We start from the raw sequence: 126,778 nt of genomic DNA, 5'->3' as shown, positions 1-126,778 counted from the left end.
AGGAAATGTTATGGAACCTAACTAAAATAATCAAAATAAATCGAACCGGACCCGAAAATCAAATTGATTTTTCGAAAACCACGCGAATAACTTGAAAACCAGTGGAAAAACTCGAGAATCAAGCAAAATCGAGCCAAATTGTTGAATCAGATCAAACCGGTTCGAATCGAACCGGAATGATCTAGAAACCGACTTGGTTTCTTCTTTTCTTCCTCTCTCCTTCTTCTTCTGGGCGTGCGACAGCAGCCTCCTCCTCCCTTTCCTTCTCGTTTCCGGCCACCGCTCAACGAAAGCGAGGTGGCGGTCGGCTCGTCTGGTACTGGTGGTCGTGTTTCCAGCCTCCTCTCGCGCGGAAAGAGCTTCAATGGGAGCGAGACGGAGCTGTTCTCCTGGACAGTTCGTGTTCACCAATTTCCGGCGATCCACGCCGATTCCGGCAGCTTGAGGTCGAGGGACACGCTTCAGTCGACTCCCCTCTTCTCGGAGATCTTTTTTTCCCCCAACAATTCCGGCGATGAAGCTCGGATGACGGAGCTGCCATTAATGGCAGTGGCGAAGCCACTGTCGGGGCCATTTCCGGCTAAAGCAGGCACACCCAGTTCAAATGGAACACGCGATTGGAGTCCCCATAAGATTTCGAGCATTTTGGTGTGCGAGTCACAAATTTCTGGGTAAAAGTCGATTTTCCGGCCACCGTGGACGGCGGATACGGCGGCGGTCCGGCGACCGGCCGGCGAGCCTCCGGTGAGGCACCAAGGGACAGAATGTTCCTCTCTTCGCGAGGATCGTGGAATTGTCGCCCAAATTTCAATCGGTACGCCCTAAAACTCAATTCTCAATTTTCGTATAAATTCTGAATTAGTTAATTACTAAATTTAATTGAGTAATTAAGTAAATTAAATTGAATAATAAGAAATTAGGTTATTGGAATAGCCTAAATATATACAGAACATTTTTAGTCCTTTGTCATTAAATTAAATTGATTAGTATGCGGATTTTGCGATAGCGGAATATATTTAGTTAATTGGTTTAGGATTTTAGAATAATGTAATTGCAAATGAGTTTAGAACTTTGTCAAATAAATTACATGAACTATAATTATATTTAGGAGGTTTGATAAAAAAAAAAAAAAAAAAAAATTTAATTCTTAGCTAATATTTATGTAAGCTAATTTAGGAACTTTAATGAATATCGTCTGGAGGTTAATAGTTAATATAAATTGTTAATTAATTGATTTGGAATTCTTAGTTATTAATATGTGAATTGATTATTTGTTGATACAAGAGCTTAACGGATGTTGAGTTACGAATGTGGCGGATGTGAAATGTTGTTGTGAGTTGCCCGACGGATGGGCTGTGTGTATTGATTGATATATATATGATATTATTGTGATATTTAAACAGGTAGATAGTCCTACTTTTAGGGGAGGTGCTGCCGAAATTTCAATAGAAATTAGATTAGTTGTAAGTAATAACATAATTAATAAATTTATTTAGATTAATTCTATAACTCAATACATAATAAATATAGTGCTCTAATCATTTTATGATTATCATTATTATTTATTTAATTATTCAATTATTTATTTATTTTGATTATCATTGTTTATTATTATTATTATTATTATTATTATTTATTTTATCTTTGTTGTTGTTAATATCATTTATTTAATTATTTAATTGTATTTAAGAATGAATGTCTAATTGTGCATTGCATTATGATGCTCAACTGATCAATATGTCTGCATTTGATTGCATTGTTTGATTACCTGTGCTGTGAATATGTTATGCCTTGTTTGTGTGGAATTGGGATGAAGTGGACCACCATGGGTTTGTGAGGACGGTCTGTGATATGGATCCGATTATGATTTGACATTTGACCGTCGGCCGGGAAAATGGGAGATCGGCGCCCCCTTGTGCACCTGATGATATAGATTATATGGGAATTCACAGGATGGCTTCTTGTTGTTGCGCACCTGACAATCTAGATTTGATTGTAGCCCGCAGGGTGGCCTCCTGTTGTGAGCACTTGATGATCTAGATTGGATGGAGACCACCGGGTTGCCTCCTGTTGGTATGGAAAAGAAACGAGAGAATGGAAAAATAATGAGAGGACTGGTCAGTGAGGATTAGACCAGTTGGCCGTATGGGGGATCGGCTCCCTGGTGCACATGTATGAGAGGGCGAGCCATGTGTGAGGACGGCTCGTTGGGGTTTCAGGTGGCGCCACTGACTAATTTCCACGTGATGTGATTACATGAAGATGTTTATGATTGTGAGTGCTGATGATATGCCATTTGTGTGACTGGCTGCGTGAGCATATAACTAGTCGGATGACTAGATTGATATATTTATTCATTTGTGTGAATGAGTGTGTTGTGCTATAGGTATTACTTCTTAGAAGGCTCACATATCTTGTTTAACTTTTTAGGAAGTAAATTTCTCTTTAATTCGGTTAAGTTATGTTCCTTTGCCGCAGGACTAGAAGAAAATTTTCCCAGTTTTATAATTATTTTACAATGTAATTATATGTATAAAAAGAAAAGCTATGTATACTAAATAGTTAGTGACTCCGCAGTTGTAGAATTTACATACGATTAGTCGTGTATTAATATAGACGAAATAATTTTGTGAATCCATATTAGAAATGTGATGTATTGTTAATTGGGCCCGAACTATGAAATGTTGTAGATGATGAATTTGGGCCGAGATTTAATAAAATCTTGAGGTTTATTTTTCTAGTAGTATGGGCTAAATGTTTGAAATTTATATTGAGAAAGGAGAATTTTATTGATTCAGGCTTACTACGGGCCTCGGGGGCCTTAAGCTTACCTGGGCCCTAGTGCCGGTCCGGCCCATGGTTTCGGGTCGTGACAAAGTTGGTATCAGAGCTTAGGTTAGAATTCTAGGACACAACTGCGGAATATAGGGAATTTCTTTATGTTGGGATCGGCCGTAACCAACATAAAGAAAGAAACTTTGTGATTTTCCTCCCTAGGGATGGTGGACGCACTAGACCCTATGAGGTGGGAAAATCCACACCTATGGCGTAGATCAAGGATTATAGAGAAAGTAGTTAGAGATTTGAAGTGAAAGTAGTAAACAATAAGATAAGTCTATTACAATACTTATAGGGGCCAGAGCTAGTATCAATTTTTAGGCTAGGGAATAGAGTAATACCTGGATGGTAGTGGATTGGCCTGATCACCCAGTACACTACTTTTCATGTGAGCTCTGTTCCTATCAGTGAATAGGATAGTGTAGAGAATAAATAGGTTTTTCATTTGTATGGCGGATTGATGAACTTTTGGTGATTAGGAATCGGTATTTTAGTATTCAGCTCGGCTACTGAATTTCTTTAGAATTTATTCAAAAGATAATCTTTTTATTGTTTTATTTACTTGATATTTGATATTTAAATTTAAGACCCCATTTTAATTTTGAATTTAAATTGTGTTATGATAAATAATTTGAAATTGATTATTTATATAGAAAATTATTTTTGAAAGTTGTCTATTTATATCACGGGGCCAATTGGATTAGATCATAAAATGAAACGATTACAAGGATAGTAAAATTTGAAAGAAGATTGGAAAAAGAAGAATAAGACTGGGGGTGATAATAATAAGTAAGTAGACAATTAGTAGTCAAGTTGAGAACATGAACGCTGGAAATGTCGGGTAGCCGATTTTGGTATAGAAGTTAAGTGACGATTAGATTTAGAGTATAGGATTGTTTAACGTAATAAATGGAAGAAATAACATTAAGAATGAAGTTGGATAGTTTAAGGTATAAGGAATAATCTATGACGAGTTGTAATAAATATAAGAGGATTAACTAGTAGATAAAATATTAGAAGAATTCATGAATATCTTACTAGACTTAGATAAGGAAATTTTATTGGAAAACTTTTGTGTTGATAGGTGTTAGATAAAGGTGAATATTTAAGGTAGGTAACGATGATTAGGAGACGAAATAATTAATGAGAGTATTTAATATCTTTAGGATGAACTAATAAGCAACATTGGTGCAATGAAAGGTTATTAAAAAGATAAGAACTAAGAGAGTGTGCTCGAATTGCCTTGTGATACTATAGACAACTAAAGTTATGAGAATGATTTTCTTGAAAATCTTGGATTAAAGTAATAGTTTTCAAAATTTTGATTGAGAAGAGTTTTAGTAAAAGTATTACTGAAAGTATATGTGAATTGATGAGTTAATTCTTATCATTATAAATAAATTAAATTTTGATTGTTTTATTCTTTTGGTGAGTTATATGTTGGTTTTTATGGAGAAATGCCTAATAAAAAATTTGGATTTTCAAGTGGAACTATATAATCTTGAGAAAAATATATACACGTTATGCATTTTATTATTAAACCCGATTTTCTTGTAAGATTTTATTCAAAGAAAGATTTTCTAAAGATTTCAGTAGCTTTCTGCAGATAGTAATTCGAGATTTAGGTAATGATTTTAAGTTCCTTGTAAGCTTTAGCTAGGTGGTACTAAATAGTTAAACGGAATTTTGTTTTTTAAAATATGATGGTTGGTGATAGAAGTACAATTAGAATACCCGATCCTCTTTCCTTCCTCGATTTATATTAGCTACTCTTGAGCTGTCTCCTTCATATTGGAAGTAACTTCGTATGACTTTGAAATTCCCTATGTATCCATTCTTATACTTTCCACTAGATTTCAATTCGAGGACGAATTGTCTTAAGGGGGGGAGATTGAAACACCCCGTAATTTTATTTTCAAAAATTTAGAATTTTTATTAAATCAAAAATCCGAATGTTGACGGTATGGGCTGTAAATACCAAACAATTTTAATTTGAGCCCAAATTTGCCAATTAGGCCCAAGCCCAAACATATTCTATTGGAAATTCCGATTCGAGAACCTTTAAATTTCCCGAGAAATAATATAAAACTCTATCAATATGATTAATATTAATTAAATGGAGGAAATGTTATGGAACCTAACTAAAATAATCAAAATAAATCAAACCGGACCCGAAAATCAAATTGATTTTTCGAAAACCACGCGAATAACTTGAAAACCAGTGGAAAAACTCGAGAATCAAGCAAAATCGAGCCAAATTGTTGAATCAGATCAAACCGGTTCGAATCGAACCGGAATGATCTAGAAACCGACTTGGTTTCTTCTTTTCTTCCTCTCTCCTTCTTCTTCTGGGCGTGCGACAGCAGCCTCCTCCTCCCTTTCCTTCTCGTTTCCGGCCACCGCTCAACGAAAGCGAGGTGGCGGTCGGCTCGTCTGGTACTGGTGGTCGTGTTTCCAGCCTCCTCTCGCGCGGAAAGAGCTTCAATGGGAGCGAGACGGAGCTGTTCTCCTGGACAGTTCGTGTTCACCAATTTCCGGCGATCCACGCCGATTCCGGCAGCTTGAGGTCGAGGGACACGCTTCGGTCGACTCCCCTCTTCTCGGAGATCTTTTTTTCCCCCAACAATTCCGGCGATGAAGCTCGGATGACGGAGCTGCCATTAATGGCAGTGGCGAAGCCACTGTCGGGGCCATTTCCGGCTAAAGCAGGCACACCCAGTTCAAATGGAACACGCGATTGGAGTCCCCATAAGATTTCGAGCATTTTGGTGTGCGAGTCACAAATTTCTGGGTAAAAGTCGATTTTCCGGCCACCGTGGACGGCGGATACGGCGGCGGTCCGGCGACCGGCCGGCGAGCCTCCGGTGAGGCACCAAGGGACAGAATGTTCCTCTCTTCGCGAGGATCGTGGAATTGTCGCCCAAATTTCAATCGGTACGCCCTCAAACTCAATTCTCAATTTTCGTATAAATTCTGAATTAGTTAATTACTAAATTTAATTGAGTAATTAAGTAAATTAAATTGAATAATAAGAAATTAGGTTATTGGAATAGCCTAAATATATACAGAACATTTTTAGTCCTTTGTCATTAAATTAAATTGATTAGTATGCGGATTTTGCGATAGCGGAATATATTTAGTTAATTGGTTTAGGATTTTAGAATAATGTAATTGCAAATGAGTTTAGAACTTTGTCAAATAAATTACATGAACTATAATTATATTTAGGAGGTTTGATAAAAAAAAAAAAAAAAAAAAAAATTTTAATTCTTAGCTAATATTTATGTAAGCTAATTTAGGAACTTTAATGAATATCGTCTGGAGGTTAATAGTTAATATAAATTGTTAATTAATTGATTTGGAATTCTTAGTTATTAATATGTGAATTGATTATTTGTTGATACAAGAGCTTAACGGATGTTGAGTTACGAATGTGGCGGATGTGAAATGTTGTTGTGAGTTGCCCGACGGATGGGCTGTGTGTATTGATTGATATATATATGATATTATTGTGATATTTAAACAGGTAGATAGTCCTACTTTTAGGGGAGGTGCTGCCGAAATTTCAATAGAAATTAGATTAGTTGTAAGTAATAACATAATTAATAAATTTATTTAGATTAATTCTATAACTCAATACATAATAAATATAGTGCTCTAATCATTTTATGATTATCATTATTATTTATTTAATTATTCAATTATTTATTTATTTTGATTATCATTGTTTATTATTATTATTATTATTATTATTATTTATTTTATCTTTGTTGTTGTTAATATCATTTATTTAATTATTTAATTGTATTTAAGAATGAATGCCTAATTGTGCATTGCATTATGATGCTCAACTGATCAATATGTCTGCATTTGATTGCATTGTTTGATTACCTGTGCTGTGAATATGTTATGCCTTGTTTGTGTGGAATTGGGATGAAGTGGACCACCATGGGTTTGTGAGGACGGTCTGTGATATGGATCCGATTATGATTTGACATTTGACCGTCGGCCGGGAAAATGGGAGATCGGCGCCCCCTTGTGCACCTGATGATATAGATTATATGGGAATTCACAGGATGGCTTCTTGTTGTTGCGCACCTGACAATCTAGATTTGATTGTAGCCCGCAGGGTGGCCTCCTGTTGTGAGCACTTGATGATCTAGATTGGATGGAGACCACCGGGTTGCCTCCTGTTGGTATGGAAAAGAAACGAGAGAATGGAAAAATAATGAGAGGACTGGTCAGTGAGGATTAGACCAGTTGGCCGTATGGGGGATCGGCTCCCTGGTGCACATGTATGAGAGGGCGAGCCATGTGTGAGGACGGCTCGTTGGGGTTTCAGGTGGCGCCACTGACTAATTTCCACGTGATGTGATTACATGAAGATGTTTATGATTGTGAGTGCTGATGATATGCCATTTGTGTGACTGGCTGCGTGAGCATATAACTAGTCGGATGACTAGATTGATATATTTATTCATTTGTGTGAATGAGTGTGTTGTGCTATAGGTATTACTTCTTAGAAGGCTCACATATCTTGTTTAACTTTTTAGGAAGTAAATTTCTCTTTAATTCGGTTAAGTTATGTTCCTTTGCCGCAGGACTAGAAGAAAATTTTCCCAGTTTTATAATTATTTTACAATGTAATTATATGTATAAAAAGAAAAGCTATGTATACTAAATAGTTAGTGACTCCGCAGTTGTAGAATTTACATACGATTAGTCGTGTATTAATATAGACGAAATAATTTTGTGAATCCATATTAGAAATGTGATGTATTGTTAATTGGGCCCGAACTATGAAATGTTGTAGATGATGAATTTGGGCCGAGATTTAATAAAATCTTGAGGTTTATTTTTCTAGTAGTATGGGCTAAATGTTTGAAATTTATATTGAGAAAGGAGAATTTTATTGATTCAGGCTTACTACGGGCCTCGGGGGCCTTAAGCTTACCTGGGCCCTAGTGCCGGTCCGGCCCATGGTTTCGGGTCGTGACAAAAACCAATTTGCTTGTTATCCCAACAATAATATTAACTTATATTTTCAATGGATATATATATATATATATATATATATACATATAGGTAAGTTTTACCTTAGCATGTGAATGATAGGGAAACGTTTTTGTACCTTTCACAATTCATAAAGCAAGGAAACTTTTCCTCCTGCGAAGAACCAGAATGTTCTCCAATTCCAAACACATTACTGCACTGCCCATGGATCGGTGATTTGTTGGTCCCTCGGTTGGGCTGATTTCTGTGAGTTAAAATACCGGACAGTCTAATTTTTTTGGATAAAACTAATTAACCCATTAAGCCTCAGGCCCAAATCAAGCGTCCCAACAAACACCAACCTCAATCCATGCAGAGAGTTATGGGCTTCATAATTTATGGCATCACGGCCCATCGCCTAATAGAAAGGGGATAAATCCCCCACGACCGGCGTGAGCGTTTTCTTACCACTGGCACTAGGCCAAGTTCTTAGTGGCACTAATCATTTGTGTATATATATTTTTGACCAATTATGTATCTGACAGATACTACATTTTTCTTCTGATTTTGTTTAAAGATGCGCCTTAAATTGAGTATACATGTTTAAGAATTAGTATTACCAATCATGTATGAGTCTATATCAGTTCTTTGTTTTCGAAATTCAAAATCTATCGACTTTAAATCTTTAAATTTAATTTTTATTTTTAAATTTAAAGGAGAAAGTTAAACTTGCACATAATATTCAACCTCCGCGAGACCAAATAACCTAGCAATATCAGCTCTAAAAAACTCATTAGTCTTTGAAGAATGAGACCTCTAGAAGGATAAGAAACCACATCCTTTGCAATGGAATCCGCAACAAAATTAGCTTCAAAATTAATTGTTTAAAATTTTACTTTCTTAATTTAAATTTCTTTCTGCGCTATACATTGTCCATCCAATTCTTGATTAATATGTAGCTAAAATTAAAGAAAAGAAAAACATCTACTAATAACTGGAACATATTAGTTGACCCTTCATGAAAAAAAAAAAGGAAAAAATGGTGGTGGTAGGAGCATTATTGTCGCACCAAGAAGAAGAAGAAGAAGAAGAAGAAGAAGAAAACCATACATATGTAGAATAATAAAAATCCTGATAAACGTCAATGCAAATGTTAAGTCTAATGATTATGTAGCTAGGAAGCTCTTCAAAGTGCTGTTTGTGGTTGTGGTGGAAACGATAAGCATATGAAATAATATATAGGAAAAAACATAATGGGATTACTAAATTTTGGCTTAATTAATACTTGAGAATCTCTTTTTTCAAAAAACAATTATGAAACCCTTAAATTTTTATTCCGTCTATAGCTTGGTCCTATCTAAAATTACACCCTTTTTCATTAGTCTCAGCGATTTAAGTGAATTAATCTTAGCGATTTAAGTGAGTCAAACGAGAGAGAAAAAAAAATTAAATCCCAAAAAATCCAAGAACACCTTAAACTCCAAGTTCGTTCCATCCTTCTTTCCTGTTTTATCACCTAAGTCGATGGAGTTCAACTGGTTACCGACCGATTTTCCTATTCAAATTCGTTGCAGGTGGAAGCCAACTCTTTCTTTTTCCAATTCGTGTATAGGAAGTCTGCATCAACGTGATATACTACGAGAGGAAGTTTGTTGCCCGCATCGAAGAAAGGGTGGAGCACTAGCCGTGGAAGATAAATCTGCAGATATGACTTCATCTTCATCGGAATCATACATGAAAATTGATAAATCTGTAGATCGAATATCGGCAAAGAGAAGGGAAAAGGATTAAGATAGGTTCTTACCCCTATTTATATATATGGAATAATTAAATATTTTGTGAAAAGTATACAGAAATAAAATTAAATCTTTTTATAAATTGTTAGCAAATTGTAATTTCTATAAACATTATTGATGCTCGTTTAATCGAATTAAATAAGTCACTCGACCCTACTGACATAATAAATTCACCTAGGATGTTACTATCATATTTATATATTTACCGCTAGTAAACTTATAGAAATATCCATATAAATATATTGATTGAATATATTTTATTTCATGTTCATGTTATGCTCCCACTAGAAAAATTTTTTGGATGATCTTTGTTTCTCTTTTTGTTGGAGTACCTAGCATTCTTATAAACTTGATAAAGCTGAACTTGTAAGTGGATATTTAATCAAATGGCACCCAAAAATAGAAGTGGAAGACAAAAGTGAATGTATATTTAAGCTTGAAATTTCAGAATTCCGCATAAAGAAGCCACATTGAGTGTGAGAGGAGGAATGGTGCTCACTAGATTTAGGAGTACCCAATTTGGCCTACAATGATCTAAATCAAGAATATTATTGCATTATCTAGTCAAGCTGCATGTAATGTAACACAATACAAGACCACCTTTCTTTATTTGTTGGTTCCTAAACCTCTCATATTTTTCAACGTCCCATGTAGCTCTACCATATCATTTTGTCCTTTGCTAGCTGCATTGATAATTATTTATTAAGGGGTTGCCAAAAACATTCTTTAAAAGGAACCGACTTCTTTGTAATTGGGACCTAATTAGTAATTAGGGTTAGGAACTTAGGATTTTCTGGGCCTAGGGAAGTTGCAAGCCAACGGAAAAAGGGTAGTTGGCTTTTCACAAGCGTATAACATGCTTCTTGCACTTACCAAAAAATTTTCTTCCCGATCATAGTTACGTAAAGAAGGACGTGGATATCATTTTATTCTAACTAATAAATATATATAGTTGAGATCTGCTTAAATGGATGCTATAGATGTAGCCTATTCTCGTATTTGTTAGGTTTTTTTATTTTTAATCCTCTTTTAGACCAAATAAATAAAAATAGTTGAGATCTTGTAGCGGACTTATCTTTCTGTGGAAGATCATTTCTTGAAGAAATCCCCTAATACCAATTCTTTAGAAAGCATTTGGTATCATTTTGCATACAATATATCACTAATATGCGCTCTCCAACTTATCATCCAAGTGTATGTATGTATATATATATATATATACCTAAACTTTCTCTTCAATAAGTCTAGTCTTCAACCGATCTATCATATGATTCAATATATTTTAATACAATAAGATATACTTTCAAAATAAAATTACATTAGAAATATCTTCCATTATATTAGTTAAAGTTGAGTTTTTAAATTGTTTTGGAGGAAGATGAAGTTTTTTTGAAGGTTATTTGGAAGGTTTAAAAACTCACGTTGAGTGGTGATGTTCTATATTGTCCCGTACATTTGTTTAAAAAAAAAAATTCGAACTTGTCCTCATTTATAAATTTTCTATTTTTGTTCTTTCTTTTCTCATTTATCTCGCAAAATCTTCTTAAAAATATGTCTTAAATATTTATAAATTAATATCTTATTAAAGATAATTCTAATCAAATTAAACATTTAACGATCTTTAACAAAAGAGTACCTATGCCCGAAACTGATACAGATGGATAGGTAGAGAATACTTAAAGACGCGAGACAACTCCTTCTAAGAGATTTGATAAAATAGCCTCGTAACTTCCGGAGAATAGATGCCTCAAAAATAATAATTTTCATAAAAAAGATATTTTGCTTTCCAATACTCTCACACCAAATAACACAAGTTTATTAAACCTTACTCTATGTTTCTTCTTATCTCAAACATAAAAATAGTACTATTATCTTACTTATTGTATGTTAAGGTTCCTTACTTTTCTTTCATGCCATCAAAATGATGTGTAAGTGTTCACTTAATTAACAAATGAAATTGCTTTATGTATACCTCATTAATCAAGAAAAAGCCTTTAGAGCTAACATGTAGTCCGATAAGCAGTAATGGCTTGATTTTTAGACAAATTTTATTTATAATAAAGTCACAACTATCAAGAAAGTTTTATTTTAATACTATCTTGATCCAAACATGTTTTTAAATTAAAAAAAAAAAGATTAAACGTAGATTGGGCATGTAAAAAGAGCTCTCGGTTCGATCCTACTAAATGCACCTGTAGAGAGAGACAAGGAGTCTTAAGCCCTGAGCCGAATTAGACAGTCTTTAATAATAGGGTCCGAATACTAGTGATTTACAGAAAAAAATAATATTATTAATAAAACTTGCAAATTTTTTGTCTCTTAAAAAAAAACTTGTAAATTTTGTGGGAAAAGTTTTTCCTTTACGGAAAGATAAAAGAAAAGGGATGAAATAGACAGGCCTAAATGTGGACAAAATTAGTGGCAACTTTTGTATAGTTGGTGGGTTATCCACAAATTTTTAGTGCCCAAAAATATTTAAATTGAAGAAAGTGTGCCAAACATAAGGATAACACACTCACCCATTTGATTTATCTTTGGTGTTGCTTAGTCATCCACTTACTAACACATGTACCTTAATGATTCTATACATACACTTCTTTGCCCAATTCCTTCATTTTTTAAATAAATGGTTTGCGTTTTGAGGCTTTAAGAGCTTATGCTAATCAAGACCCTACTTGCCATTTATCTATGAGTAAATCTCTTACACATTGGTTGTAGGCACTCAACTAATAAAATTAAAAAAAAAAAAAAGGATAAATTGTTAATGGAGACATGGAGTCCTTCCTTTTCTCATTTCCAACATATCGCGGGCTCGGAGTTTTTAGTAGGATATATAAGTTCCATAAACCTTCTATCTCTATCGGAAATTCGAAGTTTTTAATAGTGTTTATAAAGTCCATGAATCTTATATCTGTAACAGGGACTTGGAGTCTTTAATAGTGTATATAAAGTCTATAGACCTTCTATCTAGTCAACAATTATCTAAAATAAAAAGTTAGTCAAATTCACTTCATCCCACCTCTCTCTCTCTCTCTCTCTCTCTCTCTCTCTCTCTCTCTCTCTCTCTCTCTCTCTCTCTCTCTCTATATATATATATATATATATATATATATATATATATATATATATAATTCTCATTTATTAATAGATCCATAAATGAGTTAAGTATCGTGGCAATTGAAATTGTTTTTTTTTTTTTATACTTACACGAGGTATCCAGGTCCATATTCGTTTTAACCGTCCATAAATTTGGCTAATTTCCACTTGCCCTTAAAAGTAAAGGGATTGGTCAGATGGAATTTACGTTGCAGAGGATCGAATCCATGACCTAAGTTATGATGATCAACCCATGACCTAAGCCATGGTTTTGTTATTGTACAATTTAAGTTATAGTTTATTATGTATCAAGTTCAAAATTTTATTTGAATTTGATTTCTTCAATTTTGAGTGAATTCAAACTTATTCATAACTTTATTTAACTAATTATAAACTCAATAATAAATATTTATGGCTATTTTATATGCTCAACAATTTTTTGATATTTAATTAATTTCTTTTTCCACAATAAGTTTTATAAAATATAAAAAATAACGATATTTATAACATTGTGATATTTTTTTAAAGCTGTTCAAACTGAGCGTAGAAATAATCAAGATTATTCCTTAAAAATAATCTAGTTATAAAAAATAATATTTAAGATTTTTTAAACTTTAACATTGATAGCTTGTCCTTATATAATACTGAATTAATAACGTCATATGTCAATTATAATATCATATTAATCTTGAAATTGATTAAACACGGATATCTTTTTATAAAAGTGAAAAAAAAAAAAAAAAAAAAGTGAAATCATACGATACTATTTTCATAATTTTTCCTAGAATTTATGTACCACATAGATAAAAAAAAGAATAAATAAAATCTCGTGGGCCTCATGCAGCAATATCTTTAATTTTATAATTTTATTGACTGAGAATGTGTTTACATTTATTATTTTTATTATTTTATTATTTTTAGTATTTTATTATTTATTATTTTTTTATTTTACATTTATTCTTAATAATTCAATTGGATTGAAATTTGAGTCGATTGCTATTTTTACCCTTATTTAAAGAGAAGGGTGGGCCTAAAGGAGAGATAAGGGATGTAAAAACTCTAAAATATAGTTGATGGCTGATGAAAAATCAATTGATTGAGAATACTATCAACGGTTTGATTAAAGCATTTATGAAACACCTACAATTTTATTATTAGACACAAATCAGCTGAGGTATGTAAAAGCATTGATCGAATTGAACCAAAAATCTATTTACCAATTTGATTCAGTTCGATGAATATATTCAAAGGAAGTTCGGCTTTATCAATTAATCAATTTGGGGCCAAAATTATTGTATGATTTCAGCTTGTTTTTGTAGAAATTATTAAGTTAGGTTTAAAACCGAACCGATATGGAAAAATCAATTAAAATCAACTGAATTGACATATTTAATTTGACTATTCAAGTTGTTCAATTCAAATATCAATTTCTATTCGTTTCAATTTCACTTCTAAAATATGATTTTTATTTTTCCACCCTTGATTTAGTTTGATTTGAACCAAATCAACTATTTACTTGCTTCTAAAATCAAGTATCAGTAATATGAATCAGCTCAACATGCTGTCTCCGTGAGATTAGAAAGTATTTCAAGTTCTAACATAAAGAGACCCGGTCATTTCCCGTGCCGGCCCGAGGACTGCCACACCTTGTGCGTCAGTTTCATGTGCCCCCTTCATGCCTGCCCTGTGATCACAATTCACAACTCTTTAACTTATTTTTTTATGAAATTACTGCTTTTGCCCTCCATAAATACCGGATTACTTTCTTTCCAGGGAACCGTCAAAACTTTTTCAATATTGGTTCTTTTATTTTTAAATAATTAAAAAAGTACCTATCATTATGGAATAAAATCAAATAAAAGCATATATGGAAACAAATAACCAAAATAGTTGTTTATTCGATTGAAAAAGATTTTTTTTTTTCGTTAATTTTCATATAAAATGTATTTTATTTTGACTTTAATAATTTTGCTATGTTAATATACATATGTGCATATTGATATGAAAATGGAAAAAGGTGAAGTTATTTGTAGAAAGAGAATGATGAGGCTTTTATAGAGTCATTGTCATGATTCTTGAGCCAAAACCACATGCATAATGGTGGAGTCGAGTAATTGACTCAGACATTTAAAAGTGTTCTTTGATCGAGCGTTATAAAATCCTTTAGGTGTGTACGATTAATATCTTATTTATGTATGGAACTATATTACATTTAATATTTTAGTACATTTATAAATAAGTTACTAGTATATTAATTATAGTTTATCAGAAACAGAAACACCAATTAAAAAAGATATGAGACAAGTTATGCCCCCAGAATCATAAGAATGTCAGTTTTTTTTTTTTTTTTTTTTTTTTGAGAAAAATTAAACTAGAAATTTCATTAATTGGAAACTGTATATAGATATGAGTTATATATCAATATATTTATATATTTTTCCATAGAAAGTGTAATAATAAACCACTTATACGAAGAATAAAAAAATAAAATCTTGATTTGAAGTATCTAATTGAGTTGACAAAACATAATATTTGTATCATAGGCAATCACTTACTCCACTTAGTGGCTATTATGGTCACTGTTCGACTCCATGATCTTTATATAAGTCTGATATAATTACATTCAAATTTATTCATTCTATTGGAGAAGAGATCTGTACTTCTTTCTGTATAACTATCCAAATAATAAAAGACGTTAGACAAAATCACCATAATGGTGATAACAATAACTCAGAACTAGATATGGGAATAAAATCTCAATATTTGGGCAACAATAAATCTCAATATTTGGACGACATTAACTCAGATTTGTAAACAGATCTAAGGATTATTTGCAAAAAACGAAAAAGGAAAGGGGTGACCACTGGTAAGAGCTCAACGGTAGCCGCCCGTGGAAGAAGAAAAGAGAGACTTTAGGTTTGAAGTTTTAGCTTTTAGATTTTAAGAGAGAGATGGAAAATAATATTGTAAGAATGTCATATTTAAAATGCTAGAAAGAGGATAATTCAAAATTTGATGTTCTAATACCAAAGAAGAAGAAAAATTTACGAGTCAATCCGCACAAAAATTAGTCTCTCAATATATATGATTTTTTTTTTGGAGAAGGAATATATATGAGTAATTTATTAATATATATTGTATTATTAATTCTTTCATATTTAATTTCGTTAGGCAGCTAATATACAACTTTTTTTTTTTACTCATTGTTTTAATATATTTTCAATTATCATCATTAAATATATAATTTTTTTCTATGTGCATATATGGCAAATATGTTTTTAAAAGCAAACTAATTTTTGTTTTATGTTAACTCGATATCAATTAACTTTAGAAGTTTTTGGAATTTTATGAAATTATAATATCAAAACATTTTTTATTTTCATTGTTCATATTAACATAAAATGTTAACATTATTCTTGAATTATTTTTAATTTAATATTTTTTTGTATAACAATAATACTTTTACTTACTATAGTATTAAGTTGAAACAGAACAAGCCATCGACAACCTTTGACCAAATTGATGTCACGCATTTGAAGAATTTTGCCTTTTGTAAGTGACATATATAATCTCTTTTATTTATTCCAAAATCTAATTATCTAATGATGTAATCAATGTAATACAGTTTAATGACTATGATGCCCTTGTACACTGTCAGTGTCAGGTCTACCAACTCCACGTCATCACCTGATTCTGTTCACCCACAATTCGTGGTAGTTTACGTGGACTTTGTGACAAGCGCAAAAGACAAAGGTCCCGCTACTGTCCGTGCCGCAGCCTGATTTTCCCGTGTTGCCCATACGTGTGCACGGTTCTTGTCCTTTGACACACCGCTCTCAGTGGCTTTCTTATCTCACATGGCACATCTTTTATCCCCCACACCACGTGTTATGCGAATGCCAAGTCAGATTAGATTTTTTTTCAGATTATTTATCCGGAAAACATAAATTTTTATATGAAATAAATTAGGCGGTGATTTGAATTGGAAAAATTAGGGTCGCTGTGATTTAGAAAATACAATTAGTTATTTTTTTCATTTTCGAAAATAGATTAAAATTTTTTTATAATTTACTTCCTAATTCTTTCATCTAATTTTTGTATTTTTTTTATACCCGGTTTTATTTATTCTCAATTTTAATATATTTTTAATACCACATGGACAAACTAGTCATATTTCTCAAATAACAAAATTTTTTCTAGTATAAAATTTTAATATCTCTCATTTAACTATTATGTTTTCTTGTTGACTTAACGGAAAAGATACAAAATTACATGGAATAACCTAATAATGTAATGAAAGTAAAATATAAGGACAAATTATTATAATTTTAAAAATACAGAAACGGACTAATTGTATTTCATCTATTAATTATTCCGGAAAAAAAAAATTTGAGCATTAGAATTTAAACATCCAATTAATTTACAATCTCTTTTTAGAAAAATAATGCATAATCCATGAAATCGATAAATTTTAAAAGAAAGAAATTCATATTTTCTCAATTTCATTTCTTTAACTGTTAAATAGTTAAATTATATTTATAAAGTACGATTTTGATTATTTTATTGATTTTGCTCTATATAAATTTTGCTTTCCATGTGCCACATAAAATCCATGGAGTTTTAATGAATTATATAAAGTTCCATAGTTCATTGTTGGCTGAAAAAAAATAATTTATTTTGTTTAAATTTATTATAAAATGTTTTGGAGTATTATTAATTTATTATAAAATTTTTTGTTTAAATCTAATCTTTTATTCCTTAAAGAAAAATCATCATTCAAATGGCTGATCTGTAAAAACATGTATGAATTGCACATATACTCAACCTTCTTGATTTAATTTTTTAGCCAATGCCAAATGCTAACTTAAAAATGTAATTATAATATATTGAAAGGTCAAATTCCAGCAACAAATCAAATTAAATAGAAAGAAGTCAAAACCCAAATGTGACTAATCAAAGGGCATAACAACCAGGCATTAAAAAATTAATTGGAATTATTCAAACTCTACTGTGTTCATGAATCATTTGAAACCAAACCTGCAAACACAACTACGCGATAATGACTGACGTATATTCTTGTGATCCATAGGAGGTTACGTAGTCTTTTTTTTTTTTTTAAATTGATGACCTATTTTATTTTCTCCTTTCCTAAATTATAGAATAGTTTTCTCAGAAAATGTATGCAGACTATAAACGAGTTAAGTGCAGTCGATTTTAGTTCAATTTGTCAATAATTTATAATTTTAAAAAAATTCAAAATTTAATAGACGAAATAATATTACGAGCTACTGCTCCCATAATATTTATTACATTTGAGAAAATTTGTTTGTTTTAAAATACTTGTTATATTTGTGATTTTAAGGAATAATAAATATTTTTTTTCATGTTTACTCTTTGTATATGACCAATAATTATTAGAGAATTAGTGTTAGATTAATGGTTTTCTTAGAGAATTGGTATTAAATTAAGGGTAATATAATCAATTTATTTAATAATTTATTATAATTTAGACAATTTTAATAATTTTCTTAAAGGACGTGAAATTCTAAATGTGACAAGTATTATGAAATATAGGTAGCATACAACAAAATCCCCTTTTGACTTATCAATCGGAGTATATTTAATTAGCTTAAAAAAAAAGAATATATATATATATATATATATAAACTGAAACAAATAAAAGGTTTAAAGCGTTCTATTTGTTTTTTTAATAAAATTTGAGGTTTTTTATTTTCGTGTATTTTGATCGGCCAATTCAAATAATTTCTATTTAATATTTAATATTTAATATTTAATATAGAAAAATTGATAAGTTTTGAAACCTAATTCAATTCAAACTATAACTTATAAACTCTAAAATCTAACAAATATGGATAAATTGATAAGTTTTTGAAACATAATCCAACTAAAACTCTAGCTTATAAACTCTAGAATCTAATAGGCGTCTCTCAGAATTGTAGTTATCATAAAAAATTTTATAACCATCATTCTTATTTTGCCACTCAACCCATCAGAAAATTTTATAATTCACTGTTGAAGATTTTCTAAGTCTTGCTAAACATTTTTATCTTTCGTTCTTTTTATCATTTTATCTTTTGCATGTTGATAATTTGATACCTAAGCATTTTCTATTACCATTTGTGATGAGGATTTGTTGCACATGGAGTACTATCACTACAAGCTCACAGACCATCGGGTATTAATTTCCTCAAATGTATTCTACCTGTGTTATATTTTTTGGTATAAATATTATACATCGATCTATTTCAAGAACGTATGTGTATATTTATAGAAAATAATCAATACGCTTAGAAGTATATTCGTTATGTCTATTTGCACCATCATATGGTTAGTAATAAAATTCAAGAAAAAATTTCTTTGTTTGAAAATTATAAAGAGGCAAATCCATATTTTTTTAATGCTTATAAAATGCTTAGTGAACATCATTGTTATTTTGATTGCCTAAAGAGGATTACCAGTAAAATGTATAGGATTTAAAAGAAATTAATTAATGTCCTTATTATATTAATATTTAATTCTTATATATAATAAAGTAAAGATAGAAAAATGGTTTTCAAATGAACATGGGAAAATGCAATCTATCCAAATAGAATAAATAAGAGATAAAAAGAGTATATAAAAACATAATTTGATTTTCAAACATTTAAATAAATAAGGATTTAAATATTATTTTTAATCAAAATGTTATTTAAAATGTTTCTAATTATTTTTATTCACAAATAAAATTTTTTAAAAATAATAACATAATTCAATGATAAATTATTATTGACATTCTAAATTATTATTAGTAAGAATAAATTGTAATTAAAAAAATGTATTGAAATTATAAAAAAAAATGGAGAGAACGTTAATCTGGTAATGGTGGAAACAGGACAACAAGCGATTGCTGCCGCGTGGATTTTAACTATAAAACGCCTCTCCTTTCTTTTTCTCTCTCTAATCTTCTTGTTCTTTGGGCCGCTACTTAATTCTTTCTCCTTGTTTTTAGAGAGAGAAACAAAGACAAAAGCAATGAATGCATATTATTGTGTATATTTGTATTTAGACACTTTCCAACATGAAAATGGGAATTTGAAAATAGATCACTGTTAGGGATTTTTCTTTAAGAAGTTTCTGAATCTGCAATCATTTCGAGTTTTTTTAGCTTTGATTTTGTATAATGGGGACGCCATTTGCAGGCGTAGACGGAGGAGCAGGAGGTGTAGCGGTAATGGCAGGGCCAGTTAACCCAATCGATCCTTCTACGCCGTCAAAAGCTTGCGTTAAAAACTCGGCTCTTAAATCTCCAATTCTTGTATTTCTTTTCTTCCATAAAGCTATTAGGTCTGAGCTCGATGGTCTCCACTGCGCCGCCTTGACTTTTGCCACAACTGGCGGAGATATTAAGCCGTTGCTTAGGAGGTATCACCTCTTTCGCGCTATATATAAGAATCACTGCAATGCTGAAGACGAGGTAGGTCGGATTGTTCTTGTTATGTTGAGATTGTTTATTTATTAGTATTATTTTCCAAGTTGATTCAGATTCAGTTTCTTCAATCTGGATTTCTATGTTTTGAATTCCGTTATCACTGTCAGACTGCGCATTCTTATGTTACAATTAGATAGGTAAATATTTTTGGAGATTGTATGGATGTATACTTGAATTATCTCTCTTTTTATTTTATTTGACGGAATGCTTGGTTCAACTGTTCATTTTTTTCTTGCATGATCTTCATTTTCTTTTGTTAAAAATAATGCTTTTGAATGTTGCTTGCAAATTGGTCTAAAGGATTGAATATTGGTAGCATCTGTAGTACAACTTATTGGTTTAGTTTCCCAATTGAAAGAGAGGGGTAGTTGGCAGGGAATTTTGAAGATTTCTGCATTATTTCCTTTGGTTTGTGGTCATGATTTGTGCTACTTTCCAGTTAGATAGTAGCAATATCTTTTGAAAACTAGGTTTTGTAGAATCTCTCTCTTTTCTGTTGGGTGAAAAAAAAAAAAAAAATCAGCGACAAGAGGGGATGCCAACTTGCAATTATCCAGTAGAATCTGCACTTCAATACATTGCCTTGCAATTGCACATGGTTGTATAGATTTTCTATATCATTAAAAAAAAGACCTGTATATGAGGATGTATTTTCCATACAGCACGTTTCAAGGATAGCAAGTCTCAAATGCAATGCAAGAAAAATGTGTGAATTAGTTTCTAATTTTATTATTTAGTTGTATTCATGGAATTAGAGGTGTTTGATCGCACTACAATTGGTCAAACTTCACTTCATCTATTCTTCTACATTCTTTCTGCCTGCTGGGGTCTCACTATATTTGTATATTAATGTGTGCAACATGAGCTTTAAAAGCCTAGTAAAGCATGAGATTATGTTGCTTTCATTTTACAAGTCGATGTCTTACTGACTTTGCCTTAATTCTAGTAGTTGATTATTCACTCCACCCATCCCTGCTTTTGTCCCCAAATTACTAGATATTGAATTAATGTGGTTTTCTTGCCTCAATTCCCAAAAGTATATTGGAATATTCCATCATGATCATTTCTTGAATTATTGTATTGTTGAAATGATAGTTTTGGAGTTTGAATCTTTTGGAAGACTAAGATGTCTGAAAATACAGAATGTGGTGTAGCACATGTTTGCCAATGAATTATTTAAGCTTTGTCAATGGGTTCAGTTTAGAGATTCTTCAATCAAAGATGTTGACAATATGTCAAAAACTTGTTCTTGTCATCTCCAAACGCAGTGCTAGAAGATCGATTGTTTGTTGGAAATTTTGACTATGTAAACTTTAATTGCAGGTTATTTTTCCAGCTCTTGATATACGTGTCAAGAATGTGGCACGGACATACTCTCTTGAACATGAGGGAGAAAGTGTTCTTTTCGATCAATTGTTTGAGCTTCTGAATTCCACTGAACAAAATGAAGAAAGCTATCGCAGAGAGTTAGCTTCTCGTACGGGTGCTCTTCGAACATCAATTAGCCAACATTTGTCTAAGGAAGAGGAGCAGGTATTTGTTTAGATCATTGATGCAATGATATTTTGCATTGTCTTTGTTATATATCTCTTCAAATTTAGTTTGATAAGTTGAATATTTCATTTAGTTACTGAGAGGAATTAATGTGTAAAACATTCTTCATTTTTACTGGTTTAGTTGCTTTATATAGCAGATTATTATAGTTTGCCTCCACATAAGGTTTGGGGTTTGATATTCTCAAGATATTTGGTCTTGACATGTCTACAATTCTTTCTCATGATCACAAACTATTGTCTATGCTTCTTCATTGGTTTTAATATCCATTGTTTGGATGATGGAAATCAGTATAAGCTTTTGCGTGAAGATGCAGTGGTCATTATGTGCTTATGAGGGCCCCTACTTTAAGTGCTGTAATTCATAGTAAATTCAAGAATGAAGGTCAACTAGAGGCTATAATTTAGGCTAGCATTTTGTGTCAAAAGTTGAAATATTATTATTTAGGCCTAGTCCATATGAAAAATTGGAAAATGAATGCTATCCATTTGTTAAACAAGCAATATGGCATGATGTGGAGATACATGAATTGACAAGAAGTAGACTGCTTGAATTAACACGGAACGAACTACTAAATAACTATTATGTCTTTAACTCTACGCAAAGCACAACATACTCAATTTGTAGCTTTCTCTATTCTTTATTTTATCTATTTTCATATATGAAAAATTTAGCCTCAGACTTCTTAAAAAATTACATTAATTCCAAAAAAAAAAAAAAAAAAAAATTATAATTGAAACTCACAAGCTTGTGGTTGAAAATGGCAGGTCTTTCCCTTGCCTACTATGAATTAAGTGCTGTAATTCATAGTAAATTCAAGAATGAAGGTCAACTAGAGGCTATAATTTAGGCTAGCATTTTGTGTCAAAAGTTGAAATATTATTATTTAGGCCTAGTCCATATGAAAAATTGGAAAATGAATGCTATCCATTTGTTAAACAAGCAATATGGCATGATGTGGAGATACATGAATTGACAAGAAGTAGGCTGCTTGAATTAACACGGAACGAACTACTAAATAACTATTATGTCTTTAACTCTACGCAAAGCACAACATACTCAATTTGTAGCTTTCTCTATTCTTTATTTTATCTATTTTCATATATGAAAAATTTAGCCTCAGACTTCTTAAAAAATTACGTTAATTCCAAAAAAAAAAAAAAAAAATTATAATTGAAACTCACAAGCTTGTGGTTGAAAATGGCAGGTCTTTCCCTTGCTTATTGAGAAGTTTTCATTTGAAGAGCAGGCGTCATTAGTTTGGCAATTTCTATGCAGCATTCCTGTTAATATGATGGCGGAGTTTCTTCCTTGGCTTTCTTCCTCCATATCGTCTGATGAATATCAAGATATGCACAAGTGCTTGTCCAAGATAATCCCAAAAGAGAAACTTCTTCATCTGGTGAGGTCTTTTGGGGCGTGCACTCCATCTTTGGATGGACTACTATTAGAAAAAGAAAAGAAAAGGCTGACTTTTTTTTTTTTTTTTTTTTTTTTTTTCTGTTAATGAAGGTAATTTTCACCTGGATGGAGGGTGGAAAATTGGCTGAAACATGTACAAGTTGCTGTGATGATTCTAAGGCTTGCTATCAAGATTCAGGTCTACCAGCCTTAATCTGTCAAAGCAAAAACACACTTTGTGCATGTGAATCTTCTAGAACTGGTAAAAGGAAATATATGGAGCTAAATTGTTATCCAGCCAATTCAACCATTGGCCATCCCATAGATGAAATTTTGCTTTGGCATGCTGCAATAAGAAGAGAGCTGAATGATATAGCTGAGGCTGCTAGGATGATACAGCTATCTGGGGATTTTTCTGATCTGTCTGCATTCAATAAGAGGCTGCAATTCATTGCAGAAGTTTGCATATTTCACAGGTTTTGTTTTCTGGGACTTTTTTTCTGACCAACTCAAGTGAACATAATATTGTCTGAGTGTAGTGTGTCAACAGTGGTGCATGCATTATGATATGTGGATAAAGATAATCAACATGGATAAGCTTTTTAGATTATTGGGTGATGCATGAACTAATGCTTCCCATATTATATCTAATTTTTGAAACCACAATTTCGTTCTGATTCAAAAACTTCTAGTTCACAAAGCGTGGCAAACTTTTGGCGGTAAGATCTCCTTGAATTTCACATATTAGGACCTAAAGCAATTTTGACATTAGTAGATCTTTCTTCTTTCAACTTTGTGTTTTCATGGGCCTAGGGACAGAACCAGACTTCGATAATTGCAGGGACCAAAATAAGGATGAAAAGAAAAAAAAATTGTGGCCAATTAAAGTATATTCAATAGTTGAGTGACAAGTAAATATTCAGAATATGAAGATCAAACACGGAACTGATGAAAATAAGTGTAAAATTTATATTAGGAAATAAAATTTTAGGAAGTTCAGGGGCCAATGTGTTTAATTTTTGAAAAACATGCGTAAAAACATATGTAAGATATATAATTTCAGAAAGTTTTTTTTGGGCCAATATATATAATTTTTAAGAGAACATATATAAAAACATAGGTAAATGATTCTATTTTGAAAAATGTCAGCTCTTACATGGTAGTGACACTTAAGCATTTTAAAGGATTTGAAACTCTCTCTCCCCTCCTGCCCTCCTTGAATAAGATATGAGAGAAACACAGGATTCATATTGTCTATGTTTGACCATTTACATTGTGCAATGGAACTCTGTTTTCTCTTTTGAGTGCAGTATTGCTGAGGACAAAGTTATATTCCCTGCTGTAGATGCAGAACTGTCCTTTGCCCAGGAGCATGCTGAAGAAGAAATTCAATTTGACAAACTTAGATGTCTGATTGAAAGTATTCAAAGTGCTGGAGCTAACACATCTCTTACTGAATTCTATACAAAATTGTGCTTGCAAGCTGATCATATCATGGATACCATACAGAAACACTTTCAAAATGAGGAAGCTCAGGTGAGTAGCTATATTTGCAATATTGCATGAAACATATCTCTCCCATGGCTGGAGTATGCTCCAACCTAGTTTCTCTATTTCTTAACTATATAGACTTCATGCCATTACTGTACTGTATAACTATTGTTTTTATATCCTTGGAATTCTAAATCAAGTATCTCTTGCTGTCTCTACAAATGATCTGACAGACTGATATGCATTGGTAGGTTCTCCCCCTTGCTCGAAAGCATTTTAGTGCCAAAAGACAGCGTGAACTTCTTTATCAAAGCTTATGCGTGATGCCCTTGAAATTGATTGAATGTGTCTTACCATGGTTAGTAGGATCACTTAGCGAAGAAGAAGCAAAGTCTTTTCTTCAAAACATGTGCATGGCAGGTCTATACCAATTCTCAAGCTTCCTCTCTATCACTGTTGATTATGTTTTTCCACGTGTGTTTTCTGTGGTATCTGTGTCTTCTCTTTCTTTCAATCTTTGACTCCCAGAGTGGTATAATGCAGCTCCAGCTTCAGATTCTGCATTGGTTACACTGTTTTCTGGTTGGGCTTGCAAAGGTCGTCCTAGGAACATTTGTTTGTCTTCAGGTGCTACTGGTTGCTGTCCTGTGAGAATTCTGACTACAATTCCGGAGGATGCCAAACAATCAATCTCTGACAGCAATCCTAAGTTGGCTAACAATAGAAAGTCTTCTTTTATCCAAACCAATGAAGCAGACGAAAGAAGAAGGCTGGTCAAGCGAGGAAACTTAGTATTACAGGAAGATGATGATGCTTGTCGCTCTCCGGAGACTGTTAATATTCCCAGATCATCTTGTAGTAATAAGTCTTGCTGTGTCCCTGGATTAGGTGTGAACACCGGTAATCTAAGAATTAGTTCTCTTGCTGCGGCAAAATCTCTGCGCTCCTTGTCTTTTAGTCCTTCTGCTCCCTCCCTTAACTCTAGTCTTTTTAATTGGGAAACAGATATAAGTCCCACAGACAGTGGTTGTGCATCACGACCTATTGATACCATATTTAAATTTCATAAAGCCATCCGCAAAGACTTGGAATATTTGGATGTTGAATCTGGAAAACTAAATGATTGTAATGAATCTTTGCTTAGGCAGTTTACAGGTAGATTTCGTCTGTTATGGGGTTTATATAGGGCCCACAGTAATGCAGAGGATGACATAGTGTTTCCAGAACTAGAGTCTAAAGAGACACTTCATAATGTTAGCCATTCTTACACGCTGGATCACAAGCAGGAAGAGGAACTATTTGAAGATATCTCATCTACACTCTCTGAGCTTACACGACTTCAGGAATGCTTGGAAAGTATCGATCTATCTGATGAGTTAACTGGAAACCAATCTGATTCTTCTGATCGCAGTGAAACTTTGAGAAAGTATAATGAGCTTGCAACAAAGCTGCAGGGCATGTGCAAATCCATTAGAGTATCACTGGATCAACATGTTTTTCGGGAAGAACTTGAGTTATGGCCATTATTTGACTTACATTTTTCAGTGGAGGAACAGGACAAAATTGTTGGTCGAATAATTGGTACTACAGGTGCGGAGGTGCTTCAATCAATGTTGCCATGGGTAACATCTGCTCTCACTCAGGAAGAGCAGAACAAAATGATGGACACATGGAAACATGCTACGAAAAACACAATGTTTTGTGAGTGGCTCAATGAATGGTGGGAGGGTACTTTCGCTGAAACTTCACAAGCGCCAACATCAGGCAGCTGTATATCACTAGGTATGTGAATCTTCTATTATTGCTGATAGTTTGTAAGTTAATCCCTGTAAAATAACATTTCTATTTTGTTGCTGCGACTTGAGACCCGGCTGAATGTTGCATTTTTTTTATTCAAAAAAATAAATTATCAAGATTTTTTTCATTGTGTTTTGTTTTGGCGCTCATTCAGGCACTGATCTCCATGAAAGCTTGGATCACAGTGACAATACGTTTAAGCCTGGCTGGAAAGATATTTTTCGCATGAATCAAAATGAACTTGAAGCAGAGATAAGAAAAGTTTCTCGAGATTCATCTCTTGATCCAAGAAGAAAAGCATATCTTATTCAAAATCTAATGACCAGGTGTGTTTATGCTTTGTTTGTCTGAACTCTTTTTGACTATCATTCTTCTGCTCGCTCTGATCAGCATATTGGTTTTGTTAGTCGCTGGATAGCTGCTCAGCAGAAGTCACCTCATGCAAGAACTGGTGAATTTTCAAATGGTGAAGACTTCCTTGGATGTTATCCTTCATTTCGCGATCCAGAGAAACGTGAATTTGGGTGTGAGCATTATAAACGGAACTGTAAACTCCGTGCTGCCTGCTGTGGAAAGTTATTCACGTGCAGGTTCTGCCATGATAAAGTCAGTGACCATTCAATGGATAGGTAAGTGTTTATCATTTGTTATATACCTTGTTTTGGTTTCACTTCTAGTCATATATTAACTTGAATTATGTTTATACTCGCAGGAAAGCGACATCTGAAATGATGTGCATGCGCTGCCTGAAAATTCAGCACGTTGGCCCAGTTTGCATAACACCTTCTTGTGGTGGTTTATCAATGGCAAAATACTATTGCAGCATATGCAAATTTTTTGATGATGAAAGGTAAAGGCTTTCATAAAATTAATTTCCCCTTAAATTTGTGGTTGCCGGAAGGTTTAAAAGAAATAGTACTGTGGGATATGACATATTTAGGTGAACTTTGTTGGATGATTGTTGACTTTGAATTATTTACATGATATTTATCTTCTATCATTTGTGCATTTCATCTTTTCAACAATTTTATTCCCTGCACTTTTATCCAAATTGGAAATTTGATTATTTTGCTAGAAGGGGTGCCTGAATCACTGATGATGTAGAAATTTAAAAAGAACGAAGAAGCATGTGTTTTCATGGTCTATTCTATTTTAAAGGACATCAACTGTAAGATTTTGATTGTCAAATTAACATACCTGAAGCGAAAGTTGTGTATTTTTATTTGATTTTCTAATTCATGGAAAGAACCTGAGAGCTCTAATCTTGGTTGTGGACAGGTTCACTCCTTTTGTTTCTTGATTGTCTATTGATTTATGTCTATAACTGGATAGCTTGCTAATCAATTTCTTGCTTTTTTTGAATTTATTTCAGGAATGTTTATCATTGTCCTTTCTGCAATTTATGCCGTGTTGGAAATGGACTTGGTGTTGACTTCTTTCATTGCATGAAGTGTAATTGCTGCTTGGCAATGAAGTTAGTGGATCACAAATGCCGAGAGAAAGGTCTGGAAATAAATTGTCCTATCTGCTGTGACTTTTTGTTCACTTCAAGTTTAAGTGTCAAAGCTCTTCCTTGCGGCCATTTCATGCATTCAAATTGCTTTCAGGTCTATTCGGCTTTTGCTTTGGTCATTGTTGTCCTGTCCATTTTCAATTCCTGTTGGTACATAAATTCTGACAGCACATTTTCTGTAACAGGCATATACTTGCAGTCACTACATTTGCCCAATTTGTAGCAAATCTTTGGGAGATATGTCGGTAAGATGTACTAACTCTCTTTTTGACCAACTAATCTATAATACTATTATAGACTGGATTAAAAATGATAATGTTTTGAGTTAAGTGAGGCATATTTGCAAAATCTTTTGTTATTTTTTCTTGTAAAAAATGGAATTCATTTTGGAGATCAGCAAAAATTGTGATAACCAACAAGCTTTCCTTGTTTCTAGTTTCTGGACATCTCTAACTGATTTTTCTCGTTACTTGTCTTTGCTATTTCTGAAACCTAACAGTTAATATGATCTTCTCTGAAGTTTCAAGACTGAAATGGATCTTGAGTTGTTAAGCTATTTTTAAATTACTCAGGAAATTACAGAATTATGGTAGTTTTATATACTCATAAACATAAGTTTTTGTGGTTCATTAGTGGCATTATAGAAAGGTGCGTTACATCCAAATTATATTCTAGCCTGTAAAACTTGGTTTCTGTTGACTAGGTTAGACCATTAGAGGCTATTCTGGTTGAATTTGAACTTGCCTTTGAAAATGCACTCTACTCTTCTGCCCCCTGTTCTATTTGTGGGACTTGTACTCTCTCTCTCTTTCTTCCTCGTAATTTGTTGTTTTTCTATTGTAATTTTCTGAAAAGCAGTTATCCGCATGTTTAGCAGCCCGCTTCTGCAACCCATACTGCTATTCTAAATGGATCCTAGTACTCCGGTTTGCTATAAGTAGGGGTGTCCATAAACTTTCAAAAACCGGCCAAACCAATCTAAAACCATAGTTTTGAAAAGTTTATGGTTTGGTTCACTTTTAAAATTTAAACGAATTATCAGTTCTTTTTATAATTTGTTTGAACTTTTAGATTATTGATAATTCATCGCAATTTTTGAGTGAAAATTTCCTTTGCATTGATATGTATATATACTTATTTTATGGAAAGTCCAAACATTGAAGGTTGTTTGGATACAAATTACACTGGTTAATCTATAGTCAATAAAATGCAAAAATTAATCTAATATTTAAGAATTAAATAAATATATTTTTTAATTTTATTGCCGAGGCAAAAGAAAAAGGGCGCGAATTAATTTTTTTTTTTTCTATATGTATACACACACACACACACACACACACACACACAAAAACGCTAATAACAGCCCAAATTGTTTTATGTGAGAGTTAATTCCCTGTGTATGTAGGAACTTAGTTCTTCACTTCTATACTCTTTAAAGTAACCAAATCATGCTTTAGCTTAAATTAATGAAACCATACCTTTTATTTGAATTCTGATGAAATGTGAATGCTACCTTTCTTTTGAGGTTGTCTCCTATGCTCAACCCATTCTCGTGTTGAGAGTGAAATGAAAATTAAATTAGGTTGTCGAGCGAGTCTCCTATGCTCAACCATACTTATGGTGAGACTGGAATGAATGTAAATTTTGAAGATTCCTCAGAACATTTCTGTTTTTTTTCTTCAGGTTTACTTCGGCATGCTTGATGCACTGTTGGCATCTGAAGAGCTACCAGAAGAATACCGGGACCGTTGCCAGGTAAATCGTCTGGTATTTTTACACTTCTTGGTTCTTTCACCAACACTGACTTTTGTAATCCAGGATATACTGTGCAATGACTGTGACAAGAAGGGCACGGCACCATTCCACTGGCTATACCACAAGTGCAGGTTTTGTGGATCTTATAATACCAGGGTGATCAAGGTCGAGTCGTACTGCTCAACTTCAAACCAGTGAGGTCATAGGTTTCTTATATAGGTGCGTAAATACCTCTGTGCGTCCTTATCTTTACACATAGCTTTGTAAATCATATGCCATGACAATAGTTAATTCAAATTCCATCTTTCAATTTTCCCCGTCTGCATCAAAAGTCAAACCCCCACCTTTTCAAATTCAATCTTTCGTTTGCTGCCTCTGCCTTCCTGATGCAAAAGCTACTCGCCTCCACTCAGGTTTTCTTTTCTTTTGAAGATGATGGAATTTTTAGTGAAGATCAGTGAGAACGGCAGGTTGTTCTTTCTTTTCTTTGTATGTTTAGATGTTGGTTTTTACCGTAGCCATTTCTTCTTCCTTGGAGTATGAACTGCAAAATGAGCTTCAACCTGACCCAACCAAAATTAAATTGTATTGGTTGATGAATTATACGAAACAGACAAGTAAACCCAATTAAAAATTTAGATGAATTCACGAAAAGTACGAATTTATTCAACCTACCAAATTATAATCGGTTAATTTTTTCTAAATAACTAAAAAATAAATAACGGGAGATTCGATCTTGCAGAGTTCAATTCTTTTTTGAAGTAATTTGGTCGGTTCGCCTCTCTAATAACGTTTTGGGCACTTTTATACAATTTTTAGCATAAGGGAATTGAAATGTTATATATAATGTGGATTACTTTTTTTCATTAAAAAAATTATTTGCAAATGAATTTTCAAATTTAGATCAACTATTAAACTTATTCTAAATGTACAATTTTGCTAATTTGTACTTAAAATTTATTACAATTCGTTGACTTTGATAATTTGAATTCCTTTTAAATTTAAAATTGATATATAAATTTTATTATTCGCAATTGAATATGGTTCAAGTATAATTAATTCAATAAAATTAAAAATGTGAAAATTTGAATGAATTTTTTTATGTTGAATGTGAAAATTGAAAAAATTTGTAAATAAATATTACCGAGTTCATTTACAATAACTAAACTGAAACTTTAATTTTCTGCAGAATGAGATGGTCTTTTGGTTGATGAGATTTTTGTGCATTCTTTTCAATTAAGTTATTGTATTCACAATGACTATGATTATTAATTACTTATTTTATTCACGAAATTTCAATATGAAATCATGTTTTAATATTATAAAATTTAGATCATATAAGAGAAAAATTATAACTAATACTTAATATTTTAATATGCAATGCACGAGTTAAAAAAGGACCGGTTTGCAAAAATAAGCATGTGCTTGACGTGTTTAAAAGAGGCAAATTTGTACTATCTCAAATTCCCTACCCATTCAAAATTTTATAATTTTCCTTCTTCTAAGTAATTGTTTATATAATTATTATTTTGCCCTTATATAGTCTACTTTGAATTATTTTACTCTGTTTTCTTCATAGTATTAATTTATTTAATGTCAAGAAATAACAAAAAAATCATATTCGTTTATAGTAAATGGATTTTACTGAATTTTTCATTAAAAAAGTTATTTATAAGTCAATTTTCATGTTTTTTAGAAGTCAACTTTCTATTTGGATGATTCATAAAATTCTCTTTAAAATAAAAAAAGGTTATATAGACTTGTTTAAGTTAAAAAGAAAAAAAATGAAAGGAGTTAGTCGAGGTAGTATGCTATATCAATCTTCATAAGGTTGAAAACAAAAATTCAATTTTTAGGAAGTGTACTTTGCTCGAAGGGTAAAAAAAAAAAAAAAAAAAATTGCATTCGAAGCTCTACAATTCTAAGGGAATTATAACTTGATTATAGAAAAAAAAAAAAAAAAAAAAAAAAAAAAAAAAAAAAAGACTTGTCAAACAAGGACATGGGATTGCAACAACCACAAAGACTTGGTCCTTGGCGTGCAATTAGGGTGGAACTATTTGTAGTTGACATATATAATGTGATTGTGAGGTATAAATGGAATAGGACTCATGGTCCATTGGATTGGATTAGGATGCAACTGATGCCTTGTTTGACTAGTTAACAATTAACACTGACTGCTCTATTAGAATCGTTAGATCTTTAATCTCTTCCCCAATCATAATTTCTATATAAAATTTTGTAAATTTTGTCCTGTAATGGATCCTCCGTAAATTGTAATTTGTACTCATTGTTTTAAAAAAATTGTGGTTACGTATCATTTGCTTAGTGTATAAACAAAACAAAATACTAATTATTTTTACAAAATACTTTTAAATTTAATTTCATCCCTGAATTTACATTTTTATATCTCTCTTCTCATAAGTGTTTTTTCACATATCAAATATGCAATTTTATGGAAATCGTCCATTAAACTAAAGGGTGCCTTACCATTTCACTTCTAATGGGTAACTCTCTTAATATGTGTTTGTTGTTTGATTATCTAATTCAAATCGGGGAGATATTTTTTTAATCCAATTGATCCTTAAATTCTTAATTATTAAGTTAATTGAGTCCAATTTTGTTTCACAACTCGGATTTTCAAAATATATATTCATAAATTGAGTGTAATAAAATGTTACTCTCTCTGTCTCAAAATATAAATTGTTTAAAATTTTTGCATATTGATTAAGAAATTAATTAATTTTCCTAAATTATAATAAAAGTAAGAGTAATTTGACTAAATTACCCTTTTATTCCAAAATCAAAGATAATTTGTAAAGATAGTTATTGCATCTAATATAAATTAAAGTAACATTTGAAAAATATCATTTATTATTTCTTAAAATACTCAAGACAATTTATATATTAGGACAAAACAAGCATCCAAAAACGATTTATATTTTAGAATATGAAAAGTAATAAGGAAAATATTGTTCAACCATAATAAATAGATTACAATTTGATTTTGAAGTTTTTAAATTTAAACGTATTCCTTTAAAAAAAATTAAACGCTTCTGTTTTTATGTTTGTAATTTCTAAACTTTTTTTTTTTTTTTTTTACTTTAGTGTCTAAATAGAAATTATAATTTGCAACAATAAGTGTCTTGGATTAATAATTTTAATAACATTAAGTGTATTAATTGAATCGGATATTTTTACCGGAAAATCAAAATGAACTCTTTTAATTGCTTTAATTTATTTATATTTCTAAAAATTATTACCTTTCTTTTCTAATTGGTTTTATTTCTTCTTTTTTATGTATTGTTTTGGAATTGAAAGAAAATTAGAAGAAATTTTTGAGATTTTTTAGAGAGAAGATATAACATAATAACTAAATAAAAAATAAAAAATATAGATTAATTGAATAAATGTTTACGTTTCACTTATTGGGTCATGTCTATTTTAAATTTTCGATCAAATAATCCAATTAAATACACTTGATTGTAATTTTTTAATAGTTTAGACACTCAATTACAATTTTTCTCGTGTCCCATATCAAAATAAAAAAAATCAAAAAGTTGAAAATAACAAATTAACCATTTTCTATCTAATGACTTTCATTATTTACGTCATTTTTTTTTAAGAAAAAATTTGATTTTTTAAATGAGAAAGGCAAAACATGTACGTATGGTTACCAAGTAAACTTCCAAGTCATTCTCTGCATAAATGATATCCATTGAGAGAAACAAAAAAATTGTTCAACCCAACTGGTCAAAAGTAAACGCAGAGACTGAGAGACAACCTCTAAGTCTTTCAACTTAGGATAGGGTATCAGATCAGCAATGGCTACTTCTTCATCCTTATGTCTCCTAATTCTCATTACAAACCTATCTCTCTTTCTCAGCTCCACCACTAACACCGCCACGGCAACCGACTACGACCTTTGTTCGCCATTCTTATGTGGCAACATAACTTTTCTCTTCCCTTTCACCTCTTCTGACACTTTCGGCTCAAACCCCAAAGACTGTGGTCTTCCCGGTTATCAAATCGCCTGTGACAAAAGCGAACCGTCGTCTCCTTCCGCCAGTATATTTTTTTCCGGTAGACCTTACAGTGTGAAAAATCTTTATACAGAAGAAAGACTTATTACTATTGTTGATAGCACACTTATTAACGATTTAAAGACGAACTCATGCATTTCTTTACGTAATCTTCCTAGAGTGTCTAATACCAGTGATTATTCTCTTAAACTTCCTCCTTGGAATATTAGTCTATCTTTATTTAAGTGTCCTGTTGAGATCACACTTTCTGATGAGTTTCTTGATGAGGTGGTGAGCAACTTTACTTGCAGTGAAGGGAATAATAAGGTTTACGTGTCGAGTGGAAGTGGGTTTAACTCGCCGAGTCGAACCAGTCCTGTTTTAACTCCGAATAGGTGTGAGTTAATCAGGGTTCCTGTGTCAAGTGCGAGTTATGAGTTCTTAAGTGGAAATAAGCTGGGGATTACACTGGTTGATGTGTTGGCTGATGGGTTTCCTTTGATGTGGCCCTCTTTTGAAGCGTGTGATAGCTGCAATTTGACAGGTGGACGGTGTGGATTTGATGGGGGCTTAAGAAGAATAGTTTGCATCCAAGAGTAAGTTATTATTAGTAATTATATGCTTTAATAATCTTAATTTCATGGCAGTTCGTTACAATTAACTCTCTCTGTCTCCCTATCTATATGTATAGATATACACCAATGAGAGTTTCAGCTGTTAAAACTTTTAAATTTTTGTTTATTGGAGCGCTTAATTAAATTATTAGGCACCTGGACTTTTATTTTTGTTATTGAAGTTTCTGAACTTTTATTTTTGTCAAAATTGAGTCTTTATTCTTTATTCTGTTCATGGTGGTTAAATTTGAATTTGTTATTTACTCTAATAAATTTAAGGCTTTAAGCTTATCTAAATAAAAGTTGAAGAGTTCAATGTTGGCAAATAAAAGTTCCACGACGCGTTTTGTCTTCAGTAAACACAAATTCGAACTTCCTTTTATTTATTAGAGATTTAATCCTTAATTAAGGCCATTATTCAGAAGATAATATTATTATTTTGTAAGGGATATACAATTCTGACCTACTAAAAAAATGGTCTACCTAAATAAAAAATAACCATACTTTTTTTTTTTGGTTATATTGCAGAGAGAAAAAATTGAAGCAACGGAAAAAGTGGAAGCTCTTCGTGGGTACTGCTTATATTTATATAATAAAATGGCATTATATACTTTTAATTTTCTACTTTGTGTTTGTCATTGAGAAGATTATCTCAAAGCTTTCTGATATATTTGCAGGAGTTGCAGCTGGATTATCCGTTATGTTGATTATTGTTCTAGCATTTAGAAAGCGAATTGCAGCAACATTGAAGAAAACAGATAAAAATCAAAATGCAGGACAAGAAATAAATGCTGAAAGTTTTATTAGAACGTATAGATCAGAGTTGCTGACAAATTACACTTACAGTGATATCAAGAATATGACAAACGGTTTCAAAGAAAAATTAGGTGGAGGAGGGTTTGGCAATGTTTATAAAGGAAAACTACCAGATGGTCGCCTTGTTGCTGTAAAATTGCTAGAGAAGTCCTCCAAAAATGGCGATGGCCAAGACTTTGTTACTGAAGTTGCTACAATTGGTAGGATACATCATATTAATGTCATAAAATTACTTGGTTTCAGCTGCAGTGGTCCAAGACAAGCTCTTATATATGAATACATGCCCAACGGATCGCTAGGGGACTTATTATCCAACAAAGAGTTCTGTGTTTCATTAGGGTTAGCAAGAATGCTTGAAATTGCGATAGGAATTGCTCATGGAATAGAGTATTTACACAATGGTTGCGAGTCTCGGATTTTGCATCTTGATATAAAGCCTCAAAATGTTTTGCTAGATCATCATTTGAATCCTAAAATTTCTGATTTTGGATTGGCAAAAGTGTTTTCAAGAAGTCAAAGTGTTGTACAAATGACAACCGTGAAAGGTACTATTGGTTATATTGCTCCAGAAATTTTCATGAGAAATTTTGGTAACGTTTCTCATAAGTCCGATGTCTATAGCTTCGGTATGTTGCTATTAGAGATGATCGGAGGGAGAATTAATGTTAACCATGTAGAACCAAATATAAGCACTTCAAGCGAAGTATACTTTCCAAATAACATTTATAAACTCATTGAAGAGAAAATTTTGGACGGTTTTGAAATCATACCTGAACAAGAGGATGCCAATATAGAAAAGAAGATAATTTTAGTAAGTTTATGGTGCATTCAAACAAATCCTAGAGATCGTCCCTCAATGACTAGGGTTTTAGAAATGCTAATTAGGGATGTAGATGCCATTGAAATGCCTCCAAACCCTTCTTTGTTTTCTCTTCCTCGTGTTGAATATGAGATTGACATTGCTTCTATTGATGAAAGAAATATTGAATAATTTATTTGTGTATTATATTCTTTGGTTTTGACAGGGATGAGAAGTCATTTTAGCCCATTCCTCTTAATTAGATGTGAAGATTTAACGTGTGTGTATATATATATATATATATATATATATCTATCTGATTGATCGGTGCTTTGTATTATTGCTATATTTTTCGTTTTCTCCAACTGTAGTTTTACTTTTAACCGCACAATATAGAGTTTAACATAAAAATATAAGGTTGGGGTTGGTTGCAGCGGTAAATAAATTCAATATCCATAAGGATTGAAGGCTAAAAATCTTTACATTTAAAATGCAAATTAATTTACGGACTCCCTTGATACCTTAAACCTAAATTATTCTAGTAATTTATTTCTGTAAAAATTAGAGAATAAGATGAAGAACACTACTAATTAGTGGGTACAAAGTAATTTTCCAGCTTTTTGAATTTTCGAAAAAAAAAGTAATTTTCCAGCTAAGACTAATCAATTGTGTAGTTGCCAACTAATGTGTACTATCGTAGTATCTGTCTTTGAAGAATATCAAAGAGCATAATCAGAAACAAATGTACTCTTTCTGTAATCAAAATGACACTAAAAATCCGGTAATTAGAAAAGTAACATGACACTAAAAATCACGTGTATAAAAAAAAATCATGATTATAAAGGAATATAAAAAAATAAAAAGAAAAAAATCCTAGAAATTATACATAATAGACTGAATTTTTTCCTTCACTTTTATATTTTTAAAAATTTATTTCATATAAATGACATTATTTATTAACTAAATCAATAGGTATTTCCAAAACAATGTATTTGGAGAAAATAAGAATTTTAAAATAAATTATTTTATTTTTGTTACTATGTTAATATCTTTAAGGACGATATTTCAGTGAATGACCTCCCATTAAAATAAGTATTAAAATTTAGAGACTAAAAAATAAGAAATTAAAGTTTTGTATAACCTCGTGGAATTAAGTGAAAAGTTAAATGACTATTAATATAATTTATTCAATAAAAGAAGTAGGACTCATATTTTTAAATTTTAAAATTTAACATCTTGGAAGTAAAATGTTGTTATAATTTTTTAAAAACATTTGCCTGTTAAATTATTCATTTTAAAAATATGATATTATTATTGTTAATGACAAAAACATTATTTACCACTTCCAATGAAAATTTAAATTATAACTCGTTATTTTTAATATTAAAAATGTTGATAATCCTAATATAAAAAAAAAACAAATACTTCCATTACTCATCAAAATCAGAAGGTAATAAATTTAAATATGTAATATAAAAATTGGTCAGCTTTTTTTCTTGTTGGACTAAAAATCAGTTGGCTGAAAATACGTGATGTCACAAAAGAGGAGAAGAGGAAACGAAGAACAGAGAAGAGCAGGAAAGCTCCCAAAAGCTCCTCACGTTATTACATCTCTCTCCGTCCCTCTATTTACATCATAATTGTAAGTTTCAAAACCCTAACTTACCTCTTCAATTTTCTGTAATTGGTAATGTAATAGTGCAAATAAGCAGCGGATCTTTCAATTCAATTTCTTACAATTTCAAATTGCAATTCTACTTTTTGTTTTCCCGAGGATACGAAGAGGGATCCAAAAATTGCTTTGAATTTTGTGTAACTTTAGGCGGTTTAACAGTTTTTTCGATTGGCTAATTTTCGTTTATATATGGGCGGTAGATTTGCAGGATATGGTTGCTTGGTTGCCAGAGTTTGGCTCCCATTGAAGGGATATTACACTTTTGCTGATTCCAATTTTAAAGAGAAAGGCACAGCCTTCTGTATTTAGAGAGAGAGTGTGAGGGAGATTTAGGAGGAGGAGATGGGTTCGAAGAAGGCAGAAAGTACATCAGCTCCGGCAATTAGACGAGACCCTTATGAGGTATTGAGCGTATCGAGAGATTCTACAGACCAGGAGATTAAAACTGCTTATAGAAAACTAGCTCTCAAGTAAGTTCCATGTTCTTTATTGTTCTGATTTTTTCCTTTTTTTTAATTTTATTTTAATTTTGTTTATGCTTTACAAGGACATTGGCGTTCTGAATATTCTTTTAGCTAATGGGTGCTTACATAGTCTCTATTACTAGGCTATTAACTCAATTATAGCTCAATGAGGTTTTAGTGTGAATTAGATAGTTTTGCCTATGTATGTAGCTGTGTTTTAATATTATTAGTTTAACCATGTCCAATTAGAGTTCAATGTAGCTGAACACTTTTGTTTGGCTGGTAATACCGTCGAGTCTTTTTATGGCAAATTTTCCGAGAAGTTGCCTTTGCTAAAGAAGTTCATGTGTTAATTGTGATAAGATGCGATTGCAGCATTAGCAACTGACTTAAGGTGGTTCATTGGACTGTTTTGTTATCTTGACACTTGGGCAAAATTAATCGCAATCATGAGCAGGAATTTCATTTTTAGCATGTCAAGGACTCGAAATGTGTATGCATATGACTAGGTTTATTTTGTTAACTATTTGCTCAACCAAGCAAGTTGATGTGTTCCTCTATGTTCGATTTATTATTTCATAATCTAAAATGGGCATAATGTGTGTAATCACTCAACGTAGTTAATAGTGGAAATTTGAGGTCAGTGGGATTTAAAGAATTCTGAACACTCTGGCGGAACAAAAGAAGAGTGAGAGAAGGGAAATAATAGGATGAAAGGAATAAATGAGAAATAAACTCTGCTTCCTTTTAGATAGGAAGGAAAAGAAAGCATATGCTTCTCTGGAAAAAAAGGGAAAAAATTAAGTTTTATCATGCACATGGCTGGAAAGATTTGGTGAATTTGGAAGGATAGCCCTTTATCAACTCTCTATCAATCAATAATTCTATCGAGTTGGCTCCAAAAGCCTAAAGACTCTTATTCTCAGTGCCAGTTTTTTCCTATGAACTTTCTGTTCTACCAAATAAACTTAGTAACATGGGATCCTCTCTTTTTCTCCAATTTTCTTTCATGTCCACTTCATTCCTAACAAACAAAGTCTGGAGTTGTTAATTTGAACTTGTCTGGAATTGGAGGTCTTTGGACGTGGTTCCATTCAATTTAAATTATTTTTGGACGTGGTTCCATTCGATTTAAATTATGAGGTTATATATATATATATATATATATATATATATTGGAACTACATGCTGCTTCAAGTAATGTTATCACCTTAAATCAATTAAATACCATTATTTTGTTGATGGCTTCACCTGCGTTTTCATGTTAATATCGAATGTGATGCCTACATTTTGTTGGATGCTTTCTGAATTATTGTAAACTGTTTATGGTAGATTTAGATTGTTATGTGTACTTGTTGAAAAATTTTTCATGTTCATTTTATAGCCTCCTTTCATTTCTAGTGAGATGGTTACTTGTTCTATGGCAATGCTGATGGTGTTACTATGTATGCTTACATTTAATCCTATGGTCAACTTAAATCATGAGCAGATATCATCCGGACAAGAATGCCAGCAATCCTGAAGCTTCTGAACTTTTCAAGGAGGTTGCGTATTCCTATAGCATCTTATCCGACCCAGAGAAGAGAAGGCAGTATGATAGTGCAGGGTTTGAGGTCCTTTTTTCAGCTTCTTTCTTTATAATTGTCCTTGTTGGAAAAAAATAAAAAGGAGAAGCATGCAACTCACACACAGATTAAAAAACATAGAAAAAGTAATCACTCATAATTTTTTTACCATATGTGATAGGGTCACAACTGCCTATGTAAATACCAGGCTGCCACACCCCCTGCCCCCCCACCCCCAACACACACACACACACACACACACACTCGCACACTCGCACACAAAGAAAAAGAAACAACAACTAAGCTTTAATCTCATATTAATTGGGTTAGAATCACCCTAGTTACTTTGGAGTCTTTGTCCCTTATGGTGAAACCCCCCTATGCCTGGTGCGTTTTTGGTGTGTAGTATCTTCTTTAAACATGAGCCACATACTCGACTCTTATTCCTCTTTATCACTTATTTGGTATGAATATATAATGTTCTTGGGGCCAAGAAGCCCCTGTTAGACGTCAAGATTGTGATCCTGTTGAACTGAATTTTCTCACCAGAATCCTTTTCCCATTGAAACATACTGCCTTCATTTCTTTCTGCCATTCTCATTTCTCACAATTGCTTAGTCAATATCTATAAAATATCGGATTTGCCAAAATTGGCAGCATCACCTTGGTGCCAGTAATCCTTCAAAGATATATGCCCACTGTGGTTTTTCACCTGCTAAAGTTAATATTAATATGCATTACTCAGTCTCTCTCTCTCTCTCTCTCTCTCTCTCTCTTCATGTAGTTGCTAATACCGTATGGTGGGTTAAAGATTAAAACTTTAAGAATTTGAGGGTTTGAATAGATATTTTGGGTTTCCCACTTTTAGGTTAATTATAGATGTTCAGGTTAAGGTAGGGATTATGGTTGGGGCTGAACAGGGGTGGAAATGAATTCAATTAATCTCTGGATTTTCATGGGCTCGCAAGCTTCGGTGATATTTTAATTGGTTTTAACATGTTATTGATTGGGACAAGGATATGAAAAATATCTAGGGGTATATGGATTGATAGAACCAAAGGCTTTGTATGTATTATAAGATGGGTGGGAATGGACATTTTCTGCTGCTACTTTAAGGATGTTTTATCTGGTGGAGGAAGAGTGATTATTAGTTCAAGGAGAACAACTGTGTAGGAAAGAAACACATGAATGAGGATAAATGCAAAGATAACAAGTGTTGGAGAAGGGAATCCAAAGAGGTAGAGAGAGTTATGTTTTCGTGAACTTGTTAAATGATTGCATAGACACCTCCGCCCCCACTGTGCTCCGTTCGTAAGTGGGTTACATTGATGGTGGAGGGTGCTAAAAAGGAAGAGGAGATAGACCTAGAACCACATGGAGGGAAGTTACCTCAGATGACTCACTACTTTTGAGACCTACTACTTCTTAGTGCTGATTTAGTTATGAACAGAGTGGAATGGAAACAAATGGTTCATATAGATGACCCCAATTAGTTAGGAACTAAAGCTAGTTGTTTTTTTGTTATGCATGGGTTTGTATGTATTTTCCTACCCTGTCGATTTCCTACTGACATTGTGGAATAAATTAGCTGACTAAACTATCAAGTATCTTTTACTTCCCTAAACAAAACAAGATTTTATGGATTATGACTGGCACAATACAAATAAAGTAGTACTACCAGAATATCAGGGTGGTGCAATGCAAAAGATAAATAAATGTCCCTCGGGAAAAAAATAAAAAAGATAGAATAAACGAATACAAGTAACCTCACGCAATATAACCCTGCAGAAGCACCTTGTTTATGTCATGTGTGGTGTGTCTTGCATGCGCTATTTCTAAGGACTGTTTCTGTCTTCATTATGCATGCCAGGATATTACTGTGTCAGTGATTTGAATTTGGAGATGCTACATGTGCTTTTATTTCAATGGATAATATTACTTGTTAATTGTGCATGAAGTTCTCAATTCAGTGCATTCATGTGAGCTTTTTTGATGACTTCTTGCCATCATTAATGTTCTTTTCATGCTGTTTGCATAATATTCATTTTCTTTGCTAAGGGCTTTCTAATCTTTGGAGTTCTATTATTGACTCCTCTCAGGCTCTTGATGCTGAAAGCATGGACATGGAAATTGATTTATCTAATCTGGGTACCGTCAATACGGTATTTGCTGCATTATTCAGGTGAGAGAGTTGGCTCTTTTTGTAGATTGTATAGTGATTTTGCTATAATAAGTCTCTTATCTTATTGTTTATAGCAAGCTTGGTGTCCCTATCAAAACTACAATTTCTGCTAATGTTCTTGAAGAAGCTCTGAACGGAACTGTCACAGTCAGACCCCTTCCTATTGGAACATCAGTTAGTGGAAAGGTGTTTAGCATTTCTAACTGATATAGTTGCTTACGTGACTAATTTTCTTCACTCCATTTTTGTGACTTATTCTCTATTCCATTGCAGGTGGAAAAGCAATGTGCCCATTTCTTTGGTGTAACAATAAATGAGCAACAAGCTGAGTCAGGCATTGTTGTGAGAGTAACTTCAACTGCACAAAGCAAATTTAAGGTTGTTTACATTCCATGTGCAATGTCTATGATGCATGTTTTAGCTCTACCCCGCCCTTCTCTTCTCAGTCCGCTTTTAAAATATTTTTATTTGTGCAAAAATTAAAGCTTGGTGTTGCATTTTTTTTATTTTTTATTTTCAGTTACTTTATTTTGAACAAGATGTCAATGGTGGCTACGGTTTGGCATTGCAGGTATTTACCAATTTTTTCTTTTTAAATTCTTTTCAGTCTCTAGACACACCTTATTGTTTTCTCTCGATTGACTTTTCTGTAAAAGCTTGTTGAATTCTTGATTTGCTGTATGAATATGAACTTCACTTGATAGACCAATCTGTAAATTGATGGTATAGAAGTGTTGCTGAGTTGCTTTGAGTTTGGTAATTATGATATTGTTTATTGTTATTTGAAAATTCATATTGAATTGGAACTAATTGTAATTAAAGCATTAGCATTGTTAGCACATTGATATTGATTAAAAGTTTTGAATTTCTTCTTTAACAAATTCTGTCTATGGGCTCAAATTACCGTTTGAACTAGCAAGAATTACAAAATAAGATAACACTGGAAAAAAAAAATTATACAACGGAGAGAGCTAGTCAAAAGCTGTTTTATCACAAAGAAAAGGAAGCAGATCATACAGATGGCAAGACCGGAAGACATGATAAATTGGGCCAAAAATAAAAAATAAAGACCGGTGCAGTAATGGGGATGTTAAACAGGGGGAGGGGATGCAGATAATTTAGGGCGTCTTTACTACGCCCGATAGGAATGGGAATGGAATTTCTTTTCCTTATTCTTTTGTTCAGCAGCAACTAAGTTGTGATAGATAATGATTTTGGAATTAATATATGATAGGGATGCCAACCCCTCCCTTCTGAATCTTTATAACTGATAGTCATAATAACATAAATGCCCTTAGTTTGCTATACAATACCATGCATGCCCTTGCGTTGAATGTTGTTTATTGAATGAATTTTTTTATAAAATATCAAATACGCACTTGAATTAAATATTGTTTATTGGATTTTTTTTATGAAATACCATATATACCCTTGAAAATTAAATTAATTAATTTGCTTTATTAATTTGCAAAATGTTTCACTCGCATGAATATTACATATTTTTTTGAAAATTTATTAAGAACAGAATTATAGATTAAGAAATAATTTTCATTCTCATTATTTGCAAATATTGATTGTATTAAAGGAACTTTATTGAATAAATTAATTAATTGAATAAATTAATTTATAATAAATTTATTGATATGGGTATTTTGGCTTTTTTTGTTAATTCCCCATTCTACCTCAGTTATTCTTATCAACTAAACATATGAATATAATCTGAATTCCTATTCGATGGTGCATACTAAACACAGGAGTAGAAATTCTATTCCCTATTCTGGTCCATTATATTACTAATCCATTCATTATTCTGTACTAAACGCAGACTTAGGGATCAGAACAAGAACAAAACCAGTCAGGAAAGTCCTATGATAGAATATCATAATGGAGAAAAAAAAAAGCTACATGAAGAGAACTTGTTTTGACTAGTCAATCCACTGGGAAGAGGTTTTGTAGAATTATATTAGCACTGATTTAGTTGATTCAATGTAGTTTATCCCCCTTTATCAACAAATCCGATGGCACAGTCATAAAACAAACACACCTTATAGACTAGTAATCAAACCAATAAAAATTAAAAAAAAATCCATAGGTCACTAAATAATTTATGTTGGCGACTCAGGTATGTGCTTGAAGGATGGCATTTTACCTTGTGTTACCATGGTGTAGCATTCAGGCAGTCCTAAGAATTTGGATGCAAGTCGTATTTGCATGAATATTGATCTGAAGTTTGAGTTAAATTTGAAATATAATTAGATTTCCTCCAAATAACTTCATATTGGGTTTATACTCGTATAATTGCCACCCCCCTACCCAAGGGCCTCAATTAGCCTTGCATCTAGGCGTAGCTTTGTCTTTGTCCCAACTCCCAGGGGTAGGTAAGGTTGTTGGCGTAGCTCTTCACTTCAGTCTACATATCTTTGTGATGTAGTAAAATAACCCTAATCCTAAATTAGGTTAGATTGGACGAGAACATTGAAAAGAGAGGACAGAGACAAAAACCTCAACCTAAATAGGGCTGGATCTTCTGGTTACACAACCATGAAAAATAACTTGTCTAGTATTATTGTTGTTTTTGGTGTTTTGTTTTTGTTTCTCAAACTCGAAAGAAAGGTTTATTGTTTAAAATTATTTATTTTATTATTTGGTGTCTTAAAACAGTAAAATGGGTTGTCAAAACAAAGACTACAAAAAGTGGTTTTTGCATTCTCAACTTGATTTCCAAGAAATATATGCTTGTTTTAGAAAAACGGAAACCAAAAAACAGAATGAGAAATGGTACCAAACACCCTCTAAATAACTAGAATTGGTTTCTATTATTACTCAAAAATCTGAAATCTTCCTCTAAACAGAACATTACAGCTTTTTTTAGTAGCATGTAATCCAACTAGAATAAGGTTTTACGCATATAAAATCGTAATAGAACTAGATCTTAAACAAAAAGTGCTAATAAAAAAAGGACTTTGAACATAAAATCCTGATAGAATCAGGTTTTGGCCAAAATAATCGATATACTTAGTAACCTAAGAAAGAAAGAATTATAAAATTACTATAGTAGCGTGCTACAGTTGTGTGAGCAGTTAAACTGAAAGTCTTCAGGAGTCGCACGTGGATGGATTAAACATTCCCTGAACCCACTATGAACTTAGTTCCTTTGTTAAGAAGATAGTGTGCGACTTGTGTTTGAGATGATCTCCTTGCATGAGATCCATTGAACTAACAGTCACAGAGATACTAATGATCTTTCTTGATGTGTGATCATTTTGTTTAATAATCTTAATCGTGTTGCTGCTGAGTAACCCTCGATATACATTCAGTTCAATGGAAATTCTTTACATTGAGAACCTGGGACTGAGTTTTCAGAAGTTGGAAGAACCCTGCTATTCCTTACAATAGTTCGAATTTTACGCTTTAAGCAGCTCACTTGGTCACCCTAGTTGCTACTTTCCTCTTCTGTGTTCTGATTGTTGGGAAGCACAGATAATTTCAAGTAAGGAACAAGATAGTGGAGAACATTGAATCATTTTGGATGCGGGAACTTCTCGTGTTGAAGGATTTCAAATCAAATGGATGCTTGGATGCTTTGTGGCTGTACATGTTCCCAAAGGAGCAAAAACCTCTATGGAACGACAATCTGTAGAAAAGGATAGACAACATGTCAAATAATGATATTTATTTTACCATCAGGCATCAGCGTTAGTCCAGTTGGCAAGGATGGGAGCTCCCCTTCCTTATCAACCAGGATTCAGTTCTGCTGGGAAACCTCTAAGAATATGAATAATATTTCTAAATGCATCAGGCCAATATGAGGGAGTGATCTCTTCACTCGAAGAATGGGCTGTCAGAGAGTGCAAGAGCTGGCTGGAGAATATCTCTTATCTGTTTGTAAAAAGAAGTGTTATTTATCTTCCCAACTATAATCATCTTTCCTTGATGGTTTTAAATTGTCCAATATAACTCTCATTCCTAACCAATCTCAGGTTTCACTTTGTCTAGGGCCACTAGAACTTTAAGTGGCGTTTACTTTTATATTTTTCTTATATGCTATTTTAATGCAAGCATCCTTGTTATTGCAATCCTTCTTCAATCGGATTTTCATGAAACTTGAATTTTAAATGAAATTATAATGAGAATGTTGCTTCAATTGGATGTTGCTTCCACATCTCTTTGTAAGATTATAATGTAAACTTTCTCAAATACCAAACTTTGATGAGTGGTTCCTGGTTCTTTTTGTTCAAAGGTACTCTTTTTCTTCTTATCATCACGTCTTAGATTTCCCTGGATTTTCAATCTGACAAGTTGTTAGTATGATAGTGGCACATGTGTAGTTTGTTACTGAACAGTTTACATTGATTTATACGAGTTATTTTCTTCTTGCTTCTGGAGTCCGCTGTTGTATGGGTACCTTTAGTGCATATTTAAACTTTTTCCCCATGAGCTGATTTAGGTGTGTTTAAACCATTGGTCACTTTTTTGGCTGTCAGAGATTGACACATTTGCAATTGACTAATGCACAAAATTGCCACAAAACTAATATACTATTGTCTCTATACAGGAAGATAGTGAGAAGACTGGCAAGGTGACGTCTGCAGGAATGTATTTCTTACATTTTCAAGTGTACAGAATGGATTCAACTGTGAATGCTGTACGAAATCCCATCTCATCTCATTTTCTTCACATATTTGTTTGGTGGATGTTTTTCTTCTTCCCACTGTTGAACTGATCATTTACTATGTGGCGGTGCAGTTAGCAATAGCCAAGGATCCTGATGCAGCTTTCTTTAAAAGATTGGAAGGTCTTCAACCTTGCGAGGTTTCAGAACTAAAAGCTGGCACTCATATATTCGCTGTTTATGGTCAGAACTGGCTATTTTGCCCCTTAATGTTGACTACTTTCATGATGAATTCAAATTGGCCTGACATTTGCTGAATTTTTCAGGGGATAATTTTTTCAAGACTGCTACCTACACAATAGAGGCACTTTGTGCAAAATCATATGAAGATACCACAGAAAAGCTCAAGGAGATTGAGGCTCAAATTTTACGAAAAAGAAATGAGCTGCGCCAGTTTGAGACAGAATACAGGAAGGTAGATTTCTTACTTTTCTAGGAGTAGCTCATGTGGCAATTGAGTTAATACAGATGTTTATGAACTTTATTTATGGTGTTTGTAGGCTTTGGCGCGCTTTCAAGAAGTAACTAACAAATACAGCCAGGAAAAGCAATCAGTATGTTTCAAAACCTTGATGTTCCCTGTCAGGTGTTTTTATTGTGTCTTCAACATATCCTGAGTATTCCACATGGCAACATGAATGCTTGCATGAATATATACACTTATATGTAATAAATAAATTTTAAAAGCACGCCTAAAATACCTCTTAGCTGAGTGGATTGCAAGAGGAATGAGGTCATTTCGGTTACAGTGGCAGCATGCCTCTCAATTTACAAAAAGGGTTATATGATGCTAGCGACTAGCCTACTATCCATTGCCATCCCAAAGTGTTCCAAAATAGCTTGTACTCAAAAATTTTATATTTCAGCTAGTACTTATTTCTGGATTGTCTCCAGTTGAATATTTAGGGCTAGTTTGGCATTGCTGTTGTGAATAGTATATTTTAGATAAAAACTTAGAATTCTCAAGGCTGATGAATAATATCTATGGGCCTAAAGCTGAATTTGTGAAAAGTTTCAACTGAATTTTTTTTTCCTATCAGTTTTAAACCTATAAACACCCTTATCCACTAGGCCAATAATATTACTTTTAAATTTTTGCCTAAAATCTGATATTAGCAATAGCAATGCTAAACATGTCTTAAGTAGACTAGTTGATACTAGATTTTAGTCTGTGAATTCTTGTTTATTTTTAGCAACTTTGCCATTTTGTTTGTTGTTTGGCTTAGGTGGATGAGCTGCTGAAACAGAGGGATAGCATACATGCTTCCTTCACTGTGACTAGGACACTTAGTAATTTAAGCAATGGAAGTTCGAGCAAAGTTCTTGGTGAAGATTCAAAAGCTGAAAGTCCAGGGGAAGAGGGAAGCGAGGGAAAAGATAGATCAGCCAAAAAGAAATGGTTCAATTTGAACCTTAAAGGATCTGATAAAAAGCTCGGTTAAAAAGGTTTTATAGGTGATTTTGTATTATCTGAGAAGTTTGAAAGGATAGCTATCGTCGCATTTTATATTAGGGCCACCAATTTATTGCATGCAAAAGTTTGTTTTGTATTATTTGTTTTCTTTTTATTTTTTCTCCTCATTAGGGTTTTGTCCTGAGGTGGGTTTTTTGTGGCATGTTACAATATGGTTCTATAAGAAGTTTCAGGATTTCAAGGTACGTGTGTGTATAATTTCAATTCATTTTTTTTCATAAAGTTACTTTTCTTGTTCTCTTAGCTCAGTTAGCAAATTCGAACATTTGTTGTAATACTCTTCTTAAATAATTCCTTCATTTCTTTTTATGTTGTAAGAAATTCTTGGCCAGACTTGACTTTCTGCTCATCCCTTTTATGTTGAATCTCAGGTTTTTTGCTATTTGAATGAAATGTTTAATATTGTTTCTATGGACTATTGTTCTTATTGGGTTTTTTTTTATTTATTTTATTTTATTATTATAATTGTGTTTCCAAGATTAACTTTAGATATAGATTATGTTGACATGTGCCATATCTTTTGCTGAATTTAAAGCATATTTGGTAGATTGTAGTGTTTGATCAAATATGCAGAGATCGTGCTTGTCAAGAGACCTCTTGCTAGAAGAAAGTGCGATTGCTTTCTAGTTTTTTAGGCTTTGAAAACAACTTTGCACTTGCTAAATCTTAGTTGCTATTTTTTAGTCAACTAATTTCAACTGGGATCTTTTAGTTAGTGCATTTTATTAGTTTTCCCTCTTTTTAGCTTTGAGAACCTATTTTACCAATATACAGAGTGATGACCTAGCTGGCATTTGTACTTGAAAAGTATTTTTGTATTCAACTTAAGTCGTAATATATTGTATTAAACAACTTGCTTAGTTTAAGTAGAGATTTAGTATATAATGACAAGTGACTAGATGTTCAACTACCTCAATTATGTTCCAAGTTTAATATTTATTTATATGTTTCCTCCTATTACAATTATTTGAACAACCCATTATAATATTCCTCCTTCCAAATGTGAGTTTTTAGAACTTTTTCAGACTCCTTTTTTGGGCTCCAATTCATGATCTCTTCTCTTCGTAAATTTATAATACATCGATGCCTAATTTGTCATTCCTATGCAAATCAGGCATTTTTTTTTTTTTGTCATATTTATATATATATATATATATATATATATGAAATAACCCTTTGGCAGATTATAATTATAGTACATATACATAATATATATTCTTTCCTTCTATCACCCGGTATTGCTACCTTGATTACCCAACAGAATGGTTTAAACACTTATAGGAGACAATGCCAATAAATATATATTAACTTGCAATCGTGGGTTTTACTAATACACAAAAACACACAATCTTAGATTATCTATTAAGGCAAGTATTAAATTAAGGATGACTTAATGTTCTTAGTCACACAAATCTTGAACTAATTTCTTTTAATCAAACAACTTGCCTTGACCTATGTGTTAAATTAAATAAATAATCAATTAATTGTAGTTATGGTTAGACCCCCCCTTTGCATCTACTTGGATTTTTCCAACAGACAAATTCTTCCAGAATAAAGGGTTATTTATCATTAAAATTCATGTAATTAAACAAATGCTTGAGCCCTTATTCTAAGACCAAGTCCCACATGCAACTATCCATCTATATATATATATATATATATATATATATATATATATATATATAGTCCTTGTTAAGGGTAGATGCCCAGTCCTATCCTATCTTTTAAGCAGGTCTCTATTTATTTTTTTCTGAAAGAAATAGAGGAGTACATAATTTTTCTTGCTTCCTCCATGCAAGACCAAAGTATATTTAGAATACATCAAAGATATACAATGGCTAAATAATGTGAGCAAAGGAATTTTTCTTGTATGTGCTCATTTGTCAAGTGGACAAAGGAGATAATAGGCTGCCAATGACTAGCAACTAAGTCGCAAGAAACCGTCTAACCCTAATGTTACTTCTGTTCCATAATATTTATCACATTTAAGAAAATAGTCTGTTTCAAAATACTTATTTACCTTTTGAAAGAGTAATATATATTTTTTTGCCGTGTTTATCTTTTGTATATGATAAATAATTATTACTTCAATTTAATGGTTTTCTCAGAGAATTAGTATTAAATTAAGGATAATACAGTGAATTTACTCAATAATTTATTGTAGCTTAAATAAATTTAATAATTTTTTAAAAAATATAAAATTTCAATTGTGATAAATATTACAAAACAGATATAATAATATATAAGAGAAATTGAAATAGTAGAATCCCATGATTCCAAGAGGAATTTAAAATATATTTTTTCCCATAGTAAAATTTGTCATGTCATGTGCACATGTCCCCCTAATACATTCCTGTGGGTTATATGTTATGTGGTGTGTTGTATAGCCGTCTAAGTGTCTCACTTTATTAGCAACCAAAGCACATTAATTTTGTCTCATTAATTGACCAAAGTTCCCTATGTCCAAAACCCATTTAAGTCACGGACCTATAGTTAGTGTAGATTTTTTTTATTTTTTATTTTTTGTTTGTTTTAGAAGAAAAACCAAAAAAAAAAAAGAAAAAAAGAAAAGAAAAAGCTTGATGGAGTTCATAGCAATCATTTACTTTTAAAAGAAAAAAAAATAATTAAACGTAGCCATAGTAGACTGTAATCTAGGCTTAACATCATGTGTATATAATATAATGATTAATTAATTGATTTTATTAAAAGTAAAAAAAGAGGAAAGAGTCACCTCACATGACTTAAAGCTAACTCCACTCAACGTCCCTCTAATTCAATATTAATTATAATTAAGAAAAAATTAATAAGTAATTAGAGAAGTAGGTAGTATGAGTTGGAGTACATGGAAGGAGCTTATTGAGTCACACCCACAGTGTTTGGATTGTTAAAAAAAAGCTTTGAACATATCCATAAAAGGGATTTCCAATTTGAAAACTAAGTCTCATTGGGGCTATCTTTTTGGATCCTTCCAAAAGTAATGGTTGCAAAAAGAAACAAAAGATGATTAGAAAGTTAATGGAGTTTGTAGTATGATAGGATCATGTCTCTTAAAGAAAAAAAATTTTTTTTTCTTTTAATTATAGATTTTGATTGGTTAATTTTCCTTGATAAGCACAACTTGGTGGGCCATATTTGGGATTTGGGTGATCTTAAATGATAATATTGGTATCACTTCAATCAACAACAAAGTAAAACATGATTAAGCCTCCTAAAAGTGTTTTTATATTACAATGTTGGAAACCCATTAGAAAAAAAAAATTATTTTAAAATTTTAAAATTTTAAAATAAATTTCATAACCATTTTTAAGAGGACAGTTGTTCATGAAGTGAGGAAACAAGATTGTGGAAGTAGGATTGGATAATTCTTTTTTTTTCTCCCACCCTAACCCTAACCCTAACCTAAGTCCTAAGAGCAAGAGCTCCATAAAAAAATTCTTCATGGAGAAGTGGGGTCCAAGTAATGTCCCCCCTCACTCATGTGGCTCCATTTAGTGAATGGGTCCTACCAAAGTTTTTTGTTCAAATATAGTGATAGATAGACCAGTTACATTACATGAAGCTTCACATGTATCTCTCCTCCATTAGTGGAGAAATCCTTGTGCCTATGTCCACCCACCCTCTAACAAGTTATACCTCTCTCACTGGATCCTTGTATGTATTTATCTTCCATTGTTTTTTAAGGGACATACCTAAATGTACTTAATAGTAATAGCCTTTTGTCACGTTGGCTTTTTCTCCCTTTTCCTTTTATTATACCAAGGTTCATGGAACCTTCAACTTCTGGGATAGGAGGAGTAATTCTACTACTTGTAAATTTTTTATTATAAAAGAGATATATTGATTATCATGATTGATCATTATTTCAAAATTTTGTAATTAACTTCAATAATTATTATTACATTAAAACAATGAATTAAATGTCTCAAATAATTAATTTCCAAAGTATAAACACTGTAAAAAAAATTTAAGTTCTTGACTTTTATATTAAAAGACAGTTACTCAATTATTGTAACTCTACGGTTGACTTGATATAGAAATATTTTCTTTAATTTAACCATGTTATATAATTCAATTATTTTCTTTTAACTCACAATATTTTTTTTTTTATTTTTACCATCCAGTATATGAATCCTATTAATCCGGCTAATCCAAATTTGTGCCCAATAAATCCATAAAAAAAGCCAAATGCTCATTCTTGAATATTTAAAAATATTTCGAGTTTGAACTTGAAATCTTTAATTAAGGATAAGAGATCCCTTGCATTCCATATTTCGTGTACAAAAAGTTAATTTATAATATTTAATAAATAAAAAAAACTTTAATTTGAACCTGAAAGTCCGGTAGTCTTTCTGACTTATGATTAGGGTTTAGTGATGGGAGACAATTCAAAGATGAAGTGAAGCCAGGGATTCGGGTAGTACAAGCTTTGATTTAGTTACTTGGACGTAACTGGTCCCAAACAACCATGTTTATATATATATATATATATATAAGTAAAGTCTTTAACCTTAGTGAGCAGCATGACTAGACAATACTCACATATTTAGTTGAGATGAGAAGGTCACTTCACTGCTATTTCCTTCTGAGTGAGACCAACTCCTTCAGCTCCATGGTGGCCCCACCTCTCTCTCTCTCTCAACCTTCCAAAGTGCAAATTGCAAAACCAAAACAAAAAGACCTAAAGTAAAAGATCATTGGATCCAACATAATAAAGCAAAAGGGTTGGTTAGGTTTTAGTAATGAACAAATTTTCTAAACTAATGGAGATCCTAATCTAAGTCCTAAATCTACGTGCATCATTATTTCAAGCATCTTGCAATTTTTTTTTTTTTTTTTTTAAATTAAGAACCCCATGTTAGGGAGGTGGCTTAAAAAATATAATATGAACCCCACTTGTAAAATGATTCATGATCATAACTCATCACTCATGGTCATCACAACCATCCCATCTAATACCTACGTACTCTACACAATAAAATTATATATATACCACCAAATTTTTGTGTTTATATAAAAAATAAAGAATTTAATTCTACGTATCCAATTATATGGTTGTGAATATAATTAAATTTTGTCAAAAAAATGTAGAAATTTCAAATGAATTTTCACAAATTTAATTGATCTAAAATTTTATGATAAAAGTCTTCGCGTGTATATATATATATATATATATAGCAATGTTATTATTACTATTATTATATTTGTCATTTGGATTAATTAAAAGTTATTGGCACCTGGTTATGTTGTAATGATGATTAATTATCAAATCCAACGGTCGAAAAAAGCATAAGCTTTCAAGTAATAAAGGATATTGTTGATAAGGTTTTTCTTATATGGGAAAATTTGACTTAAGTGAAAGAAAGCCTTTGAATAGAACACACATAAGAAAGAAAGAAAGAAAGTTAAGACATGGTGGGTCCATGCTTTGTATCTTCAGCTATATATGTATACCTTTTCAATAATAAATAATAATAAACTAATAACAAAAGATACAAACATACATAATTAATATTATTATTAATTGAGCCTTCTTAAATGGACTCACTACCAATCAGAGCTTCATGTCATTTAGAAATAAAAACAATGTTTGTAAATTTTATTTTATGATATTTTCATATTGGAATGAAATGATATTCAAATAAATTATTAAATAATAAAAATAATATTTTTAAATGTAGTAGAATCAATTTAGACTCACTCAGAATATTTCTAATTATAAATTAATAATATTAAAATTCATTAGGTTCCCTAAATTGTTTTAATTAATACTTTCATCACTTTATTTTTTAGAAATTACTATAATATCTCTAACTTTTACTTCTTTCTCGAGATCGCATCATTCCATCTAAAATTTTCATTTTAATTAAAACATACTAATTATTTCTCAAAAATAAAGAGACAGAAATATTAATTATAACATAATTTAGAAAAATTGATATATTTTCCTCTACTTTAAATGATTACATATAAAAGGGTGATTTTAAATCTTTTTCTTCTCAATTTAAGGTGAATAACTCCTTTTCAGATGGCAGAACTGAATAGCAAAATGGAAGCAAATATTAAAAATATCATAATTATTTTTCTAAAGGAGAAAAATAAAAATATTCATTATGATGTATTTTAAAGTTCTGAATATACTTTATAATAATAATAATAATCCATAAATATAATATATAGGAAGCAAGTCATCTCTCTCCTTTTATGTAGTTAGTAAGATTCGGAGAGATCTCTAAAAAAGAAAGAAAGAATATATAATATAGATTTCAACGTCAATCACGCAAACATCCTAAACAATTTTTCATCTACACGTAATGGTAGGCCCTTTCTCATAGTTGTAAACACCTGAACCTGATCAACATTTTTTTCATACTCTTTCAAACAAGTTAACACACAGCTAGGGGTGAGCGCATGATTAATCAAATCAAATTAATTTGATTTTGTTTTACATTAAAAATTAAATCGGTATAATTTCATTATTTCAAATTAAATTAATTATTTTAAATTTAAAAATAAATTCGGTTAGTTATACGTAATAACTAAACAAAAAAAACTTGTTCTATATATCCCAATAGTTGGATTATCGATTAGAAACCGGTCGGGGGCATGCAAGACTGTAATGAGCAGAAACCGGTTGAATAAAAAAACTGATAACTAACTGATTTTGTTCGGTTGGATTTTTCAAGTGTTCTATTTAGATAAGTAAATTTTAATTTTTGGATTTATTTCAGTTTTCAATTTATAAAATCAAAAAGATAAAAAAAATTAAAATCAAATTGAATTAAGCCTAAACATGATCTTAGAATTAAAAGATCAAATTAAACCTAACCGAACTAGTTCAATACAATTTGATTCAATTATGTAAATAATCTATTTTGTTCAGTTCAAATTTAAAAAAATCAAAATATTATTTTTTATTTTAATAAGTCCAATTAGATTTTGGCTGAACTAACAGTTTGCATATCTCTAAGCGTATAATGTTGACTTTACAAGTTAAATACCGACAAAAAAGTATTCCTCACTGTAAATATAAAAATAAATATAATTAAACTAAAATTTATTGGTTTTTAATTGTCGGCCTATTTTATGTTTTTTTTTGTTTATAATTTATTAATTTATAATTTATTTTTTTGAAAATTTATTTTATTAAATAGTAGTAATAATAAGCAAATTGTATCATGTGAAACATACGTATCTATTGTAGATACGGGAGATAAATCCGATGGAGACAAGAGGGGCCATCAGAGGGAAGTGGTTAATGTGGGACTTAACGGTGTTAGATCATAAATGCAGTTGAGAGCTTATGTTTATGTTTTGCATGCATGCTTCCCTCTTTTGACTTTTTTTATGATTAAAACACCGGTAGTTAGTTGTCCAGTTGAGCTGCTCGTGTCGGCTCTTCAGGTTCAGAGGCTAAAACTGGAAATTAATCCATTAAATGTTTATAGGGCAACAACCAAAAGTTAGTAACACTATTTCTGTCTCTCCTAGTTACAACAATCATGATACTGTTTTTCTAGTAATTATTAAAATATTAATTTTAAAAATTCTCACATGCCAGAGCAAGCGGATAGGCAAGGTGATAATATATCGTGAATTTAAAATACAAGCAAGATTACGGACACACGCATAGTAAAAATCTCTTACTTTTCATATTAGTAAAAATATCATCCAGATCATATCTGTTTGGCAATTTAATAGAAATGTTCCTATCAACACAAAAGGAAAAATTATTAAATTAGAAATTTCAGTATATATAACATTAAACTTGAATATTAACTTAGGTTAGATTAGATTAGCATCTAGAAGACCTTGATAGAAATAATATAATGTAGTATAATTTTGGTACAATTAAAATTAAAAAAAAATGCTTGTCAGAAGGCTTTACTTGTGTATTTTTGGATTAAATGATTGTATTGTAGTAACGTGTCCTGCAGCCATACCTTAAACAAATGGAATTTTCTGTACAGTCCAAACAATAAGGAAATAAAAATAATAACAATAATATAATAATTTTGTTAGTGAAACAGAAATAGAGAGAAATGCGTAATGTGAGGCTTGGGCAATTCTTTAGCAGTCGAGTCAGCAAGCACAGACATGGGCTTCACGGCGTTTCATTGGGGCTCGTTCCACTTCATTCATTTTCCGTTTCAACCTCAATGATATAGTTTAATAAAAGAAACAAATAATAATCAATTATAATATAATGTACAAAATTAATTAATTAATTAATTAATAATTAAAATTAAAATATCAATGTTATGGACAAAGGCTGGCATGAGCATTATAGTAGTAAGGTACGTGTCACGTACAAAGTGGTTAGGAGCTTGTATTTGTATTTTTGTACATCAAAAGTCTCTTTTTAGTTGATGAAACTAATTTGTCAAGTTCTAATTGGCTATCTTGGCATTACTTTTCATCATCATCACTACTGAAGTGAAAGCAAGTGGCCCATATAATTAATCAAAAGTGTTTAACTTAATTGGTTTAGTGCTTGGTACAAAATAATCAATGTGGTCTTTGTTCTATGGTGCATGTGGTCTAGTTATATTGTAAGTCTTTGCCCTTGTTGGAGAAAAGAAAGGTAAAGTCTTTAGTTGATGGGTTTTGGGGGAGAAAATTATGCACATATACACAAGTAAGAGATGGTCAACAAATGGATTCTCATTGTACTAATTTTTTGATTTATTTAAAAGTTTAATGAGCAGAAATAATATTATAGACTACACAACAGGAAACAGTTCTCCCTTGTAATCACCAAATTGGTGAAGTACTTGCAGAGAGAATTCGAACTTGAGACCTCAAACCCCTCACTTAAATGAAAAGACCAATCAAAACACACTTGATTGTCAACTTTTAGACTGATTTTTGGTCTATATACTTTAAAGAAAACGAAGAACAAGGAAGAAGGAGAAGCTCAATATTCAAGTGTATTATGTTACCATGGTCATCACATGCATCACATTCTTAATCTCCTATTGGCTAACCTAATAAACAAAGGACAAGACTATAAACTATAAACTATACATACCCTATATCATATATCCATTCAAAATTACTATATTAATTAATACAATCATGAAGCAATAGAAAGTCTTTTGTTTTCTTTTATTTATAATTCTAATATGCAAAGTGAAGGGAAGGAGAGAACTAAAAAGAACAAAATAAGTAATAAGCAAAGACAAGTTCAATCCCTTTGGGTCCCCGAGTGTTCTTGGGTCGTGTTCCCAAATACCATCACACACACACTTTCTTTTCTTTCTTTCTACTCCTTGGGATGTCCGCAACCATCTCTCTCTCTCTCTCTCTCCCCCTCTCTCTCTCTCTCTACTGTATCCCATTTTTTTGAAACTTTTGTTATTTATCCTGTATATATACCCCACTCATGCAACATCTTCCATTACACCCTTATTTCATTTGCCACATCTCTATCTGTTTCTCTATTTCTCTTTCTCTCTCTTTCTCTAAAGAAAGCAACTTCATCTTAGCCTATATCTAAAATGGAAGAGCTAGATTATCAAACAAAACCAACCTCTACCACCACACGCTTAAAACTATTTGGTTTTAGTGTTTCAGAAGATGAAGAACTTACCGCTGACTCAATCAAGACTTGTTCTTCTAATTCTCCAGATACAACAGTAGCTGTTTCTTCTGCTTCTGCTGCTAATTCTTCAGGTGATAGTAGAAAGTACGAGTGTCAATACTGTTGCAGAGAATTCGCAAATTCACAAGCACTTGGTGGGCATCAAAACGCACATAAGAAAGAAAGACAGCAACTCAAACGAGCTCAAATGCAAGCAACTCGAAACGCTGCTGCAGCTGCAGTTTCTTTCGGTAGAAATCCTATGATCTCCGCCTTTGCTCCGCCGCCTCATCTTTTAGCTCCGACTGGTCCGGTTGTCGTCCCGGCGGCAGCGCCTTCTTGGGTTTACTTGCCGAGGCCGGCAGCTCCTTTTGTCTCCCATGGATGTGTATTTCCTAGTGTAGGTGGCGGTGGTGGTGTCGGTGTCGGCTGCGGTGTTAGTGGTGGCGGTGGTGGGGGTAGTGGGTTTAGTGGGAGAGGCGTAGTTGGGTTGCCATATAGTGGCGGGGTAGGGGATATCAGTTTTTCTGGGCTGCCACAAGTACAGAGCAGGCCGCATAGTGGGCGGGTAGATGGAACGACGTCGTTGAGTAGGTTTTCGAAAGGGGATGGTGGCCCTACTTTTGATGAAGCATTGGGCTTGGACTTACATCTTAGTCTTGCTCCAGCTGGGCCTTGAGTTGACTTGGGATTTTTTTTCTTTTTTCAAGTCGGATCTTCTGTACATTATTTCACATTTTATTTATTTATTTATTTTCCTTTGGAAGTGTTTATTTATTTCACTCACTCGGGATTTTTAGAATTGACTATTTCTCCCTTTTTCTAACTAAATTTAATTAATTATATGTACATATTATCAGGTAAGTTAATCTTAATTAAGGAGGTTTTTGATTCAATTTTAAGAGATGATTTTTGTTTTCCTTTTTAATTTATGATGAACGGAGAGATTAAGTATTATAGAAGCAGGCACATTCTTTTTTCTTTTTCTTTTTTCTTTTATTTGTGTTTATTAATCAAATACTCATTAAAATTCGAACTCATAGTTGTACAATTCTAAAAATGTTATTTTAAATAAGATAATTTCTCTTGTTCGTATAAAGATTACTTTTATACTTTTGAATTTTTACGGCAGGACTTTTAAATGTTGAAATTTGCTAATGATGTTTGGCCTAACCTTTATATATAGTATTTAACAATTAAAAAAATAAATAAAATGCATTTTAAAAAAAATTGAGAAGTTGTATATTCCCTATAAGAACGAATTTACAGTGTTGTATGAAATATATTTCCTCCGTCCCTTAATTTTTATCCTACTTTTCTTTTTCATCCGTATCAAATTGTTGTCATTTTTCCTTTTTCAGGGTGAACACATTTGAATTTTATTATTTTACTCTTATTTAATATGCTTTTTTGTTAAATATAATACATGGATCATTTAATCTTTATATTATTAATATAAGATTATATTAGGAAAAAAATAAATCAAAAATTATAGTTTAACTATATTAATTAAATTTTTTCAATCTAATTAAATCAGAACAAAATTATGGAACAAAGCAAGTAATTTTTAGTGGCTACCAAATGAAGACATAGTTTTGCCTCTAATTGTTATGTGAAATACTATTTAAAAAATTACTAATATTTTATTATTATTATTATTATTATTATTATATACATATTCATTTCCATTATGACTTTGTTCTTAATTTCATTTCTATTTCTATAATATAAAAAGTACTAGTATTTATTTATTTATGTAGGTGGGAGTGGAGGTTTGTACTTGTTTGCATGAGCTTCAATTATTTCTTTTTTAAGAGGAGAAGGTGGGCATTTCTTTGAAATAATAATATATAAAAGGTGGTATTATAAATGGGGGTCCAAAAATATCCATTGATAGTTATGTATTTTCTAATATAATTTATTAGTAATTGCTGAAATTCTTGTAGTATTATACATTAGAAGAAATTAAGTCCTGACTTTCTTCCACTCAATGAAGCTTCCCATAATGTATGGCTTAATGTTTTCCCTAATGGCATTAAATTAGAATTCCAACAAATGACCAATTGACTTCTACTATATTTGTGTATGAACAAGATAAGAAAAAAGAAACACGACATCATTTTATTTCCTAGTAGAAAGAATCAGAAGAAAACATTGAAAAAAATAATAATAATAAATACGACATCATTTCATTCTAATTTTTATTTCGTAATGTGTGGAAGGTAAGACATATATGATTGCAGAAACTCCAACTAACCCTTTGATAGTTTGTTGGTTGGCTTTCGAGTCAACTTACTGTCTACACTCAGAGTGGGACCAATCACATGCATACCAATCAATCTCTTACTTAACTTGATTGGGAAATTACTCATTTTTCTCTAGTTTGATTTTGGACTTATTATTAGGTGTGACTATTCAATTGATTATATTAAATTAAATCGAATTAGTTCTGTTTTGAATTGTAGTAATTAAATTTCAAATCGAGTAGTATAATAATCTATCTAAATTAAATTAAATAGAATTTGTTTTTATTTAACTGAGGATTAAAACATTAACCATGTTTGCATATTAAGGTATAGTCTAATGGTGAGTGCAATTACGACCTGACTATAGATTTAAGTTCGAATTCTCTTCCTCAATTCGATAAGTTTAAAGATTTAAGTATGCATTTTACCAAAAAATAACATCCTCCATTAAATATCATATGTTGCAATTAAGTTACTTATGTTTCTAGTGAGGTTTTTATCATTATTATTTTTTTAACCACTTCCCTTTACTTGTTTGCATATATATATATATATATATATATATATATATATATATATATATACCTTCTTTTTCCAATATAACTTGTAACACTTAAAACTTGTTGGGTTCATTTTGAAATTGAAATTAAAAAAAAAAAAAAGAAATGAATCTTTAAATGTAAAACTCAAACCTTTCACCACTTAGAATTTTAGAATTGTAATTTTAGTTAGTATCTATTAGATGGATTGCTAATCAAAAGATGAATCACCCATAATTAATTAAATATATACAAATAATTACTTGTTAGCAATGTGGATCTTTACAAATCAACAACTAGAATCTTGTGGGTAAAATTAAATCTTACGTGTAACCACTAAAACAACAAGACAATGCAACTCAAATTTAATACCCATAATTTTAGGGCTTCAGTCAACAAAAGGCACCTGCCATTGTCTCATTGTTCTTCTATAAACCCTATCACAAGGTCGGTGCTTTAGGGTATTATTTGTGTATTATATATAGGAGGGTAATTTTGTGAAGAAGTTTATAAAATTGGACTTCAAGGGAAACTATTGATGCGAATCTTAGATTGCTCAAGTGGCAATTTGAATATAAAGATGTTCAAAAAAGGGAGTATTAGATTAGAGATTGGTTGCTTTTTTGTGGTTTAATTGTTGGCTTGAAATTTTGATGCTAATAGCTATGATGGTGTTGGTGTGCAATGTTTAATCATTTAATATTTGAAAGCTTATGCACTTAATTCACAAGTTTTGTCTCTCTTTTTTTAAATATAAAATATTAGGATTTCATTTATCATTTCAAATCAATATAAATAGCGGAACGAGAAGAGCACCCTTCTCTTGAATATCAGACATATAATAAAATTGTCATAACTAAAATAATATAGTAGAGCTCGTTGATCTAATAAAAAAAGTCTTAATAAAAAATTGAAAAGTAAACATAAAAAAACTGATAGACTTTTAAAGTGATTGGCTAGACAAACTTTCTGAATTTTATATACATGCTTGATTATTCATAAACTAGATATTTATGACGAACATAATATTTAAAACTAATAAATTCAATGGAGGAACATAACGCACTACCATGTTCCAAAATACAAGATCATTATATATTTAATAAATTCTTCACAAATTGAACGTTTGTCTGAATAAAAGACAACAAAATACAAAAAAATAAACCAAATACTTCATATAAAATGGAAAGATCACAAATTGTACCCAAAATGGAGATAGTCCACAAGAAAATACTAGAAAAATAAACAAAAACATGAACTAAATTGATTTGTGCTAAACATACATAGATCTAGAATTTATTTGATAAATTTTATTTTTAATAACAAATTAAAATTAGATACGTGTTTTGCTATATTGAAATACATTACATATTGGAATACAAATTTTAATAACAAATTTATCAATAGTTAAAAATTAAAATTAAAATTTTGAAGCAATTAACTAAAATATTAATTTTAAGGGAATTATCTACAATATAATTAAATATATAAAACCCTAATGTCATAACCAATGAAAATATTGCTTTAAATTCAATAATCACTGCTGTAAAAAATTAAAAATTCTTATTGGATATTGAGGAAGAACCAAGCAAAATTATTCAAAACAAACCCCACAACTTTGTCTATATTATAGAAGCATAACTAACTAAGAAAAACAAACTTGACAACTTTGTTGGTACTATAGCTTGGATTGGACACCCAATAATTTATTTTGCTTCATCAATGCCTTTGAAGAAGATGTTGACTTGCACTTTCAATTAATTAACCAACAAAATGATAAATCTCTCAATTTTGAAAGACTTGGTCACTAGTGGAAATCACCTTCCAATGAGCCTTAATTAGCCCATGTGTTACCATATATTGCACCTAATCAAGTTTTGATTGCTTTGTCACCATCATCCAATCAAAATATTTACATTCTCTAGTTTAACAAGTTTGCAAACTTTTTTTTTATTGGAACAAGTTTGCAAACTTAATTCCATTCAAATATGAGTGGGTGGCTAGTTACTAATTGATAAATTAATAAGGACCATCAATTTTGACATTTGTCTTTATATATATTATTTTGAAAAAGAAATTATTCTACTTAAATAATCAAATTTGAAGGATACTATTAATTAGTTTTGTTATACTTAGAAAAAAGGATATGGAATATGTAAAATAAAATTCATCTTGATTTGATTTCTTTATTTCACATTGTCTATGTGAAAATTTCAAATTTTTTTTTTTTATAACCAACTAGTTCATTTAGCTTTAGCATTTAGGTTTTAAGATTGAATTTAAACTCTTTTTGAGTTTCTAATATCAGAATTCATTCTTTCTTCATTTTCTTATGAGTCATGTCAAGACTGATTACTAAACATTCTTTTAAAAACTTTAAAACAATTGAATATATGATAAAGCAATATAAATGGTGTTTTTTTTTCTTTTTTTGAAGTTCCATAACACTAAGTTGATGCTAACTCATCACACTATTAAGCAGAACCATAATAAATTGGACCACATATGCTGATATGAAAATGGGTATTTTTTATTAGGACTAGCTTTGCCTTATCCCTTCCAATTTATTGCTGAATTAGGGTGTGGTCAATTCATATTTCCACAAGTGATATGAAGATTGGTTATGCAAAGTGCAACCATTGCTTTTCCCAAAAGATGACTTCAAAAACTAAAGTGCACAACCAAAATTAACTCGTATATCTCTTTACTTTGCCACCTTATCTTTAGTTTGATTTTTGGGTGTATGATGTTTATCTGTTAATCACACTATAGATATATCCAAATTTCATATGTTTTTTTGATTTGATTTATGAAGTATAATGAACTTGTGAGTGCTGTATTCAATCAATTCCTTTGTTTTCTGAATCACTCGATTATGGCGCCAAAATGCGGCAACATGCCATGCATAAACGCTAGACCCTCCTCTCCCATCATAGCCTCAATTCAATTTTATTGGCTCAATTGATAACAACATGCACACAACTCATGGGCATTGAATTTGGTTGGAGGACAAATCGGTTGCCAACCATTTGATTGTGGCAAAGAGAGCATTCAATGACCTAAATTCCCTCCAAAATCAATTCCTTTTCCCTCTCGTTTATCCATCCAAAATCACCAAAGATTATATTTATCAATTCAAGTGTAACGATCTTGGATCACCGTTAGCCAAACTGCAATGCTCTGATTTTACTTTTCCATATTATTCCAGTCTAGCTTTTTCCAAGAAGAGACTTTATGAGGACTTGTAATATAGCTCAAGTATGGACCTTTTTGTTTTAATGAATCCATTGTAGAAGGCCAAGGCTGCAGTTTTCTGTAGAAATTAGGTAAGGATATTGTCAGAAATCAATAGTATATTAATAATCCAGTGATCAAAATCTTGTCTCACTATATACATGAAAATTGAGAAACATAATATTCCGATTCCTTCATTTCAATTATTTTTTGAAAAATAGAAGCATATAATGAATGTTTTTTTAACAAAAAGTACATTTGAGTCTTTTTTTTTTTTTTTTTTTTTTTTATAACCAGAAAGTTTAATCTACCTCGAAAATCAAATTTATGTATTTTTTTTTTTATTTTCAGGAGGTTTAATCCCCTTGAGCCATACAGCGTACAAATTTTTTACTTTTCCAATAAAGTGCGCTTTTTAAAATCGCTATCCACTTCAATTAAAATCTTATTGATAATATTTAATTTTTTCTTTAATACAAAGAAACGTGTCTTTTCAAATTATCTTTTGCATACCAAAATAAATAACATATTAATAAATTATTTTATCATAAATACTTCCTTTATCCACTTTATTTGTGATTTAAGGTTTTTAAATGATAATTAATGAAATAATTAAATTATTTAAATCATAACAAAATACTTTTCAAGTTGATTGAATTACCTCAATCTTTAGCAATTCTATCTCTTCCTCTCTTCTTATCGAATTTTTTATTATCTCCACACTTTTTTGGATATGAGACTGATTTTATTTTGAAAGTTCGTATAAGCTCTCTATATAATTTTTTTTTTTCCATAGATCGAACCCTTAGGACCTTACAGAGGTCTTCTATTAAATTCAAGTGTATCTTACATCTTAAATCAGTCCTTATAGATAATTTTCTCTTGATTCCTAAAAGAAAAAAAAATTTATTGGCCAATCAAGTTAATGTTAGAAATTATTCCTAAATAAGTTACAATTTACCAAATTTCATATGCATCCTTCTTAATATAAGTAGTTGAAAGGTCCCTACAACAAGCATTAGCTAATTATTTTCCCCTTTCATTTAAACATTTGACAATGAGCTTTCAACGTGAAAATAAATATGATAGGTAAACTGCAAAAAGGACCCCACATTTTCCAATGGTCCATGCCAAAAGAAAACAAGTCCATGCCCTACCTTAATACTCTTTCTGTTATGGTAGGTTTCACCTGACCATTTTGTAGCTTCATTTTCTTGAAATTGATTGATCAGAAACCATTATGGGATGCATCTAAGAGATTAAAGTGCAGGCCATCAATGGCTTTGCCTCTTTAAATGGTCCAATGTAGTACTACTCATTTGTCAAACATTTCTTTCTAACACATGGGGACTACTCACTTCTCCAACTACCATTCACTTACCATTCACATTCTACCATTTCATTTACTTGGATTAATAATATTTTCTGTCAATTTTCAACCAAATAATAGACCGTAAAAAGATTAAAATAAGTTTCATGACCACTGATTTTTTGGGTACTATATAAAGATTACACTGAAAGTTACCTAAAGATTCGTAATAACCCTTTTTCTACAATTGGAACCAGAAAAGTCCAAGTTAAAAAGTGAAAGATGTGACAAAAAGACATAACTTAAAGCAGCAACCAAAATTTGAGAAAATCCCTAGAAGGGAAGCCATTTTCTACTGGCAACATTTGATAGCTAGTGGGACCTAATTGTGAGGGCTTTGATTTGAACTTGCTTTGGAAATTTCTTGCCATCTTAGGGTTAAAGTGAAAAATGACTTACAGCTTCTACTTTATATTTGTAGTTTGTTCTTTAATTCAAAAAGAAATGATGTAAGTTTGCATCATTATTGCATGCTAATATGATAGCAATTTGAAGATTACTAGTTAACCCTATTTTGAACTTTTAGTTGGATTATATTGACTTTTTTTAATGACTTTTATTTTATCTCAAGGAGATCAAATGAAATTAGATTTTATGAAAAGCTATTTTCATGATTTGGGTTTAGATTGTCTACCAAAATAATTATATTATATACCAATAATTTAATATAATATAAATCATTCAATTGAATCAAGTTTTGAAATATTCAAAAAAAAAAAAAAGTAATTATATCGTATAATTTCAAGTTTCTTCATAGACTAAGCTCAATATAGCGTACTAAGTATTCCTTTACACATCAAAGTCCAACTTCTTCCAAATTAAGGTTTATCTTTGAATAAAGGAAGCCAGCTGATAGGTGAACATTTACCCATTTAGATGCTTTGACAACCCCCTAAAGCACGAAACTAGTAATCAAACTCCCTTGATGTTCACATGCAGTTATCTAGGTTATATATTAACATAAAGAAAATGCAATTTTATGCCAAGAAAAGATAAAAAAGTTAATCAAGCATAACTTGATCTTTTTAAATTTTCTGGAGCGAAATAATTCATATTTATTCTTTCATCTATTAATAAAATTAGCTAATCAAGTGTCATTTAACTGGTCTTTTCATATAATAGAAATAGCAGTGAAGTCAAACTTTTTTTTTAAAAAAAGGAAGCATATCATTGGTGGAGTTAAATCATATTTTGTGCAAGTATTTGATGCGAGAATTATATACTTTCTTTTTTTTTTTATTTGTAATAAGAGAAATTCTCAAACCAGTTTATATTAATTATCATGATTTACATTTTTATGTCAAAAAAATCAATGAAAGTTTGTGAGCAAATTTTGACTAGAATAAAATGAAAAAAGAAAGGGTAACCCTGTAATAAATTGGTTAGGCTGTCTTTTTCTTGCACAGAAATGAAATGGCAATAGGACCAGACATGATGCTTTGGAAGTAACTTAATATGCTGGGAAAAGGAATGGAAATAATAGATAGGATATATAAATTGAACAAGAAAATAAAACATTTTACCATATATATTGCTATGCTCCTACTAGATTTGATTTGACCATATGTATCTTTTCTGAGCCATGTTTCCATCACTATTAAGACACTTCATAGAACATCTATATATGCAAATTAGCAAAGATCCTTTTACGAGGGCAACCCTACGTTTTCTCCTTTTAAAGAAAATTAATGTACTCTTTGCTTCGTCATTGGCTAGGACAACTTTAGCAGAGGAAACAAGCACCATTTTTTACCGATTAAACTTTTTTAATGGTCCTGGTCCTGTTCCTTGTTATAGAGAGAGAGAGAGAGAGAGAGGGAAAATAAATCCTATTAATGAAATTCTGGGGAGCCCTAAGCTTTTAAATTTAAGTTTCGTCTAATTGAGTCCAAGTCCAACCATTAGGCCCAAGTACAATGATAAGAGTTCCCGTCATATTTGGACTGCAGAGCTTATATATATATATATATATATATATGCGCTTAATTGCTAATCTCCACAAAAGAGATACAACAAGCATGGTAACCCACAGATTTTTATTTTATTTTATTTTTTGAGCATGGAGAAGAGAGATTTGAACCTAAATTTATTGAGAGATTCTATATGCACTAACCATTAAGGTATATCTTAATTTGTCACGGTAACCCATAAAACCACAGGAAAATCACCGAGTTTCGAATGAGTACACCTTTGAAATTTTGGCTCATAGGCTCCGACACATAAAGGGTCCAAAATCGATATGGATAGCTCCTATAGATCGACAAAACCCAAGCCAGAGTATCCGTTAAGTTTGCAAAGCCCCTTGTGCAGAGATATTGAAGCCTAAGAGTTTTCTGCTATAAAAATTGAATGCCAAGCAACATATAAGGTGAAATAAACCATTACTGGGCAACAATCCAGGTCACTACCCATTAAACCGTGCGAGATAACAAAAAGGTTACAAACATTCCTGTATCGTATCACAAAAATTTTATGAGGAGTTCAATGGTGTTGTCACAAGGCCATAAAAAGTGAAAGCTCTTGAATGATACAACGTAAGGTGTAAATTCAGAACGTAAATTAACCTTTTAACTTTTGGTTTTAGTGGGATAAAAACTGTAAAAGCTATCATTTTTCGCAATTGAGGTTTCGCTACAACTGAGGCTGGGGCCTGAAAAAGGCTGTCCATCAACTAGATACAGCTGCTGGCGGTGGGTTTTGCACTTCCCCAACAGATGGTGCGTCCTGTTCTGGTTCAACAGGAGCACATGGTCTCCAAACGGTTTCCTTGCCCACATCCATAAGTGCAATGCCTTTTGCTGTCAATTCAGCCCTGATCTGATCACTTCTTGAAAAATCCTTGTTTTTCCTTGCTGTTGTTCTTTCCTCAATAAGAGCTGCCACGTCTTGCACCGTTAGTTCAGCCCTCTTCAATGCCTTTTCTTTTAGTTGCTGCAAAACCTGTCCAATGGAAAATAAATTCTTGTTTGGTATATTCCAACCAAGAAAAATAAAATCACTAGCTTAAAATCATCTTTAAAAAATTTGGAAACCTTACATCAGTGTAAGAGCAAGGAGGAAGCAGTCCCACAACCTTCAGAACTAACTTAACTTCTTTCTCTATTTCAGTAATGGATTTAACCAATGAAGATTGTTGTTGCTTTTGTTGTTTCTTCTGCAAAAGCCAAGAACATAGGACTTTGTCGTTCCTCATACAAACATGGGCAGAAATACACACAGAGAAGCATAGCGAGATTCACAAGACATGTTAAAATGGACAGGAACAAAACTCATACCTTTAGCATGCTCAAAGAACTGTTTATGAACTTCAGTGCATCTTGGAAAGCACCAGTCAACAAATGAGACGTGCTTAAATCATCTGACATTTTAGTCTCAAACTCATCATGTAGTTTGCTGATGCATTTTTGGGCATCAGCAGTAATTCCAACCACTTTGCCATTCCGCCCCACACCCTCTTTAAGGCTTCCATCTTCAAACAATGACAAGGCTTCCTCACAATCATGCAACGTCTACAATCAATATTGGGTTAATAATCTCCTAGGGATATGAATCTTAATTTTGTTGAAATGTGGGTAGGTGAGTTTGTATGGAGTGGATCAGTTTATGTGCAAGCATTACCCTCCATTTCAATATGCATTTGTATCTATATCAGTAGAACTAAAGCATGGTAGCATAGAACATTATGAATGTAGCATACCAAGTGAGCAAAACAAAGCAATCCACTACATAATTGATGAAATTTTACTATAGCTTATCATTGGCATAATGCAAATTTATATAACAAATACAAACAGGAAAAAAAACCATTTTCTCTATGTGATGGCCAAGACCCAAAGGTAAAACTACTTAAAATTTGCTCGGCATCTTTTGCATCAATTGCCGTTCAAAAAGTATTATCTTGAATATGTAGATTACAAGCCATTGAAATTTGTATTTACGTAAATTTGAAATAATTTGGATACAAAAACTCCAAAAAGGAAAAAAAAGTTTAGTTTTAACTGCTCTCTACATCTAAGCAAAACTTTTCAAAACTCAAATTTGAACCTAAATATCTAACAGGCTCCAACAATGACAACTGCTTATCCAGCTAGGCAAGACATCCAACAAGAAAGACGAATCTTATTTGTTCAGGCTTAATTTCACAGCTCAAGGAGATAACAACTGTAAGTCAAATAAGTTCCAAGAGGAAAAGTAAGCTTATAAATCCATCCCGTTTATGTACACATCCATACAAATCTTTGATGTAATTACAAGTTATCAGAACCTCAAAGAGGTGCTATGCATTGATCGGCTTGGCTAAAAGCTGAACAAACTTCAATTGAAAACGATAAAGAACAAGAATAAGCTTTAAACCTGATAAATGTAAAAGAGTGCATCAGATGCATTTTCCAGCTGCAGTACAGTGTAATTCAGAGGAGAGCGGTAATGTGCACTCATCAAAAAGTGTCTCAAAGCAAGTGGATGGTACCGGTCAGTAACCTGAAAGGATTGGATAGATTACTTTCATGGCATGTATTCGTGGGGGCTAAATTATCTTTTTAGACAATTAAAAAAAAATTCAGGAAAAGATAACTAGGAAATAAAAAATGAAAAAGAATAACAAGAAGAAGACCAACTGGATCCCAAGTTTACCTGACGGATTGTGAAAAAGTTGCCCAAGGACTTTGACATTTTCTCATTGTTATTGGTGACATGCCCATTATGCATCCAATAACTTATATTGCACTCTTGACATGCAGCAACACTCTGTGTAAGCTCATTTTCATGATGTGGAAAAGTCAAATCGCTTCCACCACCATGGATGTCAAACTTAAAGGTCAGATAGTGAGCACTCATTGCACTGCACTCTATGTGCCATCCCGGTCTTCCAGGACCCCATGGGCTCTCCCAACTTGGCTCACCAGGCTTTGCAGCCTACAATAATTAATGAATATCTCATATGGAATCATGTCCACAAAACTACAAAATTTGGATGGCGCAAGTAACTTTTTGACAAGTTTACCTTCCATAATGCAAAGTCAGCAGGATTACGTTTTCTTGTGTCAACAGCAACACGCTCACCAGCTCTAGTATTTTCAAGTTTCTGCCCAGACAGCTGACCATAGTTTGGGAATCTATCAACAGCAAAGAACACATCCCCTTCGACAACATAAGCAAAGCCATTCTTTATTATCTGCAGAAAGCAATGCCATTCGTTTTAACTTCAAAGAAAACAAACCTGCCCAATGAAAAACTAGAACATGAGAACAACAACTGAAGAAAAAAAATATGAAACAGGTCTTTCCTTTTCTTATTTCAGTAGTGTTGTGGTGAGGTGGTGCAGCTCAGTAAAATTTCAGCAATAGCAACAAAGTAAAATTTTCTTTCTACACTTAAGTACAAGATATAAGATGGACTTTGAAACAAAAAAGAAATAAACATTCAAGCTTGTATCAATCACAAAATATAATAACTAATCAAAGTGCAAAACAAATTACATTTTGTCATTTAATAGTCACCAAACTAGAAAATTCAAGTCTGGTCTCCCTATCAAACTGAGCTAGTTCTACACATAGTTGTCCAATCGAGATTTAAATCAAAAATCAGAATCCTTATATTCTGAATTGAGAATCAAGAATTGAACCATAAGATTTGATAAATCAATTAAAAATTATTAATTTTATCAAAAGATACTAAAAATTCAATTGCATATCGTAAAATAAAAGAGAATTTAATGACTTATGTTGTGTTAGACCCTTATGGTAATTACAGAGAGTGTAGTAATAAAATTTGTGTTAATTAGTTTGGGATTAATTGTAAACATTTTGTGGTCTTGTGATGTGACAGTTATTGAATTATTGTACAAATAGTCCACTTATGCAATATATTAGTAATTTCTTAATTAATATTATCTGTTCATTTTCTTTCTCTCTTTAATTTTCTATGTCTCTCACTCTCTTCGTATCTCGTTTCTCTCTCTTCATACCTGTTCTCTCTTCTTTTTTCTTCTTTCTCTGCTATTTCCTACTTATTTCTCAGTAAACAAACACAGGTCAGGCATTGCATGAAGTGCTTTAGTCCCATCTTTTTTTTTTTTTTTTCCAATTTGTTTCCTAATCGTGTGAATCTACCGATTCCTTGCAATTCCTATAATTCACCTAACATTCCATTAATTTGCCTATGATTCATGTGCAATTCCAATTCACCACAAGATTCATAATGTTGGGCATAAGAATTGACTCGAACTGAACAATTCAAATTTCAAAACGCATGATTCTAATAACACTGCTTCTACAGCTCCTCATAGCCACTACATTTATTGCAAGGGACCAAATAGGTCACTCACTACACAACACGATACCCAAGATATTTAGTTATAAATTACCATTAGGAATTGGACAGATAATAAAGGCAATTGCTTTCACAAAAACTCAAAATAGTTTTAGGAACAGTTTAAGGTTTATATATTTCTTAGCCTTGTTAATTAACATCAAAATACATAAGCATCTCTTCCACTGAGACTACATATTCAAATTGTAAAACAGAGAATAAACCTGTGTGATCATGTCCTTAATCTGTTCCATATGATCAGTCACACGAGGCTGATGTGTAGGCCAGAGGCACTGCAGACTGTCCATGTCAACAAGATATTCCTCGCAAAATCTGCTGCTTAAAGATAATGGATCCTCACCAAGATCATTCGCTCGCCGAATTATCTTGGAAAAAAAAAAAAAAAGACATCATCCAATTGAGAAATTCATACATGTCTCATCCTACAAATATATATATATATATATATATATATAGAGAGAGAGAGAGAGAGAGAGAGAAGGAGGTGCAAAATTTAGGATTGGAATGAAGCTCTAAAAGCCAATTGCATATTGTTGGAGATTATATCAACTTTTGTTGAAGTCCAAAAGACCAAAGACTAAAATGATGACTAATTCATGTTGGGTTCTTTTTCTAACCACATCTAGAGAAACCTTACAGAAGAAAATTAGAAGTCTTACACATTTCCAAGGCTATGTACTTCATGTGCATGATTGATAAGTCTTAGCTTGTGCGTAAAGGAAGATTACCACTTCTATAAACTAAGGTGTTCGAAAATAATAACCTTGCTATCAATACAACATGAATAACAGATTTAACACAATGATATTCAGCTAATAAAATAAAGGGAAAGAGTACAGAAATTATTTTAACAGATACAACTAAAATCACACATCACAATATACCAATCAAATTCTCACCTTGTCATCAATATCAGTAAAATTTCGAACATAAGTAACTTCATAACCCAAGTGTTGCAGATATCTGCAGAATTTCAGTTCATGAAATCAATGGCATCAAAGGCATTAATTTTCAAATATTTTTAAACTTAAGATATCAAAAAAAATTTATCGATACCTACATAGATAGACACACATATATAACAAACAAAACATCTGATTGTAAATAAATGAGTTATGATGTGGAGCTTACTGGAAAATAATCAATTAACATTTCCAGTTTGTTTTAATATTGTAACAAACCATACCCTTCAATAACTGTGAGTCCAATCACAGAGGAAAAATTAAATAAGCAAAAAAAATATACACACAATTGAACTGTGTATGTTTTTGTTCTATACCTGAAAAGGATATCGAAGACAACAGCGGCGCGTGCATGACCGATATGGCTAAAATCGTAGGCGGTGACACCACAGACGTACATACCGACCTTGCCAGGGACTCTAGGCTTAAATTCTTCCACATTTTTAGTCATTGTGTTGTATACTTTAAAATTAACCTTCTTCTCCATTTCAATCGATAAACCAATCTGTCTATTTCTTTCGCTCTTTCGATTGGTCAATCGATTGAAATTCTTTGAAACTGAAAACCCTAACCTGAAAGAGAAGCTGTAACGCGAGCAGTAAAAGGAAAATGATGAAAAATGGTTGCGTGCTCGTCGGTGTATAATATTCGTCTGTACTAGTACCAAGCTTCTTCCATCTCGAAGAGACGGCCCAAGCATAGGTTTTATTATTTTCGAACTTGTAATTTTCAGGCCTATTTGGGCCACGCAATTGGGCTGGGAAGCCTACCAAGACGTTTCTGATGTGTGTCCAATATTGATTGGGCGAGAGGTTATTTTTTCTAAAATTCATGAAATTATAGTTTGTTCTTCCATTTACTCGAGTAAGAAAGCTAAAATACTCCAATAAAACAAAATTTTGTGCCCTAAAGATGAGACAGTTGAAAAAAAAAAACATCAGACATTTCAGAATTCTATAACGTCTCCAACTTACAGCGCAAGATCCAATGGGAAGTTTTATGGACAAAGAGAATTTAAGCATTCATTGCTTCCACTTTGTCTCATTAATGCATTTCGAAACAGCTTAATGAGCATCGATTACCGCTTTGTATTCTTGTGGTAAATCACAAGGGCTCATTGGTCAATATGGCCGTGCTGCTAGGAAGTACACGCGGTGTAATAATCAAACCTTAGTCTAGGAAGTTATGAAATTTGATTGCTAGGATTTCGTTGGCAAATACTTTTGCTATGTTTGGATGGTTGAAAAATATGGAAGGGAAGAAATTAAGGAAGTAAAAATATGGCGTTTTGATTTTGTGCAGGAGAACCCAACCTAGTTCAGGAACCCATTTTAATAGTATTCTGTTCAAAATCCAAGTTAATTTTGATTTTAGGCTAATAGTATTATAAAGTTTTTAAGTTGGGATACAAGGGAAGACGAAAGTCAGATTAAGGTGATTTTGTAACAAATCGCAAACCTCAAAATTTTTTTATAAATTAAGCTCTACTTTAACTTATTACTTTTTCTTATTACTTTTTCCTCTCCCATCCAAATAAAGTATCAGCTAAATCCAAACCAGATTCAAAATATACAATAACCTCCACTTATTTCTAAAAACCAAGGTTGCGTTTACTTGCATAAACCATTTTTCTATTTTCTATTTTCTGTTTTTTAATAAAATAGTTTGCTTAGAAAATAAAAACTAGAAAAAAGAAAATGAAAAATGCATTGACTTGATAATAATAATAAATTATATTTTAATTTAATTTCACAAACATTATTCATAACTTTCATAATTAAAATAAATAAAATATTATAAAATAATTTTAAAATTTTTGTATCTAAAAGTTTTTGAATTTTTACTATTGATTATTTATAATAATAATATCATTTTTTATCATTTTGTAAAATTTTTTAAAAATAAAGAATATAATATATTTGTAATAATAATATTAATTATTTATTAAAGCATACTATAAAATTTTATTTCACTTAAATATTTTTACTTTTTCTAATGAAAATATTTTATAGAAAAAATTATTTTTGGATATTATAATTTTAATTATGAAAATGTCACTTTAAAAAAAGTGAAAAGCGGTCGGAAAACATGTCATTTATTATAAAGGAAAACTCTGGAAAATAAGCTATTTTCCAAATTTTAGTTAAATTTTAGAAAACTAAAAAAATATTTTATAGTTTTCCAAATAAAAAATTAACTGATTTGAATACAAAACTCTGTTTTCCAATTTTCTTGAAAAACTATTCCAGTTTTCTACAAATAAATACACCATAATTTACCTCTGGAAAGTGCTTTAAAGAAAAATGTTTGGCAAGAGAAATATTTTTTCCATAATTCATTTTTCATTCTTTGGGTGTAACATTCAAAATTAGTTGTCAATCAGGTGTAATATGATTGATTTTTCTACCTCTTGTAATAGATGTAGGAAGTGAGAGGTCTCGAGTTAGCACAAAGTTATTACCAATTTGGTGAATGTTATTTAAAGAGCAGGGCTGCCCCCTGCTATGTGACCCACAATGTTATTCCGGTTTAAAAATATTAAAATATTTAACTTATAAGATAATACCATACAAATATTTATAATTATAGAAATTTCATATTTTTAAAAATTTATTATTAAATATGAGAAATAAATGCATAATAAATAATAAATTATGATTGTTGCAAGTGATCGTGACCAGTAATGGTCGATATGGGTGAATAATAAATTAATAAATGTATATTTATAAGGTTAAAATAAATTTATTGATGTCCGAAAAATATTTTCTTTTTTTAAAAAATATTTTCTTTTTTTGAAAATGAAAAGTCAAAGATAATTTAATTTTCTTTTGACCAATATCAACTTGTTTTCCTAAGCATTTAAACACCGAAAAATCAGAAAATATTTCAGATAAATTATTTTTTGCAAATAAGTGGAGCTTATAAATAGATAAGATGTAAATCTAAATTTTAGGCTAATCATCTGTGTACCGTCAACTTTACTACTTGTAACCATTGCATCCTAGATATACAATTTTAAATTTGTGTAACCATTACATCCTAATTACAAATTCAGTCAAAATTAACATTAAAATATAATAAACGTGGAACCCATAGAAATGAGTTAAGCCAACTATGGTTAGCATATTTTAAATGGCACCACTTCATATCGACTCCGTCCATCATTGTCTATTCCATGAACCACAAACTAAAATTTATTACCCTGAGTTTGCACTGTAAGTTTTGGAATCTTTGAATAAAATTTATTGTTTCTTATAATTAGCAAATCAAAGTTAGAAAATGAGATCATAACTTCACAAAGCTACTAACACAATCACTTGAACAAGCTAAAACGATGTCGTTAGAATATGCTGACCAAAATTGGGTTAGCTAACTTCTATGGGTTCTCGTTTATTATATTTTAATATTAATTTTAACTGAATTTGTAATTAGAAAGGAATTTTTATACAAATTTAAAATTGGAGTGTCTAAATGATTAAATTCATTTTAGGGTGCAATTGTTATAAATCAGTACTGTTGAGGCATTCGGGATAATTTAGCGCTAAATTTTTTACATAAATTTTTTTACTTGCCCCGGTTCATAAGTATCATACGTGGATAGTAGATAATATTAAATGAAAAAAAAAATGACATACACAAAAAAATTGTCTATATTTTATAAATAGTGAAAATCCAAATATGATGAAATAAATTCTAATTTATATTTTATACTTTCGTACTATATGCCAAATAGAATTTATTTATTTTTAAATCATTAATATCTTGACTATATTATCAGGTACCGATTAATTTGATTTGAGACTTAATTACAATTAAAGTTTTTCGTCTCTTCTATAAATGCATTTAGCAGATCAAATATGAGAATTCTTTTACGTGTATTGAATGTATTGAATGTGCATTCAAAGGGTATTTCTTGACACTTAACCACTTCCGTCTGTCCCCAAATATAACTTTTGGTAACAAATGAAATATAAAAACTCAAGTTTGAATCAATGATCGACTATGAAAAAACATAATGACTCACGTTTTTATTAATTAATTAAGTACATCCAAGGAATCGAGAGAAACAAATTTTGCTCCACACAACAATTTTGACAAAAAAATTAAAAAAAAAAAATACAAAGACCGAATCTCCACATTCTAAAATAAAATCATGTGGAGCTCAGAACCATTAAACCAATATTCAAATTAATAAACAAATATTTTTAAATTAAAAAATAAAATAAAATAAAAAAAACAGCGGTGGCTGTAGCAGATGACAAATATTCTAGTCTGAACAGCTTTAAATCGATTCCTGCCTCTGCATTCTCATCTCTTGATAAAATCTCTCAATGAACCTTTCTGCCCTCTGATCAACTGACTCTTCATACTCATCTCCCAAATCCAACGGCTGCAAATACTCCCTAGCAGAAATGGCATTGGCAGCTGCTGCTGTTTCCAATTGCAATGCATAATCTAATTCTCCTCTATCAACTTTCAATCCACCCAAGCATCTGCAAAGTAAAAACAGAGAGTATAAATTATCTCGATAGCTCCCATTCTTGAACTGTCTTTTGCGGTAACCAATAAGAGGAGTACTTGAAGCAGAGAACTCGTAATCCTCAATAATCCCATAGTTTTTGTTATTACAGTGCTTTAGCAACATGAATGCTTTAAGCTTTCTTGACTTTTTGAAGAAAATGAGTTTTGGGATGATGGGTTTTCTCATTTTGGAAACAAAAATGGAGACTTTAAAAAGATTTGAGACCTTGTGGAAAATGGGTGTTCTCTTTTGAGGCATTTTTGGTTATTGGGTTAAAGGAGAGCAATCTTTTTAGTTGAAGAAAGGGGTTGGTCTCTGTGCGGGGATTGTAGTACAAGGGTTGAGCCATGAATGAGAAGATGGAGCTTTTTAATGCTACGAAAAAAGGTGGATTGAATTAGTGAAAATCAGAATTGGTGGTGGAGAGACTGGAAAGCCAAGCTGTAAAAAGAAAAAGTATGGTCGGTTGCAGTTGCACTTTGGACTTATTATAAGGGAATAGGAAAGTAGCCGTTGGATTTTAATTCCCTCTGCAGTCCTCAAGTTTCAATCAGTTGAAAATTGACTTATCTCCGGCAGCTGTAATAAATGAACTCTATTATAAAATTCTGCGAGATTCATTTATAAATTTATATTTTTTTAGATTTGGAATAAAAAAATATAAATTTTAATTTTATAAATTTAATTTCATAAAATTGAACGTAACTATATCAAATCCAACATAAATAAGTGAAATTTCCAAATGAATTCCACAAAACTAAGTAATTCAACTTTTTATGATAAAATTATCATTTTCCTTCTACAAGGAATTTTTCAATTATTTAACTTATTTATTTTATTAAATTTGATCAAAATTATTTAAAATTTTTTATTTTTTCAGAAAAATGATTTCTTATTATTTTTTATTTTAATATTTTTATCTTTTATTTTAATATTTTTTTAGCATGTCCTTTACTATTAAGGAGAGAGAAAGATTCAAGTTAAATGTACATTTATCATCAATTTAAATACAATAATTTTATTAATATTATTTTTTATTTTATATATTTATTTTACTAAAAATATAAAAAAATTATGTACCATAACATAAATATAATTGGTATTTATTATTTATTCTAGTAAAATTACTATTTCAATGATATTTTAGGAAACAAAAGGAAATGAATTTTCAATTATGAATTTATTCCATACACGATTCAATTGAATTACATATTTTAAATTAATCATACCAACATGAACAATTCATTTATAAATGAATTGCACATTTTCAATTCATTTATACCAAAATTATGTTCCACGTTTTCAAAATATGGTGGAATTCGTTTGTTTCAAATAAGAGGTTAAAGTGTCACAATGACAAAACTTTAAAGCTTAGGGTAAATTTATGCATTAGGCTATTTATTGTTAATATTTTGGTGTAGTATTATTATATTGTGTAATATAAAAAAATTTTTTTCTCAAAAAAGGTCATTAATTCTAAAAGGTTTTCCTATACTGTACAACTTTTAATATAATACTTTCTCAATTTCATTATATATAGGAACAACTAATTTTTCACCAAGGCTCCGTTTTTCTGAAAAATAACTTATCTTTGGAAAATATTTTTTTTTCATTGAAAAATATTTTCTAAATGATTTATTTTTTATTGTTTGGTTGCAATAGTTAAAAATATTAAAAATTTTAACTCATAATAATAATAATAATAATAATTTCGCATTTTAAATTATAAAAGTCATCGGTGATCATCGGTGGTGACTGGTGGTGGTGAACGGTGAGTGGTGGTAGTGGCACTGATGATTAATAAATTAAAAAAATATGGATTTATAAGGTTATAATAAGTTTATTAAAGTACGGAAAATGTTTTACGCTCTTGTCTGGAAAATGTTTTTACACTCTTGAAAATGGAAAGTCATTTTCTTAAAAAATGACTTAATTTTCTTTTGACGAGAAAAATATCTTCCGTTGACTTATTTTTCCGAGCGTCCCCAAACAACAGAACATTATGAAAAATAATTTCCTACAAGTTATTTTACAGAAATAAACGGAGCCTTAGACTAAGAAAATAGTTTAACTAATTTTTTTGCCTTTTTTTTCCTAGTTTACCCCTAATATCTCATTTCTTCCTCCTCTAATATCTTAAATTATGTTTTAATCTTCAATGATGCTTTAAATACTTTGTTGGAATAAGGAAATATAAACGGTTGCAAAAAGTGAAGTTTACGCTCTAATCTGTGAAGGAAAAGTCGTTTTTTGGTCTTTTTATTTGAAAAAATTGTGTGAAAATATGAAAATTTGTGCTCATTTAATCTTCTAACTGTCTTTGGTTATTAAAAATACATTTTAAATATCCCTCAAATTTTCAAATATTCAGGTGAAGTCTGTAAAAATTCCTTTTAATGTGGTTAACCTAAAAATTTTGTGGTCTTTTTCTATTATAACTTCATTTTAATCAGCACTCAGTCATCTATATGAGCATTTTTTTTTCAATAAAATTTGATTAAAAAAATTATTCTCCAAAATTTCTTCATATTCAATGTTCATCTATACTTTTTTTTGCTATTACCTTGAAAATTTCTCACACTAAAAGCTTTACAAAGGACTAAAACAATGGCGATATAGACTTTTTATATTGATATGGTTTCCAAAATTATTAAATTAAACAAAATTTTTTATATAAAAAAAAAAAAGCACAAAATGAAAAATTTTCCTATATAAAAAGAACGGAATAACATATTATAGAAGGGCAAGTATATAAAAGTTACATGTAATTTCACAGTTTTTGACTTTAATCTAGTCAACTTTTGAGCTTTGTTTCCCAACTGACTCCAGTGAAAAGAAAAAGAAAATGCTCAATGCTATGTTACGTCGCATTTCAAAAATGAACACTAATAATCTAGAAACTATCAAAATGATTAAATTAGAAAACAAAATCTCAATATATAAGCAATAATAATTTTAATATATGAGCAATAATAATTTTAATATATGAGCAATAATAATTCAGATTTGCATCAAAAGACATAAATCTGAGGATTATTCGGGAAAAAAAAGGACAAAAAGTTACCACCGATAAAACTCCAATAGTCGCCCATGGACGAATAGAAAAAGCTTTTAACTTTTTAGGTTTATGAGAAAGGATATTTTCGATCTTTACTTCATTTTTAGGATCCGTAAATACCTCTTTCTGTAAATTATTTTCATGAATACAAAAATTGATTGCATCGAAATTTTAATTATTGATTTACTCCAAATTGAAAATGATATAAAAAACGATAAAAAAAAAAAAACATTTTGAGAAGAGACAACCACAAATTCCAATTGAAATTATACTTGAAAAAAATTAAAAATATATATAAATTGAAAAAAAAGTTCATACTTTGATTTTTCTTTAATTATCTGATATCTATTTTCAAGATTTGATATTTAGTAATCGGACTATTATTTTCAAATATCATTTGTTCCAAACGGGCTCTTGCTATTGAATTATTATCTGATCCTGTACTTAATAGCAAATATAGCACTTTTTATATAGGACTAAATAATTTTAAAGGAGCTAAATATCAGAAACTAATAAATGTAATTACAAATAATTACAAAGCTATAATTATGACAAAATCTGAAAGACTAAATAGTTATATATTCTTATTTATTCATGCCATTGCCTGCGACCTGAGATTTCTTTCTCCTTACACATTCTATCTGTTTTGTGTCACTTTCATCTTCTTTGCATTCTTAACTTAAGATGTGCTTTTAAGGGTTCGTTGAAGAATGAACAAACTAAAGAAAGAACCAATTGATTTAATCATTTAAAATAATTAATTTAACTCTGCAGATTCAAGTTGTTAAACTTTAATTTTCTCCTTTGCATTGGCAATACACTTCCTATTGCTTTGCCTACACTCATCCATCTCTCTGAGGTATTGTTGTAAGGAAAACACTAACACGAGTTTGTGTTTTTGTCCTCAACAAAATATTTCACAAATACATACAATGTTTTATCTCATGCAACAAAGTAGCCCACACGATTGACTATCCTTGGAGAATTTAAATTCAAAAGGGTGCCTCCTATCCAGTGAATATCGATTATTCTAGTGTTTATCAATAGTTGTATACAATCAATTTACGTATTTTTCTATTATTTCTTTCTGCCCTATTAGCAGATTGGTTACACCTACGATAATGTAGAGGTGTGAGTTCAGCATCCCTATCCATGGTGCCTTACCATGGTGACTCTATGGACGAAGTAAGGCTATTGGAGGCAAAAATAGCATGTTGAATGGCATATGGACCAAGAATATGAGAGGGGAGACCCGGCGTAATGCTTTCCGTCGCCCCGGGGTCGGAATGCGAGACCCGGCCCTAGTGAGCTAGGTGCGGGCATCATGTCTATGAAGAGGGACTGATGTCTCCATAGAGAATGACTGATTATAAAAATTTGAAAATTTAAATAAGATAGTTACAATAGAAACTTTAGATATCCCATAACTACATCATTAAATTTGAAGTGTTGGCTTATTAAATAAATGAATTTGCTTTCTATTTTATAAACTATGATTTAATTTCCTGAACTTATCATAAATGAATTTTGTGCGTGTGGAGCACAAGCACATAGACCGTCATCATGTTGTATGCTATGATTGCCTTGACAACAAAGTGTCATTCGACTTGTAATAGTGTAGGAAACTGCATCCCATATATAATAATATGACGACATTTGCTAGTGGTAGGAACTAGGAAGGCGAAGGAAACAATTTCAAGAAATAAATGATTATTTTTTCTTAAATCAATAAACAGTTATATTATACTTTGACATTATAAAATCTTCATATTATTATATAAGAATAAATTAATGAGTATAGATAAACTACGATTATGGATTGATCCCTTCAAATTCTATATATCCAACCGATTTGGTATACTTCTATCTGATCCAACCCCAAACTTTAGATAAAGCTCATTTGCCCCTTTGAACTTGGGAGCAATATTTAATTTACTCAAAAATTAACTTACAATTTACCCTTAAACTTACACTAAAAAAAATAAAAGCCAAATTTATTACAGAAAAGAATTTTAATTTAAATCAAAATATAATTAAAAATAATAAAAATATTTCATTTAGATCGAATATAATTAAAAAATAATTTAAAAAATATAAAATTTTTTTAAAAACCAAATATTCATATAATCAAATATTTTCTAATTCTATAATTTTTTTTAAATCAAATATTTTATTTAGTTATTTTTTAAATCAAAGATAAGACACTATAATTTTTTTATAATTATAGTTGTCTTTAAACAATTTTTATTTCTTAAATTTAAATTTTTTTAAATACTTTTTATTAGTTAAAAATATTTTAAACTATTTTTTATGAAAATTGGGTGTTTTGTTCGTTTCGTGCAGGTTTAAGAAGTAAATTATAAAAAAAAAAAAAAAAATTGACTTTTGGATAAATTAAATATTGCTGCCTAGGTCAGGGGGCAAATTGAATTTTGTTCCGAGCAAGTAATAACAACGTGTAAACAGGTCATAAAAAACTAGTATAGATAAAATGAGTGCGGATATCCATATAAGATTCTGATTGTGTCATGAATGGTTAAATGAGTCATTTTACAGATTAAAATCCAAGCAGCTTTCACTCTACCCATGCTTAAAATAGAACTTTTGAGTATTTTACAAAAAATCTAAAACATGAGTTGAAATTAGGATTATATATTTATGTATATGATAAATCAATCCTATAATTAATATGTTATATTGTTAATTACTTCTTTTTATATGTGCTTTATTTATTTATATATAGATGAAAAAAGAATGTGATATTGAAAGTAATTTTATTACAATATTAGGCATAATTTAGGGATAATGATTATTAATTAAATCAACTAATTTTTATCTTAAAATTTACATTTGATTACTTATTTATTAATAAGATAAAATTTTATTACCCTTATCATTAAAATGAAATCTTGAATTTGAATTTTCACATTTATTTATGATAAAATTTTTGGATATTATTAAAAGGGAACCGATTATTTCCTATCACATAGTTGAAAGTTGGAACTCGTTTGCAATTTTTTGATATTCTAGTGATGCAATTTAATGTTTGCTTGCTTCCCCTTGAATGACAATAGAATATATTATATTTTACTATCCATGAAATTTTATTATCATATTTTAAATAATAATTAAAAATAAATAAGTAAAATTTAAAACATAATAATTTATTTAGTACAAGTGATCTTTTTGAATTTGTTTGGTATAAATTAATGTTATAAGTTTTTATGAAATTTATATTTATACATTTATTTATTATTAGTCTTTTTTATGACGTGCCTTACACGTTGACTGTGTTCATTATATATTTACTCTTTTAATTTTATTTTAACTATATAATATTAAAGCACAAGTTTTTGTTTGCAAATCAAGGCATAGCCTTGTGGTAAATACAAATAGGGCATGACAATATATCCAGGTTCAAATCCCTCTTCTTCATAATCAAAGCAAAAAATTTCTTGTTTATATTAAAATAAATACAATTGCTTAATTTGTATGGCAGTTTGTCGTACAAGCTATTTGTAATGTTACTTCTTATGTACTTAATTCTATTTTATTTATAATGAAGTGACTTCAAAATAAAATTCAACATAATTCTTCAGTCCCTAATTTATAAATACGGATTTTTAAAACGTTAGTAATTGCCCAAAAACGAAAATCAAGTCATCACTCAATCCTCAACCTCATGTCCTCAACCCCAAATCAATATCTATATACAATTATAATAAAAAATAATACTAAATTATTTTTACTGCTCGGTAAATAAAAGAAATGAGCAGATGATCTGAATTGATAATGATAATTACTTTGACTATAGTGATGATCTGAATTGATAATGATAATTACTTTGACTATAATGACAATATTACTTACCCAGTGCATCAGAGAAAGAAATATATGCATATACACACAAATTCTTGAAACCCCAAAAAGTGACCCAAAACAAAAATATACAATTCTAATTTTTTTTTTCCAGTTTTATGAAATACTATTTTATTTCAAGTCAAACATATTAGAATATAATATAAAAAATATTAAGAAAATTAAAAATGTTTAATCATCAAGAAGTCATCTATTTATTACAAAAAAGATATAAATCTCTTACTAAATTAAATTGATAATAGTTAAAAATTAATTCAGTAATTAAAAAGAAAATAAAAAATAAAAAATAAAAAAATTGTTATAAGAATAGAACTCTTTTTGGGACTCTGCATATAACAAGAAACAAATTATATTAAAAAAATTACTAATTTGAATTTCAAAATTCAACCCACTGTTTAACTAGAAATGCTGTAATTTAATAAAATTTGATGTTAATATACCAAAAAAAAAAGGAAAGATTATAGCCAAATTAATAAATGAAAAATACAAAGCAAATAATGATAAGATCTAATTTTGTTTCTATATTTTTTTAAGTTGCAAATTTAAAATAAATAAATAAGTTAATTAATTAATAAAAAAGATTAGATAAAAAAACATTACATTCTCGCTAAATAAACTCTCAATTTTCTCTACAACCATACAAAAAAAGTATTCAAAAAATAATTTTTAGAAATTATATCCAATCAAATAATAAAATATAATTTTTCTTTTTTATTTTAACCACATATAATTGAGCCTAATGGGTTAAGGGTAAAGTGCTCCCAACAAATATTTACTTCATCAGTGACGATCGGACCCTCAATCTCACTTAAAAGAAAAGAGTATTGAACCACTCATCCAAACACTCGTTGGTATAAAATATAGTTTTTGAATAAAACTATTTCAAATTTCATTAAGGTCGATATCTAAAATTTCATTATTCCCCTCTATTCTCACATTCATATATAATAGAAAATTCATATGATTGTATAAAAATGGACATCTATTTGCACAAAAACATTTAACTTATATTGGTTTCATCACTCATTATATTTCGAGTGTTTTAATTGTTTTATTATTATTCTTTGTGGGATCAATCTCCCAACAATAGGTAGCAGGGGTATACATGGGTCGGGTTGGGACGATAATTACATAATTTTCAATCTCATCTCAAAATATTGGAACGTAAAAAATTAAGTTTCAATCTCGTCCTAATAGATATGAAGTCTCGTCTCATCCTATCTAAAAAATGGGACGGGATGAGACGAGAATTCGAGGCTATAAGATAGGACAGAATGAGTCAAATCGAGAATAAATTGGGAATTTTTCGTAGTCTTACTAAATTATTTTTTATTGATAAAGGATAAAAAATTACTATATTCATCAATTACAATCAAACAAAATTCATTTATATAAGTTGAAGTTTTTTTTAAAAAAAAAAAGAATAAATCAAATAATTAATTCTATCGTTGACGATCTACTACTGAAGTTATAATAGAAGATTTTGAAGTAGTTATTTTCTAGTTAATAAAAGCGTGAAATGTAATAAAATAAAATAATGCAAAACAATATAAAATTTAACTTTATATGTATTTTATGAATTTTAACTCACCATTGTTTTTGTCATTGTTGTCTTTAAGTTGATTTAAATTTGATACGTATGTAATTTAATCTTGAATATCATCTGAAAAATAAATAACGATAATATTAAGCATAATCAATAATCCTATAATCAGATTAATTGAAATTAATATTTTCTCTTGTATTGATTAATCTTTCCATTTTTTTGTTTAATAGAAAAAAATTTTATTCAGAAAGATTTACTTAACACGTGGAATAATAGAGGAAAACTCAATGTTCAAAAATATGTTTAATTACTTAATTTATTTTATATTTAAAAATGTATATTATTTTTTCATATTATTATTATTTTAGTAGTAATTGGTATCATAAAAAACTAAAATAAAAATTATAAAATAATTTCTAGGGACATAATTTGAAATTCATAAAGAAAGACAACTAGAATTTTAAAGAAAAAAAAAGAAAGGAAATTCTCGATTTTCGGGTCGGAAAGAGATGGGACAGAACTTAGGTCGGTATGACAGATTTTAATCAAAGAACTAATCACGTCCCAAAAATATTTTCGGGACAAAATTCGAGACGGGATTATTAAATTACTATCAGATTTTTCTCGAGATGAAAAATTCGAGACAGCTTTTAGGAATGGGTTGAGATTTCCGCAGTCCCGTGCACACCCTAATAGTTAGTGTATTTAAAAATATATATAAACTTTTTATTGAATACCTTCCTTAGTCTTAAAATATAAGTCGTTTTTTTTTATTATTTTGTAAAAAAAAATTGAGTATTTTAAAGAGCAATAAATGATCTTTTTTCTTTTTATTTTATTCTTATTTATATTTTATACTATAAATCCTTTGATAAGTTATTATTTTTTTAAATAAAAGGTAATTTGAGTAAAATTATCCTCCATTTTATTATAATTTATGAAAATCAATTGTCTCCTTAAATCCTAGATAAAAAATCTTAAACGACTTATGTTTAAAACAGAATGAATAATAAAATTATGCACATTTAATTTCAATTATTTTTTATGTTTAAATTAGATTACATCAGAATTCCTAGAACTTAAAAATGAAGAATTAAAAAAAATAAAAAGTATAAAATTTTTACGGTGATTTTTATATTTACATAATATATCAAACATGAAAATTAATTCTCAAAAAAACATGAAAATTAAGTAATGGAAACTTTTTAGAGTGTTGTTATTTGTTATAATAACAACACAAAATTATATGGATATCTATATTACAAAATTAAATTAAAAAAAAAAAACCATATTTTTGAAATCAAAAACCTCATTTGTAATTTTTTTAAGGAATAACATAAATTTTTTATTTATCTTGGAAAACAAAGTAGATCTTGATTTGGAAATAAAAATATAAAGGCATTTAACAAGAAATAACAAGACAAGTAATTTAATAATCTCTAATTATGTTAATAGAGTATTAATTACATCTAGTAACTTGACAAATGGTATATTTTGGTTGATGGTTAATTTATTTTAACCACAAATTGAGATTCATGTTTTTGAACAAGCTCTGTTACTTGATTATTATTAGTAACAAATTTACAGAAATAATAAAAAACATAAGGGGTAATAAATACACAACAAAATAAAATAAAATAAAATAATAACTATAAAGAACATGGATTAGCAAATCTGGCTAGATTTGTGTTTATTAAATAATCAGCCATGACTTAAAAACAAAATATAGAAAAACATAAAGGGGAACAACTAGGGCTTCTAAATAAACTTTTTAATTTTTACATTTTAATTAATATATAATAAAATTCAGATTGAGTTATAAAATATTTTCTTTATAAAACTTTTTTTAAAATTTTATCAATTTGGATGGATATAGCTATTGGAAACTCATTTAATAAGAATATATTTTAAAAAGCACTCTTATGGGACAAATAACTACTAATTCCGAAATGAAATTAGTCTCGTATTATAGACATGGAAATATCATGAGAAAATCAGAATTTATTATGTACTTATGTATGTTTATAAATTACAAGCATATGGCAAGTATTAAGCTTTTCATATAAATTACAAATTACAAATTACAAAATCTTAACACTTCGAATGTAATTTTGAACGTGTTAAGCATATATATGCTTAAATGATTTTTATAAATATTTATCAAATTTTTACTCCTACATTCAAATAAAGTTGATAAAAAAATATAAATAAATTTTAAAAATAAAGAAAAAATCTTCAAAAATAATTATACATTTCCATATCATATTTTTTTGAAAGGAATTTCCATATCATATTAAAGTTCAAAAATAAAAAAAAAATTCAAATCATATATTCAATTTTTCTTTTTGATAATGAGTCATTTCTCGAACTGGATTTAATCGATGGCCAGAAGAAAAGATGAATTTGATTAAGCGCATATCCAACGGTAGTTACGTCAACACTCAGCACTTAAAAACGACATATTACCCGGGAAAACCCACCTCATCACCCTCTTACACCCCAGCGCATGATAGTACGTATCTCGAGCCAAATTACCAAAACACCCCGAAGCCACAAAGAACCACTTGCACCCGAACGTTAAAATTGCCCCCTCTCTTCCTTTTTCCTTCACACATATATAAACTCTTTCTTCCCGGCGATTTCCAAAACAGACCACAAACATAAAAACGTAAAATACAAACCCAAAAAACCTCTCCTAAATAAAAGTCGCGAGAAACAAACAGAAAATAGAGAGATAAAGATTCGTGAGAAACAGAATAGAGGGAGCTTGTGATCTGAGCTCTAATTAGAGAGTACGTGTTGTGTTTTGTATTTCAATGGTGTGTTCTGGAGAGACAGAAGGGAGAGTAAGAGAGTTGGTTATGGCGATGGGAACAGAGAGATCGAAGCCACCGCTTCATAATTTCAATCTTCCTTGTTTGAAGTGGGGTAGTCAGAAATATCTCCGGTGCATGAAAGACTCTGATTCTTCTAACGGTAAGAATAAGAACATTAATAATGGAGTCTCTGGCGATCGCCTCCGTAGTAACCGATCTCCGCCGTCTAAGTTTGTTGCTAGTCCGGATTACGAAATCCGCCGCTTCAAGAGACCAAAATCGAGACACGATAGCGGCGACGGCGTTGAGGAAGGGATTGCGGCAGTGAGGGAGAAGCTGATGTTCGATTTCAAAGCGGAGGCAGATAAGATGAAAGATGCAATTTTGAGAAAAGGAGTGTCGGAAGAAGGCGATGAGGAGGCTGCTCAGCAGCATGAGGAAGGAGAGGAAGAACATGAGAAAGTTCAATCTCCTCCTCTGGTCCCACCGGCGGCGCAGACAGAGAGACCGTGGAACCTGCGAACAAGAAGAGCAGCCTGTAAAGCTCCAATTGCTGGAAATTCAGTCACAGGGAAAGGCTTGAAAATCGAGGAGAGAAAAGTGAGTAACTATTCGCCGTTGCGGAATGAGAGCTCGAAATCTCCTAGGCTGAGAGGAGATAAAAAGGAAAAAGAGGAGGATACGGAGCAGGTGAGGCCGAAGTTTTCCGTGGCTCTCTCGAGGAAGGAGATCGAAGAGGATTTTATGGAAATGGTAGGCCACAGACCAGCTCGGAGGCCCAAGAAGCGGTCCAGGAATGTTCAGAAGCAGTTGGATGTAAGTCAATAAGGATTTTAGTCTCTGTTTCTTGAAAGCATCTGGCTTTTTTTTTTTTTTTGTTCTTTTCTTGAAAGCGTTCATTTCTGGTTTTTAAACCAAATTCATGTTTGTTTTTCTTCCTTTTCTTGTTGCAGTGTCTGTTTCCAGGGTTGTGGTTGACAGAGGTTACCGTTGATACATACAAGGTGCCGGAGTTACCTGATAATGGGAAGGTAATTTCTTTTCTTCTTTTTTAATGATTGATATGATACTGAGAAAATCTGCAATGAAGATGGAAAATAAAATTTTGGATTTTAAGATCGATATTCGTAAAAGATGAAATTTTCCATGAATCAATCAACTGAAATTTTTTAGTATTAATATTATTTAAAATTTTCTACTTTTTTCTTGAATTTTTCATGGACTTTCTCAACCACCAAACGAGGCAATTTGATTTTGTCAAGGGAAAAGCTGTTAGAAGTTGGTTTTTTCTACCAGATGGAATATTTTTGGTGTTAGTAAATGATTAGGCATATTGCAATATCTGATCAGATTTTTTATTTTCTCCTTCACAGAGGTAGTAATTTGAGCGATGGATTTTACAAGTTGATCAAAATTTCAAGGCTTCTGTTTGCTGACTACGGTTGTAACTGGGGACTCAAATGAGTGGATACCAAAGCAACACACCATTTCTGAAATTAGGGCGTTGATGAAGTGTTGATTTCCTGGTGAACCATTGAGGTGTAAGTTCAGTTGCTTTGTAATGCTAATTTTGTTCTCTTAATTATAATTCTTTCTTTCTTTTTTCTGTATCAGAAATCAAAATAAAGCTAATGTAAAGAAAGGATGGCCTAATGTTTTTAGGTGAAAGGGAATGCCTTGTTCTATGACCTTGTTTTTGTAGAGTATGCTTGCCAATTTGTCTTTATGATAATGAATCCAATCTCCACCTATCTCTTAAAGCAGTTTATTTATGTTTAATCTAGAATGAGCATCAATGTCCGAGCACACGCATACTATTCTTCTATTCTTCTATTCTTTGACATTTTTCCTATTAATATCGCCAGAAATTGCAAGATGTGAGGAACTGTTGGTTGAGAAGAATGAATGAGCCTTTTTTGGAAATCTTATGGGGCTTGATCAAGCTATCCCTACCTCTTTTTCTCATGCACATAACAGAAGAAATATATGAATTTAATTGCCAAGCTCATTACTCTGAATGGGGTGGAATTTTATAGAGGAAATGGACGAATGTGGGTACTCATAATTACGTCTTCTTTTGCAATTAAGTCTGCTTAGATCATAGAAAAATATTCCAGCCACCAGTTAAAACAGGATACTCATCAGCAATTCATATGTTTATAAAACACATTTTGAAATAGTTTCATTTCTGGGCAGCAAACATAGGCCAGGCCTCTGGTATGACTGCCAACAAATTGACAGCTGCAGATCACTTCTATATGCAATAGTGAAAGCAGCCTTGTTTTCCTTGATGCCAGTCAATCATTTGTTACAAATTTTTGGCTCTTAGATCTTGACGGAGGGTTTCCTAACTGTTCGCAGCCATGAAGTGCTTCACTCGGAAAGTAAATCTACATTTGAGCATCAACTAATCGCTTAACAGTTTAATTATTTGAATAAGTAGTTTGTTTGCTGCACTGTGTGTCTGAAAATTCTTCATATTGAGATAAATTTCTGGGAGCATAAATTTATGCCTTTCTTCCCTTTCTTATAGATGCCAATTTATCATCACGCTGCCCAGGCAAACAACAACAAACAAAGTCTTAGTCTCAATCCTTTGTTTCATGCAGCCTAGGGAACCTTTTATTATTTTCATTGTGATTCTATTAATATTATTTAGTTCTTCCATTTCCTCTCATATATTTGGTTCTGGAATTTGGCTCTGGATAGGATTAGGAGGAAAGCGAGTAGATGATACTTGGTTTATAATTTTATATAGTTCGGCCTGGAGCTGGGTTGCATAGTAGTGGGACGCACGCGGCGGGCTTGGGCTCTTCAATGGCTGAGTTTGACTCTTGAGTTGACCAGGAAGTTACGCGGCGTCTATGTAACCTATCATTTTTGAATGAATCAAATTGCGAAGTCTTGGATGGGGTTTAAACGCGGATGGTTCGGTTCGGTTCAGCATATGATATATACTGTGTCGTTTAGTAAGGAATATGAATATATGCTGGGTCGGGTCGGATACATTTCTATTTAAATAAAAAAAATTAACTATTTTTATGGGTAGAGTAATTATTTTGCCCAAAATAACACAATTAAATGGATTACTTAATGGATTTTTTTTTTTCCTTTAGTAGTATATGAGTCAAAAATATACTTCAAGTATGTAACAATAGAAAGTGAGAGATTTTAACAACAAAAGCAATAAATAATATTAAAATGATTTTATAAAAGTGATATATGTGACTAATAGAAAGTGTTGAATTTATTTTGAATGAGATTAGGAAAATGAAGAGAGATATATACAGAAAATATATAGCGCGTGTCATACATCATCAGCGTTTTTAATTTAGAAAATATGCCATTAGTATCAATTATTAGAAAATATGGGGTCAATTTATAATAAATTATTCAATTAGTTTGCTCTATACAACATATGACATTAGTTTATTATAATCCAAAATTAGAAAGAAACGAGCGTGTTGACCGGATTATTATTATTTTTTTAAATATATAATATAGGAAGAAAAGTGAAAACTTATGATGGAATGGATAGTACAATATGTAAAAATTATATTAAATAAATATTTTTTTTCAAGTTGGATATTTGACCATTTTAGAGGCTATTTGAGTTGTAGCCTTGTGGGCTTTAAGGTAAAATATTGTAATTGTATAATCAAGAAAGGAATGATTAAAGCTATTAAAATTATTGCATTTGATCTATTTTATTTTTATTTTACATTGTGGTTTCGAAGTTCTATTTTTATTTTTAATGGTACAAATTTATTATGGCAAACATAAAATTCAGATTTAATTTTTTTTTAATTTATCACTTTTTACTATAAAAAATAAATGTATAAATATTTACTATTTTTTGATTTTTTTTAAATTTCTCAAATTCTACCAAATAGGTAATATAATTTTTAATGATTTATAATATCTTTCATAAATTTTCATATATTTTTTTTGTTAATATTAAAAAAATTATTAAATAATCTAAAGATGATATTATACAAATTGAAACCATAACAGTAAAATTATCAATTGTTAGTAAAATGACATTATTGTAATTAAAGAGATGTCAAAAGGTATTGTTTAGGTTTGGTATAGTTGGTCTTTTCATATCTTGTCAAAGATATGAAGAGTGAGAAGTCTCGACTAGCTTTCATAATATAATAATAACAGTAATTTGGTAAAATCAAGTTGCTAGCATTATACATTTTACAAAAATAAATAGCTTTCAAACAAAATTATTTAGCATCTAATTTATATATATATATATATATATATATATATATATATAAACTCGGATCAGATCTTCTTCTGCTTATATGTGTTTTTTTTTTTTATAATTTTTTTTTGCTAATTTTTGATTTTAAGAATGAGAAAAAGAGTTGGATTGGGCTAAAAATAGAATATTATGCTGAAAGCGAAACAAAGCCCAAGTTATAAAATCGTAAATACTTAAATTCAACCGATTCTATTATTAAAATCGTGGTTCCATCCGATTCTATTCTCCGCTTTGCCTATGCAAACTTGTGGAATCCCATGATTCAACTGGTTGAATTGCGATTTTGACGATATATCAATAAATCAAAATTATAAATATTATTTTTCTTTGAATTTGCAGTAGCTGGAAGTACAGCATTCCATCTTTATCACAGAAAGAGGCATTCACACTTCTTCTGCTGATACTTCTCTTCGCCTTCAATTTGATTGGTTAGACATCTTATCTCTAGCTAGTTCCCATACTCCAGCAGAGTGTGCAAGGTAGGAGAGCTCTTTTCATGGTCGGTGAAATTGGAGTGTAATCCCTTATGTGGTTGGAGCAATGTGACTTGCGAGAGACGTGAACGGTCTCGGTGCTGTCAGGATAGTGGTTCCTGGAAATTTTCTCGTTGGGTGCTTTCCAATCAATTTGACCTCATTCTCTTCACCAAATCCCTTACCTTATGATGATAAAGCTGGTCTAAGAGCTTTGATGCTTTTGCTTCTTATCATAACAGCTATCTCCAACAGGCTTTAGCATTGCTCGGGCAGGAATTTCCATATCCAGTCATAATTTATGCTGATTATTACACTGGATTGCAGTCTATTTTATGAAATCTGACTTTGGGTTTTGATCAAACAGCTCTTCTAAGAGCTTGCTGTGGTGCCAGAGGATTGTACAATTATGATGGAAACAGAATCTGTGGCTCACCTGGTGTTTTTGGTTGCCCTATTCACATCAGCGTATAAACTGGGATGACTTGCATTTGACCCAAGAGGATTATAGACATATGTCTGAATTTCTTATTAGAAGATTCAATGCATGGTAGAGCATTAGATAATAATTAGTAGATTTCCTAAAAAGATAGGGTTATTTTTTTTTTTTTTTTCCTTTTGATCTTAAATTTGTTTATCATAAATTGACATAAATATGCAAATTCGTTCTATTATTCATTATGTTCGATGAACTTGATCCTTATCTACGGCAAATCAATTTATTCTTTTTTGATATTCTCAACATATATATGTATACACTTTATTTGATGCATATGATACTTTATACTAATAATTTATTAATCATTTTGTTACTGATTCATTGGATCTTAGTTTTTTATGTGGCTAAATAAATACTGTAACTTTCAGAATTAATATAATGGGAGAGACACAGAGCTTGTTGGATGTGTGCGTGCGTGTGTCTCTCTCTCTCTCTCTCCCTATATATATATATATATATATATATATATATATATATATATTAAGTGCCTGAACATTTGCACATAAACTAATTAAGATGCTAACCTTCTTGGGCCTCTGTTTTATTTTACCAGAATTTTTGGGTTTCTAGCGCACAAGACTGTCCAAATGCAGGTCCAAAATCCTAGACCCATTGAACAAGTTTAATCAAAAAAGCATATATTAGTAAGCAGTTGGTGCATATTCATAATAATTCTTTTTAGTTAGATAGCATTGAGATTAGGAGTTTTTCTTTTTATATATGTAGTTCATTGGTTAGTTAGATGTTTTAAAATTATAAGAATATGAGATATTCCATCTAATCAGGAACTGCAAATCCAAGAGTTGGAACATGTTAAGGTGGTTGTGAAAGTGAAGCCTAAACCAAAAGAATAAATAAATAAATTCAATTTTTTTGGAAGAGCAAAGTTAGGAGGGACCTATTTAATCATTAATTTTTATTTCTAAAATCAATTCATTGGCTTAGCACCTGTTTTGTCTTCAATCAAGAAATAGGACAAAAAGACCACAAACAGAGGACCCCATTTATGGTCAAAATGAAATGAAGCATATATATATATATATATATATTTATTTATTTATTTATTTATTTATTTATATGCACAAAAGAAAAATCCAAAGAGAAGCTTCAATCAAAAATCAAAAGAATAAAAGAGAGCCACAATTAAAGATTTTTAAGATCAAGAAAAGAATTTAAAAGATAAAAAAGAAAAAACATATGGGGTGGTCTCAATTCAAAGAGAGGAAATACCTTGTTTATATGTGTCCCAAGACCTTGTCATATAGACAGGCATCAACGTAACAATTTTCTATCACCTTGACATTTCCATTTCTTTCCATTGTGGTTTTTACTTTCCATGATTATCCTCCTCTTAGTAGATTTTCAATTCCTAAAGATCTAAGCATTTCCTATTTTCTTCCTTTCTTCTTCTTTTTATTTTTTGGTATAACCAATAGGTATAATCTCCTTGGGGCTGTAAAGCTTAAAGAATTTTCGCTCTCCTATAAAATGCGCTTTCCGGCACCAAACTCGTATTCTTTCCTCTTGTTATTGCTTTTTTAATTTACAGATACAAGATCACATGCTAATTCCATTAAACCAAAAATGATAGACAGCTAAATAAATCTGTACTTTAAAAAAAGATTCAATCTTCAATATAAAACTGACCTTGACAATCTCTCTATCTGTCTATCTCTTCTTCTTTTTGTCCTTACCATTACAGAGCAGTGAACCTAAACCAAAAAGATTCACAGTTCCTCTGGATATGTAAGGAGGTGGTATGTTCAAGACAGGACTAATCCTAATACCATTACCGTAAGAACCACATTTTCTTAACGTAGGAGGCCTCTGCCCTGAACTGTAAGAATAAAATGCACCGTAACTTGCTGCGGCTGGTGATTTTCTACTTGGAACAGAATGTTGTTTTTGCAATTTGGGCTTCGGATTTTCTTTATTAGAAAACAACATCGCTTGTTTTGGAGGATTTGGAGCTGACCCAGTAGAGTTGCTTCTTGAAAGAAACTGTAATGACCTAATCAGGCCTTTACTTTTATAACTATCGCAATTTAAACTATTACTTCTCTTGAATTGCCAAAAAGACTTTGATGCAGGCTTTTCATCTCCATCAATGCTCATTGACAAGAATTCTTTGAGTAGCTTCTTCTCTGTAGTATCAGAACTGGTTCGTAGAGGCCGAGAAGCGACAGGCTTTGGATGATCAGTTTCTTTACTAGAGACTAAGAACTGTTTCTTGATATCAATAGGCAGGATCTTGCCATTAGAGAAAAGCTCATCTGCTGAAGACAATTCTTGAACAAAGCTGGTGCTAATGCAGAAATCAAAATCTGAATCCAATAAAGATGCGTCTAATCTACGATGGCAATCTTCAATGGAAACAGAATCTGTTGTTTGGTTTAGATCATGAGAGAATGAGATTCTTGGACTAATTCCTGCACTTGAAATCTCTGAACAGACATCTATGGCCATGGCGATGAATTCTTGTTCTTCAGTTAATCTCAAAAACAAGAATCTTTGTTTGAATCCCAGTTGTTGAATTCCCAGAAACAAGAATCTTTATTTGAATTCCATTTCTTGAATCAACAAACAAGAACCTTGGTTTTGAATGCTGGTTTTCCAATTCAGGAAACAAGAAACAATTACCTTTGTTTGAAATCAAGAAAGCGGGCAAAAGTTTTTAAATGAGCAATAACCTCAAGAAGGGGAATAAATGCTGGAGAATTGGAGTCAAAAGAAAGCAATAAAAAGAAATATGAGAATGAGAAGTCAGAAATTGCAGGTGAAGCTTTTGCTTTTTGTCTAAGCTAAAAGCATCTTCTTCCAAAATTGAAGGATAAGGACATGATGATATGATACCCAATTATGCAAAAGTTTGAAGCAGAGAAACTATTGATAGAAGTGCAAAAGAAAGGATAAAAGAGAAGGAAAGTAGAATTCAAGCACCGAAAGCCTATAAAACGAATTCTTCCTTCTCTCTCTCTCTCTCTCTCTAGTATAAAATGGTTTCCAAAGACACTTTTGCTTTTGGAATTTCTTTATACCCTCAACTTCACCTTCTATTTACAGTCGACATTGACACATTGCATCAACTTAGAAAATATGATAGATATGGCTACAAATACTTATACATATGTATGTATATTTATATGCTTGGATTGGAAGCCTTATGGTGTCTACTATCAAAATAACAAGAAGTTAATAGGAATATTTAAAAATTTTGTGGCAGCTATTTGATGACTCATCATAATATAATGGATTTGAAAAAAAAAAATATTTTGCATAGTCAAGATTTGAGCTCACTACACTGATACATGCTAGTTACTCAAACTAGTCACACTGTGAAAATTAGTTCTCCCGTTCTATTCAGTTTTATATAGTTTCTGCCATTGTTATTCTATATTATGCAAATGTCGAAAATATAATAATTAATAATTAATTTATAGTTGAATTCTATGCAATTTCTGTGAAATTCATTTATATCAAACAAATTAATACATGTTGAATGCATATGTAAGTGATTTTAATAAAAATGGTTTGTCACCTTAGCATTAAATTTGAAACGTCTCTCTTTTTTTTTTTCTTTAAAAAAAAACCTTTAGGTGAATTTTAATTTGAAGAAAAAAAAAAAGTGGACAAATTACTCTTTCCATCCATTTTCATCTATGTCTTTTCAAAAGTTATTTTATTTAAATTATCTATTGTTTTGAACAAAAAAAAAAGAACTATTAATTAATTTTTTCAATTTTAATCTTATTTCTCTACTAAGCAAAATATCCCTTCCATCCCATAATAATAGACTTAATTTGACTTTTAAACAGATTAACATTATGTAGTTAACATGATTACATCATAAACTTTTAATTATTTTTGTCCTAATATATATAAATTAATTTATTGTCAGTTGATTTGAATATAAATTAGATTAATTAAAATAAACATGTTTGAAATGTAGAGAACTAATCTAAAAATTCAAAGATTTGGTACAAGTTCTTCTTCAAGCAAATCTATAGCAAAAACCCAATTTAAATTGCAACCTAACACATTGACATTGAAGCTAGGAAGCCACTGCCTGATTGTTGGACACACAAAATTGATAATTGATGAGATAAGCAATTATATGTCACGAGATGGTAGGGTCCATTATCAAATAATTGACTTAGGCAATACATTACATCGTCTAATGTAGGGTGTTTTTGTTGGAATCATTTGGATACCTAAACTCATTTTTAGTCATTTTTACATAGAAAATATTTGTCCGGACCGGATTTATGACCATATCTATAGATTAAATTAATGAAATAATAATTTTTTAAAAAATTATTTTTATTTTATCTTTTTTTCAATGTCCAGTGAAAATATCATGTTTTAATAAAAATTTATATTTTTATTGGTTTGATATATAGATAAAGCTATGGACTCGGTTTAGTCATTTCAATTCCATTTTTCATTATCATTGGGTTTTAGTTTTATTTAAACAATATATATATATTGATATGTGTCACTAAATTTATATGGGCAAATGGACAAAGAGGAAACGTGATATGTCCCTGACATAAGCAAAACACAACTACCTCTTATCCACACCGACAAAATTATTTTAGACTGTAATAAAAATTCATGATGTAGCCTCCAAAAATTTGTCCCTCTATCAACTAATTATACCTCCTCCAGTTTCATTTTACTTCTTTAATCGACTTGTCACATTAAATTAACTTAAAGCATTCTTGAAACGTAGGCATGCCCCGTTCAATGAAGCCATGGTTTTAACATCAAATGAAATTATTAATTTCAGCGTTTTCATGGGTTTTTTTTTTTCTAAAATAAAGAACTTCGGTGCAATTTTGGTTTTGATTTCACACATTTCTTTTTAAATCAATGTGAATTTCAGATAACTTCCCATGGTTAATTAACATCGAATGCATCTTCTGTTTGTTTTTGTAAAATAACTTGCAGGAAAATAATTTGTTGAAAAATATTTTCCATGGAAAACATTTTTCTTGAAAAATATTTTTCAAATGACTTATTTTCTGTTGTTTGGTTGTAATATTGAAAATTAGTTAGAAATATTAAAGTCTTTATCTTACAATACCATAAAAATATTATTAATAATAGAAATTTTATAATTTAAAATTTTTATTATTAAATATGAGAAGAATGGGAAAAAAATATAAATTATGAATGCCACCGGTAACCGGTGGTAGTGACTACAATGATTAATAAATTAAAAAACTATAAATTTATAAAGTTTATCAATGTCTGGAAAATATTTTACTCTCGTGAAAATAAAAGATTATTTTTGTTGGAGTATGTGGGTAATCTCACATCGGATAAATACAACTAACTAAAAGAGAATATAATGTGAAGGGTGAACCAACCAAAATGGATTAGGTCATTTTTTATTAAAGGTAAGTCCAACTCATTATATGTCTAATATTAAATATATAATTGAATTTGATTATTTGCTCCTAGCGTCCAGATTCTCAATAATTTTCCTTAAAAATTTTTAAATTTTCTTTTTATTAGGAAAATATTTTTCATTGACATATTTTTCTTAATACCCCAAACAATGAAAATTATAAAATATTTTTTTACAAATTATTTTATGAAAATAAACGGGCCAAAATTTTTTAAAAAAAAAAGGAAGAGCAAAACAAATTAATTTTGAGGCTAATTAAGACAGCAATGGATAAATACCTAGATTGATATTTAACCAATAATTCAATGTTTGAATGTGTATTTTTTATTGTGAATTTTTCAATGTTAGAGAAAATAGATTGGTTAGATGCCCAATGGCCAATATGTGGACAAAAAACTTAAAAGGAAATGTTTAAGATCCATCGAGCCAGAGAGTTATAGCCTGGCCTGGACTAGCAGATGTCAGTCTGTCTCATATTCATTCCTCTTCACATGTTACATGTCCCCATCAGATCATACTCATCCATTCTGGCTTCTCCTAGGATTTTATATACATGGATTTCTTTTTAAAAACTATACAAAAATAAAATAAAATACAAGAAAAAAAAAATTGCTGCTTTGTTTTTGCCTCTCTCTTAACTTCCAGGGGTGGCCATATTACGGTTCCGGGAACCGGAACCGGTGGTTCGAATTGGTTTCAAACCTTAACTGAAATTGGTGAGAACTATAATCGGTTCGAACCGGTCCAAACCGGAATTAGAACCAAATATTTTCGGTTCGATTTCAGTTCCAGTTTTGTTAGAACCGCAAACCGGCGGTTCCATGAACCTGTCGGAACCACCGGTTCTCCGGCCGGTTAGAACCACCGGTTCTAGTCGTTAGAAACTGTCAGTTTTTTTTAAAAAAATTTTTTTGTGAAATCTTTTAAAAAAATAATTAAGTTCAAGTCTTTAAAAAAATAAATTTAATTGAAGCATTTTTTAATTTTTTAGGTGTATTTTTTTTAGAAATAACTTTCACAAATTTATTAAATTTTGAAAACCGGTCTTCAAAATTTAAAATTTAAAATTATGCAATTTGCCGAAAAACCGATCAGAACCGTGGGTTTTGAAACCGTAGCGGAACCGGAATCGGAACTGTTCGGTTCCAAACCGGAACTGGAACCGGAAATTTTCGATTCCGGTTCCAATTTTTTTGGAACCGGAACCGCCGGTTCCGGAACAGTGGCCACCCCTAACTTCTACTATGCTCATTTATGCTACAAGAGGAATGTCAATTTTACCTCCTATTAATAAAATTTGATCCATTTAAAAATAAAGTGAGTATGAATTTTACAAATAATTTTTTCTTCGCCTGATAATTAGTGAAAATAACTACGATCGAAAAGACTCGGACTTAAAATCTAATACTCTTCACATGAGTGAAAAAGCTAACCAAATCGTCACATGATTGGCAACAATTATATTTAATTATTGGTAACAATGGATTAGTTGTTAACAGTAACTATTAGTAATTGATATATTAAAGGCTAATAGATAGGTAGAGATATAAAAACTTTTGACTTTTTTAATTTTATTATAAACCATTTACTATTGAATTTTAAATTGTTGATCTGGCAATCAGATTTACTACCAACTAGTGATTAAGTTCCTAAACACCAAAACTCTAATTTTTAATTGTTGATTCAACATATTTAAATTGTATATCAAATAAATTGAAAAAACTAACTACGGGGTGAGTAAAATGACCGATCGAACTGAACTAATATGATCGGTTCATTTGGCTTGCTCGCAAAGAACATCAATTTTCAATTTAAATGGTTTAACTCGATTTTTTTTATTGGACTTAATCAGATAGGTTTAAAACCGAAACAATCCGATTGAGTTAATTCTATTCAGTTTAGTTCTGACAACAATTTGGTTTTGATTCCATTTTATTCTTAGAAGTTCGGTTGCCTTTCTCTATCTAACCAAATTGACCGTCTGCTCATTCCTTAACCTAACAACAGAGAATTAGGATAATGACTGACCAACGGAATTGCTTTGTTAGACATCTTACCGTGTACAAAAAAATGCAGCCCAAAACTAAAGCAACAAATACCATCTACAATTGCAAATGGGCCTTTATGGGCTTTTGACCTTTATTTTTGTGTCCAAATTTGACCAGTAACTGTAAGCCCATGAACATTTTCTAGTAGAGGCCAGAGGCCCACAAGATTCAATAAATTACAAAACTACGAAACTCACGGATCCTAACTAATTAAACCGACCCGATTTTTAAAAATTGGTTCACTTTGTAACTGTCTTGAGTTCATTTCTGTTACTGACGAGATTCTAATCGGAGCCAAGAGAGTCTCCAATGGTTTCTTGTTCTGTTTATCGCAGCAATGATCCTATGGGGAAGCCAAGTAATGATATTATTGACGATGATCCAAAGGAGAAGCAGCTGCTTAAACAGAACAAGAAACTACCTAGATTGAAATGCTCAGTTCAGAATTACGATTGGGGCATTATTGGCAATAATTCTCAGGTGGCAAGGCTTTTCGCTCTTAATTCTGGCTCTGATATTTGTCCAAACAAGCCTTATGCGGAGTTCTGGATTGGAACTCATGAATCCGGCCCATCATTTTTGGATCATGGTAATGCAGGATTCAGGTCGTCGTTGAGTTTAAAATCTTGGATCTTGGATAATCCCATTTTGGTTCTTGGAGACCGAGTTTTCGAGAAATGGGGCGGTGATCTTCCTTTCTTGTTGAAGGTTTTTTTTTTAATTATATTCATGGATTTTTGTTTTCAATTTTTTATATTGTTTGCATAAAAGTGTGAAGTTTTGAATTATTTGGGAGTTCAGGTACTTTCTGTAGAGAAAGCATTATCTATACAAGCACATCCAGATAAGGAATTGGCAAGGGCTTTGCATATCTCTCAACCCAATGTTTATAAGGACGGTAATCACAAGCCTGAAATGGCATTGGCACTTACCGAATTTGAGGCTCTTTGTGGGTTTATTAGTACAAAGGTAATAATGCAGTCTAAACTCATTGACACTTTGGTGGTGTAGTTTAGTTATTAATAATGATAATGGTTCAGTTTACTGGTATTTATCATTGTAGATTATGCCAATTTATAGACATTTTGCTTTGTTATTAATTAGAAGAGATGAACAATGTAAGTTAGGTGCAGAAAGGTTGTGAATGATCACATTTACTGCTTGCTGAAAGGAAAGTGTGAGAGGGAAAGAGAGAGCATTTGGAAGAAAAATACTACCAATAAATAAGAGAATATATTGAATGTATCCACACCTTAGGCTAGGACCATTTTTATTTTTATTTTTATTTTGATAGGCATGTTAGGCTTGGACTTGGATATGGATATGGATATGGATAAGAGATTCTTGAAAATTAATCTTCAAAAAAAAAAAAAAAAAAAAAAAAAAATCTGATATGTTAGAAATTTAATATGGAGCAGAGGATTAATAACGTATATAGTGTAAGATGAAAACTGAACAACATTATTTGAAAACTTTTATTGCTTTCTAACTTAATCTTCAAAGCGCTGTCTGATTTAGCATCTGAATTGTTTGTTGTGGATACTTGTTTCTCAGGAGCTTAAGGACGTGCTGCGCAATGTTCCTGAGCTAGAAGAATTGGTTGGGGGTAGCAATGCCGAGCAATTTTTATATTTCAGTGAACAAGATAGGGATGCAAAAGTAAAAGCAATTCTTGAATATATCTTCAGTCAGCTTTTGTCATCAAGTAGAGAGAAAATTTTTGAAGTGATCTCTAAAATAAAAAGGCGTTTGCATCTGGAAATGCAGGTAATTATCTATTCTCTCAGGTCTATGATTTTCTTTTTTTGACTTATTATTTTCGGAAATTTGTGCTTTATTATTATTCCTTTTAGTAGAAAACAATATGCTTCATGATGATTCCTTTGGTAAAAAGTTATGTATCTATACCTTGCTAGATATAAACACAATCACTTGTATGTAATCTTGTAAGAATATTGGAAATTTGGGAGGTCTATTAAGTGTTGAGATGGGACAGATTGGAATGTTGGAAATTAGAAGTACTGTAAACTAGCCACCATTCTCTCTGTGTATTCTATACTGATAGTACAATCCGAGAGGTGCAAAAAAGGAAAGAAACTTTGGAAACTTTGGAGAATGGGGACGGAGAAATCAAAGTTGAAGAAAGAAAGAAAAGCAGGTAAACAACTGAAAACTTTTCCTTCGTTTTCAAACAAATAAAATGTCAAGCGAAGCTCTCCTAATCCTTGCATTCCCTATGGTTCAGAAATATTGTGAAAGATATAAAACTTAACCAAGGTGGTGTCGGCATTCTATCTAATTATCGAATAGTTTTCTTTTTTACTGAATATCAGGGCACTTTATTATTGTTCTTGATTGGCTTTGTTCTGTATTATCACTTGGTTTAAAGGAATTCAGCAATATTGGCTCCTATTATTATTGTTCCAAAACTTTTATACATACCAAACTTTGAGACGATACTTAAGAAAAATTCAGCTTTGTTTAACAGCATGATGATGGTAATGGTCCATGGGTTATATAAAACAAGCTTTTAGCATGAAGGCCATCTTGAAGACTTGATCTAGCTTTGATTGGTTTCAAGCAAAACAAGAAGAACGATAATTGCAATTCTTTTTGTGTCAAGCTTGTCCTTATAATGAGAAGTAGAATTGGTAGGTGTGGGCTGTAGTAAGAAGTCAAATAAGCTTCATAATAGTTGTGTAAATTGAGCACTTAAGAGGTGATATATGCATGCCTATTTACTTCTGTAGTGTCCATTCTATTTTCTTTTTGCCTCTTTAAATTTGACTTTACTACCCATACATTTATTTATTTGTCTTTTGATGGGGAAACTCTTATCTGCCGGGCTTTTTGAAGAGCTTTTAATATGAATATGAATCTCAATATCTGATTAGGGATACAATTTATTTCTGCAGAATTCATTATAAGGAAAAGTGTAGAGCTCTTGGTTCCATTGAGAAAAGAGAAAATACAGATTGCAGTTATAGGTAGCACCAAAATTAGGAGAACTAAGGAAGAAAACATCAATACCTGCTTCGCCATCTTATGGGGTTCTCGTGACACTGTTCTGAATAAAAGTTAAAATATTGCTGTGATGAAGCGTTTTCTTGAATGTGGTGAATTGACATCTAGAAGTCATTTTAATAGCTTACAAGTTTTTCACTCTTGTTTGTTAATTTATTGTTTTTCATGTTGCGTTTGACTGCTTGATTTTTGTTTCCTTCAATCACTGTGATTCTCCTTCACTTGATCAGGAAAGGGAATTGACGGATAAAGAACAATTAGTGCTGAGACTAGAGAGTCAATACCCTGCTGATACAGGTGTAATAGCTGCATTTCTATTGAACTATGTAAAGCTGAACCGTGGTGAAGCATTGTATCTAGGGGCAAATGAACCCCATGCATATATTGCTGGTGAATGCATTGAATGCATGGCAAACTCAGACAATGTTGTTCGTGTAGGCCTTACCTCTAAACGCCGGGATATTCAAACTCTTCTTGCTATGCTAGAATATAGACAGGTAATAATCTCTTGTCAAAATCACAACATTTTGTTCTGAAGTTACCAGTGTAGAGTGATTCCTCTTCTTTAATTGGATGGATTGCTCAATTGTACCTTCTGCAATGCATAAAATTAGATGATAATGCTTGACTTGATCATTTAAAAGTCCTTTTCTAATCCAGCTAATGGGACATGGAAACTAGCCACTTCGTTTCCTTTTTTACAAAGCAGAAAGAAGATACCTGAAATTATGTAAAAGCGGAGAATACTGTCAGGCAGCAAAAGTTGTTGCTGTCAAAGGGAAACATTTTTAATATTTTATGATATATCTGTTTAAAGATTTTTTTTTTCTTTTTCTAGTTGGTGATTGCTGTTCGAACTCTTTAACTATTTAGCAGTTTTGACAAGTTTCTAACTTTGCAATCTTGAAAAGTTTTCTCACTGAGAGAAACATTGTCATGCATAAGACTGAGACCACACTAGAATGATTAATAAAGAGTTGCTCACTTTGATCAATTTTATTGTGCCAGGAAGTTTTGGATGCATTTAAGATTGTATCGATGTCATTGGCGACTTTGATCTTTCTCTTGTTTGTGGATATATCACTGGTTATTCATCTCTTATAAGCTTCTTCCTTAAAATATGACATCGGCTATAGACTTCTTCCTCAACATATGACATCGGTTATGTTCTGAAAAACATTGTAGTCTTCATTTGTTTAGTTCATTCAAAATGCAACCTGGTTTATGCTTTTTATTGCAGGGTTTTCCGGAGATATTGCAGGGTGTTTCCTTGAATCCATATACAACAAGGTACCTCCCACCTCTTGATGAATTTGAAGTTGATCTCTCTGTTATTCCTCGGGCTGCATCAGTAGTTTTCCCCTCAGTCCCGGGACCATCTGTTCTTTTGTTCATTATGGGGAGAGGGACAATTGCTGCAGGATTTTCTAAGGATGGTAAGGCTGGAGAGGGAGAGGTTCTCTTTGTACCTGCTTGTACTGAGATCAGGATAACAGCTGAATCAGCAGAGTTGCATTTGTACAGAGCTGGAGTGAACAGTAGATTCTTTGAGGATTTGTGATTAATGTAACCATAATTATAGGGGAAAAAAAAAAAAATAGCACCGTGTCCTATGTTTTATGATCCATTTATTTGATAATTACATAAAACAATAAAAAGAATGGAGTTGCACTGTTCATTGGTGGCAACCAATCTGTAACACACTGTTCTATAAGCTTTCCGCTATTTCACTAGCTCATCATCAGATATTAAATGGATTAACAGTGAGGCACTATTGAATATTAGTAGAAACAACATGCCATTGAGCACTATAAATGAATAGTGTGTTGGCTTTGGTGAAACATTAAAAATAACTTGAAAAGCTATTGTCGAGAGGTCTTATTTCAAGTTGTATAAAATTTTAGTGCTATTCTAAAAAGTTAAATGTTTTTTACCAAAACAGAAAACATTTATTTTGCTAACAAATTTTGAATTTTAAGATTTTTTTTTTCCTATATTCATATTTTATTTTTTATACTTATTTAATATGTTAATGTCAGCAGTGACATTGGTAATATTTTTTATAAGATAATAATTACTGAGATTTTTTTAAATTCGTCATAAATAAAATACATATCCAAAAATTACAAATAAATAGTCTAAATTTTTCTCATAAAGTATATTTTAATTTGGCATGTTCAAATTTGAAAATTAATTACACCATAATTTACAAGTAGCTCTGTACTCACAGAAATTATAATTTCTCAAATACAAAATCCATCAAGCGTAGAAATTACAAACAGAAATGAGGGAGAGGAGGTTGAATATGAGATTAGAATATATATATATGAGACATCAATCTACATAAATATATAATTTCTAATGCTTAAATGCTTAAGTGGCAACATGTTAAAATATGATAATGATGACATGATATTTTATTTTTTCATTATAATTAATATTTTTTATATTTAAATAAAAATTAAATGTTCTTTATTAAATAATGGAGTTACAATTAAATTAATAAATTTCATTATAATTAATATATAATAAATATAAAGTTTTTTATTCAATAGTTTTTATTCTATAGAAAAATTAATGGAATTATAATAGAGTCATAGTTAATAAAAATTAATTAAATAATATAATTAGATTAACAAATAGAATTAAAATATTAATTTCAATTCACTAAAATTGATTTCATTAAGATTAAATATTCTTATACTTTATTTAATTTGAATATATGAGAATTTCAAAGAGAAAAAACAAATAATTAACTAAATATATCAATTGAATAATAATAATTTGCTTATAATAATTAATTATGCTAATTAATACTTCAGTTCAATATTTGAGAATTAAAAAAAGCACATAAATAAGTTATATAAATTAAAGCAACACAAATATAAATTAAAATAATTTTTTAAAATTATATTTAATTTAATTAAAAAAATTATACAATTCGTGCATAACGCAGGAACATGTCCAATTATAGATATATAGTTTAGAACCTAGTTTAGACAATTAGACAACATTTTCTTAAATTCTATATTTTTGCTAATTATTATGTAGTCTAGTTTCCAATGTTTTTAAAAATAGACTGGACCGGTAACTAGGACCGATTAAACTGCGAACCGATTCGGTCTGGTTAAATTTAAAACCAGAGGAGCAAAAACACTTGCCCTCTGCTCGGCCGCCCTCTCGTTTGCCCTCATTCCAGCATCAAAAGCTTCGAACTTGCGCTCTTCTCTTCTGCTCTCTTTGTTACCTGTTCAGTTTCATTTGTACAGCCCCACTTGCACTCTCATTCGTACCGTTATCAATCTCTTCTTCGCACGGTTTCTGTTAAAGTCGAGCTCAATCTCTCCTTTGCATCACTAATCGATCTAATAGTCATCAAATCCCACAAATTTCAGGTGCTCTCTCTCTCCCCCACCGTTTTTGCCTTTTGTTTTAGTTGAAATTGTTTTTCATTTTTTTTGTCTATGTTGAATGGTTTCTGCTAAAATTTACGGTTTCACGCTCTTGAATTCCTATTCCTGCTAAATAATTGTTTGGTTGGTGGGAAAATAATGAGTTAACTGAAAATGTAGACTATTTTTTCTGAAAATGGAATCTGGACTGCATATTTGTGTTTAAACAGTAGCCAATAAACCGATATTTGATCCAATTTCCAAAGAGCTTCAATTTCAAAACTAATAGTTTCCACGTTAATGTTTTAAATCATCCCCGAGCTTCGGTTTTGCAAAATATTGCACAAGTATTTGCTGTTTTCACTTAGCTAAACATCAATTATTTTTTCAGGGAACAATTGGAGAGCTTTATAGAGGAGCTCGTGAGATTTTTTATCTCAACCCTGTGCTAAAGGCTTGAAAAAATAGAACTATGCAGAACATTCACCGGCTTATATCACGTTTCTCATCAGCAGCAGTGAGCACAGGCACAGGTACTGCGAGATTTGTCAAAGAAAAGACAACCTGCAGTTTGGGAAATGATATGAGGGTATCAATCAATGGGATAGGAGCATGTCAAGTTATTTGTAATCATCTGTTTTCAGCTAAATCAGGCGGTGGTGTTGATGGAAATGAAGGGAAAGATTGGGAGAGTGCTTTTGGTGGGACCGGTAATGACGATTTAGGTTGGGATTCTGTTTCATCTTGGTCGACTGGATTGACTAAGGACCATTTTGATGGAGAATTCGTGAGTCAGAAAACAGATTCTAGCTCTACTATTGGTGGGTTAAATGCTTCTGAGACTGCTTTGGTTTCTAGTTTACAAGAGATTGATGATAAGATAAGAGAATTGGAGGCAGAGAACAAAAGGAGCAAGGCTTTTGTGGACGGATGGGGCAGGAGGATGCGTGAGATGAGTGTATTGTTGAAGCAAGTAAAGGAGCCTGGTGCAAGGGGATCTTACTTGAAGGATTCAGAGAAGGCGGAGATGTACCGCTTGCATAAGCAGGACCCTGAAGTGCACACAGTTGAGAGGCTTGCGAAAGATTTTCGGATAATGAGGCAGCGGGTGCACGCCATTCTTTGGTTGAAGGAACTTGAGGAGGAAGAGGAGAAAAAACTCGGTCATCCTTTAGATGACTCCGTAGAGCTCTTGCTTGATACTTGCCCAGAGTAAGATATGTTTTTGGTTAGTTTGAATATTTATAGCTCAAGTAAAATGGTTGCAATGCGCCATTTTTTGTGTGATTAAATCAGATTTTGCATATGCATTGCACACTCATTTAAAATGGACTGCATAAAAAACTTTTAACTGATCTTATTTGCAGTTTATCTTGAACTTGGTTGGAATTTATGTGTGATTTGGAAGTAAAATGCTGAGCACATGTGCATTTAATAATCACAAAATATGTGTATTGTTTGATAATTTTCTTTCACTAAAAATTTGTTTCTTATTTAATTTTGTTATTATGGTTGTCCGTTGACATCCCAAGATAAGTCTGCAGTTTTCAGCCTATAAAGTTGCAGGTCTTCACTTATCTGCAATCCTAAATGTCTTGTGATGCATAAGAAAGGAGCTGTTTCCTTCCTATCGATAACTTTTGCCCCTTAGCTAGCTGAGGATTTTTTTTAACATTAATTGTGCTACGATTTATGTTGACATGCCTCCCTAGATACTAGATAGGTGCATAGACAGCCTATTCTAGGTGTAGGCGAAGAAGTCCAAGAAATGCTGAGCATGCAAATGAAGACATCTTAATATGCACAGAACTGACAGAGGAATATGATTCTCTTCCTATTTGTCAAATGAATTTTAGATATAAGGTTTACCATGTTTTTGGTTTATCCTCTTAGGATTTTTTTAAATGACTTGAAGTATGTGCTTCAAGAAGAATTGATAATTTTATGAACGAAGCTTTGGAAAATGCTGATGCTTACTGTCATTGGTAATAGTAATTGGTTATGATGGTGGTATATCATTTGTTCAGGATGGTGGTAGTTGATGAACATTTAGTTGTAGTCTTGTTCTTTATATTATGCATGTACATGGATTTCTGCTTGTTCATAAAATAAACTCAGAAATATATATGAAGGTAGAGCAGTGTAATGGATGTAGATTTATCAAAGGGCATAGTCATTAGATATCAAATCCTATGGCTTCTCGAACTTATATTTTCCAGAATAATTGACTTCTACCTCTCATAATATTCAGTATTTTTCCTTTCCCAGATTTTTTAATTCTCATGATCGAGAATTTCATGTAGCATCTCTTCCATATAAGCCTGATTTCAAGGTTATGCCAGAGGGTTGGGATGGTACCATCAAAGACCTGGATGAAGTCCACTATGAGATATCCATGAAAGAGGATGAAATGCTGTATCAAGAATTTGTCCAAAAGATGAACTTCAACAAAATGAAAGTAAGTCCCAGCTCCCAAGTGTTCCTGGCATTTAACCAGAAAATAAACATGCGTGTTTTGCAATAATCAAGTTTTTAATATCCATTGTTAATATTGTTGCATTAATACCTCCTATTGCCCGTTCATTTTTCTAACCACACATGCATATACTTAACTCCAGTGCTATGCTTTGCTAAAGCTTATGTTCCCAAAAGACAATGCAAGACGACTAAATTTGGATGTTTGGAGCTAAAATGGCAAGAAATTCTAAACAGAAAATGGCTATAAATGCCAGGAGTGTAGTGTTGGTGGAATTGACTTGCTAGTTCCTGAAAATCAATTTCTTTTTTTGGTAGAAGCCAATTTATATTTTCAATTTCTTTCAATTTTATCTTTTGTTTTCCATTTATACAGATGGCAGGACAGGTGAAATGCCACAAGTATAGTAGACGACGCCCATCTGAAGGTTGGAACTTCACAGTGGAGAAAATGGGACCACGAGGGAAGCGCGGGGGTGGTGGTGGTTGGAAGTTTGTAAGTTTACCCAATGGGTCCACCCGACCTCTAAATGAGATGGAGAAGATGTATGTGAGGCGAGAGACTCCTCACCGCAGACGCAAGATTCTTCCTTGATGATCAAGTTTGCACTACTAGACGTCAACTGCTTTTCTCAGTCACCAAAAAGCAAAAAGATAAAAAAATAAAACGAAGATATCAGAATTTCTAATTTTGCTGTAGTTTTCTTGCATGATATCTCACAATCTTCATTACCATTTTTCAACTTTATTTGCAACACAATCCATATCTGTTGTTGCCAGGACAATTAGGTAGGTTCTTTTGGACGCAGTTGAGGCTGTAATTAGTCCGGTTTAAGATGTTATAGATAGTATTGGAGAACTGTTCTGGGCACCGATGAAGGTTATCAAGGAGTTTTCATAGTTTAGGCTGGGCGCCTTTTATTTTCAAGTGAGCAAAGCTGCCTTATTTGTTTGTTAGTCATTTCTAGCTAGCCTGAATATTTACTTGAGTTTTGGCTGTGCGTAACCCTTCTCGTCAGTGCATTATCCTATTTTGTACATTGAGATGGTACATTGATGCCTTTTCGTGTTTGGTAATGTAAACGAACTACGGTGGACTAATATCATTTGGGGAGTTTAACATGCATGTTTTTGTACTGTTACGATGTGAGATATTACCATTTTTTAAAAATTAGCTTTATAAGACAACAATTTTTATTCTTGTTTTATCTGTTAAATTGGCCTTTTATACAGGATGAAGTCACAAACCAACTTGTTCTTCTGCCAAGGCTATGCTTAAAAAAATAGTCGAGGACCTTAGCGTTGCACAAATTGAAGTTTGATTAATTTTTATCTTATTACAAATTAAAAGGTGTGAGCCATATAGAGTGACAGTAAGGAAAATAGAAAAACAAAAGAAATATAGGATAACCAAAAGGAAAACACAGTGGCAACAAAAGTTTTCATTTGAAATTGCAATAATTATGGTAATTAGTTTTTATAAAATAAAATTACTATTATTTCCATATTTGTTAGACAAAATAGTGAAGAAATAATTTCTCTTTGTAGAGAAATAGTGAAAGGTAAAATAATAATAATAATAATAATAATAACTATTTTACCTTAAAACTACCTAGTTTTAACGTAGCAAGAGTGAACCCACAAATCTATGTCGATTTGCATTTTAATGATAAAAAGAAAAAAAATTCCTCTCCACATCTTTGCAACTTCCTGCGCCGCTGCTATTCTCTCCTTCTACGGTTCTACCCATTCAGAGTCGGAACTATACGCCTTCCCGTCGCTACCGTCACCCGCGGCCGTCGCCTCCGTCAACCGCGGCTGTCGCCTCCGCAGCAGTCTTGCTCTTCAACGGTAGTACCAGTGACAGTGACAGGTTCCTCCATTTCCATTCTCCAATTGTTTTATTTTCTTATTTGCCTTCGTTTCTTTTCATTTTCCTCTCTCTCTCTCTCTCTCTCCCTCTATATATATATATATATATATATATATATATATATATATATATATATATATATATATATATATTTATATATATATATTGTTGAATTAATTTGTGGGTTTAGCATAGAGATTCAAGATAGATGTTTATTGCCTTATTTTCATTTGTGGGTTTTGTGCATGTTTTTATTTGTTATTTTCCATCTAAAATAGGTTTTTTTTAGGTGAAATTATTATGTTTGTATCCTAGATGAAAGAGGAGCTGTATTTGTTGAATTTATCTTCATCTTTCTTTCCCCGCAGATTGTTAAAATCTTGGAATGTGAAATGTGCCGAGTCCAAGAACGTGATTAGACATTTTCAGGTTCAAGGCTCTCGTTAAGTTGAATGAAGCTAATTAATTTCTTGAAAATGTATATATTAAAAGAGAAAAAGAGAAGGAAATTGGTTATTTTCTGTGAGAAACAAGTCAATTTGGAACTCATATAATAAATGCAATACCAACAGATAGATATTTTGATAATGTTATAACATGAAAAGTAGAAACCAAGCTAGTTGGATGGCTAAATTTCAAATAGAAATTTTACTTGTACTTGTTAATTAAATCATTATACATGTAGTTGCTATTAAGTTAGAAACCAGGTTAGTTAGATGACTAAATTTGGACCAGAAATTTTACTTGTACTTGTTAATTAAATAATTAATTTAACCACATGTAGTTGCTGTTAAGTTAGAAACCAGGCTGGTTAGAAGCTAAATTTGGCAGTCATGGAACTACCTTTTGATATCTAATGTATTATTAAATTGTCATTCTTTTTCTCATTTCATTATTGAACAATAAATGTAATACCAAATGTTTTTTTTAATAAGATAGAAGACATAAATATAGTCTTTCTTCTGTCAGATGCTAATTCCAATTAAAATTCTCTATTTGTATAAAATAATTCCACTCTTTGGTCATTAACTCTTCTCTAACACATAATTTAATTCATTGCATCCCTAGTTTAATGAATTGAACTGACTTTACTTATTATACTAAGTAATATTATGTTTATGTAAAATTCCTTGTGTTTTTGTTGTAGTATTGTTTTATTCCAATGCACTTTTTAATTTTATAAATTTTTTATTGAGATATTAATTTTTTTGTTTTATATGGATTTAATTCTCATTGTACATGTTTTGTTCTAGATTTGTATTATTATGTTTTAATTATTTTTAATTTGGTATTGTTATTATTATTATTGAATTTTAATAGATTTTTGATTGTCAAATTCTTTAATTGAGATATTGGTTTGATGTATTTATTATTTATTTAGGTTGAATTTTAAATTTTTTGTTCTATTTTAATGTTATTAGTATTGTTGTTTTATTATTGGTTGAATTGTTTTATTATTTTCAGGTGAATTTTAATACATTTTTTTATATATTTTCTATTGTATTTCCGGGTTCGGATTCGAGTTTCAAATAAATTGAATGAATTTATGATTAAATAGGTATTTAAACAGGTTCGGGTTGTATGCGGATAATTCTAAACAGATTCGGCACGGTCTTGGGTATTATTGGTTTATTCCTCAAGGAATTTGGGACGGGTCCGAGTACTTAAATTGATTATTGGGTTAGGGTTCAGGTAGTTGATTTCTAGCGGGTACTCGCCCTGCTGCCATCCCTCTCTAGTTCCATAATTTTGAAGTTTTTTTCTATAAAATAATGAAAATATTTTTTGATTTGACCCCTTAATTTTTGAAAGTTTTTTAGCTCTCCATGACTTTAGAATTTGGCTTTATTAGACTCTAGCACTACTAGCTAGCATAAACGGCTAAACCAAATTAGTCCAAAAAAAACTAAGAAGTTCTTTGCTATTTGTTACATTTGTATCTAGGGTTTTTTTTGGAAGTCAAATTTACATCCAGTTTAGAATCATGCTAGTATTTTTTTTTTTTTTTTGTGTGTGTGTGGTCAATATGTGGAAATCTAGACTTGGGTAATTTTTACAGACAAAAAGAGGAAAAGAATCAAGTTGTCCTTTTTAAAAAATAATATTTGGAATTGTTAGTAACTCAGTTTCTGTAGTCTTTGTTGTATTTCAAAAGAAAAGGAAAAGCAAGTAGTTTATTGGTGTTGATGTAAATTAATCTTCAGCCACCTTGTTATTTTGGTTTATTTGTAACTGCATATCTTCTTTCGGCCGTGCTTGATTGGTTGCCTCCAAGCTTGTGTTGCTTGTGATTTAAAATTTATCTGGTTTATTTGGTAAAAAGGAAAAAGAAATGCCAAGATAAATAAATAAACAAATAAGAAGACAACTTGAGCAGAAGGATGCGTTGCACTCAATTTTATTTAGTTGTTAGAATAATGCTTAAGCATCTTTCCTAGAATAAATTTGCATAGGAGCTAGAACTCATGGTCTGCTGCTTCTTGATTTATTCTCTTTCCTTGGTTGTCATTGTTTTTGTCATCTTTATTTGGTCTGTATGTGCTGAAGGTGATGATCCTGAATTGGTTTAGTTTGTTTATTTGTTTTGAAAATGTGCATTTCAATATTCATTTGACAAAGAAAGCGAATGGGTTGTCTTCTTCTTCAGGTAATGAAGCAGTATAAAAGGTGCAACAATTATCATGAATTCATTGAGAGTTTTTTGCCTTAAGCATCATTCATTCTCCTCTTCTTCCTCAACTCCACCATATTCATTTCCATGCATCTCTCCTCTTCAATTATCGAAGGCAACTCCTTCCGTGCCAAATATCCCAACCAAAACCTCTAACAACCATGTAGAATCCCAGAGGAAGCGAAAGTTCATCTCTCATGGGTCTGCCATAAATTTAATCAAACATGAGCAAGATCCACAACATGCACTAGAAATATTCAACATGGTAGCCGAGCAAAAAGGTTTTAATCACAATCATGCTACCTATTCAACCATAATCCATAAGCTTGCTCAAGCTAAGAAATTTCAGGTTGTTGATGCACTTCTTCATCAGATGACTTATGAAACTTGCAAATTTCATGAAAACATATTCCTTAATCTCATGAAGCATTTCTCTATGTCCTCTCTATACGAAAGAGTGCTTGAAATGTTTTACGCAATTCAGCCTATTGTCCGTGAGAAGCCTACTCTCAAAGCCATCAGCACATGTCTCAATCTATTGATTGAATCAAAGCAGATTGACTTGGCACAGAAATTATTATTGCATGTTAAGAGGAGTCTCAAATTAAGGCCAAATACTTGTATTTTCAACATATTGGTTAAGCATCATTGCAAAAGTGGAGCTCTTGAATCTGCCTTTGAAGTTGTGAAGGAGATGAAGAAATCTAAAATATCTTATCCTAATTTGATTACTTACTCAACTCTGATGGATGGGTTATGTGAAAGTGGAAGACTTAAAGAAGCAATTGAATTGTTCGAGGAGATGGTGTCAAGGGATCAGATATTGCCTGATGCTCTTACGTATAATATTTTGATTAATGGCTTTTGCCGTGGAGGGAAATTTGATAGGGCCAGGAAGATAATGGAGTTTATGAGAAATAATGGATGCAACCCGAATTTATTTAATTATTCAGCCCTGATGAATGGGTTCTGCAAGGAGGGCAAGTTGGAGGAGGCCAAACAGGTTTTTGATGAGTTGAAGAGCTCTGGTTTAAAACCTGATACAATTAGCTATACAACATTGATAAATTGCTTCTGTGGGGCCGGCAGAGTAGACGAAGCCATGGAATTGCTTAAAGAGATGTCAGAAATGAAGTGCAAAGCTGATGTTGTAACTTTTAATATCCTACTTAAAGGTTTGTGCAGAATAAGCAGATTTGATGAGGCACTGGGGATGCTCGAAAGACTAGCTTATGAGGGTGTTTATTTGAATAAAGGAAGTTACCGGATTGTTCTGAATTTCTTCTGTCAAAAGGGTGAGCTTGAGAAGGCTTGTGAACTGTTGGGTTTGATGCTTAGTAGAGGCTTTGTTCCCCACCATGCAACTTCAAATGAGCTGTTGGCTCGCCTTTGTAACACTGGAATGGTGGATGATGCCGTTACAGCATTGTTTCGATTAGCAGAAATGGGGTTTAAACCAGAACCTGATTCTTGGGCTCTTTTACTTGACTATGTATACAGAGAAAGAAGGTTGTTGTTTGCATTTGAATTACTTGATGAGTTAGTTGCAAAAGAACCTAGAAATTCTCCACCATTTTGATCTCAATTAATGAATTATTAACTTTAATAATTTGATATGGAGTTCTTCATCAATTCACTAGATATTTACCTTCTACTTGATTTCTTGTGCTTTCATGGAATCTTTGGAACCTTCAAATCTTTAGAGGTTAGCTTCTTATTTTAGCTCTCTATTTTTATCTGTGCATCTACTTTTTTCCATCTTCCAGTTTCTTTCAAATCAACTACATAATTTAGATCTATATATATTTTCTAATTTAGGCACTTGTGTTAATTTCAAGTTAGAAAAAATAGAAATATGCAGAACATTCACTGGCTTATATCACGTTTCTCATCAGCAGCAGTAAGCACAGGTACAGGTACTGCAAGATTTATCAAAGAAAAGACAACCTCCGGTTTGGGAAATGATACGAGGGTATCAATCAATGGGATAGGAGCATGTCAAGTTATTAGTAATCATCCGTTTTCAGCTAAATCAGGCGGTGATTTTGATGGAAATGAAGGGAATGATGATTGGGAGGGTGCTTTTGGTGGAACTGGTGATGATGATTTAGGTTGGGATTCTGTTTCATCTTGGTCGGCTGGATTGACTAAGGACTATTTTGATGGAGAATTTGAGTCAGAAAATAGATTCTAGCTCTACTGTTACTGGGCTAAATGCTTCTGAGACTGCTTTGGTGGTGTCTAGTTTACAAGAGATTGATGAAAAGATAAGAGAATTGGAGGCAAAGAACTGAAAGAGCAAGGCTTTTGTGGAAGGATGGGGTAAGAGGACGCTTGAGATGAGTGTATTGTTGAAGCAAGTAAAGGAGCCTGGTGCAAGGGAATCTTACTTGAAGGATTTAGAGAAGGCGAAGATGTACCGCTTACATAAGCAGAACCCTGAAGTATACACAGTTAAGAGGCTGTGAGGCTTGCAAAAGATTTAGTTCTCATTGTACGTATTTTGTTTTGGTTTAGTGTTATTATGTTTTAATTGATTTTTAATTTGGTATTATTATTATTATTATTATAATATTCATCAATTCACTAGATGGTGGTAAAGGTCCTGTCATCCGCCTATTAATATTGACTCTGCTATCGAGGAGCTTGGCCCACTTTAAGTGGGCTTCCTCAAGTTGGATTTTTGCTATCATGGGAGAAGGATCACAATGGCATGATCTTGCAGGAAGAAGCAGAGTCGCCCATCAGCGATCGAGGGTTGGTGTGCCCTATGGTGTGTCTTAAATCAGAACATTACACCTGACCAGTTCGCCAAGGAGACAGAAATCTCTTTCTTTTTGTTAAAAAAAAAAAAAAACCTTGAAATTCGGTGAGGAAGGAAGGAAGAGGGCTCTGTGGCGCCATTAGAGCTATTCTTGAAAATTGGTCTCGATGAGAGAACAGCCAAAAACGCAATCGCCAATAACAAGTTGACCCATAGTCTGACAACTGTTATTCACAAGGTATAATGATCAGATTTTGCGTGTTTGCAATATATTGTACAATTTTTGATTTTATTATATTTATACAATGGAATGATGGATTTCGGTTTTGTTGCTGAAAAAATTGAGGGATAAAACAATGGAAACTGTAAATAGTCTTAACAAGATTTCGATTTTTGTGTTTTGGTTCAGTTTAATGAAGTAGTGGAAAATCTAATTTCATGCGTATATATTTTGGAGCATGATTTTTCTTTATTTCTAAATTCTTTTTTCCCTTGTCACTTGTCTTCAGGCTGGTATTACTGAGGGATGCAGTAGAACTGTCGGAAACCTCATCTACACTGTAAGAAAATTCATATTACATTCAGTTCTTTCTGCAATTATCTTGCTTCAAAGTAATCTAGGGAGTATATTGGGAATTGTATTTTCCCTAGATAAGATAGTTTTGTTTCCTTGTATTTAAATTTGGTGAACTTTATGACTTGTAATAACTGTTAAATTTGATTGCACGAATTTCTTTTTCTACATATTTGCCTTTGCATTTTCTTTTTCATGTTGTGGTTGGGCATCTCACCAATCTGGAAGCCCTGTGGTTGCTATGTTTTTGACAGGTTGCGACAATGTACCCAGCAAATGCGTTGGTACATCGGCCTACTTTGCTGGGACATATTGTCTCCTCAAAGGTTTCAATTTTGTTCTTATTCTAATATTTGCATTTGATTTTTGGAATATAAATTAGAATATTTAGTCTTGAAGTAATTTTTTGGTGGATTCTTACAATGTTTAGATTTTTGCAGATCAAAACCCCAGCCCAGCTAGAAGCTGCATTTTCATTTTTATCTCGTACTGCTTCTGAGAGTTTCAAGTTGAATGAATTTGAAGAAGCATGCGGTGTTGGTAGGTTATCTTCTTGATTGAAAGTCCTTGGTTATGGTAGTTGCTCCAGGATTATGCTATATCTATGTATGCATGTGCTCTTCTGCCAATTTTTCTAGTTTTCTCAACATCACCTCATATTTATTTCATCATCATTTTAAATAATTTACTTTCTGTTCATGGTACTATTTATATTTCTCTGGTTGATTACATTCCATAATGGCATTAGATGTTGATAACTTTATGCTTCTGAGTAGGTGTTTGTAGATATTGGACTTACTGTTAATGAAGTGTTTGAACAGAATAAGGAATCCATTTTGAAGCTACATTATCGAACAAATGGTTTGTATTCAATTCTAAAATTTCATTCTTCACTTCCCATCTTTTTTATATCTTTACCATGAATTGGGCCAGTGTTCGTGATTTTCTAGGGTTTTGTGACTTCTCCATCTTTCCAATGTATGTTTTTACCCATGTGCTAATTATTTTACTTTTATGTGTTTGTTATTGCATTTTTGTGCGTTGGTGCATGTATGATTACGTTGCTTTTATATTTGAGTTGTTCCATCTATGTACACTATTGAATTCTTAATTCCGTTGTTCTGCTCATGTTGGTAAATAGTGTTTAATTTGGCTTTCTATTATTTTGATTCTAGTGGGTGATCTATTTGGGCATGTTCGGACGAGGCTTCCATGGGCTGATCCAAAGATTGTCAAGGTGAATGTTAATTATGTTCTTAAAATCAACTTATAAACAGTATTGAATTTGTTTAATATGTTTCTTTTGTTGACATTTCTCCACTTTCCATGTTTTTTTTTTGGCTTGTTAGCAACTCTTGGATGCAAAATTATTTGAATTACTTGGCGAAAGGACTGCAGCTGATAATGAAAAGCCTGCAAAGCAGAAAAAGGAAAAGCCCGCTAAAATTGAGGTAAGCTCACTTTCATGTAGCCACCTATGCTTTTGATAAAAAGTTTTTAATTCATTTCTCATTGAGTTTTGTCTGTGCTAAAACTATGCAGGAGAAAAAAGTTGCTGATGTTTCTCCAGTGGAGCCATCTGAGGAAGATCTCAATCCATTCGTTATATTTCCCAACCCTGAAGAAAATTTCAAGGTGTTTAATTACTTCAATATGTTAACATGGTTATGCAAGTTTGATGTTAATTAATACAAGGGTTCGATTTGAGCTCAGTTAGTTCACGGCCAATAATTGCTTTGTGATTCTCCATGCATCAAGGTGAAAATATTGTTTTAGATTTTAGTTTGCGAATTAATAATGAGAAGTGTACATTGATCTTAAATGCTTCCTTGCTGCAAATTATAACAAATCTTAACTGCCTTCCTGTTTCGCACATGCAGTTAAAGAGTTTACGTTATGTAATAGCATGTATTACAAACTCTCTTCTGGATTACCAGGTGCATACTGAAATATTCTTCAGTGATAGCTCTGTTTTGAGATGCTGCAACACAAACGAAATGCTTGAGAAGCACCTGAAACTAACTGGGGGAAAAGTTTTTACTCTCTTTCCTCCGGAGCCAAATGGATATCTTCATATCGGACATGCAAAGGTATTATTTGTTATTAATGTTGTTGATGTTTGAGATAATTCAAGAAAGGCGAATAAAATTAAGCTCTGAGATTTATCATTTACCTTATGCATGGTAATTCTTTGAAACAGGCAATGTTTTTTAGCTTTGGTCTGGCAAAGGAGCGAGGTGGATGCACCTACCTAAGGTGAATTGCTTTTCTTTTCTTTCTTTTTTTTTTTTTTTTTTTTTTTTTTTTTTCAGAAGGTGCTACGTCAGTATTTGATGTTTTGTTTTGGTATTATGAGAGGTCTTGTTATATTGCATGTTTTTTCTAGCTCAATTATTTGCAAGAAAACAGTATATCAACATTTTCTTTTAGCAAGAATTATATTCTTAAACTTCCTATCTTATTCATTAAGTTCTTGGCCCTGATTCATATCTTATACTTTTTGTTACTTAAACATTTATCTAGAGAGAAAGACAGTAATGTATGTATTTGTTTTTAGCTTTAACTCCTGTCATGCAAGGCACTTAAGTAAACTATAGATTTCTAGTGTTATACAGCAACTATCTATATGTATATGTCAATGAGTGTCTCCTTTATTTAGAGGGGATTTGTCAAAAGGGGCAGGCAGGGGGAGGGGGAGGGGGAGTGGGGGAATTGGTTGATCATTCTGCACTATCAGTGAGAGACTGATTGGGTCAATTATTGGCGAAAGCTGAACATGTTATTTTAGGGTCCTGTCAAATATACATCCTGGTGATGTGCTCTGTTTGAAGGATTAACTGTATCAATCAATTATATCTAATGTTTGGCTTTCTTTGTTTGCTTTTAGGTTTGATGATACAAACCCTGAGGCTGAAAAGAAGGAATATATTGATCACATTGAAGAGATTGTCCGGTGGATGGGTTGGAAACCTTTCAAGGTATTGTCAACTCTATTTGACTGGCTTGTGTATTGTGGGATTTCCCTTTTTGACATTGACATTCTTCTTTCCTTTTGCAGATCACTTACACTAGCGATTATTTCCAAGATCTATATGATTTAGCTGTTGAGCTGATACGAAGGGGTCATGCTTATGTTGATCATCAGGTAACTTTCAAATGGACTTCTTCTGTTAAGTTAATAGATACTGTAATATCAAGTGTTTTATGACATCCATTAGTGCCACTCCCAATACCATAAAAAACAAAAAAAGAAAAAAAAAATCCAAGAAAGGCCTCAGATAAAAGATCTGTAATTCTATTCAAACTATCCAATTGCCCCATACATGTAATTATTACATTCTATACTAGTTTACTTTATTTTCTTGATATTATTTTTATGGAAAGAGATGAATCTTGGGAGAAGCACACTCTACGTCATGATATGGGAGAGGCCAAACCCATGTAAACCCTACAATAAAATTCAATACTCCACTGTGGGATTCATGTCAAGTCCCATACCTTGTTATACCACTAGGACTACAACATCTCAATATGCTCTGCAGTCTCGGCGCCCGCGATGGGTTAACTTATGCTAGGATGGCTGTGTGCTTGGTTTTTCTATCCCTGGGGTGAACACTGCAATGTTAGTGTTGCCACTTAGCCACAGGCAATACTGCAATGTTGGTGTCACCACCTGCATTGCTCGGTTGCAATTGTGATAAATGGCGGTTGGCTTTGATACCAATTGATATAAACCTTGGGAGAAACATATCTAAAAGCTAACACATGAGGCTGAAGAGCCCAAAGCTTATGTAAACCCCACATTAGAGTCCCACACTTTCAATGTGAGATCCAAGTCAAATCTTGTACTTTGTCTTGCAGTTAGGATCATGGCATGATGTTATTTTGTTGGCAAGTATTTCTATCAATGAATGCAATATGCAGTCATATTGTTTTTATTTTTGAGTCAATTGACACCAGAAGGGTTAATTAAAGTACATGCCTCTTTTAGACCCCTGATGAGATTAAAGAGTATAGAGAAAAGAAGATGAACAGTCCTTTGAGGGATAGGCCGATTGCAGAGTCTTTGAAACTTTTTGATGAGATGAGACGAGGCATGATTGAAGAAGGCAAGGCAACACTCAGAATGAAGCTATAGAATCAAGGCAAGTGTTATCAGATGCATAATTAATTGTGTTACCTTGTCTAGTTTTGCATATTAATGTTTTCACTTTCTTTTGTTCAGTTTACTCCTCGTCCACATTCAGGAGACAAGTGGTGCATCTATCCAAGTTATGACTATGCTCATTGCATTGTGGATTCTCTTGAGAATATCACTCATTCGGTATATTATATTTGTTCTATATGTTTTTCTACATAGTTTTATTTTTGCATTACTACTTTTGCAACTATACCTCAATTTAACTCAGTGAGGAAGTGTCTCTGTCAATCCAACTGAAAAATTATGATGTTTTCTGACTCCATTTGCTCGGATACTAGAGGTGTTCTCCTCACCAAATTGTCAGTTTTGAAAATTCTTTTCCCAAAAGAAGAAGGATGAGATGAAGGCACTTTCATTCTCCAAAATCCAAATAGGTGTCCGTGAAAAAGAAATATGTTTTCACACCTCTCTAAAACACTAGAATCCTGTTTCTTTATCAAAACTTGATTAATCTTATCATCCTTTCCTAAAGCCTATAAGACCATCTTCATCTCCCAGTCATGGGTTCCTACTGTAAACGAAAGGGGATCTCCTCGTCCAAAACCTGAACTGCTTGAAGAAATACCCCAATAAGAGTACCTCTTTATTCATGTGACTGTAATTTTTTTTTTTTTTATCATCTGTTTTCCTTAACAAGGCCTGGATTCCCCTTTTTGATTGTTGAACCCACTAATTGATTCCAAGATGAGACTGAACATGCCTTTTCTCCACAAAATTTGCTGACTTGTCCCAATTCATCATCCTGCCTTGCTCTCGGAAAGACAAGGCAGGTACTTCAACCAACAATTTATAAGCATCTCCTACAAGGAAAATGTGCATAAAATTGACTTTCATATATTTTTTTTCTATTCTCCTGGCTGCAAACAAACTCGCCATTCTTTAATCTCAATAAATCCTCTAAGAATGCCAAAGCATCTTTCCTCACTGAAGTTTTGCGTTTGTTAATAACTCTTCTGTTAGGACTTCTTTTGTCCCTCGAGCATAGTATAAATGGTAATTCGTACTCTTAGATGCCCTCTCTGAAATGCTTGATCACCATGCACTTGCTTATTTTTCTGATAATGATAAGAACTGTGGACTAGTACTTGGTACTATGTTGTTCTTGATTTGTTTTTTATAATTTTGATGTAGCTTGTAATTGTGAAGAATCTCTGGCAGAACTTTGTGTATTAGGAATAACTTGATGGTTTAGACTTGCAAATAAATTTTAGATAATAATTTTCTGAACTTATAAGAGTTTAAGCTTCCAGTCACATGATATGACTTCAAATGTCAATTTAAAGTTAGTATGAATTCTCATGTCCTCTATGAGGGTCTATATCTTCATTCCATGTTTTCAAACATAGATAATCAGTTGATTTCTGTTTATTTACGTCTTTAGTGTTAATCTGGGTTCTGTTTCTTTTTTCTTGTTTTTTGTTTTTTGTTTTTTTTACCAATATTTTTCTTATATTTTGTGCAGCTGTGTAACCTGGAATTTGAAACAAGACGTAATTCATATTACTGGTTGTTGCATGCATTGGACATCCGTCAGCTTTATGTGTGGGAATACTCACGGTTGAATGATACAAACACAGTGATGTCAAAGCGTAAAGTAAGGAAGCATATTTTGCACTCTTGTTTGAAAACTTGAAATTCGAGCTTTTTCTGCTGTTTTAGGTTCATCTTACTGTTGTTGTGCATGCTATGCTGTTGCAGTTAAATTTCTTAGTGACAGAATTATGTTGATGGGTGGGATGATCCCCATCTTTTGACGCCAGCTGTGACGGTAGTTTGATACGCTTGGATCGCCTCGTGTATCACATGAGAGAAGAATTGAACAAAACAGCACCTCGCACTATGGTTGTCCTACATCCTCTAAAGGTTTGAATCTTATATGTATGCGGTTTAGCTACAGAACTTTCATTTATATACTCAGGTGTATCAATGTTTGAACCACTCTCATCAGAAATCAAATGTACATTTTTCTTTTACCTAGTTTAGCAATATCATCGCAATATACTTTGTTTAAGAAATAAATTTCGTTAATATTATAGAAAAACTCAAGTATTATAAATAATTACTCATAAAGTCAAATTATATAGTTAATAAAATTTGTTGATCTTTTAGCAAATGGAAAGAATTGTTTATCTTATTTTCAATAAGATCTTTCTTGCTTGAAAATGATATTAACAAAGATATAGTTAATTATGATTGGACTATTAAGAGAGAAAAGTCATTTAACACACAGTTAAGAAATGCAACAATAATATCATCATAATATGCTTATTTTATACATCCTATACATGATGGAACACGGACATTTCCATGGAAACCTTGTTAAACTGAGTTAGATAGATTGTATGCAGCACAATTATGTGGCCAAGAATCACATTTCCGCGATGCAATGCAGGATTCGTTAGTCTCTGAAAATATAAAACGGATACATTCCTTAAAAAGATCATAAATCATATCTTTTTGTTTCTCTTATATTTGAAATCCATCTTAATTATTTACAGTGTAAATGTATACTCTTGAAGTTCTTTACTTAAAATTTCCTGAAGACTTGTCAAAATTTAAAATTGAGAAATATCCTTAGACTTACCAAATTTAAAAAATTGTAGAGAACTTCTTTGTAAGTTTTCAAGACGTAAACATTGGGTTAGAGGGCTAAATGAGCTGAATCAAGCTTTCTAAGAATGGATTAAGCTTGTTAACCTTATACTTGACTTTTAAATATCAAGCTTGAACTCTACTCATAGAAAGAGAGTTGAGTTGAATTTGAGTTTAGCAAATTTAGTTTGCAAATATAATAGTTTGCGCTCGAACTTTTAATTTGAAATCGATATATATATAATAAAAAAAATATCTCGTTTAGAAGTTCAAATTTAAGTTGGAACTCATTTATAGATAAGTTCAAGCTTATTTATAAGCTTGTTTACTATTATAAATTTAATTCATGAGTCAGCCTCATTCCAAAGTTTGAGCTTGATTACTAAGCTCGAATTTAACTTGATAAAATTCATAGAATGAATTCTATTCGCAAGTCTAAGCTACTCACAAGTAGCTTAATTGATTTACAGTCCTATAATGAACCATATTCGTTACTTAAAGTTTGTGCTGTGATAATTTGTTCATGCAAATGCTAGCAACATCTCATAATCCTCTATTTCAATCACATTTAGGTTTATTCTTTCTTTTTTCTTCTTTTTCCTTTCAGTGCTTCGACTTGAAGCAATAGCTATAGCTTCAGACGCTTATAGGATAGTGATGCTAACACCGTTTGATTTATGTTGTTGGCAATTTGGAAAGTTAGATTTTGTCTGAACTACTAGGGAGAGAAGATCTTGAAATTAAGGTATGAACTTGATTTTAGCTATGCGTAGGTATTTCTTCATTATGGGCTTCGTTCGAATCCTTCCCTTCCGTGTTGACTCTTTAGCTTGTTTGCACCGAGTTTCATATAACGGATGAGAATTAAGTTAAACAAACAGCTAATTTTGAGCTGTAAAGTAATTGAATTTTGAAAAAACATGTCTCTTTCAAATTCATACTAAACCTATTTGGTGCATTTCTTACCAATATCCAAAGATTTCAACTTCTCTTGCAAGGGGCAATGAAGCTTGGTCCTGGTGGTCAAAGTAATTGTAATTCTGCCCATTAAGGGCTGCCCTTCAATTGACTTTGCATTGTAATTTATAGTTGTGTTATATTTGTAAGTTGCTTGACTTTCACTATTATACAATATAATATCTCCATAAAAGAAAAAATTTACTTGCAAGATCAATAATTCGAAACCTAAAACCTTCACTATTAAAAGGATTTTACTTAAATTGTCTTCATTCAAACGACAAAAACACGTGGGAAAAAAAAATTGAACTTAAAATTTCTTCTCTCCTCTTGAAAAAGTAATTAAAAAGATAATTTTACTTGCAATAATTAGCTAGTTATTAGCGTTTCCAATCAAGATGATTAAAGATTTTAGTCTTTGGAATCAAGCTAATTATTAAACCTTTCTATGGGGTCAAGAGAAAGGTAGGTAAAATTTTGGAGGCATATTCTTATCCATAACCTATTGAAGAAGCATGTACTATGGAGGTTATTTAGAGGACAAATGGTTGTTTTAAGCAAATGAGAAGGTGCCTTTCACTTCATTGGACCTACCATCATTGAATAGGCCATAGTTCATGAACCATAAACTTAGAAATTTTCTTCTCTTATTTGCTGTTTTGTGTTGGAAGAGAGAGAGAGAGAGAGAGAGAGAGAGAAGGCTAAAGTGGGGTGGCCCTAGAATTTAAGGGGCTTAAAGGACCAATAAGGGAGGTCAGGAACTCTTGCCAGTCTTGGAAACAAAGGCCTCTATCATGAGAGTTTAGTCTCTTCACGCTTTATGAGTGATAGTGAAAGGTTTGTGATTTGATGGGAAATTTTGAAATGATAAGTATCTTAGCAAATTCTTTAAGTCACATGATGGAAGTGCAACTTTTTCCCAAGATAAGGTATTTTTTTAACTTGGGGGAGATTTTACAAGAATAATAATAATAATAATAATATATAATAGAGACATCTTAAGAATAAGATACTTGCATATAGTGCTGCTTGGAACCATGATAGTCCTCCAGCAGCGGTGCAACTTGATGCATTAAGCATAAAATCATATGATTGCATCTTTTTAAGCATTTTATTCTTTGTACTTTCTTCTCCTTCCCTAGATCCTTGGCTACATTTATACCTTGGTATCCTAATAAAAATCATATTATAAAAAACATATATATAAATTTTTAACCATTTTAATGTTAAGGTTGTGTTCGACAATAATTTTTTAAATAGCTTGTCAATATTCTGAACGTTATTTTTCATAATATTTGATGGTGATTTAGTATTTGAACTAGCTTTTTAGCGTTTTATAAAAGATTAACCCTGTAACATTTAATTTTTAACATTTTATGAAAAATTATTTAAACAACTACTAACTACTTAAACAGCTAAACGCTACTAAAAATAACTAACAGTCACCAAAACAATTAAGT

General features: G+C 31.4%; 12 protein-coding genes and 2 pseudogenes across 17 annotated transcripts; 11 read left to right on the top strand and 3 right to left on the bottom strand.

Annotated features, from left to right (window-relative positions):
• Positions 1-19,677: 19,677 nt before the first annotated feature.
• On the top strand, positions 19,678-30,243 carry LOC105642055 (zinc finger protein BRUTUS). 3 transcript variants are annotated; one of them, XM_037636429.2, is made up of 15 exons: positions 19,678-20,196; positions 21,535-21,744; positions 22,973-23,167; positions 23,278-23,642; positions 24,477-24,702; positions 24,909-25,077; positions 25,201-26,439; positions 26,609-26,780; positions 26,862-27,083; positions 27,167-27,304; positions 27,827-28,061; positions 28,153-28,212; positions 29,651-29,722; positions 29,786-29,941; positions 30,136-30,243. In XM_037636429.2, the coding sequence occupies exons 1-14, from the start codon at positions 19,903-19,905 to the stop codon at positions 29,918-29,920; spliced, it is 3,732 nt and encodes a 1,243-aa protein (XP_037492357.1). In that variant the 5' UTR covers positions 19,678-19,902; the 3' UTR covers positions 29,921-29,941; positions 30,136-30,243. The 3 variants fall into 3 exon arrangements, with proteins under 3 accessions (XP_037492357.1, XP_037492356.1, XP_037492355.1); XM_037636428.2 differs by having other exon boundaries at positions 30,055-30,243; XM_037636427.2 differs by having other exon boundaries at positions 29,786-30,243.
• Positions 30,244-33,216: 2,973 nt separating this feature from the next.
• On the top strand, positions 33,217-36,180 carry LOC105642087 (rust resistance kinase Lr10). The gene is made up of 3 exons (XM_012226775.4): positions 33,217-34,340; positions 34,887-34,930; positions 35,036-36,180. Exons 1-3 carry the CDS (start codon positions 33,547-33,549, stop codon positions 36,163-36,165), a joined length of 1,968 nt encoding a protein of 655 aa, XP_012082165.1. The 5' UTR covers positions 33,217-33,546; the 3' UTR covers positions 36,166-36,180.
• Positions 36,181-37,455: 1,275 nt separating this feature from the next.
• On the top strand, positions 37,456-48,190 carry ARG1 (Chaperone DnaJ-domain superfamily protein). Its single transcript, XM_012226734.4, has 12 exons — positions 37,456-37,615; positions 37,849-38,118; positions 39,602-39,725; positions 41,777-41,859; positions 41,934-42,045; positions 42,133-42,237; positions 42,380-42,430; positions 46,415-46,504; positions 46,606-46,714; positions 46,798-46,946; positions 47,032-47,085; positions 47,758-48,190. The coding sequence occupies exons 2-12, from the start codon at positions 37,991-37,993 to the stop codon at positions 47,971-47,973; spliced, it is 1,221 nt and encodes a 406-aa protein (XP_012082124.1). The 5' UTR covers positions 37,456-37,615; positions 37,849-37,990; the 3' UTR covers positions 47,974-48,190.
• An 8,949-nt stretch (positions 48,191-57,139) lies between these two features.
• Positions 57,140-58,374, top strand: LOC105642053 (C2H2 and C2HC zinc fingers superfamily protein). The gene has a single exon (XM_012226733.4). It carries the CDS (start codon positions 57,506-57,508, stop codon positions 58,265-58,267), a length of 762 nt encoding a protein of 253 aa, XP_012082123.1. The 5' UTR covers positions 57,140-57,505; the 3' UTR covers positions 58,268-58,374.
• An 8,983-nt stretch (positions 58,375-67,357) lies between these two features.
• On the bottom strand, positions 67,358-72,923 carry LOC105642052 (cysteine--tRNA ligase 2, cytoplasmic). Its single transcript, XM_012226732.4, has 9 exons — positions 72,586-72,923; positions 72,206-72,269; positions 71,510-71,671; positions 69,979-70,149; positions 69,609-69,890; positions 69,330-69,455; positions 68,252-68,485; positions 68,014-68,130; positions 67,358-67,916 (listed from the first exon to the last, which is right to left on the bottom strand). Exons 1-9 carry the CDS (start codon positions 72,753-72,755, stop codon positions 67,644-67,646), a joined length of 1,599 nt encoding a protein of 532 aa, XP_012082122.1. The 5' UTR covers positions 72,756-72,923; the 3' UTR covers positions 67,358-67,643.
• Positions 72,924-76,271: 3,348 nt separating this feature from the next.
• On the bottom strand, positions 76,272-77,250 carry LOC105642051 (cotton fiber protein). The gene has a single exon (XM_012226731.4). It carries the CDS (start codon positions 77,046-77,048, stop codon positions 76,551-76,553), a length of 498 nt encoding a protein of 165 aa, XP_012082121.1. The 5' UTR covers positions 77,049-77,250; the 3' UTR covers positions 76,272-76,550.
• Positions 77,251-87,891: 10,641 nt separating this feature from the next.
• Positions 87,892-89,840, top strand: LOC105642050 (uncharacterized). The gene is made up of 3 exons (XM_012226730.4): positions 87,892-88,905; positions 89,043-89,120; positions 89,463-89,840. The coding sequence occupies exons 1-3, from the start codon at positions 88,090-88,092 to the stop codon at positions 89,466-89,468; spliced, it is 900 nt and encodes a 299-aa protein (XP_012082120.1). The 5' UTR covers positions 87,892-88,089; the 3' UTR covers positions 89,469-89,840.
• Positions 89,841-92,149: 2,309 nt separating this feature from the next.
• On the top strand, positions 92,150-93,703 carry LOC105642086 (GDSL esterase/lipase At5g03980-like; annotated as a pseudogene).
• A 751-nt stretch (positions 93,704-94,454) lies between these two features.
• LOC149493031 (membrane-associated kinase regulator) lies at positions 94,455-96,427 on the bottom strand. Its single transcript, XM_089715481.1, has one exon. It carries the CDS (start codon positions 95,798-95,800, stop codon positions 95,003-95,005), a length of 798 nt encoding a protein of 265 aa, XP_089571607.1. The 5' UTR covers positions 95,801-96,427; the 3' UTR covers positions 94,455-95,002.
• Positions 96,428-101,021: 4,594 nt separating this feature from the next.
• On the top strand, positions 101,022-105,518 carry LOC105642048 (mannose-6-phosphate isomerase 1). Of its 2 annotated transcripts, XR_016318489.1 has the most exons (6): positions 101,022-101,503; positions 101,597-101,764; positions 102,350-102,562; positions 104,050-104,316; positions 104,828-104,980; positions 105,060-105,196. XR_016318489.1 is itself a non-coding variant. In XM_089715480.1 (5 exons), the coding sequence occupies exons 1-5, from the start codon at positions 101,105-101,107 to the stop codon at positions 105,378-105,380; spliced, it is 1,368 nt and encodes a 455-aa protein (XP_089571606.1). In that variant the 5' UTR covers positions 101,025-101,104; the 3' UTR covers positions 105,381-105,518. The 2 variants fall into 2 exon arrangements, 1 of the variants encoding a protein (XP_089571606.1); XM_089715480.1 differs by lacking the exon at positions 104,828-104,980 and having other exon boundaries at positions 101,025-101,503; positions 105,060-105,518.
• A 1,451-nt stretch (positions 105,519-106,969) lies between these two features.
• On the top strand, positions 106,970-110,812 carry LOC105642047 (protein GAMETE CELL DEFECTIVE 1, mitochondrial). The gene is made up of 4 exons (XM_012226727.4): positions 106,970-107,214; positions 107,603-108,423; positions 109,480-109,669; positions 110,063-110,812. Exons 2-4 carry the CDS (start codon positions 107,684-107,686, stop codon positions 110,279-110,281), a joined length of 1,149 nt encoding a protein of 382 aa, XP_012082117.1. The 5' UTR covers positions 106,970-107,214; positions 107,603-107,683; the 3' UTR covers positions 110,282-110,812.
• Positions 110,813-111,283: 471 nt separating this feature from the next.
• LOC105642046 (Pentatricopeptide repeat (PPR) superfamily protein) lies at positions 111,284-115,869 on the top strand. 2 transcript variants are annotated; one of them, XM_089726781.1, is made up of 3 exons: positions 111,284-111,559; positions 111,928-111,988; positions 114,207-115,869. In XM_089726781.1, exon 3 carries the CDS (start codon positions 114,241-114,243, stop codon positions 115,807-115,809), a length of 1,569 nt encoding a protein of 522 aa, XP_089582907.1. In that variant the 5' UTR covers positions 111,284-111,559; positions 111,928-111,988; positions 114,207-114,240; the 3' UTR covers positions 115,810-115,869. The 2 variants fall into 2 exon arrangements, with proteins under 2 accessions (XP_089582907.1, XP_089582906.1); XM_089726780.1 differs by lacking the exon at positions 111,928-111,988 and having other exon boundaries at positions 111,286-111,559.
• A 155-nt stretch (positions 115,870-116,024) lies between these two features.
• LOC149493030 (small ribosomal subunit protein mS75 pseudogene) lies at positions 116,025-117,095 on the top strand (annotated as a pseudogene). The gene is made up of 2 exons (XR_016322913.1): positions 116,025-116,724; positions 116,956-117,095. The product of XR_016322913.1 is annotated as a small ribosomal subunit protein mS75 pseudogene (transcript).
• Positions 116,922-123,742, top strand: LOC105642085 (glutamine--tRNA ligase). The gene is given in 18 exon segments (XM_089726840.1): positions 116,922-117,003; positions 117,105-117,232; positions 117,504-117,554; positions 117,823-117,894; positions 118,009-118,144; positions 118,355-118,429; positions 118,744-118,805; positions 118,918-119,019; positions 119,111-119,203; positions 119,506-119,658; positions 119,769-119,824; positions 120,456-120,546; positions 120,627-120,713; positions 121,560-121,892; positions 123,232-123,363; positions 123,468-123,484; positions 123,486-123,529; positions 123,532-123,742. Coding segments are annotated over 18 exon segments (1,821 nt in total). The 3' UTR covers positions 123,639-123,742.
• Positions 123,743-126,778: the final 3,036 nt, after the last annotated feature.

This window comes from Jatropha curcas, chromosome 10, assembly GCF_041381405.1.
Source record: "Jatropha curcas cultivar XTBG-Jc1 chromosome 10, XTBG_Jcur_1.0, whole genome shotgun sequence".
Taxonomy (NCBI): domain Eukaryota; kingdom Viridiplantae; phylum Streptophyta; class Magnoliopsida; order Malpighiales; family Euphorbiaceae; genus Jatropha; species Jatropha curcas.
This window is presented reverse-complemented; position numbering and strand designations above follow the sequence as displayed.

Excerpts from the sequence above, each read along its gene's own strand:
- LOC105642055 (XM_037636429.2), top strand. The coding sequence starts at position 19,903 with ATGGGGACGCCATTTGCAGGCGTAGACGGAGGAGCAGGAGGTGTAGCG. Across the intron at positions 23,643-24,476 it reads GAAGTTTGCATATTTCACAG|TATTGCTGAGGACAAAGTTA; the intron begins GTTTTGTTTTCT and ends TTTTGAGTGCAG. Across the intron at positions 29,723-29,785 it reads AATACCGGGACCGTTGCCAG|GATATACTGTGCAATGACTG; the intron begins GTAAATCGTCTG and ends TTTGTAATCCAG.
- LOC105642087 (XM_012226775.4), top strand. The coding sequence starts at position 33,547 with ATGGCTACTTCTTCATCCTTATGTCTCCTAATTCTCATTACAAACCTA. Across the intron at positions 34,341-34,886 it reads AGAATAGTTTGCATCCAAGA|AGAGAAAAAATTGAAGCAAC; the intron begins GTAAGTTATTAT and ends GTTATATTGCAG. Across the intron at positions 34,931-35,035 it reads AAAGTGGAAGCTCTTCGTGG|GAGTTGCAGCTGGATTATCC; the intron begins GTACTGCTTATA and ends ATATATTTGCAG.
- ARG1 (XM_012226734.4), top strand. The coding sequence starts at position 37,991 with ATGGGTTCGAAGAAGGCAGAAAGTACATCAGCTCCGGCAATTAGACGA. Across the intron at positions 46,505-46,605 it reads TGGATTCAACTGTGAATGCT|TTAGCAATAGCCAAGGATCC; the intron begins GTACGAAATCCC and ends GTGGCGGTGCAG. Across the intron at positions 46,715-46,797 it reads TCATATATTCGCTGTTTATG|GGGATAATTTTTTCAAGACT; the intron begins GTCAGAACTGGC and ends TGAATTTTTCAG.
- LOC105642053 (XM_012226733.4), top strand. The coding sequence starts at position 57,506 with ATGGAAGAGCTAGATTATCAAACAAAACCAACCTCTACCACCACACGC.
- LOC105642052 (XM_012226732.4), bottom strand. The coding sequence starts at position 72,755 with ATGGAGAAGAAGGTTAATTTTAAAGTATACAACACAATGACTAAAAAT. Across the intron at positions 71,672-72,205 it reads TTACTGATATTGATGACAAG|ATAATTCGGCGAGCGAATGA; the intron begins GTGAGAATTTGA and ends TTTTTTTCCAAG. Across the intron at positions 68,131-68,251 it reads GTTCTTTGAGCATGCTAAAG|AAGAAACAACAAAAGCAACA; the intron begins GTATGAGTTTTG and ends TGGCTTTTGCAG.
- LOC105642051 (XM_012226731.4), bottom strand. The coding sequence starts at position 77,048 with ATGCCTCAAAAGAGAACACCCATTTTCCACAAGGTCTCAAATCTTTTT.
- LOC105642050 (XM_012226730.4), top strand. The coding sequence starts at position 88,090 with ATGGTGTGTTCTGGAGAGACAGAAGGGAGAGTAAGAGAGTTGGTTATG. Across the intron at positions 88,906-89,042 it reads ATGTTCAGAAGCAGTTGGAT|TGTCTGTTTCCAGGGTTGTG; the intron begins GTAAGTCAATAA and ends TTCTTGTTGCAG.
- LOC149493031 (XM_089715481.1), bottom strand. The coding sequence starts at position 95,800 with ATGGCCATAGATGTCTGTTCAGAGATTTCAAGTGCAGGAATTAGTCCA.
- LOC105642048 (XM_089715480.1), top strand. The coding sequence starts at position 101,105 with ATGGTTTCTTGTTCTGTTTATCGCAGCAATGATCCTATGGGGAAGCCA. Across the intron at positions 102,563-104,049 it reads GTTTGCATCTGGAAATGCAG|GAAAGGGAATTGACGGATAA; the intron begins GTAATTATCTAT and ends TCACTTGATCAG. Across the intron at positions 104,317-105,059 it reads CTATGCTAGAATATAGACAG|GGTTTTCCGGAGATATTGCA; the intron begins GTAATAATCTCT and ends TTTTTATTGCAG.
- LOC105642047 (XM_012226727.4), top strand. The coding sequence starts at position 107,684 with ATGCAGAACATTCACCGGCTTATATCACGTTTCTCATCAGCAGCAGTG. Across the intron at positions 108,424-109,479 it reads TTGCTTGATACTTGCCCAGA|ATTTTTTAATTCTCATGATC; the intron begins GTAAGATATGTT and ends TTCCTTTCCCAG. Across the intron at positions 109,670-110,062 it reads TGAACTTCAACAAAATGAAA|ATGGCAGGACAGGTGAAATG; the intron begins GTAAGTCCCAGC and ends CCATTTATACAG.
- LOC105642046 (XM_089726781.1), top strand. The coding sequence starts at position 114,241 with ATGAATTCATTGAGAGTTTTTTGCCTTAAGCATCATTCATTCTCCTCT.